The sequence below is a fragment of the Sminthopsis crassicaudata genome, chromosome 4 (assembly GCF_048593235.1).
Source record: "Sminthopsis crassicaudata isolate SCR6 chromosome 4, ASM4859323v1, whole genome shotgun sequence".
NCBI classification, from domain to species: Eukaryota; Metazoa; Chordata; class Mammalia; order Dasyuromorphia; family Dasyuridae; genus Sminthopsis; species Sminthopsis crassicaudata.
Window position 1 is genome coordinate 239,198,235 of NC_133620.1, and position 144,179 is coordinate 239,342,413.

A 144,179-nucleotide genomic window follows, 5' to 3' on the forward strand; every position below is an offset into this window, starting at 1 on the left:
ATAATTGTCCTGATTCAGTTTCCCTAAATTGTCCTGACTCAGTTTTCCTGAATTGTTCTGACTCAGTTCTTAATTGTCCTGTTCAATCCTGCAACATCATTCCTCCCTCCTAATCATGATGATCCAGATAAGGAGAAAGACCTTCTATCTTAGGCTTCATCAGCATGTTGGGTGCTTCTCTCTCCATTCTGTAATCCTAATTTATCAGAATGCCTTCCCCCCCACCCTGTCAGAACTGGATTGGGTTAGTCCCAATGTTAGTTCCATGTTCCCATTCTCAGCACTCTGACTCTACCCCTGCCTCGGTTTACCCCTGTAGGTGAGCTACATGTGTGTATATATATATATATGTATATAATATATATATCATTGAGAACTCACATTGTTTGCTAGGTTCTTGGAGATGATTGTCTCATTCAGCCTTGGGACCTATCTTTTCCTGCCCTTTATTGAATATAACTTTTATTGCATTGTGGTCTAAAAAAGAAGCATTTATTATTTCTGCCTTTTTACATTTGATTGGGAAGTTTTTTATGCCCTAATACATGATCAGTTTTTGTGTAGGTGCCATGTACTACCAAGAAAAAGGTGCATTCCTTTTTGTCCATATTCAATTTTCTCTGGAGTTCTATCATGACTAGATTTTCTTGGATCCTGTTAACCTCCCTTGTTTCTTTCCTGTTTATTTTGTAGTTAGATATGTCTGATTCTGATAGAGCATGGTTGAGCTCCTCCACTAGAATAGTTTTTGTTGTCTATTGCTTCCTGTAACTGACTTAAAATCATCTCTAGGAATTTGCCTGCTCTACCATTTGGTGCATACACATTTAGTATCATTACTATTTCATTATTTACTTTACCCTTTATGAAGATGTACTTTCCTTCCTTATCTCTTTTAATAACATCTATTTTACTTTTACTTTACTTGAGATCAGAATTGCTACCTCTGCTTTTTTTATTTCATGTGAAACATAATAAATTCTGTTCCAGCCTTTTATCTTTACTCTATATGTGTCTCTCTGTGTCAAATGTGTTTCTGGTAAACAACATATTGTAGGATTCTGTTTTTTAATCCACTCTGCTATTTCTTATGTTTTATGAAAGAGTTCATCCCATTCACATTAAAAGTTGTGATTACCAGCTCTGTATTTCCCTTCATCCTATTTTAGCCTCTGTATATACTTTTGTTCTCTCTTTCTACCTTGTTCTTTGTAGTATGGCTTTTTTTTTAACCCACTACAAAAACTCTATTTTTCTATCAATCTTCCTCCCTTCATTTTACCCTTTTTCCCTAGTGTTTCTGTCCTCCCTTCTACTCTATTCCTCCCTATTCTTTTCCTCTTTCTCCTTCTACTTCTTTATAGGAGTAGATAAATTTTCTCTACCTAATTGAATGATTTTTCCCTCTTAGAGAGAAAAACTGATGAGATTAAATTTCAGTCAGTGCTGATTCCCCTCCCTTTTTTGGATTGTAATGGAAATTTTGAATTTCTTGATATGAATTAATTGTGCATTATACCTCCCCTTTCTTATTTTTCCAGAATAGATCTTTTCCCACCCCTTAATGTCTTTTTTGTTTGATGTGATCACATCAGAGTCCATATACAATAACACCCTCCACCCATGTGATGCCCCCTTTGTCTGTCCCAGTAACAGATACAGTTCTCAAGAATTACAGATACTGTTTTCTCATCTAGGTATGCAAATATTTAAACCTTTAAATATATCTTTTTCTCCTATTTACCTTTCTATGGTTATCTTGAGTACTGTATTTATAGATTAAATTTTCTGTTTAGTTCTGGTTTTTTCAATAGAAATGATTGAAAGTCTCTTATTTCATTGAAGCTCCATCTGATTCTCCTCCTCTGAATGATGATAGACATGGATACATTTTGGTCCCCAGTAAATCTCTCCCTTTCAAATACAATATTAAAAAATTCTCTATTTCTCTATTTCTCTGGCATCCACACCATATAGGAAGTAGCTTACAATTGACTAAAAAAATCAGACCACATTGCCTACATCTGATATAAAACATTAAGCTAATTCAGAAAACACATCATACAGTAACAGACTAGTCAAGTGGTGGAGGGGTCCTGAGCTATGGAGAGCCTTGAACTTTTTTCCAGAAAGCAATAAAACGGAATAGGAATATTGAGCCAAAAATATTCCTCTCTGAAGTATATTAGAGAGATTGGGTTATTAACTGAATAATACATCTAGAGAAAGACATACTTACAAACTCAATGCAGATACAGACTAAAGAAAAAATGGACAGAGGGATAACCATTTGAGGAAAGGAGCTTCAAGAAGTGTGAACATTTATGAGGAAGAGAGAATGAGCTTTTTAAGTACTCTAGGAATGTACTAAACCTTTGGAGTCCAGAAAAAAAAACTGCACCTAAGTAGAACCTCATAAGGATTCCATAAAGAGATTCCAGAAAAATATTTCTGGTAACCAAAAATAGTGAGCTTATCTTTCTATATTCTATACAGGTGTACCTCACTATGCATGTTAAATTTGGGGCCATTCTTCCCATGTACTTTATGTATACAAGGGAAGAAAAATACCCTCATTCGGGAGGATTGTTTTTTACATTAAATATCTTTACTATGACACTTTAGTTAAAGTTTGTAAAAGCTAATTGAGTCTATCCAGTAGGATAGTGGGCTTATGAGTTAAAGTATTAGAAACCAAATTCCCTCAAGATTCATCCTCCTGGATTATAAAAGGAGTAGTAGTCTGCTCCCTCTGGAAAACCAACCTGGGTGTCTATCCACTTAGGTCAATGACTTTACAGCTACTCTTACACATAGGCTGACATTTCAGAAACTTTGAGACACTTGGGGAAGAGAAATTCCTGTATAGAGGATTGTTAATAGATCTAATCTCCATGTCAGCAATTGTGGAAATTAGAGAGAGAAAGTGATACTGAAATCAGCCTTCAAATATCCTAGCCTTGAACAATAGTAGATCAATGTATCTATCTTATCTATCTATCTATCTGTCTGTCTGTTCATCTATTATATGCATAGTATTGTTATGCCACAGTTCTTTTATTGTCTTGACTCAGTTTCCCTAATTATCCTGACCCAGTCCTGCCTCAGTTTCCCTAATTGTTCTGATTATATTAAGAATGTAAATGAATATCTTGTCCCAGGCAGAAGATATGTTTTTGCAATCTCCCTTTATTAATCTGAGGGCTAAGGTTTATATAATCTGTAAACTAGTATTGCATTATTACTAGCTATCTTCAGATAACATGAAATACCTTCCAGGGTTAATGCACAATCCATACTTTGACATTTCAGTATCTACCTTAACTATCAATACCAAGGTACTTATCAATACAAAATTGTAAATAACATAATATGATGCTTATCAATACCAAAAGAATAGTTTGATTTTATCAATACTAAACTACTTGTCAAAACAGAGTAGTAAATAGTATAAATTACCATACTAATGTGTTTACCCCAATATGTCTTTAATTCATTGTTAAGGGATAAATAATATAATTAAAATGTCTTGTTTCTGTTGCATGAATTCTCCATCAAGATTATCCTAAATTTATCAAGTATGTCTTTATAATTAATTGTTAGGGAGATGGTGAGCCAATAGTTTGAATTGCTCAAACAGAAACCAGATCTCAAAAATACCTGGATTGGATTCTTGTTGTTAATAGACTTATTTGATATTGGCTCTCTACACAAAGATATAACAAAAATAAAATTAATTTAATTTAAAAATGCATGGAAAGGTACTGGAGAGACACTTTAAGTCTGAGTGAGATTAAGCCATTTGAAAGAAAGATGCTCACTTTGATATCATGGTCCCTTCATTCCCAATTAGTCTTTATTAAGTATTTTCTATGAGAGAAATGCTATGCTAAGTACTGGGGATACAAAGAAAGGTTTTTAAAGAGGAGTAGTCCCAGTTTTAAAGAGCTCATAGTCTTATGAGATTCTCTATAGTTAAATACTCCCTTAGATTAAGTACAGATACTTGCTTTGGGTCTTTAAGATTTTCTATCTTTTTTTCCATCCTATTAAATTATTATAAATCTCATCCCACTTGTTATAAATCTTATCTCACATCTCCTACACCTTATACTTAAGCAAAGTAAACAAAAATTTCCTACCTGACATATGATCATCATCCTACCCTTCCACTCAGGATGTATCTATATACATCTATTTCTTTTCCTTTAGCCCTTATGGGGATCCCAGCATGACAGAAAAATTCACAGATTGATCTATTTGAGGAAGTCATTGCTAATGGACCAAATTTTCCCTACTTTGTATCTCATTCAAATACCCTGGAACTACTCTTAAAAAGAAACACACATTGCAATGAAATGTCCATAACATTTATATGTAATCTATGTCCTATTTCGTTGTTCAGTCATTTCCATCATATTCAACTCCTTGTCAACCCACTTGGAGTCTTCTTGGCACAGATATTAGATTTATTTGCTATTTTCTTCACCTCATTTTACAAATGAGGAAATTGAAATAAACAGGGTTAAGTGACTTACCTAGGATCATACTTCTAATAAATTCAAATCTAAGGCCATCTTTGAACTCATGAAGATGAGTCTTTCTTATTCCAAGGCTTGTAATCTATCCACTAAACCATCTAGCTGCTCTTAATCTATGTCTAATGAAAATTAATTTTGTTAGTTTCAGGTAAGCTATTAAAGTACTGGTGTTGAATTTTGTGAAGCTTAGCTTTCTTACATTCCTTTTTTAACAATGGAAAACACCCTCAACTGTAGCAAAACAGGTAACACTGGCAACTTAAAGCTAATTAGTAAGACAGAAAGTGACTAGAATAAAGTACTACTATTGGATCAGATAAATTCTGTGACTACTTTTAGGAATAATAACAGCTACTGATAATGTGTAGTGTTTTAAGGTTTGCAAACATTTTTTGTACATTATCTCATTTCAGCCACATTAGAAGAACTTTATATAGAATCTTATATATGAAGATGATGAGGTTTGTGGCAGTGCAGAGAGTTGTGGGAACCCCTCTTTGGTTAGTGCAGATCCAATAGAAAGAATTCACAAACCCCAAAAGTTAGACACAAAAAGAAGTTGATTGGTACTGAAAGTCAGCTTATGCTAGGAGGCTGACTTCCTCAGTGGCAAGGTCCTGACAGAGAAGTAAAAGTCTAGCAGAGAAATCCTTGCAGAAAGGGTCCTGGCAAGCAGCTGTGCCAAGGAGAGAGAGGGGTTCCTTGATGAGGCATGGTCCTGCTTTTGGGCCTCTGCAAAGAAATGAGCCCCAAGTTGCCCTTTAAAAGAGATATGAAATTTCAACTGATTGAGATTACTTCAATATTGTCATTGCCCCCAGGCCTAGATTTCCAATTGAATGAGACCACTTACTGGTTCTGATCAATTTTCAGCTCAATAGAGATATCAGGTCCTGTTCTCTAGCTAAATGAGACCACTTAACTACCCTCAAGGGTGGGTCCTTGAAGGGTTGGTCCTTGTCAGGAGAGTTTCAGGGCTACCCCCAAAGGTCAAGAAAGACAGGTTCAAGGAGGACAGTTTCAGGATTCTCCCATCAAAGAGATAAAGACATAATCCCATTTAAGCTCTTTTAATTTTTTTCAGTTTTCTCAACTGAAAGCAAACAGACATGTTTTTCCTCAAAGGAGATAATATCACCTATCTTTCAGGAGGTTCAAGTGAGATAATGTTTGCCTACAATAGGCACCATATAAGTGCTATTATTGTTGTTATTGTTATCATTTGTACTCAGGGAGATTAAGGAACTTGACCACAGTTATAGAGCCAATAAGTCTTAGAGGAAGATTTTTTACTCCAGATGTACCAAATTCCACATCTAACATTTTATCCACTATACAAAGAGTAGTTAGATCTATATAAACTGCTTTGATGATCACTTATATCTTTCTTGGTGCATATTATTATATTCAGATAATATTATTATAATATATCCTTTAGTCCCATTCATCTCCCCATTAAATTTCCAAATCAGAGACTATGAATGTTATAACTATTCTTAATAAACAATGCAAAATGACAATAATGCTGTGTTTTATGGGTATCTTTGAAATATATGAGTTGATTCTTATAGTTATTATATTTTTAAATTTTAAGCTTTTTTTGAACAGGAAATATATATATATATATATATATGTACATTTATTTATTTATTTATTTATTCCTTGATGTCTTGCACAGTGTTTTGCACATTATTGACTTTTAAATACATTTTTAAAATAAATTTAATTATAAGATATATAAAGATATATAAAAATTAACTGAAGAAAAGAATTTCTTGAAAAGTAGAATAGATCAAAGGGAAATGGAGGTACAAAAATTCATTGAAGGACATGATTCCTTAAAAAGTAGAATTGGGCAAGTATAAATTAATAACTTGATGAAACATCAAGAAACAATAAATAAACTCAAAAGAACAAAAAAAAGAGAGAGAAGAAAATTTAAAATATTTTAATGGAAAAACAGTTGACCTGGAAAATAAATAAAGGAGAGAATTTAAGAATTTTTGGACTAAAGTCATGATTTTTTTTTAAAGTCTAGACATAATATTACATGGAATTATGAGGAAAGCTATCCTGAAATCCTGGAACCAGAGAATGAAATAGAAATTGACAGAATTCACTGACCACTTCCTGATAAAGATCCCAAAATGAAAGCTCCAGGAATGTGATAGCCAAATTTCAGAGTTTTCAGGTAACGGAGAAAAATATTTCAAACAGCTATGAAGAAACAATTCAAACATCATCAGCCATTATTAGGATAGCACAAGATTTCATAGATTCTACATTAAAGAATCAGAGAGCTTGGAATACAATATTCCAGAGGTCAGAGAAGTTGGGATTACAACCAAGAATGCGGAAAAAACTTAACATAATATTTCAGGGGAAATCAATGGATATTTAAGGAAATAGAGGACCTTCAAGATTCCTGATGAAAAGACCAGAGCTGAATAGAAATTTCAATTTTCAAATACAAGACTCAAAAAGAATCATAAAAAGTAAAAGGAATGAAAAATTATAAGGGATTCAATAAAGTTAAATTATTTACATTTCTACATGGGAAGATGATGCTTGTAATTCCTAAGAACTTTGTCATTATTAGGATAGTTAAAAGGAATTTACATAGATAAAAATAAACTTAAGAGGTGAGAAAGATTAATGCATTGAAGGAAAGGAAGGGAGAGGTAGAATGAAGTAAATTATCTTTTATAAAAGAGGTATGAAAGAGATTTTGTGGCATAGAGAAAGACTAGGGAAGTAAGGAGAGGAATGCTTAAACATTACTCATCAAAATTGGCTCAAAGAGGAAATAGTATAACCTTTCAGCTGGGTACAGAAATTTATCTTACCTTGTAGGATGTTTGTGTGTGTGTGTGTGTGTGTGTGTGTGTGTATGTGTGTGTGTGTGTGTGTGTGTGTGTGTGTGTACAGAAAGAGACAGAAAGAAATACAGAGAAAATTATTCAAATTTGTCAGAATATGTCATTTTTCAAACGATAGTCAAATGATGTGAACAGTTTTCAAATGAAATAATTATGTAGTCATATGAGAAATGTTCTAAATTGCTATTGATTAGAGAAATACAAATTTTAAAACTCTTAGGTACTACCTCACACCTATCAGATTGTTCAATATTATAGAAAAGGAAAATGACAAATGTTAGAAGGAATGTAGGAAAATTGAGACACTAATGCATTTTTGTGGAGTGCTGAACTCAATCAACTGGAGAGCAATTTTGAACTATGCCCATAGGTTCATAAAACCATGCATACCTTTTAACCAAGCAATATCACTGTTAGTTCTGTATTCCATAGAGTTAAAAAAAGGAAAAGTACCATTATATACAAAAAATATATATAGCAACTCTTTTCTGTTGACCAAATATTGGAAATTGAGGGGTCGTCCATCAATTAAGGAATGGCTGAACAAGTTTTGGCATAAAATTGTAATGGAAAACTATTGTATTATAATAAATGATTAGCAGAATGCTTTTAGAAATAACTGGAAAGACATAAATAGCTGCAAAATGAATTGTACATCATAACAACAATATTGTAAGATGATTAATTGTGAATGACAGCTATTCTCAGCAATTATAATTAATTATTATTATACAACACAATTCCAAAGAACTCATAATGAAGAATGCTATCTGCCTGCAGAGAAAAAACTTATGGAAACTGAATGCAGATGAAAATATCCTATATTCACTTTCATTTTTTTCATGGATTTTTTTTTTTTTTTTGGGAGGGAATAAGCTTTATTTCTCAGCATGACTAATATGGAAATACGTTTTGCATGATTTCAAATGTATAATCTATTTCAAATTGCTTGGATTTTCAATTGGAGGAGAGGGAAGGGAAGAAAGAGGAAATTTTGAATTCAAAATGTAAAAAAATGTTTAAATTGTTTTTTACATGTAACTAAAAAATTAATGAACATGAAGTTTGTAAGCTTATGGAAGGTGAATCAGAAACTGAGAGTTTTAATAGAAAAAAGAAATGTAAGGGTACTTTTAAAATTTTCTTTAACTTAATATTATGAATTCATTTTTTTTTACTTTGAAATTAGTCATTTTTTAAAAATTCAAAATCTAGTAATTCCCTTCAAGGTTTCATTGGCCAATTTGAGCAAAGGCAATGCCATTTGCAGATAATCTTATCTGCAGACATATACATACATACATGTGTATATATATATATATGTATATATATATATATATACACATGTATGTATGTAATATGTTATAAATATATATATATTATAAATATAAACATAAATTATATATAAAACATTATATGTCAATACATATATAATATAAATATAAAATACATGATAATTTTCTGTCTTCTCTGGTCCCTTTTTGCTTCTGTTTTCACTATAGTAGATTTTGGGAAAGGCATAGAGTTCTAAAACTTTTTAAAATGTAATTTATTCTACAAACATTCAGTTAAGGCAGTACTCTAATTTCAAATTTTGTGTTTAAAAATCAACATTGTTAAAGGCTTTAAGGCTATCCTATTAACATTTCCTAATTAATTTTATTTCTAATGTATTGGCATAAAGGAGTTATTCATAACATCTTTTGTATTAATATAATAAGAAAAGTAAAGGTAGCAAATGGACTAATCTTGGAAATCCTTATATTGGCTTGAGAAATGGGAATAAAGCACATTGTTCCTCATGAACTCCCTGAGTCTAAATATATGGTAGCTATGATAAGTTACTGGCTCAGATATCACAGCAGGCAATCATTTGTTAAACAGCAAAAAGCAAGGAACGTGTTTCTGATAATTTTCCAGGAAACTGGAAAATAAATTAAATTCATTTACCTAAATGCAAAGAAATCTAAAAGCAAATGTTGGAAATATGTGGGACAAATGAGAAGAATGAAATAATAGCTATTGCAGCTGCCTCACTTTTCCCAAAGGAAGAGGTTGGGTTATAAGGATATAGGCTAGTCAAACTATTTCATATAGGAGCATCCTGAGAAAAAGGACAGAAAAAGAAAAATCATGGAGAGCTGGTAAAGAATATGGGATGAATTTTATATGGAGTATTAAAGAAAATTGTAAAGTCAATTTTGCCATAGTGACCATAGTGTTTTTCTTAAAATTTTCAAAGGGTAAAAACTTGCTCTAGGATTTAGTATCTCTCAGAGGAAAAAAGTATTCACTGTGGTAATATATTATTGTTATCTAATCAAAAAGGTAAGGTTGAGCTAAAGGAAACAGATGCCACATATTACAGGGTATCTAAAGCTTCTCTGCATTTCATACAAAATCTTTCAAAACATTCTATTCATTTCTTCTTTTCATGGTTCCATTTTTACCTGGATACAACAGTACTTTCTGGCTTTATACTTGCATTCCAACCATCCCACAGATCTGGAATGCACGAGACACATCACTTTAGACCTTAGTTTAAATCTCAGTGACCATAAATCTTTCACATTTAAAAATAAAATGGGGCATAACTTTTAGTTCCTCGTCAAAAGTCCAAAATTTCATTATTTCTGGCAGTCACAAGCATTTGTCTTAATTGGTATGCCAGGAGGAATAGTTTCCAGTAATATGGAGGGCTAAGGAATCTACTTAACTTTGTTCACTCCCTTAGTCCTGTCAATTCCTTGTCTGGCTGACATAAACTAGACATGACTAAATGAAACTGTATTTTAAATCATTCTTCCATACTGGCAGATTCTGTTGGCACCAGACATTTTAAGATATTATTGGTCATTTTTGCTGAGCTCAGAAAGGTTCATTGCCAATGAGTTGGAATTTTGTTTGTTTGTTTTATTTTATTTTATTAAGGTAACTCATTACCCAGTTGACTAAGATTTGGATGAACTATCATTCAGTGAGAAGGGAGCACCATGCCATAAAATAATGGATGCTTCAACTATCTTATCAAATTATGTGATATAGTGGATAGAATGCTGGACTTAAAAATCAGAGAGAATTGTGTTCCAATGCAGCCTCTCACTTCCCCTTCTCTCCCCTCTCCTTTTTTCTCCTCTCCTCTTCTATTTTTCTTTTCCTTCCCAGTTTCTCTTTCTGTATCCCTCTCTGTTTTTCTTCTCCTCTCTTTCTCTTTCTGACTTTCTTTATCTTTGTTTTGTATCTCTTTCTGTCTCCATGTTTCTTTCTCAGTATCTGCTAGTCTGTCTCTGTCTCTATTTGTCTCTGTTTCTCTTTCCCATAAGCCCCACCTGGAAATCTTAGAATTTTAATTCAATAGTAAAGAGTTGGGATAAATCAGCCAACTTTTCATAGAATCCCAGATCTACATGCGGAAGGGATTATTTCAGGTCACTTTCTTCAGCATACTCATTTTACAGAGGAGGACATGAAGATCCAGAGAAATTAAATAATTTATTAAAGATCAAATAAATGATAATTAGCAAAGACAGGATTCAGACCAGAACCTCTGAATCTAAAACCAACTCTTTTCCTACTATTCTTGTGGCATCTCTATTCAACCATACAAACAATTAATTTTTGGATTTTAGATTTGTCTCTATCACTAAGTAGTTGTGTATCTTTTATTTAACTTTCATGTTTTTTAGCTGCTTCATTTATACAATGAGAACTTTGGACTAAACCCCTAAAATCCCTTTTCTTTTATGAAATCTCCCTTGACAAGTGTGTTCAGAATTATAAAAATGCCTGTTACTTCCCCAATTAAGTTACAGCCTAAGTTGTTTTTTGGGAAATATGGCTAGTAATTTCTTGTTTTAAAACTTGATTGTGCTAAGTCCCAATGAGAACACATAGCAAATGTTTCATAAGGGAACAAAGTTCCAAGCTTGTTTTGGTTGCTCTAATAAAACCTATAGTCAAATAAAAATAAGCAAAAGATCTTTGAGTCCCAACATATGGTACATGAATATGAATTGGCACTACCCTGCTTCATCCTAGTTTTGTGACAACATAAAGATGATTAAAGATTATATGTCCTTTCCTTTTAAAAGAAAAAAATCAGACATAATGACAAATAGTACTCCATTGCTTGCCATTAAATTCTATAAATTAAAACAAGATTAAGTCTGTTTATATAATTTTGATATTGAACCTTTTGTGTGGCTTAAATCTAAAAGTTTATTTTTCTCATAGAGAAAACATATTTATGATTTAATCTATCTCAAAGTGGCATATAATTACTATATTTCTTTCTTATAGTTTTCACATTTTAAAAGTCAATTCAGTGTTACCTCCTTATAACTTTGCATGACATCCCATTTTCAATAATTATAGACCTACTCTGTAAAGAACAATGAAATCACAGATTCTTTGAATCTGCATACATTTTGCATGATTTATAAAATACATCTTTTTTATGTATCTAAACCTATTATATATTATTGAACATCATACTGTATTTAGAATTGAGACAGCCAAGAAGCTAAGTAAAAAGAATGATTAAAAAACATTAGACCTTTCTCAAAGCATGCAATATCTGTTACATTTATGATCTCTAATCTTTTTGTGAGAAAGAGCTTTAACTTTCACAAAATCTTAGAATCATCTTCGTATGCATTAGGAAAGCAGTGAGCGAATGAGTAGATAAGTAATGGATAATATCTGTGGTCTCAATAAAGTCCCCAGCTTAGCTAAATATAGAGTTGCTCATTTCTAGCCTCTTTTGGTGAAATAATCAATAATTACTATGTTACATTAAACATTAACAATAAATAACAATGTTTAATCCTCTATGGTTTCTTTCTACTTTACTCCATAAGTGGAGGTGGGGAGCAGAGGGTTCTAAAATATTTGTAATTTCAGATTGTTTAGAAATAATGATTTAACAGTACTGCAAATGTCAAATTTCTAACACTAATGTTGGAAGATATTTATCCTGTTCATAGACATTTTTATATGAATTAAGCTAGAAGAAAAAGAAAGTTACAGCTAAATAGAGCAATGGTTAGATCCTCCTTGGAGAAACAGAAATAGGTAGTTTGATTGTTCCATTGTGTTTGTGAAGGGGAATAATGCCTATTAAATCTAGAGAGATTGGGGGAAGATTGTGAAAGGATTCAAATGACAAATGATATTTACAATTTGCCCTGGAGGTAATAGGAAGTCAGAGGAATTTTTTTGTTGTTGTTAGTAGAGAAGAAACAAGATCAAATTATAACATGAAGAAAATGATTTAAGCAATTATATAGGAGATACTATGGAGAGGGGATACTTGAATCAGGAAAACAAATTAGGAGGCTATTAGAGTAGCCCAGGTAATAGGTAAAAAGTTCCTCAACTAAGGTAGAAGAGAAGAAATAAGGAGGAAAGGAGAGGGGAGAGAAGGAAAGAAGAAAAGTGACATGATTAGAAGCAAAGTTGCAAAGGAATGAGGAATGGGTGGCAGGAAAGAAGTAGAGGCAATGATTGTTGCCAATTGTGTTTTTGTTTTTGTTTTTTGTTTTGGTTTATTTTTAAGAGTTTGGCTGACAATGGGAGGAGAAATTATTTGGGGTGATAGCTTTAGGTTAATAAGATCTCTTAAAATATGGTGGATTTTGGGGGAGGAGGGAAGGAGATTTATGCAAGTTTGAAACCTGTAGAAAATGAGACATTCTTTCCTCTCTACTACTATGCATCCAGGACATAATGAGATTCTTAAGAGTAAAGAAAAAGACAATAGATGAAAGTAGGAATAATCTTGAGTATGGGATACAATTAAGGGCACATGTAAAAAAGTTGACCTTGGAAAGGAAGGCTATCTCATCAGACACTGAAGTAGGAGAAATCATAAAAGGAAATAAAATCAAGGGATTGGAACATGGAAGGAAGGAGATAAGAGGTATCTCTAGCCTCCATTTTTCTTCTAGAATGAAGTGAGATCTTCAAATGTGAAAGAGGAGATAAAGTCAGAAGCTTGAGGAGAAGTAAATGTTTAGAATCGCTGTTGTGAAGAATGTGTTTGAGAATCAAGTGAGGCATGAAAGGAATGCCTTGTTGTGATGAGCACCATGTTGAGATTGTATGACAAATGTTTGTATTGGATCCAGTTATCAAGGTTAATTACTTCCTCTAATATTGTTCCCTAAATGTAAATTAGAGAAGCAGAAGTAAAGGGTAACAGAAATTTAAGGGTGGAATTGAGATACCATGGGGAGAGAGAAGAAAAGATAGCATAGAATTTGAGCATACATGACAGTTTAACAACAACATCACTAATAAAAATGAGTAGTATTAAATAGCACTTTAGAATATACAAAGCACTTTATAAATATTATCTCATTTTATCCTCATAGAGACCTTTAGAACCAGGTGCTATTTTGAGGCATTTGTTCAGGGTTACATAACTAATAAGTGTCTAACATTGAATTTGAACTCAGGCCTTCCCAATGTCAGGTTCAATACTAAACCACATCACCACTTGTGAAAATTGGATGAGATTTTAGTTTCCACAGAGGTTTGAATACTTAAATCAGAAAAATGGAGACTAATGCAGAATAAGGAAACAAAAATTCATGGAGGGAAAATATAACCAGGGCTGGGGACTCAGACTTGCAAACAATTGTAAAATGTAATGGGGGCAGGATATAAATAAGAACTTACTCAGGTGGGGGATATAATGATAATATCAGAAGTGGAAATTCACATCAGGGAATTAGACTCTCCAGATAGGCTTATCTCCAGATAACCTTTGTTATAGCCAATAAGGAATTAGGGAAAAGATTGAATTATGTCTAAATAAGGTAAATGCCAAGGAAAGATATAATGATGTAATCATGATGGGAAATTCACACTCACTGAGTCCAGGGAAAGAAGCAGGGATTAGGCACTCTAGATAGGCTGAGACCACTGATGTAGAAGGCTGAAACTCTAAATAGATGTACTTGAATCAGACAATCTAGCATTAAGGTGAATTACTATTTGATATGAGACAATGACTTTATTAGCATATTTTTGGATAAATGGCTCTTCTTATAGTTGATGCTGGCTCAATGTTTGGTTTTAACATAATTATAGGCAAGAATAAGAGGGTGGGATGAGAGAGGCAGTCACTTTGTAACAAGATGAGCAAGAGAGAAGTTGGTGAGTTTGGACTTGAGAATCCAGGATACATCATTGACAAGCCTCTTGGCTGTAGCGAGCTGTCGTCTCTAGAAGCTGCCGGATCACTCTCTGGGAAGAGATCTGCTGTGTCTACTCAAATCTCTCAGACAGATTCTTCTTCCTGTAATGAACCGTTGTCTCCAGGCAGTTGCTGTTAACTCTTGTCCAGAGAAGTGACTTCCCTTCCTGCAGAGAGCCCCGTCAGGCCTGATGTAATGCAGAGACCCTCTTCTTGAATCCTGGCTCTGAATCTCCTCCAGCTCTTATCCTTCTCCAGGCCGATCTGCTCTCTGGGCCCAGTGCTGTCTCTTTTATCCTCCCAGAGAATGGGCGTGGGATAATGCAAGGGCTTCTGGGAAGAACCACCCCAGCCAATGAGCTTGCCCCCTCTATCAAGTCAACCTGAGTTCTCACCTTGTAATTGTCCAGAAAACCTGAATTCTCACCTTGTCGCTGTCCAGACAACCTGAGTTCTCACTTAGTAATCCTAACACTTGGCAGTTTGTCTGTCTCTTTCACTTCTCCTTATAAAGACCAAGGACTTTAATTTATCCTGACTCTGGCTGACTCCAAGGCCCTCCAAGGAACTAGCCTGTACTTCACAATTGGTGCCCTAATTTCACTGAAGAAGTCCTAGTGACCAGGAAATAGTGTGAGTATTGTAACAGACAAACAGGGAACTTACTTTGCTAAGAGCTAAACTAGTAACTTTTTCTAGCTGGAATGGGGCATTTATCAGGAAAATATTTTCCCCTGCCCCAAAGGAGTTCTATAGAAAGCATATTTAGGTCGATAAAGAGACAAGTTTTGCTTGTAACTTGGGAGCAGATTGGTGGACTCTTGGATACAAGAGAGTGCATATTCCCTTGGTTCTTCAAAGAAGAAGAAATAGAGACAGATAATTGGAAACTAGTAGATCAACTATGTGAATAGTACAATGATAAAGGTCCTGATTCCATTTCTATATATACAACATAATACAATTGGCCTTAAAGAATATCACAAGTTTTAGAAAAAAGAGAAGTTTTAAGAACAGCCAGATAAGGAAGTGTGAGGAGAAAGTGTGAGAGAAGGGAGAGATTAATGGCAATATCACAGGAGGGCATGAGGAGTTAAGTGGAGTTGAAGGGCCTAGTGATTCTCACTCTCACAGCCCAGCTTCAATTCTGCCTACACCTGAGCAGGCTGTAGACCAACCCCTATCAACTTCACCTACTTGGGTGGAGGGAAGAGGAGGAGTGGGATAGGCAGTGATATCACCAGCACCTCCCTCTCAGCAAACATCCCCTCCTATGATTCGATTGCAAAAGGCACTACTCAAAGCCAAAGAGGAAGGGCAGAATACAGCTGATATGAGAATAGAATTGTATCCTGTGATTAAAGAGCTTAACTCTTCAGGTCAAGAAAGGAGAAGATACACTCCTTTTAATCTAGAAATTATCAAAGATCTGAAAAACCCTTATACTCTTTATGGGGCTACATCATCTTTTGTTAAGATGTTATTACAGAATTTGATTTATGAAATTTTAACACCTAGTGACTGGAAATCTGTAGCAAGGACATGGTTAGAATCTGGACAAAACTTGTTGTGGGTTTCTGAATATAGTGAACTCTTTAGGATGCAAGCCAAATGAAATAGGCAAACTGGAGTTAATACTCCAATCATCTGTGACCAACTAACAAGTGTAGGTTCTTATGCAAACATTTCAGCACAAATTAATTATCGCATAGCAACATATGAGCAAATTGCTTCTGCTGCTATCATAGCATGAGGTTTTCTCCCAGGTAAACAGGACAGAGGGGAGGCCTTCATGAAAATAGCACAAGGGGCAAATGAACCTTTGTTGATTTTGTGGGACATCTGCAGATAGCTGTCATATGAACTATTGATGAAAATGCAGCAACAGAAATTATAATAAGGCAACTTGCGAAAGGTAATGCTAATGAGATTTGTAAAAGAATTACACTAGGGCTACACAAAGATGCAATTTTAGAGGAGATCATAAGATGCTGTGCCACAGTGGGCACAAATACCTTTTATATCAAGGCTATGATGCAGACTTCCCAAGATCTGAACATGGGAAGACAGGGACTTTTGGCAAGGGACTTCCAGAGAGATTTGTCAATGCTTTCAATGTGGTAAAGTAAGGCATCTGAAAGCTCAATGTTGACATAGAGACAGAGTGAGAAAACAGGGTGGGATAACAAGACCCAATACCCCATGTCCAAAATGCAACAGAGGCTTCCATTGGGCATTAGAATGTAGACTGATTCAGGGAAATGGGATGGGGGGCCCAAGGCAAAAAATACTTGGGGCATGATGGCAGCCAGTGCTACAGCCAGAGAGTCTTTAGAAATTCAGTACTCAGACATGACCAATCAGCCAAGAAGCAAGCTGATGGGAGAAAGGGATTACATAATCAATCAGCCAGGAAGCAACCTGATAGGAGAAAGGGATTACAATTGGGGAGAACAGAGTTGTATGTAGCTGGGATTACTGAGATATTATCTGGAGAGGTGAGATCCCTTGCTTCCAGGCAGAGTAGGCTTGGCCATTTCACTTCCTGAGAGTACTTCCAATCAGTGTTCATCCATACACTGATGTGGGAAACTGGGGAAAATGTAGATAATATCCTAGTCACTAATACAGGTAGACAATATGTGACTTATCAACCAGAAGTAGTAGGTTTACTGATACAGACTCCTAATAGGCAATTTGGTGATAGTTGCTCAGATTCTGACTCCAAGCAATAGAATCCAGGAATATTTTGGACTGCAGTAGTTACAGCTAACCATCCTATGCTCACTATCTATATAAATGGCATACCATTAGAAGAAATGGTAGACACAGGTGCAGATCATACAATCATTAGAAGTGCCAACTGGCCCAGACACTGGCCAAAGATTAAGACAGACACCTATATGTCTGGCATAGGAGGACCAATAGCATTTGAAGTTAGTGCTACCACTTTGAGATGGACATTTGAAGGGGAAATAGAAGTTTTTACTCCTTTTATAGTTGAAAAAATCCCCATCAATCTGTGGGGAAGAGATATTTTACAATAATTAGGATTACAAATGAGTACTTGAGATTTTTAGGCAGGGATGCTATTGAAAGCCTGCCAATACTTTCACCTGTTCCTATTCAATGGAAAACTGATACACCAGTGTGGATAGAACAGTGGCCCTTGCCTAGTGATAAAATTCAGGCCTTATTAGATATAGTGCAGAAGCAATTTGATCAATGACACTTACAACCTTCTCTAAGTCCTTGGAATTCCCCAGTATTTGTTGTAAGAAAGAAATCTGGAAAATGGAGGATGTTGACTGATTTAAGAAAAGTAAATGAACAGATGGAAACATGGGAACTCTTCAGCCTGAACTTCCATCTCCTATTTAATTGCTTAGAGAATGGCCTCTTTGGGTTATAAACATTCTATCCCTCTAGATAAGGAGGATATAAAAAGATTTGACTTTTCAGTTCACAATGGTGAGTTAGTTGAGCCTTATAAAATATATAAATGTACAGTTTTACCACAGGGAATGAAAAAAGAGCCCTACTATGTGTCAAATGTATGTTGCTGCTGCTCTTACTCCAGTAAGAAAAGCATTTCCAAAAGTAATGTTATTACATAATATGGATGATATATTGGGATGTGCACCTGAGGAACAAATGTTAGAAGCATGTCTACAAAGGACCATAGAAACACAAGGGAATTACAAATTGCGTATAGCTCCAGAAAAAATTCAAAGACATTCTTCCTTTCAATATTTAGGATATGAAGTATACCCTAAGTTGTTTACAGTACAAAAACTTTCCTTAAGAACAGAGAAGCTAAATACCTTAAATGACTTTCAGAAATTGATAGGAGATATCCAAAGGATGCATCCAGTGTTAAGCTTGACTACCTATCAATTGTAACCATTATATGACATTTTAAAGGACACAGTGTTTTAAACTTACCATACCAGCTACAAAGAAGCTCAAGAGACTTTGAGAAATATAAATATAAGTTGGAAATATAAGTTTTTGCTACAAAAGAGGCACCCACAGCAGTCCTTCATTAAGGAGACAGTGTGATAGAGTGGGTGAACCTCCCAGCACAACCAGAACAAAACCTTACTCCTTACCCAGTGCTTGTGGCTAGAATTTTATTAAAGGCTATTAAGTGAGCAGTACAATTATTTGGGATAGGACCTGACAAGATGTACACCTTTTATACCAATGCACAAATTCTTGTATATTGTGAAACCATCCCAAAGTGGCAAATATTGGCTACAGATCCAAATTTTACACACAAGTCTCCATTAAAGATAACCCAGCTATTACATAATTGGCAATGTATTTTTGAAGAAAAGGTTTCTAAAGTTCCTCTTAAAGGACCAACTATCTTTACAGATGCTTCCAAACATAATATTTGTGCTGTATTCTCTTGTGACTTAACTATAAAGAGAGTAGTCAGAACTCCTTTTCAGTCCATTCAGCAATTAATTGTATGCAATCATTTTAGCTCTTACTTATTATCTAGGAGATATAAATATAATATCTGATTCAGCCTATTTAGTAGGTATGGTACAAAGAATTGCCACAGCCCATATAAAATTTGTAGCTTCCAATATATATCAGCTCTTTAAGGAACTTCAAGAGGAAGTGAGAAAGCATCCAGGTAAGATTTATATCTTGCATGTCCACTTTCATAATGGACTTCCAGGTTCTATTTTTGATGGTAATTCAAAGGCAAATAGTCTTCTAACTATTTTGGCCAATATTCCTTTATTTCCAGAAGCCCAATAATCTCATTCTAAATATCATCAGACTGCTTGACCTTAATGTTTGCAATTTGGGATAACAAGAGAGGTAGCTAGGAACATAATAAAAACCTGTACAGATTGCCTTCCTTTCCATGCTCTTATGCTCCCTCCAGGGAAGAACCCTCATGGTTTGAGACCCAATGAAATTTTGCAAATGGATGTGACCCATTATAAATCTTTTGGTTATCTGTCTTTTTTTCCATATTATAGTAGACACCTTTTCAGGATTTACTTTTGTAATACCAGCAGCAAAAGAGACAGCCTGAGTGGTCGCTGAATTCCTTATATAAGCATTTGCAATTATTGATGTACCACAAGCAATAAAAACAGATAATGGATCTGCATATGCTTCTAAATATTTTGCACACTTTTGTGCACAGTATAAGATTTTATACACCACTGGCAAATCCTTTAATGCTCAAGGATAGGTAATAGTAGAGAGCAGAAATAGAGACATCAAGACACTCCTCCAAAAACAAAAGAAAGGAGGAGCCTAAAGAACTTCTAAATTTAGCTCTTAATACAATTCTTGATTTTTGACAAAGATTCACTGGCTCTAGTAGACAGGTTTATAACCCAGTATGAGCAGCTCAACTATGTTTAGAAAATCACCAGGTGATCTGGAGAGATCCAGAAAGTGGATCCCCACTTCCATTTGGTGTTTTTTATTGCTCTTCCTGAGAAGTCAGGAAGGGTGTAATCACCTGTGTTTACAAACAAAAGAAAGTGGGAGATGTAGAGGGCTGAAACTCTGAATGTTCTTGAATCAGATAACCAAGCACTTCAAACTAATTACCTATTCAATATGAGACAATGACTCTATTACCATATGTTTGGATAAATGGCTCTTCTCACAGTAGATGCTGGCTCAATGTTTGGTCTTAAGATGATCATAGGCAAGGATTAGAGGAGGTGAGAAAGGCAAAGTAACTTTGGAGAAGGACTTGGAGGAGAGAAGTTGGTCACTTTGGAATCGAGAATCCAGGATACATCATTGATAAGCCTCATGGCAATTTGTCTGTCTCCTTCATTTCTCCCCCTAAAGACAAGGACTTTAATTTATCCTGCCTCTGGCAGATCCTGAGGCGCTCCAAGGAACTAACCTGTACTTCACATACTTAATCAACAGTAAGTCAGAAGAGGCACTTGAATTTGGGGTGACAGGGTGGAAAAAAGACATTTCTATTGACTCCAGCTGTGCTATTCGGTAAGACACTCACTTTTGCAGTTGTATAATTTAAGACTTATAACTTCATCCCTCTTAAGTCCAATGGAGATATTTCTCACTCATCTCATTGACAGTATAGAATTAAAATGGTTAATTGAAGAATTGAGATTAGGAATGAAGGAAAGTAAAGAAAGAATAGGACAAATGGTATACTTATTACTGAGGGGAAGGAAGGATTAGAATTCACAATGAGACTAAAATCTAGAAGGAATGACATAGGAAGACATACTATGGTAGCTGGTTATAACTGGATTTAAAACCTTGAATTCTTAGTGTGGGAGCAGATTAATTGAGGGTGATGGCAAAATCAAGGATGTTTATGTTCCTGTGTGTAATAGAAAAATAGGGAAACAGGTCATTGGGAGTTTAGCAGATTGAGGAACTATGAAATTGAACTTTTTGAAGGAACATGAGCAAAGGTATTAAAGAACCCTACAATAAAGGAAAACATTAGGATGAAAAGGAATATGAACACTGTATTGAACTACTTAAGAAATAAGGGGAAATAAATCTGGAATTGCTGGGAGAGAAATCATGGCCAGGATCTGGATTGGGTGATGCATCCGGGTAGCATGAACTATAGGAAAGAAATATTGCTGAATAATGGTGGCAAAAGGAGAATCTGGAAATCATAAAGCATATTTAGATTTTGCCTCTAGTTGCACTGTGTAAAATTGTATGAAAAGGTGTAACCAATACTGGAGAGACCTTTCAATAATGAATTGGCATCTGTGGAATACCAGTGAGAGCCACCAGATGGAAGAAATAACAGAGGAAATTATCTAGAATAAGATGAAATGCATTGATTATGAAATTCAGAGGAAATATTGGAAGAGATAGGCAGTGTTTGAGTGGAAACTGAGGGCATAAGATTTAAATAAATACAATGAATTATTCAAATTTTGTGGATTTTAGAATTGAGAGGATAAGGATTTTTTAATGATAGGGAAAATTCTGAGTATATTAGAAGAAGTTGAAAGCAATTCCAATAATGACGGTAAGTGAATAGAATGTCCTCAATTTCATTTATGTTAAGCATGAATGCAATACGTTGGTGATCGCATGCCTGCATTCATTTGTTGCCTTACTTTTGCCATTCATGTGGGCAAGCTGGATATATAACTATTGCGTGCCCTGGTAACATATACTTAAATATACATATTCAGAGATATTTATAATCTGTTTGATAGACATGGTGCATAAGGAAAGAATGGGATCCCAAATTGCCTAGGAGGAGGGGAAGTCAGTTAAATTGTATCTAGGAAACTACTTTCATTTTTCAATGATTTCCAGATGTTTTTTGAAACAAAAACATGGCTTTGTACTACCAATGTACCTCACCTAATATAGTTGCAGATCAAGGGATACTTTAATCTCTGAAGATTTAAACATGTAGGTAATCCAAAAGATTATGCAGATATGCACAGTAGTTGTAAATTGGCCTCAGCTTATTACCAAGTATAACTAATGTGCAAGGTGTGCTATAAAAGCAACATTCAGGAAACAAGCTTGAAAAAAGGAGTGGTGACTTGATTGGGTACTAAGAGCAAAGAATTAGATCTGGACACACTGATACCCAGGGATGTTATAAGATTGAGAAAAAAGATCTCTGGCAAGTTATTTTGAATAGAGGATTCCTGGGAACACATGAGCAATAATTACTCAAGACAAAAATGTACAGATTGGTTAATTTGTTCTTTGAGGAAATACCTATATCAGTGACATCATGAATGTAATGATGTGTTACAATATATGAAAATATATTTCTATTTATAGAAACATATATCAAAATTCAGTCTCAGATTCTTCGTAGATGTGACCCTAGGTAATTTAGCCTATTTGCCCCAGTTTCCCCATCTGTAAAATGAGCCAGGGAAAGAAATGACAAAGCAATCCAGTATGTGTGCCAAAAAACAACCTTAAATAGGATTTCAAAAAGTTGAACATGGCTGTAACAGCTAAACGATAACAAAATATTAAAATCAGCTATTCACAAATGTACCTATTCTTGTGGAATAAAGCTGCAAGATATACAGTTCCTGTTGTTTAAAACTTACAACTAATGAGGAAGTCAGGCAAATGGATTTAAAAAGCCAGTAACATACAAAAGTAAGTGTAGAAACAAATAGCTGAAATTTTTCTTTTTTATTTCACAAAATGAATTTTATTTAAAGCAGCAGGCTGTACTGAGATATGAATTTGTTTTTCTAGTTTGAGATATTTGCCTATAGAAATATCAGTAGCAATTAAAGACTCAAAGCAAATGAATGCATTTCACTTTTCTTAAAATGTCCTAGCACAATGATGTCAAATTCAAAATCGGTGTGGGTAATGGGACAACAAACTGAAATAAGATTTCAGGCCACATATTGATTTAGACAAACCATACAAATTTACATATTTCTTATTAATAAATCAGCATATTAACATAAAACAGGAAGTACATTTTAATCTGGTTCAGATCACTCTTGGAACTGTGGTGGGCCACATACAAACCCTCAGAAGTGTGTTTAACATATCTTCCATAAACTAATGAAAAAAAAAAAAAAATCAAATGAAGGTGGCCTAGCTGTAACAAATCTAAAACTATATTGTAAAGCAGTGGTTACCAAAACCATTTGGTATTGGCTAAGAAATAGACTAGTTGATCAGTGGAATAGGTTAGGTTCAAAGGACAAAATAGTCAATAACTTTAATAACCTAGTGTTTGACAAACCCAAAGACCCCATCTTTTGGGATAAGAATTCACTGTTTGACAATAACTGCTGGGAAAATTGGAAATTAGTATGGCAGAAACTAAGCATTGACCCACAATTAACTTTGTACACCAAGATAAAGTCAAAATGTCTTCATGACCTAGGCATAAAGAATGAGATTATAAATAAATTAGAAGAGCATAGAATAGTTTACCTCTCAAACCTGTGGAGAAGGAAGGAATTTGTGACCAAAAAAGAACTAGAGATCATTATTGATCACAAAATAGAAAATTTTGGTTATATCAAATTGAAAAGATATTGTACAAATGAAATTTATGCAGACAAGATTAGAAGGGAAACAATAAACTGGGGAAACATTTTTTACAGTCAAAGGTTCTGATAAAGACCTCATTTCCAAAATATAGAGAGAATTGACTCTGATTAATAAGAAATCAGGCCATTCTCCAATTGATAAATGTTCAAAGGAGATGAACAGACAATTCTTGGATAAAAAAATTGAAACTATTTCTAGCCATATGAAAAGATACTCCAAGTCATTATTAATCAGAGAAATGCAAATTAAGGTAACTCTGAGATAGCACTACACACCTGTCAGATTGGCTAGAAGGATAAGGAAAGAGAATGCAGAATGTTGGAGGGGATGTGGGAAAACTGGGACACTGATACATTGGTAGTGGAATTGTGAAAACATACAGCCATTCTGGATAACAATTTGGAACTATACTCAAAAAGTTATCAAACTGTGCATACCTTTTGATCCAACAGTGTTATTACTGGAATTATATCCCAAAGATATCTTAAAGAAGGGAAAGTGACCTGTATGTGCAAAAATGTTTGTTGCAGCCGTCTTTGTAGTGGCCAGAAACTGGAAACTGAGTGGATGCCCATCAATTGGAGAAAGGCTGAATAAATTGTGGTGTATAAATGTTATGGAATATTATTGTTCTGTAAGAAATGACCAGCAGGATGATTTCAGAAAGGCCTGGAGAGTCTTACATGAACTGATGTTGAGTGAAATGAACAGGACCAGGAGATCATTATATACTTGAACAATACTATATGATGATCAATTCTGATGGATGTGGCCCTCTTCAACAATGAGATAAAAAAAATCAATTCCAATAGAACAGTAATGAATTGAACCACCTACATCTCAGGGAAATGAGTGTGAACAAATGGAATTCATCTGTTTCATTAAATGTCATCTTCTTCCATGGAAGATAATGCTAAACTTAGCTGGGTAGTTTATTCTTTGCTGCATTCCAAGTTCTTTTGCCTTTTGGAATGTCAGATTCCAGACTCTTCAATCTTTTAATTTAGAGACAGCCAGATCTTGAGTGACCATTACTGTGGATGCTTCTAACTTATCACCATTACATATAATGCTTGCTGATAGTTTTGGATAGTTTTATCATTTTAAGAAAAATTCCATTTATTTCAATGTCCATGATGTTTTTATTAGGAATGGATGCTGTATTTTTACCAAAATATTTTTCTGTATCTATTTAGGTAATCTTATGATTTCTATTTTCTTATTGATATGGTCAATTATTCTGATAGTTTTCTGAATGTTGCTTTGCTAGCATTAATCCCACTCCCACTTGATTATAGTACATTATATTGGTAATAAATTCCTATAATCTCTTTGTTAATATGTTATTTAAAATTTTTGAATAAATATTCATTGCAGAAACAGATCTGCAATTTTCTTTCTCTGTTTTAGCTCTTCCTAGTTTAGGTATTAGCATCATATTTGTGTCATAAAGGACATTTTATAAGTTTCCTTCCAAACAGTTTATATAGTATTGGAACTAATTGTTCTTTAAATGTTGGGTAGAATTCACTTGTAAGTTCATCCAGCCCTAAAGATTTTTTCTTAGGAAGTTCATTACTGGTTTGTTCAATTTCTATTTCTAAAATAGGGTTATTTAAGTGTTTTATTTCTGTTAATCTGGATGATTTATATTTCTGTAAATATTCATCTATTTCAATTAGATTGTCAGAATTGTTTAACAAAACAGATCCTAATTATTGCTTTAATTTCTACTAGTCATTATTATTAATTGAAAGGTAATTTTGAAATCCTCTTGGATTTGGTTAAATTTCCTCATTTACAAATGACAAAACCAAGATAGAAAAGATTAAATAAGTTACCAAGGTCACAAGTATATGAAATAATAAATCACATATGTTGGAATATATATTAAATATTTGACTTAAGAGCCAGTATATATTCCAATATACCAAACTGCTTCCCTCATGACTAATAGGCATAATAAAAATGGAATTGCCATGAACTCATTTATAGGATCATAGATTTAGAGTATGTGGTGGGGGGAGAAGATAAACAATGGGGAAAGATATTGGTTTGTATGTATACAAAAACTGATACAAATTATCTAACAATATGTTTTGAAACAGCTTTTATAAAAGAATAAAATGGACAGAACAGTAGGGAATGGACAAGTTACTCTGGAATCAAATGCCATCACTATGGATTAAACATGCATAATTTGTTTCTTAAGAGTCTAATTGGCAAGATGGAGGAGAAGATACACGGGACTGTGTAAGCTCCTTTCTTCCCTCACAACCAACTAGATTTACTCAGCCTCAGAAATAGATCTGGACTAATAGAATCCACAAGGACTGGAAGCACAACTTACCAGCTGAAGAGAATCTGGAGTTTCAACAGGAAAGGTCAGCTCCCAGGGGAGGAAGAAGAGAGGCCAGCGCATACTGTGGGGTAGTGGCACACTGCGCCGGTCACTCTGGGGAGGGCTCTGGGATCAGAGAAGCCACTGAGATAAAATAATCTGGCACAGGCTGTTAGCTCTTCACTGCTTATAATACAGCAGTTCAGAAGAGAAATCTAAGCAACTTTAAAATTTAAAACCAGATTGGATCTTCCCGGATCCCAGGGGTGACTCAGCAGATATCGGCACTGTGGGTGTGGCCGACAAAGGCAATCCAGGCTCTCACCTGGGGGTAGTTAAGAGATTGAAAAGTGGGCAGGGTGGTAACTCATATTGCCTGGCTCAGCTTGAGGCTGTGGAACAGAAGTCCCAGAGAAGCGAAACCTTTGAACTAGGGACTGCGGTTTCTGGCAGACACTTCCAGTTTGAGCGCAAGGGCTTTTCACATCACCTGCTGCAGTCATCCATGCCCCACTGGGACACATAGGCTAGGCTTTGAGTTGCCTTTACTGTTCAGTCTCAAACCTCAGGGAAGCCGCTAGAACACAGAGCCCTCAAAGCAAAGCAGTGCTGATCACCTCTGAGGCACTTCCAGGGAGGGGGTGGGGAACTCTCTCCCAGAGCGCTCTCTTAGCTCAGGTGCAGGAGCCGCTGCATCCATCCGGTTTGGGAGGAAGTTGGTAAAGAAATAAATAAATAATTTCCTACCCCAGGGACAGAGCCCAAAAGATTTTTTAAGTATGAGCAAAAAGCCCAAAAAAACTATAGATTCCTTCTACACAGAGAAAGAGCGGGTATCCAACCCCGAGGAAGTTAACAGCAAAGAGTCAACAGATAACAACCTAAAGGGGAATGAGTCCTGCCCCCCCATCACATAACTCTCTCTTTGAAGAGACTATTAAAAAGCTAAGAGAGTTTGAAGAAAAATGGGGAAAGGAAAGGGAAGCTATGATAGAGAATAACAACGTCCTGAAATTGGAGTTGGAAAAAATAAAGAATTCACAGGAGATGCAGGGAAACAAAATTAGTGAATTAGAAAAGATAAAAAAATCACAGGAAAGTAGGATTTCTGAATTGGAGAAGACAAAAAAAGTCTCAAGAAAATAGGATTTCTGAATTGGAAAAGATAAAAAAGTCCCAAGAAAATAGGATTTCTGAATTGGAAAAAGAAAATAATTCTCAAAAAAAAAAAATAGGGAAATGGAAAAAAATTCAATAGAGCAAAATAACTCATTTAAAAACGAAATTGGGCATTTACAAAAAGAACTAAAAACTGTGAAAGAAGAAAATAACTCCTTAAAATTCAGGATGGAACAAATAGAAATGAATGATTCATTGAGAACACAAGAATCAATCAAACAAAACAACAACAACAACAAAATGAAAAGCTGGAGAATAACGTCAAATACTTACTGGGAAAATCTATAGACCCGGAAAATAGATCTAGGAGAGATAATCTGCGGATCATTGGACTTCCTGAAAACTATGACCAAAAAAAGAGCCTAGATTCTATCTTAGAGGAAATTATCAAAGAGAACTGTCCAGAGATAATAGAAACAGAGGGGAAAGTAGATGTTGAAAGAATTCATTGAACTCCTTCTGAAATAGACCCTAAAAAAATAACACCACGGAATATTGTGGCTAAGCTGCAGAATTACCACACAAAGGAGAAAATCTTGCAAGCAGCTAGAAAAAAACAATTTAAATACCAAGGTGCCACAATAAGGGTCACACAACATCTGGCTGCCTCCACATTAAAAGATAGAAGGGCCTGGAACCTGATATTCCAAAAGGCAAAAAATCAAGGATTGCAACCAAGAATAAACAACCCAGCTAAGTTTAGCATCTTTTTCCATGGAAGAAGATGGTCATTCAATGAAATAGAGGAATTTTCTAAGAAAAAAACCAGACTTAAACAAAAAATTTGATCTACATCCACAAGACTGAAGAGAAAGAGAAAAAGGTACACAGAACCCTTGAGAATTATATCTCTGTTGTGGGTATATAGAAAGTACGCATGGATAATTTGATTTTACTGATATAAAAGAAAAAAAAAGGAGGGGGTGTAGTAAAGGGAAGGGAGTAGTATCAGAAAAAGGGGAGGGTGTGATAAAAAGAGGGAAACACCATATCTGAGGGAATTTAGAGAGGGGGAGAATCATTGTGTAAATCTTACTCTCATAAGAAGAGGCTCAAAAAGTAAATAATTGTCATATTTGTTTTTCAGAGAATTCTCTCTAACCTCATTAAAAGGGGGGAGAGGAAAAGGGAAAAGGAAAAGGAGAATAAGGGAAGGGACATGGAGGGAGGGGGGAGGGATACTAAAAAAAATAAAGGGAGGGCTATGCGTCACAAGGGGAGTCTACAAATTAAATATTGGGGAAGGGGTTCAGGGGGGTCAAGGGAAAAAGCATAATCTGGGGATAATATGATGGCAGGAAATACAGAATTAGTAATTTTAACTGTAAATGTGAATGGGATGAACGCTCCCATCAAATGGAGACGGATAGCAGACTGGATCAAAAAATCAGAACCCTACAATATGTTGTTTACAGAAAACACACTTAAAGCAGGGAGATACATATAGAGTAAAGGTAAAAGGTTGGAGCAGAATCTATTATGCTTCAGGTAAAGCCAAAAAAGCAGGGGTAGCTATCCTTATCTCAGATCAAGCAAAAGCAGAAGTTGATCTAATTAAAAGAGATAAGGAAGGAAACTATATCCTGCTGAAAGGTAGCATAAATAATAAAGCCATATCGATACTAAACATATATGCACCAAGTGGTATAGCATCTAACTTTCTAAAGGAAAAGTTAAGAGAGTTGCAAGAAGAAATAGACAGTAAAACTATAATAGTGGGAGATCTCAACCTTGCACTCTCAGATTTAGACAAATCAAACCACAAAACAAACAAGAAAGAAATTAAAAAAGTAAATAGAACATTAGAAAAACTAGGTATGATAGACCTTTGGAGAAAACTGAATGGCAATAGAAAGGAATATACTTTCTTCTCAGCAGTTCATGGATCCTATACAAAAATAGACCATATATTAGGACATAAAGATCTCAAAATTAAATGTAGGAAGGCAGAAATAATAAATGCCTTTTTTCTCAGACCACAATGCAATAAAAGCTACATTCAGTAAAAAGTTAGGGATAAATAGACCAAAAAGTCATTGGAAACTGTATAATCTCATCTTAAAGAATGACTGGGTGAAAGAGCAAATTATAGAAACAATTAATAATTTCACCCAAGATAATGACAATGATGAGACATCATACCAAAATCTGTGGAATGCAGCTAAAGCAGTAATAAGGGGAAATTTTATATCTTTAGAGACTTATTTGAAGAAAATAGAGAAAGAGAAGATTAACAAATTGGGCTTACAACTTAAAAGGCTAGAAAAAGACCAAATTATAAACCCCCAACCAAAAATTAAACTTGAAATACAAAAATTAAAAGGAAAAATCAATAATATTGAAAGTAAAAAAACTATTGAATTAATAAATAAAACCAAGAGTTGGTTTTATGAAAAAGCCAATAAAATAGATAGACCTTTGGTAAATTTGATCAAAAAAAAGAAAGAGGAAAATCAAATTGATAGTCTTACAAATGAAAAGGGGGATCTTTCCACCAATGAAGAGGAAACTGGAGAAATAATAAGGAGTTACTTTGCCCAACTTTATGCCAATAAATTTGATAACTTAAGTGAAATGGATGACTTCCTCCAAAAATATAGGCTCCCTAGATTAACAGAGGAGGAAATAAATTGCTTAAATAGTCCCATTTCAGAAAAAGAAATAGAACAAGCGATTAATCAACTCCCCAGGAAAAAATCCCCAGGGCCAGATGGATTTACATGTGAATTCTACCAAACATTTAAAGAACAATTAGCCCCAATGCTATATAAACTATTTGAAAAAATAGGGGATGAAGGACTCCTACCAAACTCCTTTTATGACACAGACATGGTACTGATACCTAAACCAGGTCGATCAAAAACTGAGAAAGAAAATTATAGACCAATTTCCTTAATGAATATTGATACTAAAATCTTAAATAAGATATTAGCAAAAAGACTTCAGAAAATCATCCCCAGGATAATACACTATGATCAAGTAGGATTCATACCAGGAATGCAGGGCTGGTTTAATATTAGGAAAACTATTTGTATAATTGACCATATTAATAATCAAATTAATAAAAACCAAATGATCATCTCAATAGATGCAGAAAAAGCATTTGACAAAATCCAACATCCATTCCTACTAAAAACTCTTGAGAGTATAGGAATAAATGGATTATTCCTTAGAATAATCAGGAGCATATATTTAAGACCTTCAGTAAGCATAATATGCAACAGAAATAAACTGCAAGCTTTCCCAGTAAGATCAGGAGTGAAACAAGCTTGCCCACTATCACCATTACTATTCAATATAGTACTAGAAACGCAAGCCTCAGCAATAAGGCCGAGAAAGAGATTCAAGGAATTAGAGTAGGAAATGAGGAAATCAAACTATCACTCTTTGCAGATGACATGATGGTATACTTAGAGAACCCCATAGACTCTGCTAAAAAGCTAGTAGAAATAATTCAGAATTTTAGCAAAGTGGCAGGATACAAAATAAATCCACATAAATCCTCAGCATTCTTATATATCACCAACAAAATGCAACAGCAAATGATACAAAGAGAAATTCCATTCCAAACAAATGTTGAGAGTATAAAGTATTTGGGAATCCATTTACCAAAGAATAGTCAGGAATTATATGAGAAAAATTACAAAACACTTGCCACAAAAATAAAGTCAGATTTAAATAATTGGAAAGACATTCAGTGCTCTTGGATAGGCCGAGCGAATATAATAAAGATGACAATACTCCCCAAACTAATCTATTTATTTAGTGCTATACCAATCAGACTCCTAAGAAACTATTTTAATGACCTAGAAAAAATAACAACAAAATTCATATGGAAGAATAAAAAGTCAAGAATTGCAAGGGAACTAATGAAAAAAAAAGTCAGAAGAAGGTGGTCTAAGTGTACCTGATCTAAAGCTATATTATATAGCAGCAGTTACCAAAACCATTTGGTACTGGCTAAGAAATAGAACAGTAGATCAGTGGAACAGATTAAATACAAAGGACAAAAAAGGGTACATCTCTAGTCATCTAATCTTTGACAAACCCAAAGATACCAACATTAGGGACAAAAATTCATTATTTGGAAAAAACTGTTGGGAAAACTGGAAATTAGTATGGGAGTAATTAGATATGGATCCACACTTAACACCATATACCAAGATAAGATCAAAATGGGTCCATGATTTAGGCATAAAGAATGAGATCATAAATAGATTAGAGGAACAGAGAATAGTCTACCTCTCAGACCTGTGGAGGAGGAAGGAATTTATGACCAGAGGAGAACTAGAGATCATTATTGATCACAAAATAGAAGATTTTGATTACATCAAACTAAAAAGTTTCTGTACAAACAATACTAATGCAAACAAGATTAGAAGGGAAGTAACAAATTGGGAAAATATTTTTAAAAGTAAAGGTTCTGACAAAGGTCTCATTTCCAAAATATATAGAGAACTGACCCTAATTTATAGGAAACCAAACCATTCTCCAGTTGATAAATGGTCAAGGGATATGAACAGACAATTCTCAGATGATGAAATTGAAACTATTTCCACTCATATGAAAGAGTGTTCCAAATCACTACTGATCAGAGAAATGCATATTAAGAGAACTCTGAGATACCACTACACACCTGTCAGATTGGCTAAGATGACAGGAACAAATAATGATGAATGTTGGAGGGGATGTGGGAAAACTGGGACACTGATACATTGTTGGTGGAGTTGTGAAAGAATCCAGCCATTCTGGAGAGCAATTTGGAACTATGCCCAAAAAGGCATACCCTTTGACCCAGCATTGCTGCTATTGGGATTATATCCCAAAGAAATACTAAAGAGCGGAAAGGGACCTGTATGTGCCAAAATGTTTGCGGCAGCTCTTTTTGTTGTAGCTAGAAACTGGAAGTTGAATGGATGTCCATCAATTGTGTGGTATATGAAGGTTATGGAATATTATTGCTCTGTAAGAAACGAGCAGCAGGAGGAATACAGAGAGGCTTGGAGAGACTTAAATCAACTGTTGCTGAGTGAAATGAGCAGAACCAGAAGATCACTATACCCTTCAACAACAATACTGTATGAGGATGTATTCTGATGGAAGTGGAAATCTTCAACATAAAGAAGATCCAACTCAGTTCCAGTTGATCAATGATGGACAGAAATAACTACACCCAGAGAAGGAACACTGGGAAGTGAATGTAAATTGTTAGCACTACTGTCTATCTACCTAGGTTACTTATACCTTCGGAAGCTAATAATTAATGTGCAACAAGAAAATGGTATTTACACACATATATTGTATCTAGGTTATATTGTAACACATGTAAAATGTATGGGATTACCTGTCATCGGGGGGAGGGAGTGGAGGGAGGGAGGGGATAATTTGGACAAATGAAAAAAAAAAAAAGAAAGAATTGTACAGGAGAGAGACTTGAAATAAAGACGAAGTAGGAAACCTTAAAAAAAAAAAAAAAGAGTCTAATTGAAGTAGTAATGTAAGACATTGCTTTGAAAAATTTTCAGTTTATGGAGGGAGAAAGGAGCTTCCACAACTGTAATTTCATTGTTAGATATACCTTGTATTGTGAAAATTCCCTCTACTGACACAGATCAGTAATTATTTTGCAGCATCATGAGTTGTCTAGAGGGTATGAGAGATTAAGTGACTTGTCTAGAGTCATTCAGTTATAACCCAAGGCAGAGCTGATACTTATGTCTTTCTGATTCAGAGACTATGCCATCCTGTTTCTGAAATAAATGTAGGCCCCTTAAATATGTGCTTATATTTAATTGCCCATCAAGTGAGATACTTCAGAAGATTTTTTTCTCTGCTCAGTACAAAAGAGATCCTTTATTGTATGTGAGATGAGATGGGAATGAAGTATTTTATTATATTTTAGTGATAATTTCATAATACAATTAATCAAATGTTTCAAAAGGTTAGACTTGAAAGGCTAAGTCTTTTTTTTTTTTAACCATCTCAACAGCTGTGCAATTAAAATGTTTTCCATATGAAAAGAGAATCCTTAACCGAGCTAAAGGACACACATGGAAAGTCAATTATTTTTTGCTTACTAGGGCAAAAAGGAAATACCCATTGAAATGATGTTCCATATAGAGAAACCACAAAATCCCATCCATCCAAGATTTACCTTGAGTTTGGTTAAATCAGTGTTATGTATAATTCACCAGTTCTACATCTGACAAGCTAGGGGATATGATTTATTTAGAAATAGTTGTATGTTTTGTTATTAATATTTCAAAAAGAAAAATATTCTGAATCCTCACTGGCCTAAAAAAATTGGAAAAACCCTCATAACATATGCTATATAGTTAGATCTTCAACTATTATAAATCTATTGAAGCCCCTTCTCTTTAAATGAGACATGGAAGAGAAGGAGAAATTAAATTGTTGGAAAATTGACAAAAAATATTCCTCAAGGTACATCAGTCACTCTTTCCATGAATCATTAAAAAAAAGAACCCAAAAAATCTTGGTGATGAGAAAAGACAGAGAATGCAACACACACACACACACACACACACACACACACACACACACACACACACACACACACACAGTGAGTTATGATGTCACTGGTTCATCCTGCCTGGACTTGAGCCAAGATCTAGCCAATTGTCCCTTCATAATTTTCTATTTCCACATGCTCTGAAGTGATGTCATCATTATACTACACTGAATTTGTGTGTTTAAATCCTGCCTCATTTATTAACTGTGTTATCCTAGGCAATTTACTAAAACTCTATACTTTGATTTATTCATTTGCTAAATGAGGGGCTAGAGAAATTTTTTAAGATTCTTTCTCACTTTAAATCTAGAATAACTTCTAAACTAGAGAAGTAATTTTTGTTCTATGAGTAAAAAAGAAAATTAAATCTAGAGGTAGATTGTATTAGGTTCTTCATTCCAAAAACAAAAGCAATGTGCCTCTGTATTGGGTTTTCTCTTGTATTCTTATATAGATATATACACTTACTGTGTGTGCATATTTGAGTTGTATAGTGAGATATATTTTCCAATTCTAATGTGTTGCTTTCTATGTAAAGCAATTTCTTACTTGATATTAGCATTATGTAAGGGAATAGGGAATGTACACAAGTGTGTCTCCCTTCTCAAGGGCAGACTAGACTTTATCTTTGGTATATTTTATGAACATCGAGGAAACTTAAAATACTAGTCTGAGACTATAACTGCTTTCTTTATAAATTTAGCATAATTATCTTGCATACAAGCTAGTTTTTATTGGAATTCACTGAAAGCCATGTGGTATTTTTAGTTACTTTAGTTGCTTGAATACAGAAACCAAATTTCCTGATTGAATATCTTCATTATTGGTTTGGTAAAGGGAAAAAAGATAGAATAACAACAACAAACTCTAGAAGCTTTTAGTACTGATGGTGTTAAGGATAAATAAAAAATGATGGAATTATTTATAGAAAATTATTTTTCTAAGCTATAGAATAATCAAATGATTTGCTTATGGTCACATAGCTAGAAAATATGAAAGGTGAAATGAACTATTTCTTGATTCCAAAACTAGCACCCTATGTACTTTAAAATATTGCTTCCATAAGCCCAATAGAAATGTCAAGAAAAGTGCATTAGATTTAATTATAAACTTAAAAATCATTAATTTTTCATGCTCCAAAAAGTTGGAATTGATGGTATGATATATGGCATATTGCTGTACCTGATTCAGGTTAATACCCTATTCGTAATTACCTTGGGACAAAATGAAATACTTCTGTGTCATTAAAGAGTTAAAAAAGATACTTACTTAGCCCTAACATGTAAAAGTTCTTCAATAAGGTTTTAGAAGTTTAGTAGATGTGGTTCTCCATGTATTTCCATATAGATAATCAGAATAGTCTTGGAAGTCTTAAGTACCCCAACCCAATATGAGTGAGACTTTGTATGCCCAGTTTGAATCTTTTCCTACCTCTGAAAAACAATATTTGGACTTTATCAACTTTTTAGGAAATCCTGGTATATATTATTATTATCACACTATAGTGTATGATAAGAAATTTCTTTTCACTCATGGATAAGGACATAAATGTGGCAATAGCGATAGCACCCTGGATACCTTAGAATCAGTCAGAGTCAGGATAAGCAAAAGTTTTTATTCTTGGTCTTTAGTGGTAGAAGTGAAGAGAGTGGACAAGTAGGATCTCTGTGACCTCACTGCCTCATCTCTCTTGCATAAGTGACCCTGGCTAGTCTCCCTGCACCTCCTAGAGTCCCTCCCACAATTCTTTGTATACACAAACAATTGGGCCAGCACAGGATAGTGGGAAGGACCATTTTCCAAGCTTATTCTTATAGACTATTGACAAATCAGTAATTAGCCTCAAGTGCTCCATTGCCTGAGCCCAGTACATTGACTCACATAAATATGAACACATTTCCTAAAATAAACTAATCCTTAAATATAAATCTTAAAGGACGAATTATTAATTTATATATACATATATATGTATATATATACACATGTATATATACTTATCTGCATTAGTGAGTATGCATATATATATATAAAATACACATGCATACACAACATATGTATACACAAGATATACATACAGTATACACATATATGCATAAATTGTATTTATGTGTGCTTAAACATATGTTCACATTATTCATATATGTGTGTATTGTGAGAGTATAATTATCTACATATGTATTTTTGTGTGTATACACACATACATACATGCACATATATAGTCTGGTGGGTAAAAAAGGTGGTGAAAAGACTAGTGAAAAGGAACAACTACTTCAGGATCATGGAAGGATCAGAATCACTACTAGAAATAATGTAAAAGCCTGGGCCCCATCCAATATTGTTCAGTTGTGACTCTTTGTGACTACATTTGTTGTTTTCTTGACAAATACACCATTGTTTGTCATTTCTTTCTCTGGATCATTTTACAGATAAGTACAGTAAGTAAAATTGCCATCAATATGTGGCAAGGACAAGTCTGTAATCCAGTTCTTCCTGACCCTGAAACTTGCCCTTGATTGACCATGAAGAAGGCACCTACTTGGACATTGCATCAGGAAGGCCTGCGTTCCAATCTGGCTTTATGTACTTACTCCTTATGTATCCCTGGTCAAATGACTGTCTCAGTTTTCTTATCTGAAAAATGGAGATATTAAAAGTGCTTATCTCTCAGGAATATTGCTAAGATCCAATGAGTTAATATATGTAAAATACTTTGTAAATTTTAAATTATAGAAGTGGAACTTAATCATAATTTAGAATTAAAACTATTTGTCTTCTCCTAAATATTGTTGGTTCAGGGGAAATAATTTCATTTTTATGTTTGTTTCCTTGGTCACTTATTCCTTAAAGAGGAAAAGGAGTATTCAATAAATGCAGGCTATTTACTTATTATTATTGTTATAACAACCTCTTTCATGATGAACTAATTTACTAATTTAGAAGAAACTTTAAGTTATTTTAATGATAAAGAATAAATGAATTCCTATTTAAATAGGTTAGATATATCACTTTTATTTAAAGTAAACTAAGCATCTTGAGAACTGAAAGTTTAGGAAGAACTAGTGCTGTTGCCCAAGTATTTTATTTAACAAAGTTGTGTTCACTAAAACATATGGCTTAGGTATGAAATACAATCTTTGCCTTTTATGTGGTTGTTAAATGTTGAGAAGTTAAAATAGTACAAATATAAATATTTTTGTTATGAATCATGTACCGGGAATACATGTTGTGTTTTCAATTTTTTTTTTCTTTTCATTTGCACTAAAACTTTCTGGAGGGGAAAAAGAAAAAAATCAATAGTAGATCCTGCCTGATGGTGTTTGGAAACATACCTTACAGGTTTAATTACTAAAAATGAGTAAGTGTGTTTACTGTGTTGTTACATCTCATAAACACTAGTTATTCATTCAAATTATAATCATTCTTGATTCCATTTTGCAAAAATTTCCTTCAGAACTTCTCTTTTAGTGAGCCTTTCAGTCAAACATCTAATTATGACACATAGCAGCAATATAAGAAATGAAAAATAAATCAACTTAAAAGCGGAAAAGCCTGCCAAAAGGAAAAATCTAGTGTGGCAACTTCTATGTTAGAGCTATGTTATGGTCTGGCAAGATGATTGACTCACTGATTCAATGCTGATCTATTGTTGAATTTAGTACAAAGCTTAAAAAAACAAACAAACAAAAAAAAAAAAACAAAACCTAAAATAACGGCCTGATTCCAATCTTTTTTTTTTTTTTTTTGCTCCATGATAATAGTTAGGTTGGGTGAATTCCTGTCAATTTTTTCACAACCATTGATGCCATCATCATATCAAGTCAACAAGCATTTATTGAGCACATACTATGTGCCCAGCATTAGGAATAAAAATGCAAGGAGAAAGAAATATAGTCTATAGTCAAGGCTTTCAAGTATATATTTTAATAAAAGAAGGGAAGGGAGGGTGTGGTGAAGGTAATGATACCCCCATTACATGGTCACATGATGGAAAAAGTTTAATAAATCAAGTGGTGCTTAAAGATGCAGTGTTATAGACCACCAGCCCTGGACTAAAGAGGACCTCAGTTCAAATGTGACCTCAGACCCTTACTAGTTGGGTGATCCTGGTCAAGTCACAATCTCAATTGACTCCAATAAAAATAAAACAAAACAAGCAAACAAAAAACCCAGAGTGATTCCTAAAGAAGAAGACTATATAGTTGTCCTGAGCAATTGCAGTGTTGGAATGAATTTCAAGGGTGAGAATATTGATGCATTATTGTGGAAACTGTCCCAAGACTGTGTCACAAAGAGAAAATGTATTTGTTTACTTTTTTCAGTTTTTAATTTAGTATTTTATTTTCCCCTAACTACCTGAAAAAACAATTTTAAACATTCCCTGCCTCCCCCACCCGGAGCTGAGGTTAAGTGACTTGCCCAGGGTCACACAGAGAGGAAGTATTAAGTTTCTGAGACCAGATTTGAACTCAGGTCCTCCTGAATTCAGGGCTGGTGCTCTATCCACTGCACCACCTAGCTACCCCTTCAACATTTGTTTTTGAAATGGAGTCCTACTTTTCTCTCACCCTCCCCAATCTATTGAGAAGGGAAGCAATTTGATATAATTTATACATGTATAATCATTCAAAACGCATTTCCATATTAGTCATACAAAAAAAAGATGAAAATTAAACCCCAAGAAAAATAAAATTAAAAATGTATGCTTCAGTCTATAGTCTGACTCTTCATATATGTCAATTCTTTATTTAGCAGTTCTTTCTCTGGGAATGGAAAACATTTTTTTCATCAAAGCCCTTCTGAGTTGTTTTAGATCACTGTATTGTTGAGAATAGCCAAGTTATTTAGAGATGATCATCACACAACATTTCTCTTCTTATGTATGGTGTTCTCTCTTGGTTCCACTCAATTCACATATATCAATTCACAAAGATCTTTAAAGATTTTTCAGTTAGAAAATTTAAAATCTCTTTCAAATAATGTAGAAATCCAAACATATTTAAAGGAGTATGCTTCCAATTGCAGGCTGCCAGATATACAAAATCTCCTTTCCAGTTCATCCAAACTTCTATCCACTGGTAAAAAACACATTCTGAATATTCTAAAACAGAAAATTGTTGTAATTTATTCAGGATATAGTTATATGTTATATAAATTATGTTATGTTATTATGTTATATAAATTATTCAGATGAATAAATGCAACACTGAGATTTTAATGCAATGATTTTCAGTTATTTTCTAAAATTCATTTTGCTACCATATACTAGATTTCTTTATATTCATGTCCTACTATACCATGCATTGCCATCAAAAGTGGACTCTGTGTGTTCAAACTATAAAATCTGAATTATGCTATGTTGGCCTTGCATGAGCTACTTAATTGTGCAAATATAGATATATAAATAGATCAAAGATAAATCTATATCTCTCTCTATATGGAATATCTTACACCAAAAGCCATCTGATAATTAGAATCATGGAAGCTGCAAGACTGAGAGAGAACTCATCTTGTTTTCTGCTTCAAGAGAGGATACATGTTATTACAGGACTTCTTCTGACAGAAGTCCAGAAACCAATTTTTAAAAGGTAGACATAGAAAGATTTGGTGCTTTGTCATATCTAATAACAGGCTTGGGTACCTAGAGATTTTGAAGAATTTCCCTTTGGTGAAATCAGAGACTCTCCTTGTCTCTGTCTCTGTCTCTGTCTCTCTGTCTCCCCCTCTTTCTTTCTTTCTTTCTTTCTTTCTTTCTTTCTTTCTTTCTTTCTTTCTTTCTTTCTTTCTTTCTTTCTTTCTTTCTTTCTTTCTTTCTTTCTTTCTTTCTTTCTTTCTTTCTTTCTTTCTTTCTTTCTTTCTTTCTTTCTTTCTGCCTTTTACACAGATATACACATACAGAAATATTTCTCTTTCAGTAGAAGAGTTTATTTACTGTATATATTGTCTGAAATATTCTAACCTATATAAATCCTTTGATTCCCATTTACTAATAGCTTGGACAAATATATTTGTTAAGTAATCTATATTCTTCATGTACTTTGTGTAACTAAAATTTTTTGGAAGAAGGGTAAAGCAGTACCAACTTGTTTGATATTTGCACCCTTCTTTTTTAAGGAATAGCCAACACTTTTAACATAAGAATGAAATAATTTTTAGGAGGGGACTAATTCTAGTCTGGTACTCCTTCTCCAAGGAGAACCATCCTTATGGTGAACTCTCCAGCTCACCTAAAGGCAAGGGGGCAAAAATCCTCTTTGTAAATCATGCCTTCCCATGAACCACATTTTGACAGACTCATAAGAATATTTACATAATCTTTGTTGGAAAGTGTAATTAAAAACAAAAGATTTCAATAATAATAATTTTTTTAAAAAATAAAACTTTGATAAATATAACTTTTTTTGTTCTTTACAATAAAATTAAACTGTATGAATTAATATTCCAGTAAATAAAAGCTTTCAATTTACTGCTTTCTTTTTCTTATTTTTGAGCCAATACTGCCCTATTGATAATTATGAATAGTGTTTTTAATAACATTTTTTCAAAAATGTATATCAAATATATACAATATGTTATAAAATATCTTTATCACAAAATACATTATTTTAGTGGAGTCAATGTATGAGAGCAGAAATAATAGGGAAATGTTATTTTGCAAATTGGAACGATGACTAAAGTTTTATTCCTACAGCTCTTAAATGATCTCCATGGATATATACTGCAGAGTTTTCATGAGTTTGGATGAGGAAAAACAATAGATCCTTACTTCAATATAATTAATTTCTTTTTTAATCCTATACATTTTATTTTATTCATTTAAAAACTAGTTTCTGAGAAAAGGTCCAATGACTTCATTGAACCACAAAAGGAACTGATAACAGAGAAGTTTAAGAATTCCTACATTAAAGAGACAACTAGGTGCTATGAAGGATAGAGAGCTGACCCAGGAGTATCCGAGTTCAAATTTAACCTAAGATATTTACTAGCAGTGTGACCCTAGGCATATCAATTAACCATGTTTGCCTTCATTCCTCATTTGTAAAATGAATTAAGAAGAAAATGGTAAACCACTTCAGCAACTTGTTTCAAACTTGTTTGAAACTTTGTTTCAACAAAACAAATCTAAATGGGGTCACAGAAAGTTGGACACAATTAAAACAACTCATCATCAACTTTCTTATTCCTTTCACCTTCTACTTCTATTCTCTCTTCTATTGCCTCTTCCTTTCCTTTCCCTTTTTTCCTCCTACTTCCCTATATGAGGAGGCAAGTTTCTATGTCAACCTAAATATGCCTGATATTCTTTCTTCAAACCAACTCTGATGAGATTTAAGAGTCACACAATCATCATCCTCTTTAGTTTTTTTTCCCTCAACTGTAATAGGTCTTTTTTTTTCTCTTCATGTGATTTAATTTATTCCATTTTACCTCCCCTTTCCTCTTCTTCCAATAAAATCCCTTTTCCACTCCTAATTTTTTATAGCATCACAGTATATTCAGATTATACCTACATCCTCTAAGTATACCGCTAATAAAGATACAGTTCTCAAGAGTTAAACATATATTGCCATATAGAGATGTAAACATTTTAACTTTTAAAAAAACATGTTGTTTTTTTTTCTTTCTATTTTACCTTTTTATGTTTCTCTTGAGTTCTGTATTTGAAGATCAAATTTTCTGTTCAGCTCTGGTCTTCTCATTAAAAAAAATGAAAACTCCCTATTTCATTCAATGTCCATCTTTTTCTTTAGTTTTGCTGGATAGTATACTTAAAACAAGGGTACTTACAAAAAGGTGTTAACTCAGTACAATTGATGAGATGATAATTCTTTAGTATATATATATATATATATATATATATATATATATATATATATATAGTACTTAGCATGCTAATGTAATGGTTCTCTAGTTCACACATACACAATGTGCTATAATGGTGAGAAGGACTGGAAATGAGACATTCCATCTTTGATTATCCTCCTGATGGCTCTCCTGCTTACTTCACTCCTCCACTAAGACCAAGGCTAGTCCCAAGATTCTCCAGAGAGCTAGCCTGGACATCAAACCAATTTATATCACCCTTTGAGGTTTCATCTAGATATGTTTTGTATTTAGTGTTCTCAGGACTTGAGTTTTGTTTTTTCCAGTCTCCATAAAAGGTATCTATGGTCAGAGGTCTTTTTATTCTTTTGCTCATTTTTAAAAGTTGAAGTCTGCTCTTAGGGCAAAGGGGAGATTGTTCCAAGTTTCCTCTACAGTGACAGAGCCTACATGTTGCCGTGAGGCTGGTGCTGCTGGCTTCCTTCCTGTGTTGGGTGGTTGTGGCCAAGTCCTGCTTCTTATGCTGGGATTCAGGGGTTCATTATCTTCCTTCTATATTTGTATCTGCTGATCCACTGGCTTCTGAATCAGGACACCACAGAAAATGTTGCTGTATTTTGGATATGAGCCTTCCACTAGCTTATCTTAGTCTACAGAAGCCTCTCTGCTCTGGGTGTCCCTGCACTGTGCTGTGGTTGTGCTGGACTGCAATCCACCACTCAGCCTGATTTAGACAGACTTTTCCTAACGTTCTTCCAAAATATCTTCTGCTGGAAATTTGTTTTACTAAAAGTATTTATAGGTTCTGTTACTCCAAAAGCTTGATCTGGTATTGATCTGAGGGAAGCCAGGAAGAACTCAGGCAAAGACCTATTTATTTTTCATCATCTTAGTGCTGCCTTGGCATGTATTTTGAAAAACAAAAATGCTAGTATTATGTTTAAAAACAAACAAGTAAAAAGTTTTCCTCTAAACAGTGTTTTCTTTGTTCTTAAAACTATTTCTAGATGAACACCAGATAATCTTAATCTTATTTACGTGTCCATATTTTTTTCAGTGAGATACATTATGATCTTTCTCTAAAATAAGGGAATCAGCTCATAATCTGTATCCACAAAGGCAAATTTAACTTTCTTTCTATAAATTTCTTGACTTTTCAGTGGTCAAGGAAGTCAACATAGGGCTGATTTCATGGTAAAACTATTTGGTAAATCAGTATTTTATTACATAATGATGTTTTTTTTATGGTCTTTAAATAAACCAAATACCAGAGCTTCATTAGAAACTAAAGTTCTCCTGATGTAGTAATCTATTTCACATTATAAATACAATCTAAATTTTTTGAACTACAATTTTGGTAACTGGTGACTTCTAGCTAATTGCTAGACTTAATATTTCCTATTATTAAGATGAATTATATGTAAACTTAAAAACCATTTAAGGAGAAAAAATCCTGAAGATTATTATTTACAGGAATTATAAATTTATGATGAGTAATGAGACCTCTCATCAAAAAAAAAAAATTGACTTGATTTAATTCAAGAGACACAAACTACTGGATTTAGGACCATAAAACATGATTCATGAACCAGTTCTACTACTTACAATCCATGTGATTATGGACAATCTTTTAACCTTTTTGGTTCTCAATTTCCTTATCTGTAAAATGAAGATATCCAACTAGAGAATTCAAAAAACCACATCATCTCAAAATATATGAGCTTATGGATACAGTAAGTGTTTAATAGATTCTATTGACTGACTGACTGAAAGATCCTGCATTCTGGAATCATAGAAGAAACAGGCCCTATACTCAGAGATTACATGCTATTGGGAGGAAGACATGCTATAGGTGTAATGACATAAGATTTATCAGTTGCCCCTGAAAGGAGTAAAGATGATAAAATATACAATCTCAAAGAAAAACTATATTAGCATGTAGCTAAGAAATGAAAATTTTTTACTGAGAAAGAAAATAATTGAGGTGAGCACAAAACTTGAAATATGAATATGAAAATAAAGAGAAACAGAAGAAGGTAAATAGAAGTGAGTAGTTTATTCAGTACCTACTAGGTGCAAAGCATTGATCTGGGATGGTTGATATAGTGAATAGATGACATATTGTCTGGCCTTTTGGAATTTATGTCCATTAAATGCTTTTAATATTTAAATTCAGCTTTCCCCAGCATCACTTACAGTGTCTAAAAAATAGATCTGCATAAACATTTGAATTTACAATACTACTTCTTATTTTGAATCATGATTGTGGAGAGGGGAGAGAAAGATAATGTTGATAACAATTTAACCTGTAATAATCTGGGAAATATCAAAGAATAAAATTATTTAGGCCACAGTTTCCTTATCTGTGTTGCTTTTTCAGTGACTTAAAGATTTATAGTCTTTCTTCTCTTGGCCTTCCTGTGGAATGTTCGTGTCTACCAAGAAAAATGAGGCAAAAACCATGCTTACTGAAAGCTGTATTTTTAGTTTAATCTCTTACAATAAATCTAATTTGTCCATCTTATCAAATGGACACTTAAATTGATGATTATTTAAACTTCAAAAATGCCAATTATTAGAAATACTTTGAAATAATTTGCATCAATTAAATTCAGCATTTTCTAAGCACTTATTACTGACAGGCACTGTGATAAAGGATGAAAACACATTCATTGACCCAACACCAGTCTCTGAGTTTTTTGTTTTGTTTTGTTTTGTTTTGTTCCCTTGACTTTCTATGGCCCTCTTCTAATTATCCTCTTAAAATATTGTCTTGAATTTAGCTTTACTCTGATACAAAACTTTGTGAATACCTGAAAATAAAATTAATACTGTGAAAATATTTCTTAGGAAAAATATATGTTAAAGATAAAAATTTAGCATGCAAAATGAACACTTTGATTTTAAAAAAGTGTACTATGCCAAATTAATTTTACTTGGAGAGTTTTAAAGTTTCACATGTCTATGAATTACAGGAATTATGCTTTAGGACTTCTTAATCAAATATACATATATGTATATATGTGATTTTTCTTTGTTTTTTTAGGAGAACACAGTACTTTACCCAGTGTCTCGCACATAGAAGATACAATTTAAAAAATGGCCAACTTTGGAGAGATAATTTATTTTCTTAATTTGATTGAGCATATTGTACTTGAACATTATTCAAGTATCCTCTGAGCTACATTCATTCATCATGGCTGAACTCTACAGCAAGGAAGAAAAAACCAAAATGTACATTTATTAATCATTCTTCTGTGTGTACATCATTTCTGAAAGCAAGATGAAGAGAGACAAGATTGTTAGTGTAGTAGAAAAATCACCACCTTTAGAATTAGAGCATTTGAGTCCTGGTTCTGACATTGACCAGTGGAATCAGAGGGAAATTATATCCTTCTCTGAGCCACAATTTCCTCATCTTTAAAACATTTGCCTTATCTATATCATAGCTTTATGGTCAGGAAACCACTTTATAGACCTTTAACCACTATAAAATTATGACTTATTATGATGAAAATGATGAAATAATGCCTTTTGTGCTGATCAGTGATTTTTATAAGTTAAAACCATTTGTATTTCCCTTGCCCTGAAAAAACAGGGAAGTTTCATAAGTTGGTCATGTAACTCTTTCCCTATTCAATAAACTCCAGGAGTTCATTCTCATCTCTAAATTCAGATATCAAATACTCTATTTGGTGTTCAAAGTCCTTCATGACTTGGCCAGTTTTCTTATACTTTAAACCCCATTCTTCAATCATTTCCCACTACCCACTCCCCCAGACTATTATCAGTGGCTATGAAAAGCCTCCTTGGTATTGTTTGTAAGACAATCATTGTTGGATTCCAAGCATTTTTACTGACTTCCCCAAAATCCTATAAACTAGCTGATTTTATCATTCCCAATATTTTGGTCTGAATCTGTCATCTCTTCAGTATAAGAAACTCTCTTTGAGAAGCTTTCTGTTTGTTCTATAAACTACTTTCTCTTTCCTTACTCTCTCTTCATAATGCATTGCATCCCTTCTTGTACTCTTCTGTGATCACATTTCTTTGCAAATGATCAATACAAAGATTTCCTCTTTTCTTCATCTCCAGCTTTTTTCAAGTCCTAGATTAAATTCTTCCTTCTACAGGAATTATTTCCCTATCTCCCTTAATTCTAGTGTTTTCCTCTCTTGATTATTATTTATTCTGTATATAACCTGTTTTCAAACAGTTGTTTCAATGTTATATCTCCCATTAGACTGAGTTCCTTGAATGGAGGAACTATCTTATGTCTTTCTTTATATCCTTTATTCTTAGCCCAGTGCTTTCCACTTAGTAAGTTCTTCAGTGTTAAATGATAGTTTGACCCACTGGCCATTACTGGTTGTCTTTTCACTGGAGTACCTTCCACTCACACTCACTCTTCTATTTTTTATTTATTTATTTATTTTGGCTCACAGAGGAACACTGATACCCATGAATACTAATAACACCCCACAAAAGCATTAGATTATTTCATAAAAATCCTATAAACTAGCTGATTTTATCATTCCCAATATTTTGGTCTGAATCTGTCATCTCTTCAGTATAAGAAACTCTCTTTGAGAAGCTTTCTCTTTGTTCTATAGACTACTTTCTCTTTTCTTACTCTTTCTTCATACTGCATTGCATCCCTTCTTGTGCCCTTCAGTGATCACATCTCTTTGCAGATTATCAATACAGATTGTATGCAGATTGACTATTTAGGATTACATAGCTTCAGTTCCCCTTTAATGGGTAATAAATCCAAGATCTGAATCAAAAACTTTCTCACTTCTTAAGCAAAAAGGTCTCTATTGACCATTTCTTTACAACCCATCTTCCCATTTCCACAAATAGAGATGCAAATGCTATCTGGTTATCTGAGATAAAGTTCCTCCAGGAGGCATACATTAATCACAATAATCATATATTTATTTGATAACTTGCTAAGGAGGGTTCACTGGATTGTGGAACATCAAAATCCAAAGAGGGGAGATATTTATTAAATGACTACTATATATGTCAGGGACTATGCTAAGCATATTTATAATTGCTATGTCAATTTGATCTTCACAACAATCTGGGAAAGTGTTTTTGTTGTTATTATTAACATATTGCACCCTTGTCCACCCATCTCCCAACTATAGACATTCAGCTTATTTAATCCACTGATTACTCAAACACAATAGATTGACTTTGCTAGATGTTTGCTAATGGGCTTACAAACAAATGCAATTCAATCCTTGCCCTTCAGTTTATATATAAAACACTGAAAAGTTTTAGATGATCATTATTTCTGTGTAGCTAAATTAAATCACTTAAACGTCCTAATAATGAAAAAAATGTGACCCCCCCAAGAAGAAACTGTGTGATAAGGTCAGCCTCACTAGTTACCTTCTAATCATTTGTTTTTATCAAGATAACAGAAAATGAACTCATCCAGAGAAATGAAACCAATGTTATTTGCGGAGCAATCATTATGAAGCTTCACCTCCCTGGAGTAAGGGACATAGGAAGAGTTTTCTCTCTCTCCTTATCTATGCACACTTCTCGCTATATCTAAATATGCAGTCTGTTCCCTAAAGGCAATGTGTGTTTGTGTGTGTGTGTGTGTGTGTGTGTGTGTGTGTGTGTGTGTGTGTGTGTGTGAGAGAGAGAGAGAGAGAGAGAGAGAGAGACAGAGAGAGAGAGAGACAGAGAGAGAGAGACAGAGAGAGACAGAGATAGAGAGAAAAGTTCAATATAATCCAGTGTAATGAACATTTATTAAGAGTCAGTTATGTGTCAGACAATGTGCTAAATGCTGGGCATACAAGTAATTAAAATAAAGACTGTTCTTGTCCACAAAATGCTCATAATATAAATGGGGAGAAAAAGCACAAAAAGAGGAAGAAAAGCAGGGTGGGGGCAAGAGGAAATATGCAGTACAGGGGCATTATGTTCCATGAAATTGAAACTAGGAAGAACAGAATTTGCAAAATATAGTGATATAAAATTGTGATATAAATTGTGTGTAATTGTGTTTTTAAATTTATGTGTGTGTGTGTATATATATGTATATATATGTATACCCCATTCTTTAATGGTTCTTGGATCTGGTACCCTGTTTATCATCACCTCATCATCATGAGAAAATCTTTTTTTTTTCCTTTTTTATTCAGAGACAGCATCCCAATGGTATAAAATTTAACCTGATTTAACATCATTGACTGACATTACTTAATAAGGATCTCACGGCTTCATACAATTGGTATTGGATATAAAATGACAATATCTTTTTAGGAATAACCATGAACATTAAAATATGCTCTGATGTGCTCACATTGGCAACAAAGTAGAAATACACTTGAAACATAGGCTTCCTGGAGAGAAAGGACTTGCATCTCTATATTTTAATTAACTTTGGTATGTTGTCCCAGAGTCTTAGCTTTCTATGATCTTGTATTTGAGGAATCTGTTATAAAGTTTCTAGTTTACTAGAAAATTTTCCCTGGGAAGAGATCAAATCTAGCTCTTTATGGAAATATCTCTCCATGTTCTGCCTAAGCTTCAGTTTGGTAACTTACTAGGGAGACTTCATTGGGTAGGGGAATAGCAGATTCCAAAGAGAAATTAAATGCCATAGTAAGTGCCAAGAACTGTGTTAAATACATTTACAAATATTTCATTTGATTCTCACAATGCTCTCGGTGCTATTATTTTCATTTTACAGTTGAGGAAAATTAGGCAAATAGTGGTGATATCACTATGCTTCCCACTATATTAAAATATTTCTTTCACTCAGTTTCTTTTTCTAATTATCTTCTGTATCATCCCTTTGTCCCCTTTTTTGTAAATACATGAGGCTTTCCTATCGTGCCCAGTGGCATTTGTTCAGCTCTGCTATTGACAATGATTCTGAGGAATAAAGATTCTAATCTCTACTAAGTTGTGCTGATCCTGACCTGACCACATGATGCTGATGGTAATGGTGGTGGTGGTAATGATAGTAATAGTAGTAGGAGGATGAAGAATAGTACATTAATAGTAGAAGTAGTGTTTGTTGTTGCATTGATATTAATAGTAGAAGTAATAGAAGGGGAGGAATAATGGGAGGAGAAGAAAGAAAAAAGAGGAAAAGGAGGAGTATTTGTGGTGATATTGTTGGTAATAGTAATAGTAAGGGAAGAAAGAATAATAGGAGAGATTTTTGTGGTGGTGATGTTGGCAGTAGTAGTAGTAGTGGTGGTAATGGTAATAGTAGTAGTAAGTAATCAGTATAGTTGTAGTGATAATAGTAATAGTAGCAGCTGTTATTTTTATACTAGTACTAGTAGAGATAGTAATAGTAGCAGTAGTAGCAGCAGCAGCTTGCATTTTATACAACAATCACTATATGCCAGACACTGTACTAAACACTTCACAAATATAATTTCATTTGACCCTCACAACTCTATGAGATAGATATCATTATGTTCCTTATTTTACAGTGGAATAAACTGAAGCAAATAGATCTTAAGTAACTTATTCAAGGCTACAAAACTAATAAATATATCTAAGGCCATATTTGAACTCAAGTCTTTTTGACTTTGGGCCCAATACCCTATTCCCTGGACCTAGAAGTTAAGTAGTAGTGAAGGGATGAATATCTGAAAGCAAAGTATGAGAAGTGAAAGTGCTGAAGAAAGGAATAGCAAATTTATTTCTCTTGTCTCAGAATTATTTTTCCTTCTACTGTTGACATTTTACCAATGTTAAAAGCTGACATTATTTTCCTTAGAAAGTCAGTTTGCCTTTGAACTCTCTACTGGAGTATTCCAGGATGAAACAAAACAAAAGATACTTATTCATTCTATTGAATTTAAACATTATCACATCAAACTATGGAAATATAATTTTTAATGCTGTCTTCCCTTTAGAATCTTAATTTTGTGTCAGATTTGTACTAACAAAATAGTTTGATCTTCTGGAGACCAGGAATTGTGGATCTGCCACAATTAAAAAAAATTATATATAAAGTGAAGTATATAATCTGCTAAGGTAAAACAAATTTTGGAAGGCAGAACTTTCCCTCCCCTCTTTACATCAGTGGCTTATAAAGAAGTCCTTGTTGGAATTTTAACTCTGGATTTGCAGTTGAGGAGTAATATCATCCTAGCTACCTAGAATGAGTTTTCATCTAAAAAGTGGAGTTGAAACACTGTTCCTAAAATAATCAGCTTAAACCCAAATTAACAATTTTTCTCCTTAGAATAGTTATATAAATGACACAAAAGGTCCTTTCTGGGGTTTGCTGTTTCCTTTTAAAATTTTCTCAAATTCTTAAAATTTTTACTCACTATCAGTTCTATGAGTATGTTGTATAGGAAAGATACAAGAGTCAGAATACATGAGTGAACTCCTGGATCTACTTCTTAGCTGTATGAACATGGGTAAGACAAAACCCCTGAGTATTAGTTTCTTCATCTGGAAGAAACTGCTTCTGAGGTTTGGGATGGGGGCTAAATGAGATAACAGAATGATTTGATTTCTCTAGACTTCAGTTTTCTTATTCATCAAAGAAGTTTGTTATAGATTTAAAGTGCAATCCCATCATTTAACAGATAAGGAAGCAGAGGCTGAAAGGTTAAGTTATTTACTCAGAGCCACTTTGGGTAAGTCACTGAAGCAGGATTTGAAAGAATTTCTTGATTTCAGTCCCAGAATTCTATTCACCAACTTCCCTCCTAACCTTTCATTTGGCTGCCTCAAACAGCCTCTAGCATCAATTCTAATTCTAATTCTAAATCTAATTCTAAGTGTTATATATGTATAGTGAAGCATATAAATGTAAGCAATTATTTTTCTCTTTTATTTATTCATCACATACTATGAGTAAGGTACTGTGCTAAGTACTGAGGATTTTGTTGTACAGTAATTTCAGTTCTCTGTGACCTTATTTGAGGTTTTCAAGGCATAAGTACTCAAGTGATTTGCCTTTTCCTTCTTCAGTTCACTTTATAGATGAAAAAACTGAGGCAAGCAAGATTAAATTGTTTGCCAAGAGTCACATAATTAATATCTGAGGTTGAATTTGAACATTTTGATTGTTCCTCATTTTAACTACCTTTCTATCACTGTATATTTCAACGTGCACTTCATTCCATACCAGTAGCTTCCATAGTAACCTATGAACAAACAATATTGGTAGCTTTTTAGATAGTTAACTCTTCTCTTTGGAGATGATGAGGAACTCCCTAGTTACAACTGTTAGAAGTTTTGGAAGCCTGCTAAATACATGTTTCTAAGAAATTCTCTAAGAAAATGATGATGGAAACTTTTGCACTAATATGATGAGGATGTTCAACTAAAGAAGTATGTCTTAGGTATTATAGTAAGCACTAGTGATAAAAAACAAAAAACAAAAACAAAAACAAAAACAAAAACAAAAAAACAAATGTGAAAATATTTACTTCCCCAAAACTTACATTCTAATATGGCATGGGAGGATATAATGCACATAGAGAAAAGTAAATATTTTTAGTAGTATCCAAGTTTTGTGATACCTATATGGTGTTTTCTTGGCAAAGATACTAGATTGGTTTGCTATTTCCTTCTCTAGTTCATTTTACAGATGAGGAAACTCAGGCAAAAGTGATGTATCCAAGATCACAGAGCTAGTAAATTTTGAGAGAAGATTTGAACTCAGGAAGATGAGTTTCCTGACTTCAGGCCTGTGCCTCTATACATTCTGCCATTTAGCTGCCCTTGTCCAAGATCTGAGCATGAATAGTAGAATTCCAATCATAGTCTTCTGATTTAAAAATCCCATGCTTTTCTAACATGACACGCTGCCTGTTAATGCTCAAAATGACATTCCCTTCTATCTAAAGTTTACAAATGTAAGTATAGGGTATCAGCAACTCATATTCCCTATAAAATTATGATTCCAAAAAATGTCTTTTTAAATGAACAATTCTTTGACACTAAGAATAAGTTTTGGTATATAACACATGTGCTAATATAATGTATAAAAATGGACATGAAAAGAAAATGATAATTCAGATTTTAGAAATGTAACAATCTCCTTGGCAACTGTGATATATTATGATGACTTAACCATAAATGGAAGCAAGAGAAACCACTGAATAATTTATGTGGTCTGACACCAAAATCGTACAAGAATTTCCTCAGATGTCAGCTTTAATTTTCAACGGAAAATCCATTCAACATTAACACCAAGAAGTTCTGAATACCAACAACTACAAGTACTCCAAGGATGACATATGGTAAATTGCAAAATTTGTTGAAAAATGTTATTCATGTTTGGCTTAAGAAGAATAAAAATAATGCATAAAATAACAATTATCCATAGAGTCCCAATACAGCACTAAATAGAAACATTCCAAATTAATGAAAATAAATGTACTATTTATATGGCATTTGACCAATGAATTCATAGCTACATGTGGAGAATTTTCCCCATTACTCTACATGTGGCTTTTGAAATGTTATTAATTGTATGAAAACTCTTCCTGGGACCAAGGTTGATGGGAACAAACTAAAAATACATGGCATTTCTCCAAAGATTAATATCTATAATAACCACAAGGTAATCAGAACTGAATCCTATGGTGTTAAATATAAAAGTTGTTGAAAGTACTTGCAGCCTTTTTTTTTTTCAGCACAAAGAAATAATTCAGCTTATCATCAGGTTAACAAGAAGAATTAATTAATAGGAGAAGTGAAAAAAAATTAAAACAGCCCTGACATCTTACTTTATATTCATGAGAGTGACAAAGATGACAAAGTATGAAAGTGATGACTTTTGGGAAGGGTTAGGATGATAGACACAGTGATATCTTCTTGATAGACTTAGGAATTGGCCTAACCATTCTGGAAAACAATTTGAAACTATATCTCAAAAGTCACTTTAATCCAATGGTAGGACCCCTAAACATATAATACAAAAAGGGAATGGCCTCAATCTATCAAAATATTCATAGTAACACTTTCTGATTAAGAAAAAAATAGAAACAAAATAGATGTCTGATTGGCTGGCCGAATTTAGTGACATTGTGACATACCAATGCATGTCATTTTAAAATATTATTTGTAATACATAAATCTCTTCTACCCCTGGAAATAATTAAACAAATATTCTTCCAATTCTCCCTCTATGCTTCATTCCCACTTCCTCTTATGTTATCTGAAATAAAAGGGAAAAAAATGAATTATCAAACTCCCTTCTCTTCCTCTTCCTCAAATAAGGCCATATATTTCTCTAGGGGATAAGCTTAGGGAGATTGTTCTCCACTAGTAGTAGCTGAATAAAAATTTTGTATGAAATAAGGACATAGCTCAGCTGGTGCTAGATTTCAAGGACCTAGCTGTGCAAAAGAAAGGCAAATGTAAAGAGCTGAGTCAGAAAGAATTGGTAGGGCAGACACTATTATCAAAGGAGAAAAAAAGGATAATAATGAATTATGGCAGAAATAGGAGAAATTGTTATACATATATTTTGGGGAACTCTTGTGCTGATAATACCAGTTGTACCACCTACAATGCTTGAGAAAAGTTCCAAGGAAACATTTGCTCTTTCCACAACTTCCCTTACAGATGCTTTTAAATGATAATATATATTCTCAAAAGTAACTCGCTCAAAGATTTCCATTAATATGAATTTTTCATTGCTCAGAAAACTAGCAGTTTTAACTAGAGATAAGTATAAATGTAAATTAAAGCAGAGTCAAGCATCTATTTACATTTTAGGAATTTTCTTAACTCAGGGCTCCTGCTTGTATTTTTGACTTTTCATTTAATATAAATTCCATACAGCAGCAGCAAAAAAAAAAAAAAAAGTATATGGACCTGAGAGATCATTCATTATATTAGCCATAGTCTTCAGACATAGCTACATATCTATCAATCTAAATATAAACACACATAACATATATGTACATATGTATACTCATGGACCTAGACATGCATACATATATGTTTATAAGTGGTACATGTGTGTACATGTCATGTACATGTGTGCAATTTGTCATAAAACTAGCATGCTAAATGCCTTGGAACTAATCTCTAGTGGTTTTAGACAATCAAAAAATATATGTTAAGCACTTACTGTGTGTTAAACACTTTGCTAAGTGCTGAGGATACAAAGGTGAAAGAGAAAGTTCCTGCCTTAAAGGAGTTTACAATTAAATGAAGACCATACACAAAAGATGAAAAGGGTGAGAAGGCAAAAATTTCAAGGAGAGTGTATAATAGAATCCATTCCAAAAATGTGCAGCTAGTGAGAAAAGAGAAGGCTGTCCTGTATACCTTCTTATTAGGGGACTTTGGGACTCTTATCTTCTAATCTTCCAGCCAGAAGGTTAGATGATTTTGAGAGAGTTGATGAAGTGTGAGTACCAAGGCTGATGTAATCTCAAAGAATGATGGATTTTTTTTAAGGTCATGTTGGTCCAGTCAAGGTAAATTTTATGTATGGAGTTCAAATTGACTATTAGAACTTCAAACATGTATATCCTCTACTCTGCTTCTTTGATAATTTCAATTATATTTATCTAATACAATTTGGAAGAAAAAAAATGAAAGATCACTTATTTCAGAATGAAGAAATCAGGTTTGAAACCTGGAATTGATGAGATGTGATCTGTGAGAAGTATGACAATAGGGAAGTCACTTATATCTGAGTTGTAATTTATGTGTTTGTGTTTATATATATATATATATATATATATATATATATATATATATATATATATATATATATATATATATATATGTTAATGTATATATACATATATATATATATGTGTGTGTGTATATGCATATAAACAACTTAGATATATAGCATGTGTGTATGGCTACATACACATAAACATACATTTACATATGCATAAATACACAAATGCACATATATTTCTCTATACAAATACTTTTTCATATAATATTTTAGGAGAAATAAAAATATTTCATTTTCAGTATAAAATGGAGACAATAATATTTATTCCATAGAATTATTGTGAGGATGATATGGCCTAACATTCATAAGGTACTTAGTACATTGCTTAACATTTAGTAGGTGTTCAATAAATTTTTGTTCTCTTCCTCTCCCCTTCCCATTCCCACTTAATCCAGGCCAGTATATATTTGCTTTTGTAGCTGCCAGAAAATTTGGAAAAACACTATGAAAGAAATTGTGAAAATGTATTCTGTTAAGAGATAGAAATGGAATTTTAAAAAAGGAATCTATGGAAAGAAAATAAGTGTATATTATGACAAAAAGGAATAACAGGCCACTTTTACCTTAAAGTTAAGCAAAAATTCCATTTATTTTATTATAATAGTCTAGTTGACAATAATCAAGTGTTACTTCTCAGTTTGGGGCCAGAATACTAAAATATGACATTTGATATCTCTCAGTAGGTTGATTCATGCGTTGTGATTTTTCATTTTTCAATGGAAATGTCTCCAAAAGTAGAATTTTTCCAAGAATCAGTGATGGGATTCTGTCTTTCCATTTTAATGGTTTTGGTATATAGAATCATGGCTCCTTAAATTTCTTATATATTTGTACATGAAAATGATAACATTTCAATAAGTGTGACTTTTTTGTGACAATAAGTACAACTTCAATTTTTGTAACTTCAATAAGTGCGAGTTATTCCTAGGCAAAACTGTAATGTTTATTTTATTCATCTCTTCCTATTCTTGCTTTACTTTTTTTCTTATTTGCTTAAGGTCCCTGACTATCAAGTTCTAATGCTTTGTGCCACAGTTTATTCATTTAAATAATAACATTTTTACTTGGGAAAAAAAAGAATTGGACTTTTATTTTAAAAACATTTTTTTTCCTGAAAGCATTCCTTTTGTAGCATGTTTAGCATGTTTAGCAACTAATACTGTATAAGCACACATACACACAAACACACACCCATACATGCATGCACATATGCACACAAGAGAAAGAGAGAGATATTCTGAATCAGTTTATGTAAATCTTTCTATTTCTCTGAATTATTTTCCAGTTCATCAACACTCAGATCCAAATAGACATAGCTTCAAAAACCTTAAAAACCCAAAACTACCAATTCTGCTTCCATCCCAGTGCCCAAATCTAATTCTTAGCTATCATCAAGGAAACCAATTGTTGTGCTGTGGTTTGGAAACTGTCTGCTTAGCAACTGTAGACCCTAAAGCCTTAGATATCAAAGTTCTCATTACCAAAATCCTTGCCACTATTTCATAGTAATCGATGTTCACTATGAAAAGCAAATATAATGTTATCCAGTGAAATGGTACTAAGAAAAAGTCATTGTCATAAATTGTGCCTCTATACGTGGACAAGTAAACTTTTCCATTTGACTCAAAGACGAACCCTCTTAGTCGTGTGGCCTTTATCCAATTAGAATGTAAGATGTTTGATGTTTATGAATGCCTCAATTTTCTACTTGTATTCACAGTGTTTATCACTATTCTTCACACGCAATGAATTTCTTAAAATTGTTATTTTCATTCATTTATTTGTTTTATCTTTTCTTATGTTGGGTGGTAATATTCCATTATATTCTTAATACCATATTTCTTTACTTATTCTAGAGTTAACTGGCATCTACTTTATTTCTAGTCCTTTGCTAGTGCAAAGATCTTTATAATTTTGACCTTCTTGTGGTATATTCCTAGCTTTAGGATATATGGGTGAAAGTGACTCCAATATTTTCTCATCCTAACTTCCCCTATAAAAAACATAATTATCCATTTAGTGATCCATTCTTGATGATATAGAGAAATATATGTGCATTTGTGTATTTATATATATATGTAAATGTATGTATATGTATATGTATATGTATCCATACACACATGCTATATATCTAAGTTGTTTACATGCATATATATATATATATATATATATATATATATATGTGTGTGTGTGTGTGTGTGTGTGTGTGTGTGTGTGTGTGTGTGTGTGTGTGTGTGTATAAACACAAACACATAAATTAAAACTCAGATATAAGTGACTTATCTATTGTCATACATCTCACAGATCACATCTCATCAATTCCAGGTTTCAAATCTGATTTCTTCATTCTGAAATAAGTGCTCTTTCATTTTTTCTTCCAAAATGTATTAGGTAAATATAAGATAAATACGAAAAGTAAGAAGAAACCTAGCTATTTTTCATAAGTTCAAGACAAATGTTCCAAATAAACTGCATCTTATGGGTGCTAAAAGAATCACATTTTGACTTCTGAGCCATTATCAATGATAATAAGTGATCATAGAGAAAAAGAAACATAACACAGGAATGGAAATTATCAAAAATTATCAAAAGACATTTAGAGAAAAGAATGGAGTTGTTTTTTTTTTCAAACCTTGGCCAGTGAGCTTTTTGTCAATTCCTAAAATCTCAATATTTTGATAGGAATAATTTATAAATTATGTATAATTCCCAGCATACAGTAAATGCTTAATTAATTTTTCACTGATTGACACAAAAAAAGAAATTGTGTCACAAAGATCATGGTCTTACCATGAAGAGATCATTACATATTAATTTTACTTCCCTTTTTTTCACTCTCTCTACTGACACTGCTAGTACCTTGATACAGACTCTTATCACCTCATAAATCTTTTCCCAACTTCAGTCAATCTTCCACTAAATTATGAAAGTCATCTTCTTAAAGGATAGTTTTGACTTGTCATATCCCATAATTCAATTCAAGAAATATCAATGACTCCCTATAAGACCCAGGAAAAAATATAAAATTTGTTTTGGCTTTTAAAGATTTTTATACCATATCCATTTCTTACCTTTCAGTCTTCTTAAATTTTATTCTCCTCTAAGTACTGTATAATCCAAGGACACTGGAGTGCTTGATACTCAGCCCAAATACTCCAATGCTTGTCTTTGCATTTTCATTGATTGTTCCCTTTGCCTGTAATTCTCTCCCTTCTCGTATCTATCATCAGGCCTCCTCCAAATCTCACCTTCTCTAAGAAGCCTTTGTCAAGTCTCCTTTAATGTCAGTGTCTTCTCAATGAGATTATTTTTAGTTTATCTTGCATATGTCTTGTTGGTACAAGATCACATGATTTTCCTCCATCAGATTTTGAAATATTTGATTGCATTTTTTTTCCCCCATTTGCTTTGTAACTTCAGTGCTTAGCATGGTGCCTAGTGCCTAGTAGGTACTTAATTAATATTTATTGAATTGCTTGCTTCTTAAAAATAAGATTAATAGACTGGTAGTAAAGTGGAATGAGATATAAATATATATGTGTATGCACATATATATGTATATGCACATATGTACACATACACATGTGTATGAGTTTTATTTTTATTTTTTTAATTAATAATTTTTATTATATATATATTTTTATAATATTATCCCTTGTATTCATTTTTCCAAATTATCCCCCCTCCCTCTATTCCCTCCCCCCAATGACAGGCAATCCCATACATTTTACATGTGTTAAAATATAGTCTAGATACAATACATGTGTGTGAATATCATTTTCTTGTTGCACAATAAACTTTAGATTCCGAAGGTACATGTAACCTGGGCAGACAGATATTAGTGCTAACAATTTACATTCACTTCCCAGTGTTTCTTCTCTGGGTGTAGCTACCTCTGTCCATCATTGATCAACTGGAAGTGAGTTGGTTTTTATTTATGTTGAAGATTTCCACTTCCATCAGAATACATCCTCATACAGTATTGTTGGTGAAGTGTACAGTGATCTTCTGGTTCTGCTCATTTCACTCAGCATCAGTTGATTTAAGTCTCTCCAGGCCTCTCTGTATTCCTCCTGCTGGTCATTTCTTACAGAGCAATAATATTCCATAACCTTCATATACCATAATTTACCCAACCATTCTCCAACTGATGGGCATCCATTCATCTTCCAGTTTCTTGCTACTACAAAAAGAGCTGCCACAAACATTTTGGCACATATATGTCTCTTTCCGCTCTTTAGTATTTCTTTGGGATATAAGCCCAGTAGTAGCGCTGCTGGGTCAAAGGTTGATAACTTTTTGGGCATAATTCCAGATTGCTCTCCAGAATGGCTGGATTCTTTCACAACTCCACCAGCAATGTATTAGTGTCCCAGTTTCCCCACATCCCCTCCAACATTTGTCATTATTTGTTCCTGTCATCTTAGCCAATCTGACAGGTGTGTAGTGGTATCTCAGAGTGGTCTTAATTTGCATTTCTCTGATCAGTAGTGATTTGGAACACTCTTTCATGTGAGTGGATATAGTTTCAATTTCTTCCTCTGAGAATTGTCTGTTCATATCCTTTGACCATTTATCAATTGGAGATTGGTTCGGTTTCTTATAAATTAGGGTCAGTTCTCTATATATTTTGGAAATGAGACCTTTGTCAGAACCTTTACTTTTAAAAATATTTTCCCAATTTGTTACTTCCCTTCTAATCTTGTTTGTATTAGTATTATTTGTACAGAAACATTTTAGTTTGATGTAATCAAAATCTTCTATTTTGTGATCAATAATGATCTCTAGTTCTCCTCTGGTCATAAATTCCTTCCTCCTCCACAAGTCTGAGAGGTAGATTATCCTCTGTTCCTCTAATCTATTTATTATCTCCCTCTTTATGCCTAAATCATGGACCCATTTTGATCTTATCTTGGTATATGATGTTAAGTGTGGATCCATATCTAATTTCTGCCATACTGATTTCCAGTTTTCCCAACAGTTTTTTCCGAATAATGAATTTTTATCCCAAATGTTGGTATCTTTGGGTTTGTCAAAGATTAGGTTGCTATATATGTACCCTTTTTTGTCCTTTGTATCTAATATGTTCCACTGATCTACCAGTCTATTTCTTAGCCAATACCAAATGGTTTTGGTGACTGCTGCTATATAATATAGCTTTAGATCAGGTACACTTAGACCACCTTCCTCTGAGTTTTTTTTTTTTTTTTCATTAGTTCCCTTGCAATTCTCGACCTTTTATTCTTCCATATGAATTTTGTTGTTATTTTTTCTAGGTCATTGAAATAGTTTCTTGGGAGTCTGATTGGTATAGCACTAAATAAATAGATTAGTTTGGGGAGTATTGTCATCTTTATTATATTCGCTCGGCCTATCCAAGAGCACTGAATGTCTTTCCAATTATTTAAATCTGATTTTATTTTTGTGGCAAGTGTTTTGTAATTTTTCTCATATAATTCCTGACTTTTCTTTGGTAGATGGATTCCCAAATACTTTATACTCTCAACATTTGTTTGGAATGGAATTTCTCTTTGTATCTCTTGCTGTTGCATTTTGTTAGTGATATATAAAAATGCCGAGGATTTATGTGGATTTATTTTGTATCCTGCCACTTTGCTGAAATTTTGAATTATTTCTAGTAGCTTTTTAGCAGAGTCTTTGGGGTTCTCTAAGTATACCATCATGTCATCTGCAAAAAGTGATAGTTTAATTTCCTCATTTCCTACTCTAATTCGTTGAATCTCTTTCTCGGCTCTTATTGCTGAGGCTAGCGTTTCTAGTACTATATTGAATAGTAATGGTGATAGTGGGCAAGCTTGTTTCACTACTGATCTTACTGGGAAAGGTTGCAGTTTATTTCTATTGCATATTATGCTTACTGAAGGTCTTAAATATATGCTCCTGATTATTCTAAGGAATAATCCATTTATTCCTATACTCTCAAGAGTTTTTAGTAGGAATGGATGTTGGATTTTGTCAAATGCTTTTACTGCATCTCTTGAGATGATCATATGGTTCTTATTAATTTGATTATTAATATGGTCAATTATATTAATAGTTTTCCTAATATTAAACCAGCCCTGCATTCCTGGAATAAATCCTACTTGATCATAGTGTATTATCCTGGAGATGATTTTCTGAAGTCTTTTTGCTAATATCTTATTTAAGATTTTAGCATCAATATTCATTAAGGAGATTGGTCTATAATTTTCTTTCTCAGTTTTCGCTTTACCTGGTTTAGGTATCAGTACCATGTCTGTGTCATAAAAGGAGTTTGGTAGGACTCCTTCATCCCCTATTTTTTCAAATAATTTATATAGCATTGGGGCTAATTGTTCTTTAAATGTTTGGTAGAATTCACATGTGAATCCATCTGGTCCAGGGGATTTTTTCCTGGGGAGTTGATTAATAGCTTGTTCTATTTCTTTTTCTGAAATGGGACTATTTAAGCAATTTATCTCCTCCTCTGTTAATCTAGGGAGCCTATATTTTTGGAGGAAGTCATCCATTTCACTTAAGTTATCAAATTTATTGGCATAAAGTTGGGCAAAGTAACTCCTTATTATTTCTCCAGTTTCCTCTTCATTGGTGGAAAGATCCCCCTTTTCATTTGTAAGACTAACAATTTGATTTTCCTCTTTCTTTTTTTTTGATCAAATTTACCAAAGGTTTATCTATTTTATTGGCTTTTTCATAAAACCAACTCTTGGTTTTATTTATTAATTCAATAGTTTTTTTACTTTCAATATTATTGATTTTTCCTTTTAATTTTTGTATTTCAAGTTTAATTTTTGGTTGGGGGTTTATAATTTGGTCTTTTTCTAGCCTTTTAAGTTGTAAGCCCAATTCGTTAATCTTCTCTTTCTCTATTTTCTTCAAATAAATCTCTAAAGATATAAAATTTCCCCTTATTACTGCTTTAGCTGCATCCCACAGATTTTGGTATGATGTCTCATCATTGTCATTATCTTGGGGAAAATTGTTAATTGTTTCTATAATTTGCTCTTTCACCCAGTCATTCTTTAAGATGAGATTATTCAGTTTCCAATTACTTTTTGGTCTATTTATCCCTAACTTTTTACTGAATGTAGCTTTTATTGCATTGTGATCTGAGAAGAAGGCATTTATTATTTCTGCCTTCCTACATTTAATTTTGAGATCTTTATGTCCTAATATATGGTCTATTTTTGTATAGGATCCATGAACTGCTGAGAAGAAAGTATATTCCTTTCTATTGCCATTCAGTTTTCTCCAAAGGTCTATCATACCTAGTTTTTCTAATGTTCTATTTACTTTTTAAATTTCTTTCTTGTTTGTTTTGTGGTTTGATTTGTCTAAATCTGAGAGTGCAAGGTTGAGATCTCCCACTATTATAGTTTTACTGTCTATTTCTTCTTGCAACTCTCTTAACTTTTCCTTTAGAAAGTTAGATGCTATACCACTTGGTGCATATATGTTTAGTATCGATATGGCTTTATTATTTATGCTACCTTTCAGCAGGATATAGTTACCTTCCTTATCTCTTTTAATTAGATCAACTTCTGCTTTTGCTTGATCTGAGATAAGGATAGCTACCCCTGCTTTTTTGGCTTTACCTGAAGCATAATAGGCTCTGTTCCAACCTTTTACCTTTACTCTGTATGTATCTCCCTGCTTTAAGTGTGTTTCCTGTAGACAACATATTGTAGTGTTCTGCTTTTTGATCCAATCTGCTATCCATCTCCGTTTGATGGGATCGTTCATCCCATTTACATTTACAGTTAAAATTACTAATTCTGTATTTCCTGCCATCATATTATCCCCAGATTATGCTTTTTCCCTTGATCCCCTGTTCCCCCTCCCCGATATTTAATTTTCAGACCCCCCCTTGTGACGCACAACCCTCCCTTTTTTTTTTTAGTATCCCTCCCCCCTCCCTCCAAGTCCCTTCACTTATTCTCCTTTTCCTTTTCCCTTTTCCTCTCCCCCCTTTTAATGAGGTGAGAGAAAATTCTCTGAAAAACAAATATGTTAATTATTTACTCTTTGAGCCTCTCCTGATGAGAGTAAGATTCACACAATGATTCTCCCCCTCACTAAGTTCCCTCAGATATGGTGTATTTTCTATGCCTCTTCCTGGGATGTAGTTTCCCTCTTTTTATCATTCCTTCCCCTTTTTCTGAACCGACCTCCTTCCCTTTACTACACCCCCCTTTTTTTCTTTTATATCAGTAAAATCAAATTATCCTTGAGTACTTTTTATATACCCACAACAGAGTTACAGTTCTCAAGGGTTCTGTGTACCTTTTTCTGTTTCTCTTCAGTCTTGTGGATGTAGATCAAATTTTTTGTTTAAGTCTGGTTTTTTTCTTAGAAACATATAGAATTCCTCTGTTTCATTGAATGACCATCTTCTTCCATGGAAAAAGATGCTAAACCTAGCTGGGTAGTTCATTCTTGGTTGCAGTCCTTGATCTTTTGCCTTACGGAATATCAGGTTCCAGGCCCTTCTATCTTTTAATGTGGAGGCAGCCAGATGTTGTGTGACCCTTATTGTGACACCTTGGTATTTAAATTGTTTTTTTCTAGCTGCTTGCAGGATTTTCTCCTTTGTGTGGTAATTCTGCAGCTTAGCCACTATATTCCGTGGTGTTCTTTTTTTAGGGTCTATTTCAGAAGGAGTTCAATGAATTCTTTCCACATCTACTTTCCCTTCTGTTTCTATTATCTCTGGACAGTTCTCTTTGATAATTTCCTGTAAGATAGAATCTAGGCTCTTTTGTTGGTTATAGTTTTCTGGAAGTCCAATGATCCACAGATTATCTCTCCTAGATCTATTTTCCAGGTCTATAGATTTTCCCAGTAAGTATTTGACGTTCTTCTCCAGCTTCTCATTTTTTTTGTGTTGTTTGACTGATTCTTGGGTTCTCTGTAAATCATTCATTTCTATTTGTTCCATCCTGACTTTTAAGGAGTTATTTTCTTCTTTCACAGTTTTTAGTTCTTTTTGTAAATGCCCAATTTCGTTTTTAAATGAATTATTTTGCTCTATTGAATTTTTTTCCATTTCCCTAATTTTTTTTTGAGAATTATTTTCTTTTTCCAATTCAGAAATTCTGTTTTCTTGAGACTTTTTTATCTTCTCCAATTCAGAAATCCTACTTTCCTGTATTTTTTTTAACCTTTTCTAATTCATAAATTTTGTTTCCCTGCATCTCCTGTGAATTCTTTATTTTTTCCAACTCCAATTTCAGGACGTTGTTATTCTCTATCATAGCTTCCCTTTCCTTTCCCCATTTTTCTTCAAACTCCCTTAATTTTTTAATAGTGTCTTCTAGGAGAGAGTTATGTGATGGGGGGCAGGAATCGTCCCCCTTTAGGTTGTTATCTGCTGTCTCTCTGCTGTTAACTTCCTCGTGGTTGGATACCCGCTCTTTCTCTGTGTAGAAGGAATCTATGGTTTTTTTGGCTTTTTTGCTCATATTTAAAAAATCTTTTGGGGTCTGTCCCTGGGGTAGGAAATTATTTATTTACTTCTTTACCAGCTTCCTCCCAGACAGGATGGATGCAGCGGCTCCTGAGCCTGAGCTAAGATAGAGCTCTGGGAGAGAGTTCCCCACCCCCTCCCTGGAGGTGCCTCAGAGGTGATTAGCGCTGCTGTGCCCCGAGGGCGCTGAACAGTAAAGGCAGCACAAAGCCCAGCCTATGGGTCCCGGTGGGGCATGGATGTCTGCAGCAGGTGATGTGAAAAGCCCCTGTGCTCAAACTGGAAGTGTCTGCCAGAAACCGCGGTCCCTAGTTCAAAGGTTCCGCTTCTCTGGGACTTCCTGGAGCTGAGTTCCACTCCCTCCAGCTAAGCTAGGCAGTGTGTGTTGCCTTGGGCTGTATCCACCCACTTGTCAATCTCTTAACTATTCTCAGGTGGCAGCTGAGGCCACACCCCCTGGTGCCGAGATCTGCTGAGTCACCCCAGGATCCGGGGAAAATCTAATCTATCTGAATTTTTAAAGTGTTTAGATTTCCCTTCTGAACTGCTAAATAATTATCAGAGAAGAGCTAATAGCTTGTGCCAGATTCCTTTATCTCAGTGGCTTCTCTGATCCCAGAGCCCTTCCCAGTGAGATCGGCAGAGTATGCTAGCACCCAGCCGTCTGTGCTGGCCTCTCTTCTTCCTCCCCTGGGAACTGACCTTTTCTGTTGAAACTCCAGATTCTCTTCAGCTGGTAAGTCGTGCTTCCAATCCTTGTGGTATCTATCAGTACTGGGCTTATTCTAAGGCTTAATTTATCTAATTGGTTGTGAGGGAGTGAGGACGTTCACTGAGTCGTGTGTTTCTTCTCCGCCATCTTGGTTCCGCCCCCCGTGTATGAGTTTTATAATAAAGTGTTCCAGATCCTGTGCTATTTAATTTTTTTTTTTATCTATCACTTGGACAAAGGTATAGAAGGCATACATGTCAGTTTTTCTCATGTGACTTAAGTTGTGAAATATAATTAATACATTGGACTCTATAGAATCAATGTTGAAAAAATTTGTGACAGACTAAATTTTTGAGCTCAATTTTAAAAGAGAAAAGTTAATGGAGAAATAAAAAATTTTGCCTTGCATTAGAAAAAAAAATCAACTTATCTTTTTAAGGATTGGGAACTGTTTCAATCTTTTCTGACTACCCCTAGACCCTGGCTCAGGGACTCAGATATTAGGCATTTAAAAATATTCATAAGATAAAATGGGATCAAATGAGATACTCTCTGTAAAGTGTTACTATATGTGGCACTTAGCAGATGCTTAATAAATACTTGTTCCCCTTCTCTTCTTGTGGATTTATTAATTAATATAAAAGACATGACTCAGTAGTTGTTTATTTGAAAAGGATAATGAAGGTTTTTAATGGTAACTCAACCTAAGGTAATATAATTCTCCATTATGGTTTAATTATATCATGAGTTGCATAAGAAATTATATGAGAATTTTTAGGGAGTTTTGTGAAAACCACAGATGACACACAAAGGCCAGCAGATGATACAGAGCATATGAACAAACACCACCCAAAGTTTAAAATAAGGTTTTATAAATACCCCTAAAATAAAAAGAAAAAAATTCAGATTTCTTCACTGTTATGAAGAGAGGATCAAAAAACTTTATGCTGACTTTCCAGATTGAGGTATACCATACACCTAACCCCTGTGATATAGAATGGATAATTGTAGAAGTCTACTTTCAGGGAAGCAGGGTATCAAGAAATTGGAAAAATCCTGTTGCATCCTGCATTGATCATATAAAGAGTATTATATTCTCTTCTGAGCATATTTTAGGAATGACATTGACAAACTAAAGAACATATAGATTAGAAGATGATGAAGATGATGATGGGTCTTGAGATAACGCCAAAAGAGAATTAGTGGAAGGAACTAGGGTTATTGAGTCTTTTTTTTTTTTTTTTGTCCCTAACACAATAAATGTTTGCTACATGGAAAATGCATAATAAAAACTTGTTTATCTGACTGACTGAGTAGACTCAGGGGAACATGATAGCTGCATATTTGAAGGGCTATCAGATGGAAGTGGGATTAAGTTCATTTTTCCAGGCTCCAAAGCACAAATATAGTGGCAGTGGATAGAACTTAGAAAAAAACAAATTTGGCTATGAAGAAATGAAAACAAAATTCCCTAAAAGGAAGAATTAGAGCTATATCAAAGTGAAATGGGTTGGAGAACTTTAAGTAGAGGCTGAATGAACACATGCTGATCACATTGTAGAGAAGGCTCTTACTTATGTTTAGATTGGAATAGATGGTCTCTGAGATTCCTTCCAAGTGAAATTTTGGGATTCTGGATATGGATATACACACACATACATATATACACATTTATACATATATACACATACACACAACATACACATATATAAATAATGTACTATAGAACTGTGAAACAAAGTTTGGTTTTATTTCTTTGAAAGTACTATTTTGGAACAGTGTTTCTAAAAGAAAAAAAAAAGCTTGGACTAATATACAGAAAAAGAAACACATTTTTGGAACTGATTAATGAGGAGATTTATTTTATTTTTACTTCACACACATTCTCCCTTTTCCTCTCTCCCTCATTTTCTTTCTTCCTTGCTTCCTTCTTTCCTTCATTTTTTTCTTTTTTTTTTTCACTGAGTTGAGAAAGGTGAAAGAGAGAAGAAAATAAATGCTTTTTTTTTTTCCCCTCTAAGGCAATTGGGGCTAAATTATTTGCCCAGGGTCACACAGCTAGAAAGTGTTAAGTGTCTGAGACCAGATTTGAACTCAGGTCCTCCTGTGTGAAGACCAAGTTAGCACCCTTGATACCTTAGAATCAGCCAGAGTCAGGATAAGCAAAAGTTCTTGATCTTTATTCTTGGTCTTTTGGGGTAGGAGTCAGGGGAATGGACATAGGAATCTCCACACCTTCTTTCTCTCTCTTTACCGCCAAAATTTGACTCCCGCTTGTCTTACTCTGAACTGTCACAATTCTTTGTCTACACCCACAGATAGAGCCAGCACAGAACAGTTGGGTAATACCAAGTATGTGCTAATAGAATATTGTCCAATTGGTAATTAGCCTTAAGTATTTAGACTTCAGTGCATCAATTCAGTTTCAGCCCTTTATATCTTCCATTTTCTTTTGTTTTAGAACACAGGTGGTCACGCCCTGACTTCTTAAGGAGGTGAAAACCCCAAAAAGGAAGTGATCAGACCCTCCCTGACTTCTCAGGAAAGGAGATGAAAACACCAAAAAGGAGATGATCATGCCCTCCTTAACAACTCAGGAAAGGAAGTGGGGATTGCTAATGGGTTTCTGGGCTGAAGGGTCTTACTAGAAACAGGTATGCACAAACCCATCAGCATGGGAGGTATTACACAAGCATATAGAAATAAAGCACAGGCTAAAAAATGATGACTCTCCCCACAGCCAGTGCAGGCTCAATGTGGTGTAACAAACATGTATTGTACATGCAAGTAGTGATATAACTAACAATGTAAATCAACATGATGTTGTAAAGGATTTCCAGAAGTCCTAGAAGGAGGGTATGTAAAAATAGTCCTAATTATTGTAAAATGTCTCTTCCCCACATATTGATGGGGAATTTTTCAACTATAAAAGGAGTAAAAACTCCTGTTTTGCCTTCAAATGTCCATCTCAAAGGGGTAGCACTAACTTCAGCTGTTATTGATCCTCCTACGCCAGATATGTAGGTGTGTGCCTTAATCTTTGGCCAGTGACTGGACAAGTTGGCACCTCTAATGACTGTGTGATCTTCTCTTTTTTTTAATAACTTGAAGCATTTTTTAATCCAATTGTATTACATTTTATATATAGAATGTTTCTTTGGAAATTGAATCAGAACATTATCATTATAATATTCAAATAGTTGATCTCCTACTAGTTTCTAATTATTTGCCTCTATATCTTCTTCAATGAAGAGCCAAGGGGACATATGCTCTAAAATATACATGAATCCATCAATCTGCTCCCAAGTCATAATTAAATCCTGGTTCTTTATCAATCTAAATATGCTTCCTATATATCTCCTTTGGGGTGGGGTTGGGGGTGGAGGAGAATCTTTTCCTAATATCTGCCCCATTTCAGCTAGAAAAGGTTATTAGTTTAGCCCTTGACAAAGCAAGTTCCCTGTTTGTCTATTAAAATACTTAACTAATTTCCAGTTCACTGAGGGACTTCTTCAGGGTCCTTGATCCACACCTTGGGCACCAATTGTGAAGACCGAGTTAGCACCCTGGTTACCTTAGAATCAGCCAGAGTCAGGATAAGCAAAAGTCTTTGATCTTTATTCTTAGTCTTTTAGGGTAGCAGTCAGGGGAATGGACATAGGAATCTCCACACTTTCTCTCTCTCTACCGCCAAAATTTGACTCCCACTTGTCTTACTCCACCCTCTGATCCCTCTCAAAATTCTCTATTTACACCCATAAATCGAGCCAGTACAGAATAGTTGGGCAGGGCCATTCTCCAAGCATATGCTAATAGACTATTGTCCAATTGGTAATTAGCCTTAAGTGCTTGGACCTCAGTGCATCAACTCAATTTCAACCCTTTACACTCCTGACTTCAAAAGTGATTGTCTATCTGTTCCACCACTTAGCTGCCCCCAAAATAAATGCTTAATTACACACACACTCAATGAATCTAGGAAAGTCTAATAAGAAAATCTGTAGGTGGACAGATATGATCTCCTTGTTATTTTTAATTAAGTGAATCAGGATAGTTAAACTCATGAAGTTATACTACTCATTGTCATATGCTATAGTTAGCAATACTATTTCCTGGAATATAGATATCAGATGGAGATATTATTCTTATACAGTGTACTGAAATGATAGCGGATGCAGATAGAGAGAACTTGGATTCAAATTTGCTTCTGATGTTTTCCACTTGTTTGAATCACTATCTGAGTCTCAGATTTTGATGATGATAATGATGGATGATTGATGATGATGATTAGGTGCTATTCTTCTTTCCGTTTTATAATTGAGAAATAGAGGCAAATAACACTTAAGTGAATGGCCCAAGTTGATTCAATTAGTAAGAATCTGAGTCCAGATTTGAACTCAAGTCTTCCTAATTCCAAAGTTCAGTGCACTCTCTACCTGCATCACATGCTTCAAAATAAAGTCATATTAGATAACTTCTTGTACCCCTTCCAGCTCTTATATATGTTACTATGATCTGAGACTTTACAGATATGGGGATTCCCTCTATTGGTTCATTATAAAAACCACTTTTGGCCTTTGAGGATCATTTCCTGGGTTGCCATAGCCAAAAATAATCATTTGTTGTTTGACCTTCTTCAGAAAATTTTTCCAAATTTGTTAGTCCTTAGATAAAAGACTCATAGCACTTGAAACTTTTCCCTTATGGCAGAGTTCCGCCCAAGTTGTTCTGAAGGCATACATTTTGAAAATCCAGATTCATCTCCATACTATGCTAAAACAACACATTAGGACATTTGTAAAATGAATTTTGGGTTAAGACTGAGGAGCCAGTGAATTAAATTGTCATTTGTCCAATCTTTTAAAAAATAGACTAAAGAAAACATTGTCAGAATTTGGAAGATGTAGATATTTTATTAGGGAAATTGCCAGACAAGCATTTAAAAGGCCAAATATGCAACATACATCAAGGCAAAGATTATGAAAATGACCTTGAATAAAACAGTAATGTTCTTCCAATATGGCAGGGAAATGACCCAGTGTGTAGGTGGGATACCTATACTGTAATCCTTTAATTAATAGGAATGGAGTTCTTAGATTTTAAAGTATGCTTTCATTACACAGTTTGCTACTGAGAACTTATCCCAGGATACATGCCAATTACTAAAATAAGATGAATATGTAACACATAGCTGGGACAACTGACTTTTTCTCATCCTTCCATCTAATCTGGACATGAAACTTCCATGGTTTCCCACTCCAATCCCATCCCAATTATGTACTTATTATCTTGGAGGGAAATATCCTAGGCAAATATGAGATATAAATTTTTATATTAATCTATTTATAACATTCCTATCCCTAAAGAGATTTCTAGGCTTCAGAAATATATGAGTTTGAGGAATTAAATGAAAATTTATGAAGTGTTTATGTATTCTACATCCTAGCCCATTTTTCAGAAAAGAGTTGATAGAGTTGAAACATTGTTGGAATGGAAATTAGAGGATTTGGATTTTAATTCTAACTCTCCCATTTAAAATCAATGTGATATAAAACATGTTCACTTACCTATTTCCTGCCTGCTTTTTTATCAGGTAAATGAAGAGTTTGAATTACATGACTTCCAATGTTCCTTCCCATTCTAACTCTATGATATGTGACTCTAATATAAAAGGAATGAAAAAAAAAGATGCTTCAAATAATAAAATTTGGCACTTGCTTAGTATTTTAAAATCCACAAAATAATGCATTACTTTACTGTATCTTTTACAATAACACAATAAGGAGAAACCCCTCTTCTTTCTCAATTGACATGTAACATGCCATGTGGGATGGGCTTGAAATTAATATAATCTACATTAAATCTCATCTCAGACAAACTGCTTGTTTCATCTGGAGCAAATCTGCTTCTCCATTTACCCATATGTAAAATGTGATGCATATCTCTAAACCTATGGTTTTATGAAAATACAAGAAGCATTATTATCCCTCCTATTACACATGACAATCAATATGATAAAGAGTTGGCTTTGCTTTCAGAAAGCCCCACATTTCAATTCTTGTCTATGATATATATTAGACAAACCTTTTAATTCTTCAGTGCCCAATGCAAATCTTGAAGACTATAAATTGTTCGGAAGATATTGCTCTCTGCTGATAGAAATAATTCTTCATTGTAATTTTCAAATGCCAATGAAATCATGGCTCTTGTGCAAAAAAAAATACACTTAAGGAAACTCAACAAATCTATCACTTACCCAAGAAAACACATGCAGTTTACAAATGGTAGATCCAGATTTGAATATAGTCTTTCTCTTATTTAATTCAGTACTCTAATTATCATGCCACACTGCCTCTTTACTAATGCCAAAAGACAAAAATTAAAATTAAAAATCTAATCATTCAGACTTTCTGTATGGATGACTGAATATTCAATCATATTTCAAACAGTGATTGACATCTTAGAGAAAAAAAGTTAAGCAGTTAAGGCATATCAAAATGATTGATACATTGTTGATTCAGATAGTTTTCTGTAAACTATACAAAAGCATATACTTTTCACATAATAGCAAGTTTAAGATTCTATTTTATACTTCTATTGAATCTCATAAGATCAGCAGCTAGAATCACTAATTGGTTATCTTTGTTTTGAATACCTTATAATTAGGTTAATTAAATATTTGTGACCAGAGTTTTAAAATGAGATAAGAAGGAACAAAAAGCACAGTGCTCAGCAATTAATTTCTTAGGCATAAAAAAGCTCTCTCTGCATAGATACCTTTTTGAGAAACAAGTAGTATCTTCTCTGTTAATCATACCATAAGGATTCCCAATTGTTGCCAAAATACAATAAAGTGAATAGTAGCAAGACCCATAATTAATAAAACCAATGATACTTTAAGAAATTTTGTATAGTGCTTTATTATTAAGAAATTCTTTCATATATATGCACTATTTTTCATGAAATTTAAATATAGAAAGTCTCTGATAAGTTATCTAATCCAGTACTCTTATTTTACAAATGAAGAAACTGAGGACCAGAGAGATCCCAGGTCATACATGTATTAATTAACAATGTACACACAATACTCTTTCCACTGAAACTGATATTTAGTCTTCATAATAACCCTGTGAGGGCTGCAGACCAAAGTAGAGGTTTCTAGGAATGTTAAGATTTAAATAAAACTATTCAGATTCCAATTTTAATGCTTTTAAAAGTATGTATATAACATTAATAATAATTACAATGATAATGCATCTCTAATATATAGCAGCTATATCCATATATTTATTTATAAGTATAATGCAATATCTATATCTATCTATCTATCTATACTTTTAGCACAAACCTATCAGTGACAATTTTTGCCAGTCTCTCTTATCTCACACTGGTCATGGTTTGAGATATCTTTGTGAATATGAATAGATTTCTACTTGTATAAAAGACATATATACATACAATTAGATAGACAGATAGCTATAGTCATATACTGTTAGGATTTTTGCAAGGTTCTAAGTCACTGGAATGAATAGAGACAATAATTATCTAAGTTAGCATGGCTCAGTATGATTGATCTGACCCTACAAGAAGATGTTATGGGCCAGAACTTGAAACAAGGTACTGAGTGTTGACAAGACAATCATTAAATCTAATTTAGCATTGACTTAATCCTACAACAAATAATGGTTTCCTTATGATATAATGATTGGTATACACTCAGTGTGGGACATATAAGGGAGAAGCTCTCAGGACTTTGGGAGAACTTCAGAGAACTTCGAGAGAGGGCCAAAGAGAACTTCAGGAGATTTAGATTCAAAATTCATTCTAACTTCCACTGTTTTGCTGGCTGGAGATTGGGAAGAAGAGAGGCTGAAGCTGGGAGAGACAAAGGACTAGCAGCAAGAGCTCTCGGGAACCAAGGAGAGAGGAAAGCCTCCAGAAAACTAGCCGAGCCCCAAGTGAAGGAGATACAATTTTGGAAGACACAATAAAAGATCTGGACTTTAATTCCTGGCTGCATTTGAGGTGATTATTAAAACTGAACTGAAACTAAGGCTGTTTCCAGAAGTTCCCCAAGAAACCTGCTACAAGAGAACGATTATAATTTAGGGAAGAGAATATCACAATATACCTCTGTCTCTATATAGTGGAATATAGATCTCTATCTATAGAGATAAATATAGGTTTTTATCTATATGTATTTCTATTAAAATAGGTATTTCTATCAATAGATATGCATGCATATATATCTATATCTATCATGTATCTATGCATCTATGTATCTATCTATACCAAATAAAATCACAATCAAAGTAAGGCAAGAGGGACTTAGCACTAGACACCAACAAACTGCTTCTAATAAGCTTGTTCTAAACTTCAACAATCTTTCTTTTAATTTTTTAAAATTGTATTTTGTTTAATTTAAGGAATTCAAAAAAGCATTTTAATTACACAGTACAATAAAAAAGATCGTATGTGGAATTGTAAATCTATTATGCACAACTTGCAATTTTTTTCAAATATACAACAAATTAATCACACAAATTTCTTTTTTTTTCTTTTATTTTTCTTCCTTCTCTCCACTGCTCTAGATATTCTTATTCTTAAATATGAATACATACCTACACACATATATACAAATTTATTCTATATATACTTCTGTTTATCAGTTGTTTCCAAGGATCCAGATAATGCTTATCTTCATATGTTCTTTAAAATTAATTTGAGGATTTTAAAGTCAAAATAAATTATTTAGTCAAAATCATTCTTTAAAAAATATTGTTTTACTATATATAGTAAATATGCACTTTTTGTTATTTTGTTCAAGTCCTTCAATGATTTTCCTAAAATCATTGAGCTCACCATTTCTTACTTCCTAATTGAATTATCCTTCCAATTTCCAGTTCTTTTTCATCACAAAGAGGGTCTCTATAAACATTTTAGAATGCACCAATTTTTATCCTTTTTTTCCCTAATTAGCTTTGGAAATAGACCATACACTGCTAGTTTAACATCTCTTTGGGCATAATTCCAGATTGCTCTCCAAAATGGTTAGATCAATTTCAATTACACCAATGAATTAATGTCCCATTTTTTGCATATCCATCTCAATAATTGAAGCTTTATATATCAACCATTTAGCCCATTAGGGAGAGGTAAAAAGACTTCTTAGGGTTATTTAATTTACATTTCCTTAACCAATAATGAGTTAGAACATTTTTTTTTATATTACTATAAATTGATTTGATGTCTTCTTTACAAAACTGCCTGTTCATTTTGACCATTTATAAGTTGAAGAATTACTTGTAGTCTTGTAGATTGGACAAAGACCTTTATACAGTTTAAATATGAGCATTGACAACTGCAAAATCTTTTGTTCCAACTTTTCCCCTTCTTCCCCCCAACCCTTCCCCCAGATGGCAGGTTGACCAATACATATTAAATGTATTAAAGTACAAGTTAAATACAATATATGTATACATGTCCAAACAGTTATTTTGCTGTAGAAAAAGAATAAGACTTTGAAATAGTGTACAATTAGCCTATGAAGGGAATCAAAACTGTAGGCAGACAAAGATAGAGGGATTGGGAATTCTATATAGTGGCTCATAGTCATCTCCCAGAGTTCTTTCCATGGGTGTAGCTGATTCAGTTCATTACTACTCTATTGGAACTGATTTGGTTCCTCTCATTGTTGAAGAGGGTCAAGTCCATCAGAATTGATCATCATACAGTATTGTTGTTGAAGTATATAATGATCTTCTGGTCCTGCTCATTTCACTCAGCATCAATTCATGTAAGTCTCTCCGGGCCTTTCTGAAATCATCCTGCTGGTCATTTCTTACAGAACAATAATATTCCATAATATTCATATACCACAATTTATTTAGCCATTCTCCAATTGATGGGCATCCATTCAGTTTCCAGTTTCTGGCCACTACAAAGAGGGCTGCCACAAACATTCTTGTACATACAGGTCCCTTTCCCGGCTTTAAAATCTCTTTGGGATATAAGCCCAGTAGTAACGCTGCTGGATCAAAGGGTATACACAGTTTGATAACTTTTTGAGCATAGTTCCAAATGGCCCTCCAGAATGGCTGGATGTATTCACAATTCCACCAACAATGCATCAGTGTCCCAGTTTTCCCACATCTCCTCCAACATTCTGCATTATCTTTTCCTGTCATTCTGGCCAATCTGACAGGTGTCTAGTGGTATCTCAGAGTTGTCTTAATTTGCGTTTCTCTGATTAACAATGACTTGGAGCTTCTTTTCATATGGCTAGAAATAACTTCAATTTCTTCAACTGAGAATTGTCTGTTCATATCATTTGACCATTTATCAATTGGAAAATAGCTTGATTTCTTATAAATTAGAGTCAATTCTCTATATATTTTGGAAATGAGGCCTTTATCGGAACCTTTGACTGTAAAAAGTTTATTGCTTCCCTTCTAATCTTGTCTACATTAGTTTTGTTTGTACAAAAACTTTTCGATTTGATATAATCAAAATTTTCTATTTTGTGATCAATAATGATCTCTAGTTCTTTGGTCAAAAAGTCCTTCTTCTTCCACAGGACTGAGAGGTAACTACCTTATGTTCTTCTGATATATTTATAATCTCATTCCTTTTTGCCTAGGTCATGAACCCATTTTGACCTTATCTTGGTGTATGGTGTTAAGTGTGAGTCAACGCCTAATTTCTGCCACACTAATTTCCAATTTTCCCAGCCATTTTTGTCAAACAGTGTATTCTTATCCCAAAAGCTGGGGTCTTTGGGTTTCTCAAATACTAAATTATTAAAGTTATGGGCTGTTTTTGTCCTTTCAACCTAACTTATTCCACTGATCAACTAGTCTACTTCTTAGCCAATACCAAATGGTTTTGGTAACTGCACTTGCAGCACTTATTATCCTTCAAGATCATTTCTAAAAAGCATCCAAGATATAGATTCAACACTGGATAAAAAGTATATGGAACAAGTTAGGAGCAGATTTTCTACCATCTTACAAAAGAATGTATGTTTAGAGTATCTCTATGGAGGAAGTGACACATAATGTACAAACTTCCCTGGTGTGGGCCCAAAATATAGAGGATATACTCTGTGGTTCTTGGGAGCTCTAGAACAAGAATATGGCTTCATTGATGAATGATGAATAAAGCATTTCTCATTTCACCCATCCTAATTCTAGCTCTTTTGCTTTCTCCTGCCCCCTCCAAAAAAAAAAAAAAAAGTCCATCTTGGTTCTTCCAAAAGCCTAGAAAAGTGCTGACTTCAGAAGGAGTGATTTGTAAAGAATGAAGATACTACTGCTTCTTTTGTTTAATCTCTCTACTGATATTTGGCTTGCTGATAAGCTCTTTGTTTTAGGAAATGACAAGTTTCTTTCAGTCCTGTGAATTGCAAGTTGATTTTTTTTTTTTTTTTTTTTTGCCTCACAAAGACAATTTCCAACCAGTATGAGAAACTTGCCAAGAGAAGTCATATAAAGAATGCTATTAGAAAGATGATGACATTAAATAATTAGAGTTAGAAAGAGACCTTAGATTCCATGTGGTCTAAATTTCACAAATTCATTTCACAAATGAAGAAACTGGGTTCCGTATAAATGAATTGACTTGCTCAAAATATCTTAAGTGTCAGAATCAAGTATTTAATCCAGGGTCTATAATAATCTAATCTTTCCTTTGTTCCATGATGAACTTGGGTGGAAAAAACTGGGGAAGTCATATGTCAGGGATATTACCAATAGTTATTATCATAGTGTAAATAATAGTTGTAATAATTTTAAGATATGTTTTACAGGGCCACATGACTTCAGAGAGAAGGACCCAGGTTCTCTCTCCTTATATCTCTGTCTCTCACCCAGTAGTTGAGAAAACAGAGATTGACCCAAGAGAGTAAGAAAAAAGTATAGACTAAGCATGACTCAAAGCCTTTCAAAGATGGCCCCAGTTCTATCTACAAAGCCAGTTGAAAAAGGCTAAGACTATGTGATTAAGAAACCAGAACCAGAAATAGAATATCTATTCATGCTCTATAGTTTCTCCAAGTTACTCCATCTCACATGTTGAAATAAGTCTTTACATGGAGGAACACTTTCAGGATATATGCATAGTGAACTCTAGAATTTATTTTTTGTCATATTGAATAGGGATGCTTGATGGGGAGCAGGTGAAGGAGAGATTTAATAAAAGCCCACAGGGTGTGATAGGGGATTGAAGAGTGATGGTGATCTTTGTTCTGAAGTCATGGATTGCAAAGCAGAAACAATTTCCTCACTGAGAGTTTTAAACCACTGATTTGGTTAAAAAAAAAAAATATATATATATATATATATATATATATATATATATATATATATATATATATATATATATATATACATTGTATACATAGACACACAGACACATATGTGTGTACGTATACATGTACATCTATCTCAATATAAATAGCTATCTATTACCATATCATTTATTTATATATCTATGTATCTATTTATCTATCTCTATCCTTGAGTCTTTCTTTTTTCAACACCTAGCACTGTAGATGACTATAGTAAACATTAAAAAATTATTATTGAGTGCATTATTATTGTTAGACAAGTTATTTTCTGTTTTTTATAAATCTCTATCCTAGCTAAATAAATTCAATAAAACTCCAGTTTTGAAATAATCTAAATATAAGAAAGAATGAAAATATGCAGCTATTTTATGCTTTTTCATTGACTAAAGCTGCAAAGTTCCTGTACCAGATTTATTTAAAAACACATAAATTTAGGAATCTAAGGGAATTTTCTACAGAAATAGTTTCTGTAATTTAAAAAGACACATTCATCAACAAATAGCAATTTACATAAACAAAGATTCTTTTTTTCTAGAAAAGTATTTGGTATAACTTTGATTTTTCATGCTGCTTGTGTAAATCAATTCCTCCTTCTGAAGGAACAAAGCTTCAAGATGATGTAGACAGATATGTTTTCATGCAAGCACTAACTTCCATTGCAAAAGCTTCTGTGGTAGAAGAACTACAAGTTGGGAAACAATCTCTGGTCCCCTGCCTTACTTGTCTGTATTACACTTAGAAGTGATGAGTAAGAATAGTAAATGACCTTTGACATAAAATGGAATGAATAAAACTAAATGCCAAGTCTATAAACTAGTTGGTTGACTGAACATAGACTGGCTAGGAGGGAATGGGTTGAAAGTTATGAGTCAACATTTATAGCAATATTTCCTTTTCCCTCCCCATCCCCATCTCCATCCCCACAAAAGCAGAACTATCTGGGGCAGAAGCCTGTCTGAATGCACAGGATGATTAGATTCAAAAGTCAGATTGTTATCACATCCTTGTAAACTCAATGTTTAGAAACTAGATCTTGGCAAATCCCAAACCAACTACATGTGGATTCTATATTCTTGTATGAGCTGAAATTTTTTCTTTTCTTTTTTTTTAGATACCAAGGAAAATTTATTTAAAGAAAAATTTTAAGGAATCTTTTTAAGTTTTTTGGCCAGAAATAGGTTCTACTCCTCTTTGTAAAGAGGGAAGGCTGAGCACAAAAGCAAAGGAAGCTTTATACTTCTTGTGCCAAAATTTTACTAAAACTATTTTTCTCAGTCTTCAAGGTCACTTAAATACATATTTCTTTAAGAGTTCTTCAGCTTCTGCTGATCTGTATCTATAACAACTTCCCAATGACCCTATGAGGTCAACCTGGTTCTTTTTCTTTAGCCATTGTCCTGGGGGCTTCAGAATCAACTACTAATCTTGGGGTTATAGCTACCAGTGAGCTGAGTCTCAAAAGAAAAGACAGAATAGGTAGAAATAAATTTTGTAAAAGAGATGGCAACAATGACAAAGACAATAACATATTGTTACAACACTTTAAGATTTAGAAAACACGTTTGTATAATAATTTCATAATTATTATGAAATAATTATTTCATTTGATCTTCACATCTCTGTGAGGCAGAAGCTATTTTTGTTACCTCCACTTTACTGAAAAGGAAACTAAGGCTGCAGAGATTATGTTCTTTACTCAGGGTCACACTTTTGATAAGGTCTGAGGCTGAATTTAAACTCAATTATTTCTAACTTCAACTCAAGCATTATGTTACTTATCTGGTACTGCTGCTACTAATGCTGCTGTCAATAATTGACGATCATAATAGTGATGATGATGATGATGTATCAAAATTCTGAGAATAATATATTTTTTTCTGTCATATTATCTGCTCATAAGAGTTATCTTGAATATTCATACTTTTAACATATTATAGAAGGTGCGCTTACATCAGAATACTTTCAATCATTACCAAAAAGTAGCTGTTTTATCCACTGGAAAATTAAAAATAAGGGCATGATAGCCAGACAACAACTTGTTTCAGGACCACTTCTCTCTGAACTCCACTGAAAAATGATGAGCAATCATCATAATAAATCAAATATTAAAAGCTAGAAATATTTTTTCTTAATCTTGTATATGTAAGTTGGGACTGTTTCATGAAACTTAAAATATAAAAATCATTAAATAAGAAACTTCTTACCTCAACCTCTTTTTTGGGGGCTCAATACTTGAATCCCAATAAGAAGCAGGACCCTTCCCTACCACATTTATTGTTAACATTTCTAATGTCACAGGAGTATTTCTGAAATCCTATTAAGAAAAATAATCTGTCTATGACCCTGATATAAAATGCACTTTAAATCTAAGCAATTTTAAAGAAAGGTGGCCATGTCCTCCTTCTGTCTGATGTGTAAGGACTCAAGTCAAGGTCAGGTTGCCCTTGTACAGCACTTCATAATAATGATCAAAGCAGATATTACAGGAAACAGATAGAAATTTGCAAACTGGATTTTCTCTTTCCTCCATTAGGCAGGGCCTAGGAAAAATTATGAAGTTTATTTCCTAGGCCTAAAATACCATTCTTTTTAAGGTCATCCGTGATACTTCTTTGGTAAATCTCTTTTACCTAATCTTTCTCTATTGTGATCACTATCAAAATTTTTCTCTTGGAATAAAATCTGATAATTACTTATATTCTTGAATGATCAAATGATCTAAGTGAAAAAGGTATTCTTTCACTAATGCAGATCACAATCCATCCATGCCTTCTCTTTGAATGTGCCTTTTCTTCCAAAGTTGGTCACAAATCTTTCAAACACCAACAATCTTCTTTTTCAGTCACATATATCTTTTATGGAATCCTATTTATGGCTTCTTTTACATAATTCTTTGCTAACATTATCTTCTTATATACACATGAAAAAATCATTAATAATCAATATCTTGGGGAGATACGGAGCTCTCCCTTCTTTTTTCAAAGTCCTGACTTGAAATTAAATTTTCTTATAGGATATTACTAATAATGAGATTACATTAACTCTGCTCGATATTGGTCATATCCTACCCAAACTTTCAAGTAATTTAATCTAAGGTGGGGAGTCCACTATGTTTTGCTTAAGCTTGGGTGGGGGGATATATTCTTTGAATTGATGCCTAAAATTACAGATGGTCTGGTATAGTCGTACTTTCTCTATTGAAGAAATATTCAGTCTTTCATTTTAGTATGGCCCACCTCCAATTACATTAACCAATTAGATTGAATTGTTGTTTGATGGACCACCTACTGTTTTGAAAGGTATATAAATTATGAGTCTTCCTTTCATGGAAGGTCTTTGGTCTAAGAGAGATGTCCAACTGACCATTTCTTTATTAATAACCAGCTGTCCTTATAATAATGAATAAGTTATCCAGAAATTATGTCTCTCAAGCCTTTTTAAATATCATACCACCTTGTATATCTTCTTTATCTTCTGGAGACTATGGTGTTCCATGGCTTCTCATCATAAGGTCTTTGTTTCAGGAATATAAGTTTAATTTCATTAAAAGCACTGTTTCCAAAAGATCATTCAGCTCTCTGTTTTTCCATTGATTTTCAGGCTGAGCTCCCTGACCATTTGTAGTATTTGACCTTGTGTGTGTGTGTGTGTGTGTGTGTGTGTGTGTGTGTGTGTGTGTGTGTGTGTCTGTGTCTGTGTGTATCAGTATTAAATGACTTGCCCAGGTAAATGTCAACTGTCTTATCTTATCTAACTTTGCCAGTTCACCCCCAAAATAACTTTGATTTGGTCAGTTCTAGAACCATGACTAGGATAGAAGTGACTAGAAATTTGACTAATAGTGGGCAATAGAAATACTCTTCTTGGGAGAGAGAGGGAAGGGCCTGTGCAGCTTCCTCTATATGGCCCATGCCAGATCCATGCTTCGACTTAGAGACCTACAATGGCTTGAGTGAATGAATGAAAAAGTATTTAATAAAAATTTGCTATTTGTCAGGTATTAAATATTGTATATATAAATACACAAGTGAGACAACATCTGACCTCAAGGAGATTGTAGTCTGATAAGGAAGAGGGTAGGAACATAGATTTGGAACTGGAAGACACTTTAGAATCATGTAGAAGCATATAGTCCAACTGTTTCATTTTACAGATGAGAAAACTGAGGAATGGAGAGGTTAAATATGGAGATAATAAATGAGAAGGAACTGTCTAAAAGAAAGTATAAGAATGGTGAATTTGGCAAATTGCTCCCATTGTTCTTGATGTTCATGAATAACAAATCATTTTTCATGTCCTCTTCCAGCTATCAAAGTCACACAGATTATATCCTAATGCCTTCTGGGAAAATAATTGGAATATATGTACTCCTTCAAACTTTTTGTATTTTAAATATTTTTCCCTACCAATAAATGACACTTATAATGTAATAACATCATTGTGGTATGAAATATTTCTTTTCTTGGCACTCATATTAGATAATTCTTTAGGGAATATGAGGTCTTTTCTGAAGATGACTCATCTGGTTCTTATTGCTTTGGGTTATGGGATTTTTCTTTTCTTTTCTTCTTCCCAAGAAAAAGTCCTATGAATGTGTTTCAGTCTTTAAAATCAGATATAACTAAGCCAATGACAAATGCAAATTATAAAGGATAACTGTGATAAACAGCATTTGGTGTTTAATTTAAATTTATGGAAATATCTGAAAAATTGAAATGATTTTAAAACCATAATAAATCATTGGGATAATTCCTAGGAAGATGTCGTATTTCTCACCCATGGGGGTTATGACCAGACTGCCACTTCCAAAAGCTTTACAAATGAACATGCTCTTCTTTCTAGGAATGATAACCTAAGACTAGGGGTATAATTGGGATTATTCCTTTAATTGATAGAACATTTTTGTTCCAAGGAGCTAAATAGATTAATAAACATTTTTGCCTAACATAATTCTAACATCCTTGTGAATTAATATGCCATCTCTCCTTTGCAAGAAAATGAGTCTGGGGAGTTTTACCAAGCTCCTTAAGAGGAAAATCAGTTCCAGTGTCCAGAGATGCAGATGTCAACTCCAGCAGTAAGGCCATCCTTCAAAATAGGACAAAGTGGTTGGGTGTCTACAGATACTTTGAAAGGTACTGAGAGATATGATCTTTGCTCCCTTTTATTAGAAACCTCAAATTCCTCACTGATGCATATAATTCCTTCTTTAGAGATTCACCTATTTTAGTATAAAAAGTTTTATAATCTTCAAAGCTTCTTCTGTTAAAGTATAAAAATTGCTGTGTAGAGTATCACCCTAAGTCTATATCAGTTAGCACTACAGGAAAGTTGTGTTGTTACCAACAATACAAGGAAAAGAAAGAGGACAACTTTGACAGCTTCACAATTTTGATTGCCTTGTTCCTAACAGAATACTTTCTATATCTTCTCTCGGTGGTATATAATTTTCTTCCACTAAAGAAATGCTGGAATATTCAAAACATCATGCAAAAATTTAAGACAAACAAACAAACCCCCCCAACATCCTTGATTTATTGAAGTTTCTGAATTAAAACTTCAAATGTATAACTGATTTGTCCCTATTTCTGTCTTTTTATGTATCTGGAAAATCAGCAAATTCAAGTAAAGTATAAGATTTGGAGTTAAAAATTATATTTACATCTTGCTTCAGACATTTATTATTCCTGTGACACTGAGCAAGATAAAGATAAGGACAGCTGGAAATAGGCACTGAACCCAATGGTACTGAGGAAGAAAGTCAAGCTGGTCATTTTGTACAGCACTTAAATTCAATTCACTTGCAAGTTACGTCATCATCTTCCTCTTGTCATAGTACTATTCTAGAATGAAGGACAAACAACATATATGTATATATAAACATATAAGTGTGTATATACCCACATATATACATGGACAAGAATGACTTACTTTTTATGTAGCAAGTGAAATTAAAGTTATTTCAGTGTGTTCAAATAATAAATACAAAGTATGGGGGATGATACTATCAAATCTAGGTAAATTAAGAAAGATCATTTTTTTATGGAAGGTGGCATTTAAACTGAGCTTTGAAAGAAGCTTAAAAAATCAAAGAAGTGAAGAAAGAGCATTCCAGGCATGGGAGACTGCCTTTGGAAAGGCACAAAGGTAAATAGTAGAAGGTCCTTTATAGTCAAAATAAGCTATTCCAGTTTAGCTAGGAAAAGCTAAGGAACAGTAAAAGGAAATCAATTAGGAAAGATAACATGAAGTCACACTATAAAGGGCTTTAAATGGCACCCCTGCCTCCAAGTTTCTATTTAAATCAAGATGCAATAAGGAATCCTTTATATGTTTTGATCAGAGAAATGCCACAGTTAGAACTATATTCTAGAAATATCAATTAGGCAACTTTGTGGAAGATAAATTGAAGAAGGAAGAGACTGTGAGCAAGGAGGCCAATTAGGCATCTACTAAAATAGTATAGACAAAAGATAATGAGGGCTTCAACTAAGCTGTTGACTGTTAAAAAAAAAAAAAAAAAGAGAGATAAAATGTTGTAGAGAGAAATGACAAAACTTAGAGAATTGAAAGTTGAGCATGACTTTGAAATTAGGGAAGTCTCTGGTTATAGTTAGTACTTGTTAGGTTCTTACTAAGTGCTAATGAGATAATGAGATATTAGGTTCTTACTAAGTGCTAAGTCTGTACTTAACAATTCTCTAGTTCTGGCCTTTAGGGGAGTTTTACTCCTCTGAACTCCTGGGGAGGAGCTTAGGAAGAGCAAGTTCATTGGTTGAAGTAATTTTTCCCAGAAGCCCTTGCATTATCCCACACCCATTCTCTGGGAGGATAAAAGAGGGCGGACTTCGAGAGACTGAGAGTCTCTTGTCTGGGCCAGACCTGGGGCGGCTCTCTGGAGGAAGAAGAGTCTCAACTCTAGGTCAGAGTTGGAGCGGCTCTTGGCAGTTTCTGGAAACAACAGCACATTACAAGTACTCATAAAATGTGACCAAAAAAAAAAAAAAAGGAAGACTAGATACTCCAAACTTTCATGTAGGGCAACAGAATTATTATTGCTCTATTGACTTTTGAAAGCTCTTTTTGAAGCCCTTTTAAATTATTCATAGTAACCCCATTTTATAATTATTAAATACATATTTACATAATCAAGGGATTGAGAAAACATTGGAAAAGCTAGGTGACAAGAGTATAAAATGTAAGAGTAAAAAGAATTGATTGAGCAAAGTCAAATGGAAGGTTTAACCTTCACAAGAAACTTCTCCTTGTTCTCAGAGACAAAAGTGAAGTAGGAAAGACTGATTGAAGATGTGAATGTATTTGAAGTAGAGATAAAGGAAGAAGAAATGACTCATAATGAATTCTTCTAGTAATTAGAAGTAAAAACCATCTATTAAGAGATATATGAAAAGGTTTGTCATTGGGGACTTTATAAAAAGTTTGGAATTGTCTCTGTGCAGTGTCTCTGTGCAGGGAAGAATATAAAAACTGTTATATAGAAATTAAGACTTGCTTGCTATTACACACAATATATTTGCTTTTGATCATAGGACTCTTATGTGCTCAACAGAAATAAAAAAGGAACAGACAATGTAGATGATGAAGCTATTTATTATGTTATTTAAGATTCCTACTGTGAGGAAGCCATGGTTGGAGGACAGTATACTCTTGATTGGTCAAAAATGGATTTAAGAGGGGGAGGTGAAGCCAAAGTCTAGGAGATGTACTGAGAAAAGAGAAAGGGATAGATACATTAGAAGTTGATATGAAATTAAAGTATATATATATATATATATGTGTGTGTGTGTGTGTGTGTGTGTGTGTGTGTGTGTATATATATTCTAGAATTTCTAGAATTTTCTAGAATTTCTAGAAATAAAGTATATATTTATAGTAGATAATGTATAGGGAGAGAGGAACAGAAAGAATATTATGATTTAAAAAAAAATTTCAAAATTCAAAATCTTGACAGTGGAATTGTTATAGGCGATTATAAGATATTAAGGTATGCCTGTCCCAAATTCTGACTGTAGAAGGGTAAAATTGTACCAACCCATTAATCAACCAATAAATATGTATTATATGCTTCCTATAGGCCAAGTCCTGTGCTAAAAGCTGAGGATCTAAGTATGAATAAACCCTACTCACAAAGAGTATACATTCTAAAAGGGGAGATAAGTACATATAAAATATATACAACATAAATATAAAGTTAATAAATAGGAAATATAAACAAGATAGATAAATGCAATATAGTTTGGGTGGGAGAATACAATAAATTGAGGGCATCAGATAAAGCTTCAAGTAGAAAAATAGTGCTTGAGGTGTCCCTATATTCAATTTGACATATCCAATAGACATATCTAGAGATTAGATAGATACATAGATAGATATGGGAGTCATCAGCAGATAGATGATAGTTAAGCTTAAACTTAATTTGATGAGGTTATTATGTGGAGTGTACATTGAAAAAGTAGAGAAAATGCTACAATTAAGACTAGGAGGAGAAGAAAACTATTAGTTTGACAAGAGATCATTGTTATCTTTGGAAAAATGTTGGAGAAAACAATTTCAACTGAGTGATACGATCAGAAACTAAAATGCAGGAGAGGAGAGATAGGGAGAGAGAGAGAGAGAGAGAGAGAGAGAGAGAGAGAGAGAGAGAGAGAGAGAGAGAGAGAGAGAGAATATGTAGATGATAGGCAAATTCTAGACTAGAGTGAGATTTCCTTCTAAACATATATGAATAGACAAGGCTGAAGTCAAAAAGAAGTGATGATGTTAGAACATTCTTACAATATCACAGACTAAACATTATAAAACCTTATCCACATGTAAATTAATGTTGGGTTTTGGGGAGGGGAATAAACTGAAGAATGGGAGGAAAAATAGAGAAAGTGGAATAAAAAGACAGGAATAAATGATGTATCTTTAAAAAGTCAAAAGCGAGTCAATAAAGATAAATTAATTTCTACAATATTTCAGGAAGAAGAGAACCTATAGGAAAATGGTTGAGGAGACAAAGGAAAGGTTAGAGAAGGAAGAATAGACTTTGAAGCGTATGTGGATGAATTCATTGCCTTCTAGAGATATTCAGATTTCTTTTTTAATTATCAGAAACTTCAAGGAGATTAAAAGAAGGAAAACAGAAGTAGAGGTTGAAAAGATTATTGATGAGTGAACATATCCATGGAAGATTGTAAACCATAGTCTAAGAAGTACAGGACTCGATAGTTATCTCTAGACCCCAAAGTGGAGTTGCCCTTTGGAGAACAAACCCATAAATATAAATCCTGGTTGAGAAAATATCTCAGAGGACATGCTATCCCTGAAAAGAAGAACAAGGCAATAAGAAACTAGGAAGAGGTAAACTAGATAGTATACAATGCTTGGGAGAGATAGTAAGGGAAGAAGATTTTTACTTTGAGAGAAGTCTTCACTATCAAACTCAGTGAGCTCTAAAGGAATTATGCAAGAGTAATGTGTGGGACAAGTGCTAGATCACCTTTCCCAAATTAACTAATCTGAGACATCTTCAGGTACAAAGAGAAAGCATTTATTTAGTTCCTGCAGGGAGAGGCCCAGACACACACCTGGGAGCCATCCCAATTCCTGCCATGTGCCCTTGGAACCTAACCAGCTTCTAGCTTTTCCAAGATTTAAAAAGCAAAAGACCTGAGCCTTTTCATTGGATAGACTAAAAAGGACATAACCATCCTTGACCAATGTTGTCTGCTTCCTGTGGGTCATGTCACTTCCTGTGAATCACATGAATTCTTGAGGGTCTGACCTATAGAGATCATGTGACTCTCATCAGTCCCATTCAGTTCCCCCTTGTTTTCATCTGTTTGAAGATTTCATACATATATATATATATATTTATATATATATATATATATATATATATATATATATATATATATGTAATATGTATATGGGGAATCTTTGTGACCTAGGCCTTCAGGCTGCTCCCTTTTCAGTATTAATTATAATATACCCTCTACCACAGTGGTCCTCAAACTTTTTAAATTGGGGGCCAGTTCAAAGATGGCGGAGAAGATACACGGAACTGTGTAAGCTCCTTTCTTCCCTCACAACCAACTAGATATAATCAGCCTCAGAAATACCGCTGGACTGATAGAATCCACAAGAACTGGAAGCACGATTTACCAGCTGAAGAGAATCTGGAGTTTCAACAGGAAAGGGCAGCTCCCAGGGGAGGAAGAAGAAAGGCCAGTGCAGACAGTGGGGTGGTGGCACACTGCACCGATCGCGCTGGGGAGGGCTCTGGGATCAGAGAAGCCACTGAGATAGAGGAATCTGGCACAGGCTGTTAGCTCTTCACTGCTTATAATACAGCAGTTCGGAAGAGAAATCAAGCCAACTTAAAATTTAAAACCAGATTGGATCTTCTCTGATCCTGGGGGTGACTCAGCAGATCTCTGCACTGTGGGTGTGGCCGACATAGGCAATCCAGGCTTTCACCTGGGGGTAGTTAAGAGATTGAAAAGTGGGCGGGGCGGTAACTCATAGTGCCTGGCTCTGCTAGAGGCTGTGGAACTCAGCTGCAGAAGTCCCAGAGAAGCAGAACCTTTGAACTAGGGACCGCGATTTCTGGCAGACACTTCCAGTTTGAGTGCAGGGGCTTTTCACATCACCTGCTGCTGACATCCACGCCCCACCGGGACACATAGGCTAGGCTTTGAGTTGCCTTAAATGTTCAGTCCCAAACCTCAGGGAAGCCGCTAGAACACAGCGCCCTCAAAGCACAGCAGTGCTTATCACCTCTGAGGCACTTCTAGGGAGGGGGTAGGGAACTCTCTCCCAGAGCTCTCTCTTAGCTCAGGCACAGGGGCCGCTGCATCCATCCGGTCTGGGAGGAAGCTGGTAAAGAAATAAATAAATAATTTCCTACCCCAGGGACAGACCCCAAAAGATTTTTTAAGTATGAGTAAAAAGCCAAGAAAAACTATAGATTCCTTCTACACAGAAAAAGAGCAGGTATCCAACCCCGAGGAAGTTAACAGCAGAGAGTCAGCAGATAACAACCTAAAGGGGAATGATACCTGCCCCCAATCACATAACTCTATCCTTGAAGAGAATATTAAAAAGTTAAGAGAGTTTGAAGAAAAATGGGGAAAGGAAAGAGTAGCTATAAAATTGGAGTTGGAAAAAATAAAGAATTCACAGGAGATGCAGGGAAACAAAATTAGTGAAATAGAAAAGGTAAAAAAATCACAGGAAAGTAGGATTTCTGAATTGGAGAAGATAAAAAAGTCTCAAGAAAATAGGATTTCTGACTTGGAAAAAGAAAATAATTCTCAAAAAAAATTAGGGAAATGGAAAAAAAATTCAATAGAGCAAAATAACTCATTTAAAAACGAAATTGGGCATTTACAAACAGAACTAAAAACTGTGAATGAAGAAAATAACTCCTTAAAATTCAGGATGGAACAAATAGAAATGAATGATTCGTTGAGAACCCAAGAATCAGTCAAACAGAACAAAAAAAATATGAAAAGCTGGAGAATAACATCAAATACTTACTGGGAAAATCTATAGACCTGGAAAATAGATCTAGGAGAGATAATCTGTGGATCATTGGACTTCCAGAAAACTATGACCAACAAAAGAGCCTAGATTCTATCTTACAGGAAATTATCAAAGAGAACTGTCCAGAGATAATAGAAACAGAGGGGAAAGTAGATGTTGAAAGAATTCATCGAACTCCTTCTGAAATAGACCCTAAAAAAAGAACACCACGGAATATTGTGGCTAAGCTGCAGAATTAACCCACAAAGGAGAAGATCCTGCAAGCAGCTAGAAAAAAACAATTTAAATACCAAGGTGTCACAATAAGGGTCACACAACATCTGGCTGCCTCCACATTAAAAAATAGAAGGGCCTGGAACCTGATATTCCGAAATGCAAAAGATCAAGGATTGCAACCAAGAATAAACTACCCAACTAAGTTTAGTATTTTTTTCCATGGAAGAAGATGGCCATTCAATGAAATGGAGGAATTCCATATGTTTCTAAGAAAAAAACCAGACTTAAACAAAAAATTTGATCTATATCCACAAGACTGAAGAGAAACAGAAAAAGGTATACAGAACCCTTGAGAACTATATCTAGGTTGTGGGTATATAGAAAGTACGCATGGATAATTTGATTTTACTGATATAAAAGAAAAAAAAAAAGGAGGGGGTGTAGTAAAGGGAAGGAGGTAGTATCAGAAAAAGGGGAGGTAGTGATAAAAAGAGGGAAACTACATCCCAGGAAGAGGCATAGAAAATACACCATATCTGAGGAATTTAGAGAGGGGGAGAATCATTGTGTAAATCTTACTCTCATCAGAAGAGGCTCAAAAAGTAAATAATTGTCATATTTGTTTTTCAGAGAATTCTCTCTAACCTCATTAAAAGGGGGGAGAAGAAAAGGGAAAAGGAAAAGGAGAATAAGTGAAGGGACATGGAGGGAGGGGGGAGGGATACTAAAAAAAATAAAGGGAGGGCTGTGCGTCACAAGAGGGGTCTACAAATTAAATATTGGGGAAGGGGTTTAGGGGGGTCAAGGGAAAAAGCATAATCTGGGGATAATATGATGGCAGGAAATACAGAATTAGTAATTTTAACTGTAAATGTGAATGGGATGAACGCTCCCATCAAATGGAGACGGATAGCAGACTGGATCAAAAAATCAGAACCCTACAATATGTTGTTTACAGAAAACACACTTAAAGCAGGGAGATACATATAGAGTAAAGGTAAAAGGTTGGAGCAGAATCTATTATGCTTCAGGTAAAGCCAAAAAAGCAGGGGTAGCTATCCTTATCTCAGATCAAGCAAAAGCAGAAGTTGATCTAATTAAAAGAGATAAGGAAGGTAACTATATCCTGCTGAAAGGTAGCATAAATAATGAAGCCATATCGATACTAAACATAGATGCACCAAGTGGTATCGCATCTAACTTTCTAAAGGAAAAGTTAAGAGAGTTGCAAGAAGAAATAGACAGTAAAACTATAATAGTGGGAGATCTCAACCTTGCACTTTCAGATTTAGACAAATCAAACCACAAAACAAAAAAGAAAGAAATTTAAAAAGTAAATAGAACATTAGAAAAACTAGGTATGATAGACCTTTGGAGAAAACTCAATGGCGATAGAAAGTAATATACTTTCTTCTCAGCAGTTCATGGATCCTATACAAAAATAGACCATATATTAGGACATAAAGATCTCAAAATTGAATGTAAGAAGGCAGAAATAATAAATACCTTCTTCTCAGACCACAATGCAATAAAAGCTACATTCAGTAAAAAGTTAGGGATAAATAGACCAAAAAGTCATTGGAAACTGAATAATCTCATCTTAAAGAATGACTGGGTGAAAGAGCAAATTATAGAAACAATTAATAATTTCACCCAAGATAATGACAATGATGAGACATCATACAAAAATCTTTGGGATGCAGCTAAAGCAGTAATAAGGGGAAATTTTATATCTTTAGAGGCTTATTTGAAGAAAATAGAGAAAGAGAAGATTAACGAATTGGGCTTGCAACTTAAAAGGCTAGAAAAAGACCAAATTATAAACCCCCAACCAAAAATTAAACTTGAAATACAAAAATTAAAAGGAGAAATCAATAAAATTGAAAGTAAAAAAACTATTGAATTAATAAATAAAACCAAGAGTTGGTTTTATGAAAAAGCCAATAAAACAGATAAAACTTTGGTAAATTTGATCAGAAAAAAGAAAGACGAAAATCAAATTGTTAGTCTTACAAATGAAAAGGGGGATCTTTCCACCAATGAAGAGGAAATTAGAGAAATAATAAGGAGTTACTTTGCCCAACTTTATGCCAATAAATTTGATAACTTAAGTGAAATGGATGACTTCCTCCAAAAATATAGGCTCCCTAGATTAACAGAGGAGGAGATAAATTGCTTAAATAGTCCCATTTCAGAAAAAGAAATAGAACAAGCGATTAATCAACTCCCCAGGAAAAAATCCCCAGGGCCAGATGGATTTACATGTGAATTCTACCAAACATTTAAAGACCAATTAGCCCCAATGCTATATAAACTATTTGAAAAAATAGGGAATGAAGAGGAGTCCTACCAAACTCATTTTATGACACAGACATGGTACTGATACCTAAACCAAGTAGATCGAAAACTGAGAAAGAAAATTATAGACCAATCTCCTTAATGAATATTGATGCTAAAATCTTAAATAAGATATTAGCAAAAAGACTTCAGAAAATCATCCCCAGGATAATACACTATGATCAAGTAGGATTCATACCAGGAATGCAGGGCTGGTTTAATATTAGGAAAACTATTAGTATAATTGACCATATTAATAATCAAATTAATAAGAACCATATGATCATCTCAAAAGATGCAGTAAAAGCATTTGACAAAATCCAACATCCATTCCTACTAAAAATTCTTGAGAGTATAGGAATAAATGGATTATTCCTTAGAATAATCAGGAGCATATATTTAAGACTGTCAGTAAGCATAATATGCAATATAAATAAACTGCAACCTTTCCCAGTAAGATCAGGAGTGAAACAAGCTTGCCCACTATCACCATTACTATTCAATATAGTACTAGAAATGCTAGCCTTGGCAATAAGAGCCGAGAAAGAGATTCAAGGAATTAGAGTAGGAAATGAGGAAATCAAACTATCACTCTTTGCAGATGACATGATGGTATACTTAGAGAACCCCAAAGACTCTGCTAAAAAGCTATTATAAATAATTCAGAATTTTAGCAAAGTGGCAGGATACAAAATAAATCCACATAAATCCTCAGCATTCTTATATATGACCAACAAAATGCAACAGCAAGAGATACAAAGAGAAATTCCATTCCAAACAAATGTTTAGAGTATAAAGTATTTAGGAATCCATCTACCAAAGAATAGTCAGGAATTATATGAGAAAAATTACAAAACACTTGCCACAAAAATAAAGTCAGATTTAAATAATTGGAAAGACATTCAGTGCTCTTGGATAGGCCGAGCGAATATAATAAAGATGACAATACTCCCCAAACTAATCTATTTATTTATTGCTATACCAATCAGACTCCCAAGAAACTATTTTAATGACCTAGAAAAAATAACAACAAAATTCATATGGAAGAATAAAAGGTTGAGAATTTCAAGGGGACTAATGAAAAAAAAGTCAGAGGAAAGTGGTCTAAGTGTACCTGATCTAAAGCTATATTCTATAGCAGCAGTCACCAAAACCATTTGGTACTGGCTAAGAAATAGAACGGTAGATCAGTGGAACAGATTAGATACAAAGGACAAAAAAGGGTACATCTATAGCAATCTAATCTTTGACAAACCCAAAGATACCAACATTAGGGACAAAAATTCATTATTTGGAAGAAACTGTTGGGAAAACTAGAAATTAGTATGGCAGAAATTAGATATGGATCCACACTTAACACCATATACCAAGATAAGATCAAAATGGGTCCATGATTTAGACATAAAGAATGAGATCATAAATAGATTAGAGGAACAGAGAATAGTCTACCTATCAGACCTGTGGAGGAGGAAGGAATTTTTGACCACAGGAGAATTAGAGATCATTATTGATCACAAAATAGAAGATTTTGATTACATCAAACTAAAAAGTTTCTGTACAAACAATACTAATGCAAACAAGATTAGAAGGGAAGTAACAAATTGGGAAAATATTTTTAAAAGTAAAGGTTCTGACAAAGGTCTCATTTCCAAAATATATAGAGAACTGACCCTGATTTATAGGAAACCGAACCATTCTCCAATTGATAAATGGTCAAGGGATATGAACAGACAATTCTCAGATGATGAAATTGAAACTATTTCCACTCATATGAAAGTGTTCCAAATCACTACTGATCAAAGAAATGCAAATTAAGACAACTCTGAGATACCACTACACACCTGTCAGATTGGCTAAGATAACAGGAACAAATATTGATGAATGTTGGAGGGGATGTGGGAAAACTGGGACACTGATACATTGTTGGTGGAGTTGTGAAAGAATCCAGCCATTCTGGAGAGCAATTTGGAACTATGCCCAAAAAGTTATCAAACTGTGCATACCCTTTGACCCAGCATTGCTGTTATTAGGATTATATCCCAAAGAAATACTAAAGAGCAGAAAGGGACCTGTATGTGCCAAAATGTTTGTGGCAGCTCTTTTTGTTGTAGCTAGAAACTGGAAGTTGAATGGATGTCCATCAATTGGAGAATGCTTGGGTAAATTATGGTATATGGAGGTTATGGAATATTATTGCTCTGTAAGAAATGACCAGCAGGAGAATACAGAGAGGCTTGGAGAGACTTACATCAACTGTTGCTGAGTGAAATGAGCAGAACCAGAAGATCACTATACAGTTCAACAACAATATTGTATGAGGATGTATTCTGATGAAAGTGGAAATCTTCAACATAAAGAAGATCCAACTCAGTTCCAGTTGATCAATGATGGACAGAAATAACTACACTCAGAGAAGGAACACTGGAAAATGAATGTAAATTGTTAGCACTACTGTCTATCTACCCAGGTTACTTATACCTTCGGAAGCTAATAATTAATGTGCAACAAGAAAATGGTATTTACACACATATATTGTATCTAGGTTATATTGTAACACATGTAAAATGTATGGGATTACCTGTCATAGGGGGGAGGGAGTGGAGGGAGGGAGGGGATAATTTGGAAAAATGAATAAAATAAAAATAAATAAATAAATAAATAGGGGGCCAGTTCACTGTTCCTCAGACTGTTGGAGGGCCAGATTATAGTAAAAACAAAAACTCACACTCTGTCTCCACCCCTCAGCCCATTTGCCATAACCTGGAGGGCCACATAAATGTCCTTAGTGGGCCCCATTTAGCCCATGGACCGTAGTTTGAGAACCTCTGCTTTTTTTTTAGAAACAACCTCTTTACATCAGTGGAAGCTTTAGCTAAATCTTGAACTATTCTAATGATTACATGCATAAGCATGCAGATGAAAGGATATTGCTGCTTAAAACAATGAGCAGGAATCAATGACCTCACTTTCATCAACTCCCACTGTCTATCTTGGAAACCCAGTCATCACAGAACAAATTGGCATCTGGCAGCTGTAGAACTATAGCACTGTGAAGGACTAGGAGCTTCAGGTCCATTGTCACACCCTTGTCATCTAAAGCAGTCTGGACTCATTTTCAACAAATGATGAAGTTCTTATCTTCTGGAACTGCTTCAGACTGACAAGCAGAGTACATAGCTGGACCAATGGGGTCCAAACTGAAGAGGGGAGACAAGTGATTTGTAAGTGGTGGCAGCAACAGTGTCTAGTACTGAGTATCAAAATAAGGTTTTAGGTAATTTCAGGTTGATCAAGTTGTTGGAATTTCATGACTCAGAGTCTAGAAGAAGCAACTATTGTATATTAAAAATACAAGGACTAAATATGAGCAAAAGAGAAAAAATAAATGAAAGTGGAGTTAATATGGAAGGGATGAATAGGGATAGTAACAATAACCAGAAACCCATCCAGAGGAAAGCTGGGGCTGGGGGAAGGGGAAATGAGGCTATCATAAATGGCTCTCATCCAAACAGTTTTTCCTCAAAGAAATAGGTTCAGTGAGTAGAGCACTGTGCTCTTCAGTGAGTATGATCTCTCCTAGCAAAAACCCTATAGCCTTCAAAGAAAGGCTTTTTACCCAGTTAGTACAAGTGTTAACAAAACCTAAAGCAGTTTGAAGCCCTTGCAAGCCTTTTTGACAGTTCTTTCAGAATTTACTTTTCTGGGAACTATATGAGGGAATGAAGGAGACAGGACTTGGGGAATTGAAGTTGCCATGGTCAGGGGAAAACAGTCAGCAACATGGGCTGCTGATCTGTAAGCCTGCTTTCCTTCATCTGAAGTGAATTTCCCTTCCTCTAAGAAACAACAGAAACCTCTTTAGATCCATAGACAGCTGGCAGTAATTGTTTTCCCTGCATACTTAATGGGGAACTGTTTCACTGCCAAAATTCCCCTGTCTTTCCAAATACCCCTGTGATCATGCAAAACATAAAAATGCATTTGAAGTCAGTATAGATCTTTGATAAGTAAGCAAAGAGACTAGGATAGAATTCCAGAGATCCTTAGGACCTAACCTAGCTTTCTATCAACATATAGTGTAAAAGGCTCTAAGCAGATTAGTTTAGCTTTCAGGATCCTAAAAAAAATGTTAGCCTAATCAGGGCATGATAAGATTGTTTGCTTCCTCTCATAGAACAAAAGGAAAAATGGAAGTGGCTCCAAATACTTAGGCAAAGTAGGCCCTTAGATAAAGAAACTCTAGTGCTAGAAAGCAAAAGAGTTAAAAATTTCAGAGCAGCAACCAGAGAATCTTCTAAGGCTGGACTGCATATTAAAATATCTATATACTTGTATTGTGTTTTATATCTTCCATTGACCACTTGCTCTAATTACAGAAATTTGCTATAACAAGAAAAACCAGGGACATTATTGAAATAGTATCAAAACTGGTCCTCCTGAGAACACATACAGGATAAAAAATCCTTAACTCAGTTTTACTTCAGGTAATTGTCTAATTTTTAACAATTTCACCTTAAGCCACACTCAGGAATAATCAGGTGGATTCACATTCAAAAGACCACTGGGAAATTGAGTAAGAAGGATCTTATGTTTCAGCAGAGGCCAAATTCATCCTCCTAATTTGTTCCAAGATAACTAACTTCCACTTATAACAACTTCTTCTGAGTAGCTTGTGGCATATTCCTTTCAGATGATGGATAACTGGCTTGACAATCAGACAGTTATACTTGAATTTAAAACTCCAAATAAATATCAGCTGCAGTCCCCAGGAGATTTTTTTTTTAATCTCCAGTAGCAATTCTCATTAATCAAAGCTTCAGATGAATCTAGCTCTCAAGGATCAAGTAAGAGATTCATAAATTATTTTTCATAACTAAATAGGTAGTTAAGTTCAATATTACATGAATAATTTTTCTTTTAAAATATGTAGTATATAGAAAAATTCTAAATTGCATATTATCCATAACAGAAACATTTTCAAAGGGACTGAGGCAAAAACTATTATTCTCAGAGTGCCTTTAAATAATGGATACAACTTTAAGATGACTCTATAATCAATTAAAACTCATACAGAACATAGAGTCTTAATTTCATATAAAAGAACCTTATCAGAATTAGCAATATCTTCATTCTTAAAAAAAAATGTTAAATAAACTTCCTCCAAATGAGAAATCCTTATAAACTTTTTGGAAATACCCCTATCAATTTATCGGATCTAATTCTAGCTCACAGAACAGACACGACAAAGACATTATGCACAAAGACACAAACACAGACAAAAATTACATGGAAGAGAACCAACCCTTCCCTCCACACAACAGAAATACCCAACTGCACTTTTTTTTTCCTTTTTGCTCTGAAGATTTGAGTTGGACTGCCCCCTTTCAGAGCATCCAATTTCATAGCCAGATCTCCAGAAAAATTCAGAGTCAACACCCCTGATGACCTGGCAGATCAGACTCAGAAGGCATTGCCTACCTTCCTGTCCAACCAGGGTGCCTCTGCCCTATGTCATTAACAGAACTTCCTTCCTGGCACTCACCCCTTTACCTGGATCATCCAAGGCTTGATGATCCTAGAGCCCATACCACTTAAGGACAGTTCAAGGCCACATTGACAGTACCCCCATGGATTACACATGCATAAGTTACTTAGCTTTCTCTTACCCAGGCTTCTTCATCTTTGAAGACTTGTGTGTTTTTTGTTTGTATCTGAGTATCTCTCCTAGGCACATTCTTTACAGAGAGGGAGGTTGAGAGTCTGATCTCAAGGTTGGTCAGAGAAAACCCAACCTGGTACCTGCCTTCCAGATGAGCCCCCATAAACTGTGTGGCCCCCTTTTACAAATTAACTAATTGGAGACATCTTCAGGTATAAAGAGAAAGCTTTTATTTAGTCCCTACAGGGAGAGGCCCTGACACATACCTGGGAGCCATTCCAACTCCTGCCATGTGCCCCTGGCTTGTCCAAGATTTAAAAAGCAAAAGGCCTGAGGTTTTTCACTGGATAGACTAAAAGGACATAGCCATCCTTGACCAATGTCTGCTTTCTGTGGGTCATATCACTTCCTGTGGTCACATCAATTCTTGAGGGTCTGATCTTTAGAGACCATGTGACTCCCTGCAACCCAGAGTTCAGGACTTGGGAATAGAGATCATGTGACTTGGTCTCAGTACTGAGAAAGCTTCATGTAATCAATCTTATTCAATATGTCATAAGAATAGGACATTACTGGAAAAAGAAATTGAACTTTTTCAAGAATAATTACTTTGTACAGGCCTCCTTCCTTCCTATGTGTGAAGTCATACAGATTCATAGATAAAGTATGGCTGGTCTTAGGTCACAACTATTTGATACATCCTTGCCTCATTGCTGGGACTTCTTAAGTCAGTGAGTAAGAAAATATACCTTATAGTATAATACCACGGAAAATGAAGCAAGTAGAGACCAGTTCAATTTTTAAATGGAGGGTTTAATAAGCTAGCTCAACCAAATGGAACTATGGTCCAAAGCACTCCATCTCAAACAAATTTGGAAGTGAGTTTATATAGGATTGTAACTAGCAAAGCAAGCAAGTTATAACAGAAGCAAAAATAATGCTGTTAGGTAATTTCCTTATTTATCATCAGGCAGCTATTATACAAGAAAAAATATGTTTTTCACAGACTAAAGCAATAACATGATGCATACAATGGTGGGAACTGGTTTGGGATGTATACAATGATGGGAATGGGCTTAAGGGGATTTTCCAGGATCAGCAATTTCAGAGAACAATGACTGATCTTATTTTGGAAAACACCTTGCAAGTATGATGAATCAAGTAAGCAGAAGAAGAGATATAGACTAGGTCACTCTATGGTCATGCTTGTAAAAAGTGCAGCTAAGTTCAGATCCTCATAAGAAACTTATTGGGTCATTTTTGGTTCAACAATAGGAGACGAGGAGCTAATGACCATTTCTTTCATGATTAACATTTAGGAACAAATATTGAATAATGTTTCTATTTAGAGTTTGAATTCTTTCTGTAATGGGCCAGAATTCTGGAGAAATTCTTACAGCAAGGGGTTGTTAACTCAGTGGAATTGAAAAGGTTAGTTTAGCTTGGTGATTAATAGTTCTCTAGTTCAGTACATATACTTAGTAATTAATATAGTTCTACAAGATTGACACCTATTCTACAAGATTCACACCTACAATGATGTAATTATAATAGAGTATATATCAGTCAACAAGTACTGTACTAGAGACATTCCATCTTTGGTCAGGCTCCTGGTGGCTCTCCTGGGGGACTGAGACAGGCTTGGGGAAGACAAAGGACTGGAGGCTACCTGGACTCAAGGTTACTTCAAGACAGAGACCATTGTGGTGGTCCTCTTGCCTCACCCACAGAAACCAAGACACATTCCAGAGGACTTCCAGAAAGCTATCCCAGGCCCCAGGCAAGGAGAACAGACTGTGAAGGATATTATAAAAAATTTGGACTTTATCCCTGGCTATTCTCGTGATGATTACTCTGCTGAAATGAAGGCTGGTCCAGAGACCTTCAGAAACTAAGCAGAGCACTACATTTTGGCACCCGAACACTTTACCTTTTAAATTTTGTTATCACACTGGATTCCTTTGGTAATCTATTAAATCCTATGAGCCTTCTCTTAGAACGTGTTTAAATGAAAAAAAAAATAAAAGCATAGGATTATAAAATTAAGCCAATTTAAATATGGTGTATACACAGACACACACATGTAGATATCTTTCTGGCCTATTTGTTTGTACTTGGGGTTTAAAAGCTATAAGCAAGAATATAAAACAAGGTATTTTATATTCTGCAAGAATGGGAAAGGAAAGTTGTGCTGAAAGAACATGACAGAATTACTCCATCATTTGCTTTTTCTGAGTGTCATATGACTCTGTGTGTGTCTGAGTGTCTGTGTGTGTATGTGTGTAAATGGAGGTATTTGTGTATGTGCCTTGATGCCTAGGTACTTAGTGGATGAGTTAGCTATCAATTACACTAAGAATTCTATTTCTTATTTCTTCACTTCACTAGCACACCCCTAAGAAAGGGATTTAACAGTCTTCCCTTCTTCATTGGGAATTTGGCATTGAACCAATTATTTTTTCCAAGGATTCTTTGGCTTCTTATGGCACCAGGACTACTGAACATCTGAGTATCCCCTGGTCAGAAGCCAGTTTGGTAGAATTAAAAAGGAATCACTTGCTTAATACTGTATTCGTAAGGGATATGCAACAGCCTAACCTAGAGCTAGGATTCCAAAAGACCCTTCCCCCTTCACATCTTGAGATGATGACTTTTGTAAAATTCCTTGAATATTAGTCTTGATTGGAAAATATATGCTTTTCCAAACAAATCAAAACCTAGCTTTATTGCAGTTCCTCCTACTGGATAATATTTCTTTTGGCTTTCCCTAAAAAACAGTTGCCCAAATAAGAATTCCCATTCTTCTGTGAATCAAACACAATTATACCAATGCTTCTAGATTTTGACCAGATTGAAGGAATCAAAGTGGGACACAAAGAGGTTTTTTTTTTTTTTTTTTTTTTTTTTTTTGTGTGTGTGTGTGTGTGTGTGTGTGTGTGTGTGTGTAGGAACAATAATTTTCCCCTAAAACATGCTAAAACATATGATCTTAAGCAGCCAATTTACTGACCTGTCTTCCCCACTGGGGAATTTGGCTCCACATTGAAGAGTCCATTTTCAGGGAGGGGTTTAGGGAGTTAACCCTCTGAATTGTAATGACTATGATTGAATCAGACAATTAAATGACTGCTCAGTTACTGAAAATGTAAACCATATACACTGTATGTAGGTCACAACATTCCTGATGTGCATGTCTAGTATAGTGACTGAATGCTTAAGTCCAGAGAAGTGGCAAATGAAAACAGCATGCTAAGTTAGCAGATGTCCATGAATACAAGGCCAGCAGTCACCAAAACAACAAATATCTAGAATTTTAGAAGGGACATTGGATGGGACATGCTGCAGTTACACTAGATAACTGAGTTCAGTTATCATAGCATTGCTACAGTATAAGGGGGAAATAGGAAAATTCAATATAAAATAAAATTTTTAATGAGTCTCTTCCAAAATACATACATACATACTTGAGAGATCTGGGTTGAGGAGACAGGAAAGAGAGAACACCTTTTTTAAAAAAATAAAAACAAAAAAAACTTGCCTTTATTCCAATGTTTTTCTAAGAAATATGAAACATATGTTTCATGATTGTAGTTTTAATATTTGGCTGGTAATTAGGCTAAATTTGCCAAATGTTTTAGTATAGCTATTTGATGATTCATTGAATACATGGTAGGTAAGTTCATCATGCTTTTGTGGAACAAGTGAAGAAAAAAAAATGTATGCGTTTATGTGAGCTTTAACCCTCCTTAAAAAGGAGCACAAGTTCTTCCAGCTGTCTGTCTACTGATGAAATCAATTGTTTGTATTTATGATGATGATAATGATGATTATGACGATGATTTGGAAGTAGATGGGAAGAACTGATCCTATATTTTCATGAGTGTGGGGAACTCCTACAAAGGATAGAATCAGGGTTCACTGGGAAAGAAGATGAGTGAAAATACATTAATTAATTAAAACATATTATGATTTTAATTACCCAGGGCATTGAGAAGTTAAGTGACTTGATTAGGGTACACAGATAGTATATTGATGATGGACTTCATCCTGAGGTTTACATTGATTAAGCCCTCAAAAGTGCTTTTCATGGTGCTGATAAGCTGTCTTATCAGCTGACTCAAGCAGGTCAAAATCAGAAAGAAATATTTCATATATACCAAAATCTTGTTTCTTCTTTTTCTTTTACCTTTTTTTCCTTCACATGCAAAAATGTTTTAACAGCACTTTTTATTGAAAACAAAGTGGGTGCCCATTTGCTGAGAAGCAGTTATACATTATATACTCAGAAACCATAAATTTATTTTCACATTAGACTAGATTTAATATAATTACATTTTGTGTTCAATTATACCAATTATTTTCTCATTTATGGTTGTCTTTATTTTGCCCCATACTAAGTGAAGTGAGTTGTGCATCCAAATGATGTAGGTGATGTAGACACAGAGATGATGATAGGCACCAAAAGTTGGGGTTTGATCATGTGAAGAATTCACAATGACTATTCTCCTTGGCAAAGGGAAGTTTTATTCAGGAAAGATTTTATAGACAAAATGACGGGATACAATAGACACCCAGAATGGTAAATATAGAGTGGAAGAGCATATGAAAGACAAGTTCCTCAGTGGAACTCATAATTACCCAATTGAAAGGAATCTCTCCATGAATTTGAGGCATGCACTTAATTGGCAAGCTAAATCCTGAATGGACTTAGCACCCTTTGTAATGTTCTCCTTTAAAATATAATGTTCTCTGGGAGCAGGTTTCTTGGAGAGCTTCTGGAGGCAACCTTAGTTTCAGTTCAGTGTAATAATCACCTTAAATGCAGCCAAGAGTTAAAGTCCAAATGCTTTATTTTCTCCTTCAAAGTCTTGAATCTTTTCCTAGGTCCCAGTTAGCTTTCTTAGAGGCCTATCTCTCTCCTTGGCTCCGAGAGCTCTTGCCGCCAGTCCTTTGTCTCTGTCAGCTTCAGTCTCTTGTCTTCCCAATGTCTCTAGCCAGCACAAAGGTGGAAAAATGAAATGAATCTGACTCCGCCTCTGAGAGTGGGATTGTGGATTCCTGTGGGCTTGTGGGAGCTCCTCCTTATATATGCTCTCCTAAAGGTGTGAACTCTAATAAGTACTAAGTACATAAGCTTTGTCTCTATCAATTCCAGTGACTTAACACCTTGTTTCAAGTTCTGGCTCATAACAACCCTTACACAGTAGTTAGCTATTAAGGAAAAGTGGGATTGAGAAACATAGTGGAGTTAGGGGAGATACCACATGTCATGGGGGAATGTAAGGAGAAAGACACCACAAGACAGAGTGTCATGGCAAACTGACCCAAAGGAAGATAGCAGCCATAGGTTGGCACATAAATAGATTTTATACAGAAAATTTAACCTCAGGAACATGATTGGGATTTCTGATAGGGCAAAGCAGAGTGAGTGCCCAACACCCTTACAGAGGATGGGTTTCAGGGGTTTGACATAATTTGGTTTTCTGATTGGAGGATTTCCCCAGAGGATGGGACCATGGAGCTAAACTGATCTCTATCAGTGCCTTTTCCCTGCTTGTTTCAGGTATCAATTCTTTAGTTTTCTCTTTGTCCAACACCATTCAGGTCTTCATCACTAATTATATCTTATCTCAGAGAACCTTATGTTATAGGCAAGTAAGAGGAAGAGACATTGCAAATAGTTACAAAGAATAAGCATTGATTCAACAGATTGTATCAATAGCACTATTATTTTATTGGTCCCCAGTAAAATGCAGTGATTTTATTCTGGGGTACTTTCTCAGTGTTCTTTGAGGTAGAGCTTTGTAGTATAGAAAATTCAGAAATAAGTGTTAGTGCACATGGATTTAGCTTTATATTATTCTGGGCCTGTCACTTTACAAATATATAGAGATAGCTAGAGAAATAGATATAGAAGTATCACAGACATTGAGTTAGAAGAGACCTCAGAGAAATAGATATAGAAGTATTACAAATATTGAGTTAGAAGAAAACTCAAAGGCCATATTGCCCAATCCCCTTGAGAAATTTGAAACAGAGGTAGAGAGAAGTTAAGGGATTTATTTATGGTCAAGCATGTGCCTAAAATCATAAATAAACTAAAATTACACTTAACCAGTGCTAGTCTTAGTGTAACGATAATTCTATATTTAAAGATTTTACTTTTTTGACTACTGTGTTAAAACATACTCTTGGAGGGGGCCAATATATCTCACCATACACTGTCCATATATTTAATAGTTTTCCAGTGCATTTGGCTCTATTCCATATATGCAAGCAGTGAGTGTTATTTAAGTAAAGTTCAGAAGCTGTGATATAGAAGCTGGGAATATGTTTCTTTCCAGATGTGCTTGGCCTGGAAAAGCCTATAGTCTATGTGTGCTCTGATTTCTTTGTAAAGACAATCAGAAAGAGGGGGGAAAAAGTCCCTCATAGGAAAATAATAGCTCACTTTTATATAGTGCTTTAAGGTTTGCAAAGTACATTTTACAAATATATCACTTTATTTTCACTGCAACTCTGGGAGTTAGGTGCTGTTTATTTTGATGAGGAAACTGAGACAGACAGAAGACAGGAACACCAATGCTAGTAAATGACAGCTAGGCAGAATAATGAATAGAACATGGGACTTGGAGTCAAGAAGACTTAAAATAAGAATGACTTGGAAACATGTCCTGCTTCTGATATATAGTGGTTGTGTACCCAGTTGTCTTTTAATAACTGTGTGAGTATATGTGTTTAACAATTTTGTATTTAGTATAGACAACTCCTGGATGAGGGACATTAATTCTTCACTGTTACATGGAGTACTGGGAAAATACATTACTTGACAAGGGTTACAGTCAGTGTGCCTCAGAGATTAAACCCTGATCAACCTGGCTTCAAGGCTAGCAAAAGAGTTGAGTATGTTCATATGAAGACATACACAGAGACACAAAGAAGCATGCTTGCATATGATATGTGTATGCATATGTTTCAAATTTTATATTTACTTTTACATATTTATAAATATATATTTATATTCTATTAGAATATAAGCTCCAAACTCAGTAGGTATTGTTTCAATCTTTGTACTTGTATGCAAGTTCCTAGCATACAGAAAACAATTAACAAATACTTATTGACTGATGAATTTGTTGATCTTAATGCCTCAGACAATACTGTAATAGGAGAGGTGACAGAGATATTGGTAATCTGCATTATTGCAGGAAGTTTCTTTTCTAGTAATTAGAAATTGAGGGGAGGAAATCAATGTCCTATGTTAGAAACTAATTATGAAAAGATGAAAAATAATATATTCTCTACCCTCAGATTTGTTGCTCAGTCATTTTTCAGTTCCACCTGACTCAATAATTCCATTTGGGTTTGCTTGTTAAGAATTACTGGAGTAGTTTGTCATTTCCTTCTCAAAGATATTTTACAGATGAAGAAACTGAGACATTTGGGATTAAATGACTTGCTTAGATTCACACAGCTAGTAAATGTCTGAGATTGAATTTGAATTCAGACAGACATCTTCTTGCTTCTAAAACCAGTGTTCTATCCACTTGGTCATCTACTGTCCACTTCAAAATGGATCTAATTTTATTATGGGGCTTTTCTTCTCTCTCTCCCCATCAACACTCTGTATGTATACATGTATATAATACATTTATATTATGCATATGTTTATATGTGTATATATGTATATCTTTTATTTAAATATATATATATATATACATATGTATATGTGTATATATATATATATATATTTGTGTGTGTGTGTGTGTGTGTGTGTGTGTACTACATACACACATATATAAAATCAGTTTTTTTGTGGTATCTCCTGCTCACTCTACATTTTATTGTCAATATGATCTTGGGCAGTTCATTCAATCCCACTGGACCTCACTTAATTTCTTTATTTATAAAATAAGGAGATTGGACTTGGTGACTTCTATGTTTCTTATAACTCTATTCCTATGATCTATATGTATGTGTGTGTGTGTGTGTGTGTGTGTGTGTGTGTGTGTGTGTATAAGGTTGAGAATGAAAAGGGGAAAATAATTCACAGAAGAAACCATTTTCTTCACTTCTTTTGAAAGTTTCTTTTGTAGCATCTAGCCTGATGGATATGATATAAATGAAATGTGTTACATTTCAGCTATTCAATGTATACTTCTATCTGAAAGAAAAAAGAAATCCCATCACTTAAATGAAACTCTTAATTATTTATTTCATTGTTGAGCTCCATACATCCCCTATAAATTATAGCTTTTGAAGCACAATAACAATAGGCAGAGACAATGTGGGCAGGTTATACAAAAACACATACAAATCTTTTCTTTGTCAAAAATATCTTGCATCACTCAGCAATACAGTTTTGACTGTTTATGGCTGCAACAATTACCCAAGACTTGTTGACTGAAAGAAAAAATTTTTTTTTTTTACTGTGAATGATTGCAGATGATTTTTTCTATTCCATTCTAAGGTGATGAGTAAAAGTCTACAAATGTTCTCAGATTCATGAACATTTTAATTTCTTTACTAAGTTCTGATTCTGCAGTTTATAGCCTACTCATTTTTTTTTCATGGTAACATATTTATTCCAATGTTTAAGCAATTTTCCCTAAAATCAATGGAACACATGTATATTTAAGTTAATTATTTTTATTCATTCAATTCAATTAATCAATTATTGATCAACAACTTTCCTGAATGAAATAATGGGTGAAAAAGCATTTTTGCAACCTTAAAGCATTATGTAAATAATGCTTACTACTATTATTATTATCCCCATTATTATTACTAATATTAGTATGATTAGGGAAACAAAAAAGAAAAAATGATCATAGCCTGTCTTAATTTACATTCAATTCCCATAGTTCTCTTTCACACTAGCCTCTCTCTCTTCCCCAAGCCTAGAGATGATCACACTAATAAGTTTTAAAAATGAATAGGCAAAGGAGAAAGAAACCAACCATAGAAAATTACTATGGGAATAGGGAAGATCAGAATTCATCTTCAAAGGAGGACACTGAAGTTTAAAAAAAAAAAGCCTCTTCTACCCCAAATCATAATGCTAAATGGATGCCTGTCCATAAAGAATTTGTAGAATACAAGAAAAAACTTTTAAAATCAAATTGAGAGAGATTGTGGGAAAATTAGATAAATAAATAAATTGATAATAAAAGAATAAATAAATGTAAACTGTTTAACAACAACAAAAAGATTATTTAAAGTCAACCAACTAGAAAAGGAGATCCAGAGTCTTAAAGAAGAAAGTGATTTTTTTGAAAATTAGATTTGGACAAGGAAAAGCCAGTGAAAACTGAGGAATAACAAAACAAAATGTAAAGAATGAAAAAAAAGAGGACAATGTAAAAAAATAAGAACAATAATAGAGCTGGACAACAGATCAAGAAGGAAAAAACATAAGAATAATTGGACTACCTGAAAGCTTGACCAAAAAAATCACCTTGACACAATAATACAAAAATATATTTAAAGAAAATTGTCCTGCAGTTATAAAACTGGAGGAGAGAGTTGAAATAGAAAAAAAAAATTCACCAATGACCACCTCAAAAAAATCCTACAAAGAAAACATGTTGCAATATTATTGCTAAATTTCAAAACCTCCATATCAAATAGAAAATTTTATAAGAAATAAACAAAAAATAATAATTCAAATATGCTGAAGCTACAATTAGAATTGTACAAGATTTATCAGCAGCTACAATAAAAGGCCACAGGTCCTAAAATATTATATGCTGATAATCAAAAGAATAAGGCCTGCAGCCAAAAATATACAGAAAATTAAGTATAATATTGAACAAAAATGGACATAATGAACTCTCAGATTTTCAGGATTTTATCTCAAGCAAACCTGAACTCAATATAAAATTTAATATGTAAGATCCAACATCAAAGAGTAATTCCAAGAGATCCAATAAGGACAAACAGTGTATATTTTATACATGAAAATACAAACCATATGTCTAAGACTGACATTAGTACTTGGATAGTGCAAAGAAAAAAAAAAGATTCAGTAGAGCTGAGTATGATGTGAGCAAAACAGTTTAGGAAAAGGTAAAAATAGCAAAAATGTTATACAAATGAAGCACAGAGGAAGAACCTATATGGGGAAATAAGAGGGAGGAGGGCCAATAGTTGTGAAAAATGTATTCACATTAGGAATAGATTCAGTAGGAAATTATACATGCAAATACTTTGAAGGGTATAGTATCCTCCAAAATCATAAAGAAATAAGGAGAGGGGAAGGAGAATATGGTAAGAGTATATAGTTATACTGAATGGGATATGGTTTGAGGGTTAATAGGAATGTAATAAAAAAGGGAGGTTGGGATGGGATGGTGAGAAGATAGAGGAGGGATCCATGATCCATGAGTTGGGGAAGATTAAGTAACAGCAAGGCAAGTTAAGGAGAAGAACTAAAGTAGAATAGCTAATAGGGATAGGAAATAAGAGAAAAACACAAACATAGTAACAAAGATCAGAGTAGAATTTATTAGAAAAAAAAGTAGGACCAGAAATCATTGATTTCAGACAAAGTAAAATTTTTAAGATTCAATCAAGAGAGAAATCTATATGCCATCCATATGAATATTGTTTTAGGTGCATATATATATATATATATATATATATATATATATATATATATATATATATATACACAGAGAGAGAGAGAGAGAGAGAGAGAGAGAGAGAGAGAGAGAGAGAGAGAGAGAGAGAGAGAGAGAGAGAGAGAGAGAGAGAGAGAGAGAGAGAGAGAGAGAGAGAGAATTTTCCCTGATATCCTTCTGGGCACATGTCAATGTTTTTTTGTTTGTTTGTTTGTTTGTTTTTGGTGTTGTTGTTGTTTTGTTTTTCTGCCTTTTGTTTTCTATTTTGTATTTGTTTTAAATAATTTAGTTAAAAATATAATGAGGGGATTGGATTCAATGATTTCTAAATTTCCTTCTGGCTTTAAAGCTATTATCTATATAGCTATTTAGTACTCTTCTGGATATTTTATGTGTTATTCTACTTATTAGATTTTACATTACCTTTATTATTTTCTAACTAAAAAACAAATAGTAGTTTTTGTTTCCTCTCTTAGAATCTAAATTTTCAGCATAATTTTTCAAGACAGTCATTCTCTGTTCACCTGTTTTTCTGTTCCTTTTCTATAAATCCAGCATAATGGAAAAGTATAGAAAAAAAATTTAGGAGGAATTGCATATTATAAATAGGAAGGTATTGTAGAAAACAATGTTGTATTAAAGATCAATTCAGTTTGGCCCTTAAAAAAAAATAGAAAACCATTGTGAAATAGTTAAACCACACTTGGGAAGTGGTTTGTTTATCATAGCTATTTGCAAGCAATCCATTCAGATTTAGTGAATGAAAGGAAACATTCCTAAGGGATGAAAGTATTTTCTTTACCCTTTTAAAATTGTGGCAGACAGACACAAATAAGCACTTCCACTAGAACAGGATAGATGAGAAATAAGGAAGTAATTAAATGAAGGAAAAATGGCTAATTTTCAGTCTAAATGTTCTTATTCACATGTTTTGGTTTATAGTGAATTCCTTTTTTTTTCATATAAAGAGAAACAACATTAAAGAACACTCTATAAGGCTCTGACTATCCAATATAATAGGTTCTTTTTCCAGTCTTTGAATTCAGACAACCTTTCCCAGAATTTGGTCTAAGAAAGACAAACAAAGTTACAAAGTTGGGTTTATCAATCAGTTTATTCCCCCTAAGAAGGCAAACATGTGAACATGTATATATGGAAGCACATTACCTTCAAGTAGACATAGGTATCAAGGGTCATAAAGACAAAAGTAATAAAATGAAGGGGAAATTGCATAAGGTTTTGATGTGATTTAGGAGGGCAATTTCTACTTCCAAATGATGTGTTTGGGTTCAGCACCAAATGTTTGGATTCAGACACGTGAAGGATTTATAATGGCCATTCTCTTTGGCAAAAAGTAAGTTTATTTAGGAGAAGTTACAGACAAAATGAAGAAATACGATAGATACCAGAACTAGTATTTGATATAGAGTTGGAAGAGCATAAAGTTAGTAAGTAAAGGAGTTTTAAGACTTAATGTTGGAAAAGACAAGTTCCTTAGTGGAACTCACAATTAGCCAAGAGAAAGAAAACATCCCAGGAAACTGAAGTATGTCCTTAGATGACAATCTAATTAGAAAAGTTCAGCACCTTAAAAGAGTTCATTAGCTGTAAGAAGGAGAAAAAATAGAGGCAAAGTGGGGAAGAGAGGAGAGATACTATATGGCATGGGGGGGAGGGGAAAGGCATCATGAGATAAAGTGCTGTAATGGGCTATAACCCCAAGAAAGATTCACTCCATGGACAGATTTATAGGGGAAATTTAACCTCAGGGGTTTGACCAAACTTGGATTTCTGGGCAGGACACAGCGCATCCTATGTGCCACATCCCATGACCTCCACAGAGGATGGGACTATAAGATTGAATTGATCTCCATCAGTGATCTTCCTTGCTTGCTAGAGGGAGAAATTCTATCAATATTTTAATCTTTTTCTGCCAACCTCACCTAGTTACCAAAGATCTCATCAGTCTGATCATGTTATTAAGGCAGAAATCACAGGTCAGAAGGTGAGAGTAATCCCATAGAATCTGATTAGATTATCCCTAATTTGGGCAGTTTTGTTCAGAAAGTGTATGATGGCCAATCATGTTTGGTCACTGGGTTAAGGGTTGACATGAAACAGTCTGAGTTGTTCTGTAGCATATTAGGGGGAAATGTGGGTTTAGCAAATGAATACTCCAAGGAATTTCTCATGTGCCCAGCTCAAGGAATGATTTGTCTTCTGCTTCTAATCCCAGGTCACTCTGGATAATGAAGTAGCTGGAGCAAATCCAGATGCTTGGGAAAAATCATTAATTGCCTTAGTTTAAAGTCCATACACACAACCTCAGAGGACATGAACAAATGGGAGTAATGAGGTCTAGATTTAGGGTTGTCAGGGGACCAAATGATGAGATTAGATTAAGGGAACTAAAATGAGATTAGGGTTCTTGGTAGTCAGGGAGTTGAATGATAGGGTTAGTGGCAGGTTCAGGATTCAGGAAACAAAATGAAGAGGTTTGGCTCCCCTAAACCCCTTGGATTTGGTGGAAGTGCTGCAATTCTTCATAAAGGAATTTACAAATCCAAAAACCTAGACTGGTAAAAGAGGTTTTATTATTGGCATTGGGAAGTCAGACTTTGTTATGCATGAATAGAAAGGCTGAATTCCTGAGTGGCAAAGTTCTGACAGGGAAATATAAAGTAAGATCCTTACAGAGAAATATAAAGATGAAGAAGATAAAGAGAGGGTGGCGCTGGAAGAGAATATTCCAGTGGACAGTTTGCTATGCCAGAAAGAGTTTACTTGGCATTTTAGCTCCTCTGCAAAGAGAGGGTTTAAGAATGGCTTTTTTTTATAATAGAAGCTTTGGCTACAAGCCAAAGAGGGGTACTGGGAGCCAATCAGTGGAGTTCCAAGTTGGCTCTTTTTATCTACAACCTAGGTTTCCTTGAGCTGCAATTGAGAAAATCTTAGATTTGAATGGGTGTTTCTCCAATTCAATGGGATTGGTATCTCCAACTCAGGACTCAGCTAGCCCCACCTAGATTATAGAATGAAGCTGTTTGTTCTCAGGCAGGATCTGTACAATGGCAGAATTCAAGGAGAATTTGTCCTTCAAGGAGTTTCAAGTGCTTACCTCATGGCTCATTCCCAAAGTCAGAGAGAGAGAAAGAAAGAGTTTTGGGGCTCCCCTCATCAGCTTCAGTACCATGATCAGTGCCTGGCACATAATAGAGAATAATTTATTTTTAAATAAATTAATACAAAAGCAAAACCAAGGCAATTATTACCTTTATGAAGTTTATATATTACCAAGGCTAGGAGGGAAAGAACAATAACAATATCAGGGGATCTGGAAAAGCTTCACATAAGAAATGAACAACTGTCCATCACAAGTAGTAATTTACACTTAGATATTGAGATTCTGATAGAGAAAAGCAAGAAATGAGGGGTAAAAGAATATAGGCCAGAATAGGAAGTCCATATCAATTAACAAAGGATATTTGATGACAAGCTTTAAATAGTAATAGTCATGTCTATTCCAAAGTTAATTTACAAATTTAATGTCATATTAACCTACCAAAAGATTATTTTATAGAACTACACAAAAAAAGAAAAGAAAATTCACTTAAATAAAAGATCTAGAATATCAAGAGGCATATTTTTTAAAAGTAGTAATGAAAGAAAAATAGCATTTCCAGATCACAAACTATATCATAAAGCAGCAATTGTCAAAGTTATCTAGTATTGGTTTATATTAGAAAAGCAGATCAAAGAGCAGAATAGACAATAGAGAATCACAACCAATGGAACTCAATAGGCCAGCATACAATTTATAAATGTATAAATAACATAAGAAAGGATTCCTTAGGAACTATTGGAAAAAAATTGAAAAGTAGGCTTGCAGAAATCAGGCTTAGATAAACTTCTTACATCATAACATGAAAAAAATTCAAAATGGAAATGAACCATAAATATTAAAGAATATTCCACAATAATATAAGATGAAAAGTAATCCATATGTCTTTCGCAGTTGTGAGCATAATATGGATTCTTTTTTTAAATTATATCTTTTTATTTACAAGATATATGCATGGGTAATTTTTTTTAGCATCGACAGTTGCAAAACCTTTTGTTCTAACTTTTCCTCTCCTTCTCCCTACCTCCTTCCCCAGATGGCAGGTTGACCAATTTATGTTAAATATGTTAAAGTATAAGCTAAATACAATATATGTATACATGCCCATACACTTATTTTGCCGTACAAAAAGAGTTGGACTTTGAAATAGTGCACAATTAGCCTATGAAGGAAATAAAAAATGCAGGCAGACAAAAATAGAGGGATTAGGAATTCTTCGTAGTGATTCATAGTCATCTCCCAGAGTTCTTTCACTGGGTATAGCTGGTTCAATTCATTACTGCTCAATTGGAACTGATTTGGTTCATCTCATTGTTGAAGAGGGCCATGTCCATCTGAATATATAATCATATAGTATTGATGTTAATATATACAATGGTCTCCTAGTCCTGCTCATTTCAATCAGCATGAGTTCATGTAAGTCTCTCCAGGCCTTTCTGAAATCATCCTGCTGGTCATTTCTTACAGAACAATACTATTCCATAATATTTATATACCACAATTTGTTCAGCCATTCTCCAATTGATGGGCATCCACACAAATTTCAGTTTCTGGCCACTACAAAGAGGATTACAACACCAGTTTGGACATACAGGTCCCTTTCCCTTCTTTAAGATCTCTTTGGGATATAAGTCCAGTAATACTGCTGGGTCAAAGGGTATGCACAGTTTGATAACTTTTTGAACATAGGTCCAAATCATTCTCCAGAATGGCTGGATGTATTCACATTTCTACCAACAATGTATCAGTGTCCCAGTTTTCCCACATCCCCTCCAACATTTTGCATTCTCTTTCCCTGTCATTTTAGCCAATTTAACAGGTATGTAGTGGTATCTCAGAGATGTCTTAATTTGCATTTCTCTGATTAATAATGACTTGGAACATCTTTTCCTATAGCTAGAAAAAGTTTCAATTTCTTCAACTGAGAATCATCTGTTCATATCCTTTGACCATTTATCAATTGGAGAATGGCTTGATTTCTTATAAATAAGAGTAAATTCTCTAGATATTTTGGAAATTAGGCCTTTATCATAACTTTTGACTCTAAAAATATTTTCCCAGTTTATTACTTCCCTTCTAATCTTTGTATAAAAACTTTTTAATTTGATATAATCAAAATTTTCTATTTTGTGATCAATAATGATCTCTAGCTCTTCTTTGGTCATAAATTCCTTCTTCTACCACAGATCTGAGAGGTAAACTATCTTATGTTCTTCTAATTTATTTATAATCTCATTCTTTTTGCCTAGGTCATGAACCCATTTGACCCTATCTTGGTGTATGGTGTTAAGTGTGGGTCAATGCCTAGTCTCTGCCATAATAATTTCCAATTTTCCCAGCAGTTTTTGTCAAAGAGTGAGTCCTTATCCCAAAAGCTGGAATCTTTGGGTTTGACCTAGATTATTAAAGTTATTGACTGTTTTGTCCTTTGAATCTAACCTATTCCACTGATCAACTAGTCTATTTCTTAGCCAATACCAAATGGTTTTGGTAACTGCCGTTTTATAATATAATTTTAGATCTGGTACAGCTAGGCCACCTTCATTTGATTATTTTAAAATCAATTCCCTTGAAATTCTTGACTTTTTGTTTTTCCATATGACTGTTGTTATTTTTCTAGGTCATTAAAATAGTTTTTTTGGAGTCTGATTGGTATAGCGCTAAATAAATAGATTAGTTTAGGTAGTACTGTCATCTTTATTATATTTGCTTGATCTAACCAAGAGCATTTAATATTTTTCCAATTGGTTAGATCTGACTTTATTTGTGTGGAAAGTGTTTTGTAGTTTTGCTCATATAGTTCCTGATTTTCCCTTGGCAGAGAGATTCCTAAATATATCAGTAGTTACATTAAATGGAATTTCTCTTTGTAACTCTAAGTGCTAGATTTTGTTAGTGATATATAGGAATGCCAATGACTTATATGGATTTATTTTGTGTTCTGCAACTTTGCTAAAGGTATGGATTATTACTAATAGCTATTTAATAGAATCTCTGGGATAATATCATCAGCAAAGAGTGATAATTTGGTTTCCTCATTACCTACTCTAATTCCTTTAATCTCTTTCTAAACTCTTATTGCCAAAGTTAGCATGTCTAATAAAATATTGAATAGTAATGGTGATAGTGGGCAACCTTGTTTCACGATCTTATTGGGAATGGGTCCAGTTTATTCCCATTACATATGATGCTTACTGATGGTTTTAAATAGTTGCTACTGATTATTTTAAGGAAAAGTCCATTCCTAAACTCTCAAGTGTTTTAATAAGAATGTATGTTGGATTTTATCAAATGATTTTTCTGCATATATTGAGATGATCATATTTTTTTTGTTAATTTGGTTATTGATATAGTTGATTACGCTAATAGTTTTCCTAATATAGAACCAGCCCTATATTCCTGGTATAAATTCTACTTGGTCATGGTGTATTATTCTGGAGATGATTTTCTGTATCTTTTTGCTAATATTTTATTTAAGATTTTAGCATCAATATTCATTAGGCAGATTGGTCTATAAATTTCTGTCACTATTTTCAACCTACCTGGTTTAGGTATCAGTACCATGTCTGTGTCATAAAAGGAATTTGGTAGGAGTCCTTCATTCACTGTTCTTTCAAATAGTTTATATAGCATTGGAGTTAATTGTTCTTTAAATGTTTGGTAGAATTCACATGTAAATCCATCCAGTCCTGGGGATTATTTCTTAAGGAGTTGATTAATAGTTGGTTCTAATCCTTTTTTTTTTTTTTTTTTTTTGGTGAAATGGGACTATTTAAGCAATTTACTTCTTCCTCTGTTAATCTGAGAAGCCTATATTTTTGGAGGTAGTCATCCATTTCACTGAGGCTATCAAATTTATTGTCATAAAGTTGGGCAAAGTAATTCCTTATTATTGCTCTAATTTCTTCTTCATTGGTGGAAAGTTCTACCTTTTCATTTTTAAGATTAATAATTTGATTTTCCTCTCTCCTTTTTCTAATTAGATTTACCAAAGTTTTATCTATTTTATTGTTTTTTTTTTTTTCACAAAACTGACTCTTAGTTTTATTTTTTAATTCAATAGTTTTTCTATATTAGTAATTTCTCCTTTTAATTTTATAATGTCAAGTTTAGTGTTTGATTGGGGGGTTTTATTTTGATCTTTTTCTAGCTTTTTAAATTACAATCCCAATTCTTTGATCTTCTCTTTCCCTATTTTATTCAAGTAAGCCTCTAAAGATATAAAATTCCTCCTTATTTCCACTTTGGCTGCATCCCACAAATTTTGGTATGATGTCTCATTGTTGTCATTATCTTGAGTGAAATTATTAATTGTGTCTATACTTTGCTGTTTCACCCAATCATTCTTTAAGATGAAATTATTTAGTTTCCAATTACTTTTTGGTCTATTTGCCACTAACCTTTTGTTGAATGTAATTTTTATTGAATTGTAATCTGAAAAGAAAGCATTTAATATTTCTGCCTTCCTGCATTTAATTTTGAGATCTTTATGTCCTAATATATGGTCAATTTTTGTATAGGTTCCATGAACAGCTGAGAAGAAAGTATACTCCTTTCTGTCACCAGTTTTCTCCAAAGATCTAGCATACCTATTTTTTTCTAATATTCTATTTACCCCTTTAAATTATTTCTTATTTGTTTTTTTTTTGTTTGTTTGTTTTGATTTATCTAATTCTGACAGTGCAAGGTTGAGATCTCTCACTATTATAGTTTTTCTGCCTATTTCTTCTTGTAACTCTCTTAGCTTCTCCTTTAGGAGAAGGGCACTTCCACAGCTTGATTTATCTAATTCTGACAGTGCAAGGTTGAGATCTCTCACTATTATAGTTTTTCTGCCTATTTCTTCTTGTAACTCTCTTAGCTTCTCCTTTAGGAGAAGGGCACTTCCACAGCTCAGCCTGTGCTATCCCAGCCTGAGTCACTTCCAGTAGGGAGTGTTTTCCCAGAGCACTCCTGCACCTCAGCTGTTCTTTGCACCCTGTTTACAGGGCAGCTACTGTCTGTATATCTGGCATATACTTGGTGCATATATGTTTAGTATTAATATTGCTTCATTGTCTATGCTACTCTTTAGCAAGATATATTTCCTTCCTTATCTTTTTAAAATTAGATCAATTTTTGATTTTGCTTGATCTGAGATAAGAATGGCTACCCCTGCTTTTTTGAGTTCACTTGAAATTTAATAGATTCTGCTCCAGCCTTTTACCTTTACTCTGTAAGTATCTCCTTGCTTTAAATGTGTTTCCTGTAAACAACATATTGTGGAGTTCTGACTTTTGATCCAGTCTGCTATCCACCTCTGCTTTATGGGAGAGTTCACCCCATTCACATTTATCATTAAAACTACTAATTCTGTATTTCCTGCCATTTTATTATCCCCAGATTATGCTTTTCTTTTTATTGCCTCCACTTACCCCTTTCCCAGTATTAAACTTATGGCCACCACTTGCCTCATGCAGCTCTTCCTCTTTAGAATTCCTCCCATCCCCTTTGAATCTCTTCCCCTTTCTTGTACCTTTCCATTATTAGTCTTTTCCTTTTCCCTTTTCCTCTCCCATTTTTTTAATGAGGTGAGAGAAGTTTCTCTGTAAACCAAATATGTCAGTTATTTTCTCTTTTAGCCAACTCTGATGAGAGTAATCTTACTCTCATTCCCTCTCTAAATTCTAAATTCCCTCAGATATGATAGGTTTCCTTTGCCTCTTCGTGGGATATAGTTTCCCTCTTTTTATCTTCCCTTTTCCCTTTTTTGTGATATTATCCCCTTTCCATTTTTACTTCCCTTTTTATGTTATATCAGTAAAATCAAATTATAGATGTACTTTTAAAATATAGCCATAACAGAAATACAGTTTTCAAGTGTTCTTTTTACCTTTCTGCTTCTCTTGAGTCCTATGGTTAGAGATCAAATATTTTGTTTAGTTCTGATTTTTCCTTAGAAACAAATGGAATTCCTCTGTTTCATTAAATGTCCATCTTCTTCCATGGAAGAAAATGCTCAGCTTAGCTGGGTAATTTATTCTTGGCTGCATTCCAAGTTATTTTGCCTTTTGGAGTATCAGATTCCAGGCCTTTCAATCTTTTAATGTGGAAGCAGCTAGATCTTGTGTGATCCTTATTGTGGCTCCTTAGTATTTGAATTTTTTTTCTGGCTGCTTATAATATTTTTTCCTTAGTCTGATAGTTCTGGAGTTTAGGCAGAACATTCCTTGGAGTTTTTATTTTAGGGTCTTTTTCAGAAGATGTTTGATGAATTCTTTCAGTGCCTATTTTACTTGCTGATTCTATTACATCTGGGAAATTCTCTTTGATGATTTCCTATAAAATAGTATCTAGGCTCTTTTTTCATCATAATTTTCATGAAGTCTAATCATCTTCAGATTATCTCTGCTAGATTTATTTTCCAGATATACTGTTTTTCCAAGTAGATATTTAACATTTTTTCCTAATTTTTCATATTTTTGGTTTTGCTTGACTGATTCTTGATATCTCAATGAATCATTCATTTCCATTTGTTCATTTCTGATTTTTAATTAGTTATTTTCTTCATCAGCTTTTTTTACTTCTTTTTGTTTAAGTCCAATTGGGTTTTTAAGTGAGTTGTTTTGCTCTATCCTACTTTCTTGCGAGTTCTTTACCTTTTGCATCTCACAAATTCTGTTTCCCTGAACTTCCTGGGAGTTCTTTACCTTTTCCAATTCACATTTCAGGAAGTTGTTACTCTCTTGCATAACTTCTCTTTCCTTTCCTCATTTTTCTTCTAGTTCTCCTGTAAGATTTTTTTATAGTTTCTTCTATGAGAGCCTTGTGTGACAGGGATGAGTTTACATCTGCCTTTGCAGGTTTTGTTTGGAGATTGTCTGTTTTTATTCTCCTGGGGTTGGAACTCTGCTCTCTTTCTGTATAGAAGCTATCAATTATCCTTTTGGCTTTTTTACTCACTTTTTTCAAAGCTGTTAGGCTCTGCCTTCAGGACAAGGAGGTTACCAGATTCTTCTGCAGAGCAGGGCCAGATATACAGACAGTAGCTGCCCTGTAAACAGGGTGCAAACAACAGCTGAGGTGCAGGAGTGCTCTGGGAAAAAACTCCCTACTGGAAGTGACTCAGGCTGGGGTAGCACAGGCTGAGCTGTGGAAGTGCCCTGCAAAGAGCCCTGCTGTGAGGATTAGTGACTGCCCTGGGGCTAGAGACTGAATAGAAAAAGTGTTGCTACCCCAGACAGAAGCCTGCTATGGGTATTAGCAGTTGCCCTGCAAATAGCCCCACAAGGCACTGGAAGTGTCTCTGCTCTGGGGAGCACAATCATGCTGTGGAGATTCTATTGTCCCAGGCTGTGCCCTCTATTGTGCTGATTAGAGACTACCCTGGGCTGGGACTCCTGCCATGCAGATTTGTGACTGCCCGAGTCACCTCGTGCTGTAAAATGAGGCTTCACAGCTATGCTGTGGTCTGTGCTGAGTCACTCACTTCCAGTTTTGGATGGGTATAACCAGATTCTGTTAGGTTCTGGCTTTTTTTAGAGTAACCTCTACCTTTGGCTTTAATTTCCCTACTGGTCTACTGCTTTGCAACCAAAGCAGAGCAGCTGATTTGTGGCATAGTCCACTCTGTAAATTTTCCAGCCATGGGAGACCACCCTATCTCCCAGTCCACTCTGTTTGCTAGCCTCTCCTATTTTCCTGCTTGTGATGGTCTGCTTCCACTGCTCAAGACAAACCTTTTCTGGTGATCTTTCAGATTATCTTCAGTTGTTATACTTCCAATCTTTGTGAATTTTACCAATCAAGCACTATTTTTGAGGCTAATTTTAATAATTAGTAACAAGGGTATGAGAAGATCTTAGAAAGTCACTTGTGCCTTCTCCACCATCTTGGCTCCTATCTAACACAATCTATTTAAAACTCTATATTTGCATAGGAGGGACAATGTCACCAACATACATTAAGTGGTTTCCTGGTGATTTAGTGATTAAATCAATGCGAGGTAGATTTTACTGACATTATTCATATACTTTGTTTATTTACCAGAAGATAATCATATACAATGGCCCACTGAATTTCATGGTATAAAATAGAGTTCAAAAGGACAAGGGCAGGTCAAAGTAAATATTTAATAAAGTGATTTAATTTATTTACTTTGTAGTTTCATATGCTTTTATTCAAAGGCTCTTTAGGTATAATTAGCCAGGTACTTAGCATTGTAAATATGTATTCATTCAGTTTTACTAAAAGAAAAATTGTTGTTTGCTGTTGTTCAGTTGTGTCTGATTCTTTAAGAGTCTATTTGTGACTTCCTAGGCAAAGATAATGGAATGGTTTACAATTTCCTTCTCCACCTCATTTTACCAATTAGAAAACTGAGCAAAAGAGGGTTAAATAACTTGCCCAAAGACACATAGCTAGTAAGTGTCTGAATTCACATTTCTACTCCTGAATCATGGTCCAGGATTCTACTCACTGCCACTTAGCTGCTCTGAAGAAAGAATGAATTGCTAATTCTTAATTTATTTCAAATTCTAGAACCTGGATTAAAATCCTGGTTCTCCTAGTTCTAAAATGATTGGTATGGAAATCTGGAAGCCAAGATAACAGAATAAGTAGCAAATAGTTGTAATCTTCCTGTATTCACTTCCAAACTACTATAAAATAGTGCTCCAAAACAAATCCTGGAATAGCAGAACTAGCAAAAATATGTGCTGAACCAATTTTTTAGTCCAGTAAACTTGGAAGATTTTTAAGAAAGTTCTAGCTCACTTGGTCAAAAGACAGCGTAGTCCAGGACAGACACATCCAAATAAGCCAACAGCAAGCTCTACTTTAGCAAAACAGTGGGATATCCTGAGTCTCAGTATTGTGGAACAGACAAACTCTAATACCAGAATTCCCTATGTATCTTCTCATAGCCAAGGGAACAGGCAAACTGCAGTTCTAAGAACTGTCACATGCTTCACTATGATTGGAAAAATAGGCAACCTCCAGAAAGTATGTGCTTCAATAACTAGGGGAATTGTGGAAATATTCCACCATCCTTAGCACACAGCACATACCAACAGTAGGTCTCCAACTCTGCACCAGCTAAGGTGCCAGATCCCTGTGACCTCCAGCAGTCTCAGCCATTCCTGATTCCATCTCATCAGGATAGCACCAGACATGAAGGTTTTTCATGGGTTTCAGGGCAACATCAATCTAGCACCAAGAGAAAACTCAGGGTTTGCAGTCTTTGCCACTAGAACCCTGAGATAGTGGCCCTTTCACCCAGAGATGAATTAAAAAACAACTCATCAAAGAGACAAAAAGAAGTTTAAAATAATATAAGAGTAGTAGAAAAAAATCGGGAAAAGAAATGAGAATTTTATAAAGGAATTATTTTAAAAAACTTAACAGTTTGGAAAAAGACATTAACTGCTTAAAAAGTAGAATTGGCTAAATGGAAAAGGGGATAAAACAAAAACTTCAAGAATTCACTGAAGAAAACAACTTCTTAAAAAGCCAAATGGAAAAGGAAGTACCAAATCAACTAAGGAAAACAACTCCTTAAAAGTTAGAATTGAGCAAGTGAAATGTAATGACTCTGTGAAACATCAAAAATCAATTAAACAAATTCAAAAGAATAAAAGAAAACAGGGGAGAAATGTAAAATACTTCATTGGTAAAACAAGAAAACTGGAAAATAGATCAAGGAGAGAAAATGTCATAATCATTGTACTATCTGAAAGTCATAATTGAAAGGAGGACCTGGGGAGCATCTTGGAAATTGCTCTGATATTCATGAACTAGAGGACCAAATAGACATTGAAAGCATCCACTAATCATCTCAAAAAAGAGAACCCCAAATAAAAATTCAAATTAATATTATAGTTAAATTTCAGAACTATCAGGTTGAGGAAAAAATGCTACAAGTATCCAGAAAGAAACAATTCATATATCAGGACTTAGCTGCAAAATTAAAGGACTGAAGGTCATAGATATAATATTCTGAAAGGCAAAGAATCTATGACTACAACCAAGAATCATCAACCAGCACAATTTAGCATAATATGTCAAGAGGAAAATGGATTTCAAGCTTTCATAATACAAGAACAGAACAAAAAAAAAAATGATCTCCAATATCAAGACCCAAGAGAAGACTAAAAATGGAAAAGAAAAACATAATGTATTCAATGGAGCTGACATATTTACATACCCACAGGGGTAAATATTTATAATTCTTAAAAATTGTACCACTAATAGTACTGCTAGAAGAAATATATATAGACAGAAGGTACAAGTATAAAGTGAATTTGGGGAAAGGGCATAAAAAAGGGTATCAAAGAGGACATTGCACATAGAATACAGAAAGAAGGGAGAGGTAAATTATTTTACATGAAGAAACATAAAAACTTATTGTTAGAGAGAAAATGGGAGGATGGGCAATTGGCATTGCTTGAACCTTATTCTCATATTGGCTCAAAGAGGTAACATATACATAATTGGTTGATATAGAAATCTATCTTACCCAATAGGGCAATAGGAGGAGTGAGGAAACAAAATGAAAGTAAACAACAAAAAGTGTGAAAGTTTTATGTTGTGATCAACATTGAGTCCCTACAGTTCTCTCTCTGGATGCAGATGGATCTCTTCATCACAAGATCATTAGAACTGGCATCAATCATCTCACTGTTGGAAAGAGTCACGTTCATCAGACTTGATCATCATATTGATGTTGTTGTGTACCATGTTTCCTGGTTCTGCTCATTTCACTTAGTATCAGTTCATGTAAGTCTCTCCATGCCTTTCTAAAATCATCCTCCTGATCCTTTCTTACAGAACAATAATATTCCATTGCATTAATATACTATAACTTATCTAGCCATTCTCCAACTGATGGGCATCCACTCAGTTTCCAGTTCTTGCCACTATGAAAAAGGCTGCCAAAAACATTTTTGCATATGTGGGTCTCTTTCCTTCCTTTAAGAACTCTTTTGGATATAGGCCCTATAGAAATGTTGCTGGGTCAAAGGGTATGCATAGTTTGATAACTTTTTGAACATAGTTCCAAATTGCTCTCCAGAATAGCTGTATCCATTCACAAACTCCATGAACTATGATTAGTGTACCATGTATGTATGTATGTATGTATGTATGCTTTCTCTCTGTTTTCACCCTATCTGGTCTATCTATCAGCACCATATCTGTATCATAAAATGAATTTGGTATAACTCTTTCTTTCCCTAATTTTTTTTCAAATAGTTTATATGTTATTGGAATTAATTATATTTTGCATGTTTGTTAGAATTCACATGTAAATCCATCTGGCCCTGGAGATCTTTTTCTTAGGGAGTTGATTAATGACTTGTACTATTTCTTCTTCCAAAATGGGACTATTTAAATAATTTATTTCATCTTCTGTTAATCTGGTCAATCTATATTTTTGTACATATTCCTTCATTTCATTTAGATTATCAAATTTATTGGAATAGTTGGGCAAACTACCTCCTAATTAGTGCTCTACTTTCCTCTTTGTTGGTGGAAAATTCTCTAATTTCATTTTGGAGACTAATAATTTCATTTTTTTCTTTCCTTTTTCTAATCAAATTAACTAATTGTTTATCTATTTTTTTTCATAAAATGAACTCTTAGTTTTGTTAATTCAATAGCTTTCTTATTTTTAATTTTATTAATCTCCCCTTTTATTTTCAGAATTTCAAATCTGGTATTTAATTGAGCGTTTTTAATTATTTTTCTTTTTCTATCTTTTTTAGTTGTAAGCCCAATTAATTGATCTTCTCTTTCTCTATTTTATGCAATCTGGAAATATACAATTTTCCCTTACAACCACTTTAGCTGAATCCCACAACTTTTTGGTATGTTTTCTCATTATTTTCGTTCTCTTGAATGAAATTATTGATTGTGTCTATGATTTGCTTTTCACCCATTCATTCTTCAGGATTAGATTATTTTAGCTTAAATGAACTTTTGGTCTATATTCTCCTGGCCTTATATTACATGTGATTTTTATTGCATCATGATCTGAAAAAAAATGCATTTGCTATTTCTGCCTTTCTGCATTTGATTTTGAAGTGTTTATGCCCTAATTCGTGGTCAATTTTTATATTAGTTCCATGAACCTTTGAGAAAAAAGTAAACTCCTTTCTGTCTCCATTTAATTTTCTCCAAAGATCTATCATACCTAACATTTATAATATTTTGTTTACCTTCTTAACGTCTTTCTTATTTATTTTGTATTTCAATTTATCTAGTTTTGAGAGAGCAAACTATACTCAACTAGTATAGTTTTGCTTTCTATTTCTTCTTGCAACTCTCTTAACTTCTCCTCTAGGAATTTGGATGCTATACCACTTGGTGTATATATGTTTAGTATTGATATTGCTTCATTATCTATGGTACCCTTTAGTAAAATATAGTTTCCTTTCTCATCTCTTTTAATTAGATGTATGTTTGCTTTTACTTGATCTGAGATCAGGATTGCTATCCCTGCTTTTTTTTTTTTACTTCACCTGAAGCATAATGGATTCTGATCTAGCCATTCCATCCATAAGTATCACTATGTTTTAATTGTGTTTCTTGTAAATAATATATTGTAGGATTCTGGCTTTTAATTCAGTCTGCTATTTGCTTTCTTTTTTGGGGGAGAATTCTATCTTTCCTTCTACTTTATTTACCCTAAATTATGCTTTTTGCTTTCCTTTACCCCTTCTCTACTCCCCAGGATTTTGTTTTTGATGAACACCTCCCTCAAACAGATCTTCCCTTTTATAACTCCTCTCCCTTTTATATCTATCCTCAAATACTTCTGTTTTCCCTTCTATTAGTCTTTCCCTTTCTTTTCTCTCTTTTCCTCGCACTTCCCTATAAGGTGAAACAAGTTTCTCTGTGAAACCAAATATATCTGATATTCTCTCAGAACCAGATCTGATAAGAGGAAGATTCACACAATGCTCACCATCCTCCCTTCTTTCCCTCAATAATAATAGGTTTCTCTGATGCTTCATGAAATGTAATTTCCCTTATTTTACCTCTATTTGCCTCCTTTTCCAGTACACCCCCCCTTTCCACCTTTAATTTCTTTTTCATATTATCATAATAGAATCAAATTATACTCACATTCTCCAAGTGTACCCATAACAGAAATATGCTTCTTTACCTTTTTATGTTTCTCTTGAGTTTTGTGTTTGGAAATCAAGTTTTTTGTTCAGTTCTGATCTTTTCATTAGAAATAGGTGAAATTCACTTATATCATTGAATGTTCATCTTTTTCCCTGAAAGATAATATTGATTTTAGCTGGATAGCTTATTCTTGGTTATAATCCAAGTTCCTTTGCTTTTTGGAATATCAGATTCTAGACTTTTTGATCCTTTAAAGTGAAAGCTGCTAGGTCCTGGATAATTCTAATTGTGACTCCTCAGTATTTAAATTATTTCTTTCTGGCTGCTTGTAATATCTTTTCCTTGCTGCAATAGTTCTGAAATTTATCCACAATATTACTTGGGGATTTAATTTTGGGGTCTCTTTCAGGATGTGATTGGTGAATTCTTTCAATAGAAAGCCATTTAACCTTCTGATTTTCTTTTATTATTTCCCATAAGATAATGATAAGGTTCTTTTTTCATCATGGCTTTCAGGAACTCCAATAATCCTTATTTTGTATCTTCTAGATCTATTTTCCAGGTCAGTTGTTTTTATAGGAGATATTTCATACTTTCTTCTATTTTTTCATTTTGTTGTTTTTGTTTGACTGATTCTTGAAGTCTTATTGAGTCATTCATTTCCATTTGTTCAATTCTAATTTTTAGTGTATTATTTTCTTCAGTTACCTTTTTTAGCTCCTTTTGTAACTGGCCAATTGAATTTTTTGTTCATTGCATTCTTTTTCCATTTCACAAATTTTGTTTTTCTGTGAATTGGTGTCTTTTCATATCTCTTTTGTAGGGCATTATATGCTTTTTCCATTCCTTTATGCAATTATCTAATTTCATTTCCCCATTCTTCTTCTAAATCTTAAGATCCTTTTTATGCACTATTCCAAGGAAGCCTTGTGAAATGGGACCAGTTCTTGTCTCCCTTTGGGGCTTCACCTGGAGTTGCTTTGTTTTTAATAGCCTCAGGATTTGAGGTCTGTTCTTCTCTCTTTCCATAAAAAAACTGTCTATAGTGAGAGACCTTTTTGGTTTTTTATTTGTTTTTTTAAGGCTTGATATTTGTTTAATGCAAAGGATTGTTTTAATTTGCCCTGGAGCAGTTCTGCTGATTAATTTCTGGGCTCAGTGCTTTACAATTTGTCTTTTGTAGCAAATATGCCAAACCACCTGGTTGCAACCATGACAGAGTAGCCTAAGAGAATCACAGAAGATTCCCAAGTGCATGACAGCTCTAATGCTTGGACTCCCCACTCCAACTCCTTGTCCTGGTCTCCCTGTGCTCTAATCTAGGCTTGACAGACAGTCCCCCTATTTGTTTGAAATAAACCTGTTCTGAAGTTCTTCCAAGGTACCTTCTTCTGGGAATGTTTTGTATTCCAAATATTTGCTGATTTATTGACTCCAAAACCAGTTTAGGGGCTTAATCTGCTGTTGGTTTGAGAGGAGGTCACAGAAAGTTATGTCTGTTCTTGGCTCCACCACCAACATTTGAATTCTTAAAAAAAAAAAAAAAAAAAAGTTAAATGTCTTATGAGTTCATGAATAAACAAAAGATAGATAGCATTACAAAATGTAAAATAGATAGTTTTAATTATATTAAATTGAAAAAGATTTTGTACAACCAAAACAAATGCAATAAAGATTAGAAGAAAAGCAGAAATATGGGAAACAATCTTTACAGCAAGTGCCTCTGATAAAGGTTTCATTTCTCAAATGTATACAGAACTACATCAAATTGATAAGAATTTGAGCCATTCTTCAATTGAAAAATGGTCAAAGGATATAAATAGGCAGTTGAAGAAATCAAATCTATCTTTCGAAAGATTAAAGCATCATATATCATTTTTCTTTAGAGAAATGCAAATTAAAATAACTGAGGTACCACCTTTTGTTGAATTGTGCATTAGTGTCCTCTTCTGTTAAAAGAAGGGATTGGACTTGACCTCTAAGGTCTTTACATCATTAAATCTTAAGGTGCTATTTATAAGCTCACATATTTTTTATCTATTTGAGATACAAATATGTAAAATTCTTCTAGAATCTCAATTATATATAACACAATTTAAATCACCTTGGATTTAATTAAAAATGTGCTAATCAGTATTTTATTAAAAATGTATATTTGTTTAAAATCTTCCAAGTTCATTAAAAAAAATTCCCTAGGCCAAGATGGCGGAGAAGAAACACACGTCTCTGTGAACGTCCTCACTCCCTCACAACCAATTAGATAAATTAAGTCTCAGAATTAGCTCAGGACTGATAGATACCATAAGGACTGGAAGCACGACTTACCAGCTGAAGAGAATCTGGAGTTTCAACAGGAAAGGTCAGTTCTCAGGGGAGGAATAAGAGAGACCAGCACAGACAGTGGGGTAGTGGCACACTGTGCCCATTGCGCTGGGAAGGGCTCTGGGATCAGAGAAGCCACTGAGGTAAAGGAATCTGGCACAGGCTGTTAGCTCTTCTCTGCTAATTATTTAGCAGTTCAGAAGAGAAAGCCAAAATATTTTAAAACTCAGATTAGATTTTCCCGGACCCTGGAGGTGACTCAGCAGATCTCGGCACCAGGAGGTGTGGCCTCAGCTACCACCTGAGAATAGTTAAGAGATTGACAAGTGGGTGGATACGGCCCAAGGCAACACACACTGCCTAGCTTAGCTGGAGGGAGTGGAACTCAGCTCCAGGAAGTCCCAGAGAAGCGGAACCTTTGAACTAGGGACCGCGGTTTCTGGCAGACACTTCCAGTTTGAGCACAGGGTCTTTTCACGTCACCTGCTGCAGACATCCACGCCCCACCCAGACACATAGGCTGGGCTTTGTGCTGTCTTTACTATTCTACACCCTCGAAGCACAGTAGTGCTAATCACCTCTGAGGCACCTCCAGGGAGGGGGTGGGGAACTCTTTCCCAGAGCTCTATCTTAGCTCAGGCTCAGGAGCCGCTGCATCCATCCTGTCTGGGAGGAAGCTGGTAAAGAAGTAAATAAATAATTTCCTACCCCAGGGACAGACCCCAAAAGATTTTTTTAAATATGAGCAAAAAAGCTAGAAAAACCATAGATTCCTTCTATACAGAGAAAGAGCGGGTATCCAACCCCGAGGAAGTTAACAGCAGAGAGTCAGCAGATAACAACCCAAAGGGGAACGATCCCTGCCCCCCATCACATAACTCTCTCCTAGAAGAAACTCTTAAAAAATTGAGGGAGATTGAAGAAAAATGGGGAAAGGAAAGGGAAGCTATGATAGAGAATAACAACGTCCTGAAAATGGAGTTGGAAAAAATAAAGAATTCACAGGAGATGCAGGGAAACAAAATTAATGAATTAGAAAAGGTTAAAAAAACACAGGAAAGTAGGATTTCTGAATTGGAAAAGATAAAAAAGTCTCAAGAAAATGGAATTTCTGAATTGGAAAAAGAAAATAATTCTCAAAAAAAAAAAATTAGGGAAATGGAAAAAAATTCAATAGAGCAAAATAATTCATTTAAAAACGAAATTGGGCATTTACAAAAAGAACTAAAAACTGTGAAAGAAGAAAATAACTCCTTAAAAGTCAGGATGGAACAAATAGAAATGAATGATTCACAGAGAACCCAAGAATCAGTCAAACAAAACAAAAAAAAAAAAAAAATGAGAAGCTGGAGAACAACGTCAAATACTTACTGGGAAAATCTATAGACCTGGAAAATAGATCTAGGAGAGATAATCTGTGGATCATTGGACTTCCAGAAAACTATGACCAAAAAAAGAGCCTAGATTCTATTTTACAGGAAATTATCAAAGAGAACTGTCCAGAGATAATAGAAACAGAAGGGAAAGTAGATGTGGAAAAAATTCATTGAACTCCTTCTGAAATAGACCCTAAAAAAAGAACACCACGGAATATAGTGGCTAAGCTGCAGAATTACCACACAAAGGAGAAAATCCTGCAAGCAGCTAGAAAAAAACAATTTAAATACCAAGGTGCCACAATAAGGGTCACCCAAGATCTGGCTGCCTCCACATTAAAAGATAGAAGGGCCTGGAACCTGATATTCCGTAAGGCAAAAGATCAAGGACTGCAACCAAGAATGAACTACCCAGCTAAGTTTAGCATCTTTTTCCATGGAAGAAGATGGTCATTCAATGAAACAGAGGAATTCTATATGTTTCTAAGAAAAAAACCAGACTTAAACAAAAAATTTGATCTACATCCACAAGACTGAAGAGAAACAGAAAAAGGTACACAGAACCCTTGAGAACTGTAACTCTGTTGTGGGTATATAAAAAATACTCAAGGATAATTTGATTTTACTGATATAAAAGAAAAAAAGGGGGGTGTAGTAAAGGGAAGGAGGTCGGTTAAGAAAAAGGGGAAGGAGTGATAAAAAGGGGGAAACTACATCCCAGGAAGAGGCATAGAAAATATACCATATCTGAGGGAACTTAGTGAGGGGGAGAATTATTGTGTGAATCTTACTCTCATCAGGAGAGGCTCAAAGAGTAAATAATTAACATATTTGTTTTTCAGAGAATTTTCTCTCACCTCATTAAAAGGGGGGAGAGGAAAAGGGAAAAGGAAAAGGAGAATAAGTGAAGGGACTTGGAGGGAGGGGGGAGGGATCCTAAAAAAAAAAAAAAAGAGGGAGGGTTGCGCGTCACAAGGGGGGTCTGTAAATTAAATATCGGGGAGGGGGATCAGGGGGGTCAAGGGAAAAAAGCATAATCTGAGGATAATACAATGACAGGAAATACAGAATTAGTAATTTTAACTGTAAATGTAAATGGGATGAACGATCCCATCAAACGGAGACGGATAGCAGATTGGATCAAAAAGCAGAACCCTACAATATGTTGTTTACAGGAAACACACTTAAAGCAGGGAGATACATACAGAATAAAGGTAAAAGGTTGGAACAGAGCCTATTATGCTTCAGGTAAAGCCAAAAAAGCAGGGGTAGCTATCCTTATCTCAGATCAAGCAAAAGCAGAAGTAGATCTCGTTAAAAAAGATAAGGAAGGAAACTATATCCTGCTGAAAGGTAGCATAAATAATGAAGCCATATCAATACTAAACATATATGCACCAAGTGGTATAGCATCTAACTTTCTAAAGGAAAAGTTAAGAGAACTGCAAGAAGAAATAGACAGTAAAACTATAATAGTGGGAGATCTCAACCTTGCACTCTCAGATTTAGACAAATCAAACCACAAAACAAACAAGAAAGAAATTAAAATAGTAAATAGAACATTAGAAAAACTAGGTATGATAGACCTTTGGAGAAAACTGAATGGTAATAGAAAGGAATATACTTTCTTCTCAGCAGTTCATGGATCCTATATAAAAATTGACCATATATTAGGACATAAAGATCTCAAAATTAAATGTAGGAAGGCAGAAATAATAAATGCCTTCTTCTCAGATCACAATGCAATAAAAGCTACATTCAGTAAAAAGTTAGGGGTAAATAGACCAAAAAGTAATTGGAAACTGAATAATCTCATCTTAAAGAATGACTGGGTGAAAGAGCAAATTATAGAAACAATTAACAATTTCACCCAAGATAATGACAATGATGAGACATCAAAATCTTTGGGATGCAGCTAAAGCAGTAATAAGGGGAAATTTTATATCTTTAGAGGCTTATTTGAAGAAAATAGAGAAAGAGAAGATTAATGAATTGGGCTTACAACTTAAAAGGCTAGAAAAAGACCAAATTATAAACCCCCAACCAAAAATTAAACTTGAAATACAAAAATTAAAAGGAGAAATCAATAAAATTGAAAGTAAAAAAACTATTGAATTAATAAATAAAACCAAGAGTTGGTTTTATGAAAAAGCCAATAAAATAGATAAACCTTTGGTAAATTTGATCAAAAAAAAAGAAAGAGGAAAATCAAATTGATAGTCTTACAAATGAAAAGGGGGATCTTTCCACCAATGAAGAGGAAATTAGAGAAATTATAAGGAGTTACTTTGCCCAACTTTATGCCAATAAATTTGATAACTTAAGTGAAATGGATGACTTCCTCCAAAAATATAGGCTCCCGAGATTAACAGAGGAGGAGATAAATTGCTTAAATAGTCCCATTTCAGAAAAAGAAATAGAACAAGCTATTAATCAACTCCCCAGGAAAAAATCCCCTGGACCAGATGGATTCACATGTGAATTCTACCAAACATTTAAAGAACAATTAGCCCCAATGTTATATAAATTATTTCAAAAAATAGGGGATGAAGGAGTCCTACCAAACTCCTTTTATGACACAGACATGGTACTGATACCTAAACCAGGTAGATCGAAAACTGAGAAAGAAAATTATAGACCAATCTCCTTAATGAATATTGATGCTAAAATCTTAAATAAGATATTAGCAAAAAGACTTCAGAAAATCATCTCCAAGATAATACACTATGATCAAGTAGGATTTATTCCAGGAATGCAGGGCTGGTTTAATATTAGGAAAACTATTAATATAATTGACCATATTAATAATCAAATTAACAAGAACCATATGATCATCTCAATAGATGCAGAAAAAGCATTTGACAAAATCCAACATCCATTCCTACTAAAAACTCTTGAGAGTATAGGAATAAATGCACTATTCCTTAGAATAATCAGGAGCGTATATTTAAGACCTTCAGTAAGCATAATATGCAATAGAAATAAACTGCAACCTTTCCCAGTAAGATCAGGAGTGAAACAAGGTTGCCCACTATCACCATTACTATTCAATATAGTACTAGAAACGCTAGCCTCGGCAATAAGAGCCGAGAAAGAGATTCAAGGAATTAGAGTAGGAAATGAGGAAATTAAACTATCACTTTTTGCAGATGACATGATGGTATACTTAGAGAACCCCAAAGACTCTGCTAAAAAGCTACTAGAAATAATTCAAAATTTCAGCAAAGTGGCAGGATACAAAATAAATCCACATAAATCCTCGGCATTTTTATATATCACTAACAAAATGCAACAGCAAGAGATACAAAGAGAAATTCCATTCCAAACAAATGTTGAGAGTATAAAATATTTGGGAATCCATCTACCAAAGAAAAGTCAGGAATTATATGAGAAAAATTACAAAACACTTGCCACAAAAATAAAGTCAGATTTAAATAATTGGAAAGACATTCAGTGTTCTTGGATAGGCCGAGCGAATATAATAAAGATGACAATACTCCCCAAACTAATCTATTTATTTAGTGCTATACCAATCAGACTCCCAAGAAACTATTTCAATGACCTAGAAAAAATAACAACAAAATTCATATGGAAGAATAAAAGGTCGAGAATTGCAAGGGAACTAATGAAAAAAAACTCAGAGGAAGGTGGTCTAAGTGTACCTGATCTAAAGCTATATTATATAGCAGCAGTCACCAAAACAATTTGGTATTGGCTAAGAAATAGACCGGTAGATCAGTGGAACAGATTAGATACAAAGGACAAAAAAGGGCACATCTATAGCAATCTAATCTTTGACAAACCCAAAGATACAAACATTAGGGATAAAAATTCATTATTTGGAAAAAACTGTTGGGAAAACTGGAAATTAATATGGCAGAAATTAGATATGGATCCATACTTAACACCAGATACCAAGATAAGATCAAAATGGGTCCATGATTTAGGCATAAAGAGGGAGATAATAAATAGATTAGAGGAACAGAGGATAGTCTACCTCTCAGACTTGTGGAGGAGGAAGGAATTTATGACCAGAGGAGAACTGGAGATCATTATTGATCACAAAATAGAAGATTTTGATTACATCAAACTAAAAAGTTTCTGTACAAATAATACTAATGCAAACAAGATTAGAAGGGAAGTAACAAATTGGGAAAATATTTTTAAAAACAAAGGTTTTGACAAAGGTCTCAATTCCAAAATATATAGAGAACTGACCATAATTTATAAGAAATCAAACCATTCTCCAATTGATAAATGGTCAAAGGATATGAACAGACAATTCTCAGAGGGAGAAATTGAAACTATATCCACTCACATGAAAGAGTGTTCCAAATCACTACTGATCAGAGAAATGCAAATTAAGACCACTCTGAGATACCACTACACACCTGTCAGATTGGCTAAGATGACAGGAACAAATAATGATACATGTTGGAGGGGATGTGGGGAAATTGGGACACTAATACATTGCTGGTGGAGTTGCGAAAGAATCCAGCCAATCTGGAGATCAATCTGGAATTATGCCCAAAAAGTTATCAAACTGTGCATACCCTTTGACCCAGCAGCGCTACTACTGGGATTATATCCCAAAGAAATACTAAAGAGCAGAAAGAGACATATATGTGCCAAAATGTTTGTGGCAGCTCTTTTTGTAGTAGCAAGAAACTGGAAGATGAATGGATGTCCATCAGTTGGAGAATGGTTGGGTAAATTGTGGTAAGAAGGTTATGGAATATTATTGCTCTGTAAGAAATGACCAGCAGGAGGAATACAGAGAGGCCTGGAGAGACTTAAATCAACTGATGCTGAGTGAAATGAGCAGAACCAGAAGATCACTGTACACTTCAACAACAATACTGTATGAGGATGCATTCTGATGGAAGTGGAGATCTTCAACATAAAGAAGATCCAACTCACTTCCAGTTGATCAATGATGGACAGAGGTAGCTACACCCAGAGAAGAAACACTGGGAAGTGAATGTAAATTGTTAGCACTAATATCTGTCTGCCCAGGTTGCATGTACCTTCGGATTCTAATGTTTATTGTGCAACAAGAAAATGATATTCACACACATGTATTGTACCTAGACTATATTTTAACACATGTAAAATGTATGGGATTGCCTGTCATCGGGGGGAGGGAATAGAGGGAGGGGGGGTAATTTGGAAAAATGAATACAAGGGATAATATTATTAATATATATATATATATATATATATATATATATATATATATAAAATAAAAAAAATTCCTTAGAAGAAAATGCCAGACATATTTGGTGAGCAAAAATTTAGCATTTTGATTAGTGAATAAGAAATTAAAATCAGGGTCAAGTATTTTGATTGCATGTACTAAAAAGGAGATCATCCACCTGAGGTGGATTGAGCCATATAGAGTACAGAAATGAAAACAACTACTGTAGCTCATGCCACACTCAAAAGTAACATTCTCTTGTGGAAGTTGATCACTGAGGGGAACTTATGGCAGATAACTTAGTAGAGTCCTTGAGATTTATTTTTGTCTTTATTGCCAGATTTCTTACAAAAGAAACTAATACAAAGATCAAATCTATTTTTTTCATGCTTATTGGATATGTATATATGCCTGAATGTTTCCATGACATCTTTTTATATGATTTTTTATACTGTTAATGATGCATCATGAGAAAATCTAATATATGATGTTTGAATATTGTCAATAGAGAACAGTAATCAACAAGCTTTGGACAAGGAATAAGCACTTTGTCCAAGAACTAACAATATTTTTTTTCACATTTACTATTTTTTTATTAATTTTATAATTATAACTTTTTTTGACAGTACATATGCATAGGTAATTTTTTTTACAACATTATCCTTTGTACTCTCTTCTGTTCCAAATTTTTCCCCTCCTTCCATCCACCCCTCCCCTAGATGGCAGGCATTCCCATACATATTAACATGTTATAGTATATCCTAGGTACAATATATGTGTGCAGAACCGAATTTTGTTGTTGTTGTTGCAAAGGAAGAATTATATTCGGAAGGTAAAATTAATCGGGGAAGAAAAACAAACAAAAAAAATGCTCACAGTTTACACTCATTTCCCATTGTTCCTTTTCTGGGTGTAGCTGATTCTGTCCATCATTGATCAATTGGAATTAGATTAGCTCTTCTCTGTGTTGAAGATATCCACTTCCATCAGAATATATATCATTTTTGAAGTATATAATGATCTCCTAGTTCTGTGCATTTCACTCAGCATCACTTGATGTAAGTCTCTCCAAGCCTTTCTGAATTCATCCTGCTGGTCATTTCTTACAGAGCAATAATATTCCATAACCTTCATATACCATAATTTACCCAACAATTCTCCAATTGATGGGCATCCGTTCATTTTCCAGTTTCTAGCCACACAAAAAGGGCTGCCACAAATATTTTGGCACATACAAATCCCTTTCCCTTCTTTAGTATTTCCTTGGGATATAAGCCCAGTAGTAGCACTGCTGGATTAAAGGATATGCACAGTTTGATAACTTTTTGGGCATAATTCCAGATTGCTCTCCAGAATAGGTAGATTCTTTCACAACTCCACCAACAATGCATCAGTGTCCCAGTTTTTCCACATCCCCTCCAACATTCATCATTATTTGTTCCTGTCATCTTAGCCAATCTGACAGGTGTGTAGTGGTATCTCAGAGTTGTCTTAATTTGCATTTCTCTGATCAATAGTGATTTGGAACACTCTTTTATAAAAGTGAAAATAGTTTCAATTTCATCATCTGAAAATTGTCTATTCATGTCCTTTGACCATTTATCAATTGGAGAATGGCTTGATTTCTGAAAAATTAAAGTCAATTCTCCATATATTTTGGAAATGAGGCCTTTATCAGAACCTTTAACTGTAAAAATGTTTTCCCAATTTGTTACTTCCCTTCTAATCTTGTTTGTATTAGTTTTGTTTGTGCAGAAACTTTTTAATTTGGTGTAATCAAAATGTTCTATTTTGTGGTCAATAATGGTTTCTAGTTCTCCCTTGGACACAAACTCCTTCCACTTCCACAAGTCTGAGAGGTAAACCATCCCATGTTCCACCAGTTTATTTATGATTTCATTCTTTATGCCTAAATCTTGGACCCATTTTGATCTTATCTTAGTATGTGGTGTTAAATGTGGGTCCATGCCTAGTTTCTGCCATACTAATTTCCAGTTTTCCCAGCAGTTTTTGTCAAATAATGAATTCTTATCCCAAAAGTTGGGATCTTTGGGTTTGTCAAACACTAGATTGCTATTTTTATTCAGTATCTTGCCCTGTGAACCTAAACTATTCCACTGATCAACTAGTCTATTTCTTAGCCAATACCAAATAGTTTTGGTGACTGTTGCTTTATAATATAGTTCTAGATCAGGTACAGCTAGACCACCTTCATTTATTTTTTTTTCATTACTTCCCTTGAAATTCTCGACCTTTTGTTGTTCCATATGAATACTGTTGTTATTTTTTCTAGGTCATTAAAATAGTTTCTTGGGAGTCTGATTGGTATAGCACTAAATAAATAGATTAGTTTAGGGAGTATTGTTATCTTAATTATATTCGCTCAGCCTATCCAAGAGCACTGAATGTCATTCCAATTATTTAAATCTGACTTTTTTTGGTGGCAAGTGTTTTGTAATTTTTCTCATATAATTCCTGACATTTCTCTTTGTATCTCTTGCTGTTGGATTGTGTTGGTAATGTATAAAAATGCTCAGGATTTATGTGGATTTATTTTGTATCCTGCAACTTTGCTAAAGTTCTGAATTATTTCTAATAGTTTTTAGCAGAGTCTTTGGGGTTCTCTAAGTATATTATCGTGTCATCTGCAGAGTGATAGTTTGATTTCCTCATTTCCTACTTTAATTCCTTGAATCTCTTTCTTGGCTCTTATTGCCGAGGCTAGCATTTCTACTACCATATTGAATAGTAATGGTGATAGTGGGCAACCTTGTTTCACTCCTGATCTTACTGGGAAAGGTTCCAGTTTATTGCCATTACATATGATGTTTACTGATGGTTTTAAATATATGTTCCTTATTATTTTAATGAATAGTCCATTTATTCCTATATCCTCAAGTGTTTTTATTAGAAATGGATGTTGGATTTTATCAAATGCTTTTTCTTCATCTATTGAGATGATCATATGGTTTTTGTTAATGTGGTTCTTGATATGGTTGATTATGCTAATAGTTTTCATAATATTGAACCAGCCATGCATTTCTGATATAAATTCCACTTGGTCATAGTGTATTATCCTGGTGATGATTTTCTATAGTCTTTTTGCTAATATTTTATTTAAGATTTTAACATCAATATTCATTAGGGTGATTGGTCTATAATTTTCCTTCTCTGTTTTCAGCCTACCTAGTTTAGGTATCAGTATCACGTCTGTGTTATAAAAGGAATTTGGTAGGACTCCTTCAGTCCATATTTTTTCAAATAGTTTAAATAGCATTGGAGTTAGTTGTTCTTGAAATGTTTGTTACAATTCATATGTAAATCCATCTGGTCCTGGGGATTTTTTCTTAGCGGGTTGGTTAATAGCTTGTTCTATTTCTTTTTTTTTTTTGAAATGGGTCTATTTAGACTATTTACTTCTTCCTCTGTTAATCTGGGCAAGCTATATTTTTGAAGGTATTCTTGGGCAAGCTATATTTTTGAAGGTATTCTTCCATTTCATTTAAGTTATCAAATTTATTGGCATAAAGTTGAGCAAAGTAGCTCCTATTGTTATAATTTCCTCTTCATTAGAGGTGAGTTCTCCCTTTTCATTTTTAAGGCTAAGAAACTGCTTTTCCTCATTTTATTTAAATCAGATTTATTAAGGGTTTGTCTATTTTGTTGGTTTTTTCATAGAACCAACTCTTAGTTTTATTAATTATTTAAATAGTTTTTTTACTTTCAATTTTATTAATCTCACCTTTTATTTTTTAGAATTTCAAGTTTTGATTTTGTCTGGGGGTTTTTAATTTGTTCCTTTTCTAGCATTTTTAGTTGTAAGCCCAGTTCGTTGACCTTCTCTTTCTCTATTTTATGCAAGTAGGCTTCTAGAGATATAAAACTTCCCCTTATTACTGTATTGGGTGTATCCCACACATTTGGTATGATGTCTCATTATTGTCATTTTCTTGGGTGAAGTTATTAATTATGTCTATGATTTGCTGTTTTACCCAATCATTCTTTAGTATAAGATTATTTAGTTTCCAATTATTTTGTGGTCTATTTTCCCCTGGCTTTTTATTAAATCTAATTTTCATTTCATTGTGGTCTGAAAAGAATGCATTTACTATTTCTGCCTTACTGCATTTGATTTTTGAGGTTTTTTATGTACTAGTATATGCTCAATTTTTGTATAGGTTCCATGAAATGCTGAGAAGAAAGTGTATTCCTTTCTGTCTCCATTTAGCTTTCGCCAAAGATCTATCATATCAAACTTTTCTAGTATTCTCTTTACCTCTTTGACTTCTTTCTTATTTATTTTTGTGGTTTGATTTATGTAATTCTGAGAGGTCAAGGTTGAGATCTCCCACTATTATAGTTTTGCTGTCTATTTCTTCTTGCAGCTCTCTTAATTTCTCTTTTAAGTATTTAGATGCTGTACCACTTGGTGCATATATGTTTAATATTGATACTGATTCATTATCTATGCTACCCTTTAGCAGGATACAATGCCCTTCCTTATCTCTTTTAATTAGATCAATTTTTGTTTTTGCTTGATCTAAGATGAGGATGGCTACCCCTGCTTTTTTGGCTTCACCTGAAGCATAGTGGATTCTGCTCCACCCTTTTACTTTTAGTTTGAATGTATCACCCTGTTTCAGGTGTGTTTCCTGTGAACAACATATGGTAGGATTCTGGCCCTTAATCTAGTTTGCTAAATGATTCCCCTTTATGAGCGAATTTACCCCATTCACATTTATGGTTAGAATGACTAATTCTATATTGCTTGCCATCCTGTTAACCCCTGCTTATGCTTTTCTCCTTTCCTTCCCTCTTACTCCTCTCCCCAGTATTAAACTTGCGAGCACTGCTTGCTTTTCACAACCTTCCTTTTTAGTATCCCTTCCCCACGTTAAAGTTTCTCCCCCGGTTTTACCCCTTTTCCTCACAGTTTTTATATTCCCTTCCCCTTAGCTTACTCTTTCCCTTTTCACTTTTTCCCTCCCACTTTTCAATTATGTGGAAGGAGTTTCACCATAAATTGAATATGTCTATTGATTCACACTATGTTCATCCTCCTCCTTTCTTTCTCTCAGATATAATAGGTTACCTTTCCCTCTTTATGAGATGTAGTACCACCACTTTACCCTTTTTTATGATATAATTTCCTTTCCACCTCTAATTTCTAGGTCAAATTATACATGTGTTCTTTTCTCATCTTTATGGTAGAAATACAGTTCTCAAGATTTCTTTTTATGTTTTTAGAAATCTCTTGAGTTCTGTATTTAAAGATCATACATTTTGTGTAGATATGTTTTTTTTTTTTTAATCAAGAATAGATGGAATGCATTTATTTCATTAAATGTCAATCTTCTTCTCTGGAAAACGATGCTCATTTTTGCTGGGTAAGTTATTCTTGGCTGCATACCAAGTTCCTTAGCCTTTCAGAATATAATATTCCAGGCCCTTCGTTCTTTTAATGTGGATGCTGCTAGATCCTGGGTTATCCTTATTGTGGCTCCTCCATATCTGAATTGCTTTTTTCTAGTAGCTTCCAATATTTTTTCCTTCATCTGATGGTTCTTGAACTTGGCCACTGTATTTCTCGGCGTTTTGATTTTAGGGTCCCTTTTAGTAGGTGATGGATGAATTTTTTCAATGTCTATTTTACCCTCTGTTTCCAAAATGTCTGGGCAGTTCTCTTTGATAATTTCCTGGAAAATAGTGTCCAGGCTCTTTTTTTCCTCACATTTTTTAAGGGAGTTGAATTATTCTCAAATTGTCTCTACTGGATCTGTTTTCCTGGTTTATTGTCTTTCCAATAAGGTACTTGACATTCTTTTCAATTGTTTCGTTTTTCTGATTTTGCTTGACTACTTCTTGGTTTCTCCTTGAGTCATTCATTTCTACTTGTTGATGTATTTTCTTCACTCACTTTTTAAAATATGATTTTGTAATTGTCCAATTGAGGTTTTTAAGTGAGTTTTTTTTCTTTTATGGAATTTTTTTCCATTTCATCCATTTTATTTTTTAGAGAGCTGTTTTCTTTTTCCAACTCACTAATCCTGTTTTCCTTAGAACTGTTTACCTTTTCTAATTCATTAATTTTATTTCTCAATGACTTGTTTTCTTTATCGACTCTGTCTTTAAATGTGTGTAATGACTTCTCCAGACTCTCTTGCCAAGCCTCCCTTTCCTTTTCCCATTTCTTTTCTAGCACTCTTGTGAGAGTATTTTTGATTTCCTCTATGAGAGTCTTATGTATTGAAGAGCAGATCATATCCTCCTTTGGGGATTCCTTTGGAAACAATGTGCTTTTAGTCTCCTCAGTGTTTGAAGTCTGCTCTCTATCCATACAGAAGTTGTCAATGGTTAGAGCTTTTTTAAATTTTTTGTTTATTTTGTCAGAGTGGGAATCGAAGAAAACAAATTGACAAGAGAAACAATTGGTCTCTTTTGGGTGGGGGAATTGGGCTGGATGGTGTTACCGGGCTTTCTCTACAGACTGTGGGAGACAGCAGAGAAGCACTAACAGGACAGCTGTGTCTGTGTTCTGAGTCTCTAAGAATGCACTGAGTCACTCCTGGGGGGAATGAGGGTGGCCGGGTCTGTGAGACGAGAGACACTAGCTTTCTGCGGTTTTATTCTTTACCTCTGGTGTTTACATCCTCTCTGCTGCTCCTGGCTTGCTACCAAGATGGAACATCCACACTGGGGTAAAAGTCTTTTTCCAGAAATGAAAGAGATCACACCCCTCCCTCCTCTGGTCTGAGCTGTGTGAGCTGTCTCCTCACTCTTGCTACCTGCCCTCAGTCTGGACCCAGTCTGTTAGACCCTCCCCGAAGCAAACACAGACCTTCTCTGGCAAATTTCAAGGATGTCTTCTGTTGGTGATTATTTGTGGGTTTCTTTTCCGGTCACGCATTAATTCTGAGGCTTGTCATGAAATAAGTCCTGAGAGAAAACGCAGAGCTTAAGCAGCTGTCTGCCTCCACACTGCCATCTTGGCCGGAAGTCTACTAACAGTAGTTTAAAAGAAATAGTGTTAAAATAAGTGATCATTGTATTTCAAATGCCAAAAAAAAAAAAAAAAAGAAAAGCTTAGCTGGAGTTGGGGAGATTACAAAAAACAAGCACCATGCAGGATTTGGCCTTGAGATTTAGTTTGCTGATTCTTGGTATTTCGCCTTCTTTTTCCCCAGAAAAAGTGGGCCAAGATTCACACAGCAGCTTATTATTTTTATTAAAGATAGCATCTAAATTCTCTTTTGATACCTCACAAATTTTTATCTTTATTAAATGGTATAATGCTTACATTTGCATCATTGAAGAGCTTTTTCATAAGCACATACCATAGTTGCTCTAAAGAATTAAAGAACTTAAGAAACGCTAGTAATGCTGTCAAAACTTCCAGGAAAATTTCTTCTGAAGGCAGCAGGAAAATATTAAACACCACAAACATTAAGGTGATATTTGTAGTAATACATTTAGTGGGGAGATCAAGTGATCCAGATATCCAATTGGATTTAATTCTTTAGAGCAACTATGGTATGTGCTTATGAAAAAGCTCTTCAATGATGCAAATGTAAGCATTATACCATTTAATAAAGATAAAAATTTGTGAGGTATCAAAAGAGAATTTAGATGCTATCTTTAATAAAAATAATAAACTGCTGTGTGAATCTTGGCCCACTTTTTCTGGGGAAAAAGAAGGCGAAATACCATGCCTCTCACATCCCTGTAAAGAGATGGTGGATTATAGGTACAGAATAAGGCAAAAGATTAAGACATGATCTAAGGTTTGTGTTGCTTTGTCTAAATGAGCATTGTTGTCACACACATTTTGTAAAGTGATATTTAAGAAAATATTTCACAAAATCTTGTGTTACTATAGAAATGGTTATTGTGATTAATTGCAAAAAATATATATTTATGTTTTCAGTAGTATCAAATTTAAATAGAAATAAGGATTCATAAGGAACCCTGGAGGGCTCATGTTGACTTAGGGAACCACATATTAATACTATCTAGATTTTTTAAAAATTTTGTTAAATACTTCCCAATTATATTTTTGTCTTGTTCAGGACACACACAATGTAATTGTGGCTTATATGGCTCCAAGATCATGCATATGACAAATCTGATATAGATGATAGGTATTAATAGCTAAGTACTCTAGATGTAGTACCATTTCTATGGGATCAAGAACTTTTAAATATGATTTATATATTTTTCTGTTATGTTACTGATATTGCCTAAAGTATATTTTCTTCTCCCTGTGAGTAATAACATGATGAAAAAATAAAAGAGGTAAGAACAAAGTTCAGCAAAACAAAAATTAAAAAAATATATATACTTGATAGGCAGTGTTCTATACACACAGTCGCCCCTGCAAAAATTTAAATAATAAAATAATAGTGTGAATGGAAAAAATAGATTTTTATAATACTTCTTTGGAGCCAAACTAGCTTTTATAATTTCATACATGAATATTGTTAATTGCTTTTGTTTTTTTTCCCATTAACTTTTTAATAACCATTATATATCTTGTTTTCCTGATACTATTTCTTTTACTTTGTCTTTTTATTTTATATTTCATAGTATGTTTCCCATATTCCCTGTATTTCTCATATTATTTATTTCTTATATTACAATGAAATTTCTTTGCTATCATGTTCTTCCAGTTGTTTAACTGTGTCCAATAAATGGACATCAACTTTGTTTTCACCAAAATGTGATTCCATAAATATTTTGATATATTATATCAATATGATATCTATTACCATTCTTGTCATTGATCTTTTGGGAAAATATACTTACATATTTTTAATTATTGTCTTTGTTAGAATCTTGTACAGAGTAACAATAATATTGTAAGAATGATAAACTAAAAGATTTAGTTACTGTGATCATGATGCATGACAATTTCCAAAAAATGCATGATAAAATATGCTATTCAGCTCCAGAGAGAGATCTAGTGAATTCTGAATGCAAATCAAAATGTATTTTTTTTTACTTTCTATATTTTTCTTGCTCTTTACTCTTGCAACACTGCTAATGTAGAAATACATTTTACATGACTTCATATATGTGTATATATATATTGTATCAGATTTTTATTTCTTTCTCAAAGGACAGAAAAGAAGTTGAAGGGGAAGAAGTATTTGGAATTGAAAATAAAAATATATTTTTTTAGAAAGTGCAGTAAAATATGCAAGATTATAAAGGAAATCACTTATAATGAGATAAAAATAAAGTAAACCTCTCCCTAAGCCAAGTCTCCATTTATGTCTGTGTTTTTTTTTTGTTTGTTTGTTTTTTTATTTTTTTATTTTACTACTTGTTTTCAGGGATGTGCTGGTAAATGTTTACCTGCTTCTGTGATTATGAAAAGCACATAAAAGTACATATGGTACAATTTAAAATTGACATTATTAACCTTTTCTATATCATATCCCTAAATTTAGACAATCAACAAAAATTATCAAGTTCTTATTTGTAATCTTTGCTAATTTCTGAGGTATAAATATTTACTTTCAAGATTTAATGATTGTTTCCTGTGAGGTGGTATGAATTGTCTATGGCACACCCCTCTGTATTCGATTACATATCACTATTTCTGTTCATCTTTCCCAAAAATTAGATTTGTAACAGGCAGAAAATAACATTGAAGTTTCTTGCTATTATTGTGCTGCTATATTTTTTTAGAAATTAAACTCAAAGTTAAGTAAATCTCTTTGGGCATAAGATTCTTTATCTGTGAAATAAGGGAACAAGACTAGATAATCTGTCATATGCGTTACTGTCCTGAAAGCTATGTGATATTCAATTTTCAAAATGTTGTCTGATGAGGACAGGTGATAGTGGGATGGATTGCCTTAGCTTGTTTCCCCCCCCCAATATAGAATTACTAATATTAAGTGTAAAGTTAACTAAAATTTTCATATTCATATTCATATCTATAGAGGCAGTATCATTTAGTGTCTACTTCTATTCTATTAAAAAACATCTTGAAATTCCTGAATTGAAAGGGACCTTCCATCTACCTATCAAGTGACCTACATAGAAGAACCATGAAATATAACATGAATAAAAATCCCTCTACAACATATCCAGATGATGGCCATCCAACCATTGTTTAATAACATCTGGCAAGAGAAAATCACTTTATCCTAAGAAAGTCCACTTAACTTTGTAATGACTCTACTTTTTATTAAGTTTTTCCAGACAACAAGCTCAAATTTGCCTTTTTGCAATTTCTACCAGTTGTAATTTTCTCAACCCTCTGAGGCCAAGAACAAGTCTAATCCTTCTCTTCATCTGGCAACTTTAAAAATATTTGAATATAGCTATCATATTCTCCCCAAGTCTTCTCTACTCCAAGTGAAACACTCTTATTTTTTTCAAACTATAATAAGTTCCTAGGATAATAGGATCATATGATTGAAGCTGGAAAGGATCCCAGGACAATCTAGTCTAACACTCTTATTTCATATATGAGGAAACTGTAGTCAAGATAAAGAGATTTGCTCAAGATCATATGGGCAATTAATAGGAGGATCAGTCCTTGTATGGTATGAAATTGAGGTTTCACCATCTTATTTGCCCTGCTTCATATAGTCTTTAACATATTAACAACTTTCCAAAATATCATATGATGTTGAGAAAATTGCTATTGATATCTTTAGGGCTTCAGATTCCTTATCTGTAAAATAAGGACTAGATGACCATTTCAATATGCCACAGTTCTAGTGCTCTTATTTTTTTTTTTCATATTTTAACAGTTTTTATTTACCAGATATATATGGCTGGGTAATTTTACAACATTGACAATTGCCAAACCTTTTGTGCTAATTTTTCCCCTCCTCCCCCCCGCCAGATGACAGATTGACCAATGCATGTTAAATATGCGAAAGTATAAATTAAATATAAACAAATGCAAAATTAAATACATGTATACAACAATTTCTATACATGTCCAAACAGTTGTCTTGCTGTACAAAAAGAATCGAACTTTGAAATAGTGAACAATTAGTGTGTGAAGGAAATACAAAATGCAGGAGGACAAAATTAGAGGGATTGGGAATTCTATGTTCATAATCAACTCCTAGAGTTCTTTTGCTGGGTGTAGCTGGTTCAGTTCATTACTGCTCTATTGGAAATGATTTGGTTCATCTCATTGTTGAAAATGGCCACATCCATCAGAATTGATCATCATATAGTATTGTTGTTGAAGTATATACTTCAGGATTTCCTGGTCCTGCTCATTTCACTCAGCATCAGTCCATGTAAGTCTCTCAAGGCCTTTCTGAAATCAATCTGTTGGTCATTTCTTACAGAACAATAATATTTGATAATATTCATATAAGCAAATTTATTCAGCCAATCTCCAATTGATGGGCATCCACATAGTTTCTGGTTTCTGGTCACCACAAAGAGGGCTGCCACAAACATTCTTGCACATACAGGTCCCTTTCCCTTCTTTAAGATCTCTTTGGGATATAAGCCCAGTAAAAACACTGCTGGGTCAAAGGGTATGCACAGTTTGACAAATTTTTGAGCATAGTTCCAAATTGCTCTCCAGAATGGCTGGATGTATTCACAATTCCACCAACAATGTAGCAGTGTCCCTGTTTTCCCACATCCCCTCCAACAATCTGCATTAGCTTTCCCTGTCATTCTAGACAATCTGTCAGGTGTGTAGTGATATATCAGAGTTGTCTTAATTTGCATTTCTCTGATTAATAATGATTTGGAGCATCTTTTCATATGACTAGAAATAGTTTCAATTTCTTCAACTGAGAATTGTCTGTTCATATGCTTTGACTATTTATCAATTGGAGATTGGCTTGATTTCTTATAAATTCATGTCAATTCTCTCTATATATTTTGGAAAT